Source organism: Drosophila busckii, unplaced genomic scaffold, assembly GCF_011750605.1.
Source record: "Drosophila busckii strain San Diego stock center, stock number 13000-0081.31 unplaced genomic scaffold, ASM1175060v1 chrUn_07, whole genome shotgun sequence".
Lineage (NCBI taxonomy): Eukaryota > Metazoa > Arthropoda > Insecta > Diptera > Drosophilidae > Drosophila > Drosophila busckii.
In genome coordinates this window covers 855,634-980,890 of record NW_022872723.1, presented here as the reverse complement: position 1 = coordinate 980,890, position 125,257 = coordinate 855,634, and the positions used below count along the sequence as shown (strand labels likewise).

The 125,257-nt window shown below is 38.3% G+C and overlaps 14 protein-coding genes across 15 annotated transcripts; 9 read left to right on the top strand and 5 right to left on the bottom strand.

The window, feature by feature from the left end:
* The first annotated feature begins 11,994 nt into the window (after positions 1-11,994).
* Positions 11,995-17,648, top strand: LOC108601055 (mucin-5AC). Its single transcript, XM_033294766.1, has 5 exons — positions 11,995-12,290; positions 13,333-13,668; positions 13,727-13,807; positions 13,957-16,143; positions 16,412-17,648. The coding sequence occupies exons 1-5, from the start codon at positions 12,170-12,172 to the stop codon at positions 17,518-17,520; spliced, it is 3,834 nt and encodes a 1,277-aa protein (XP_033150657.1). The 5' UTR covers positions 11,995-12,169; the 3' UTR covers positions 17,521-17,648.
* Positions 17,649-18,658: 1,010 nt separating this feature from the next.
* LOC108601053 (protein rhomboid) lies at positions 18,659-21,313 on the bottom strand. The gene is made up of 4 exons (XM_017988945.2): positions 21,026-21,313; positions 19,545-19,688; positions 19,306-19,485; positions 18,659-19,237 (listed from the first exon to the last, which is right to left on the bottom strand). The coding sequence occupies exons 1-4, from the start codon at positions 21,200-21,202 to the stop codon at positions 19,013-19,015; spliced, it is 726 nt and encodes a 241-aa protein (XP_017844434.1). The 5' UTR covers positions 21,203-21,313; the 3' UTR covers positions 18,659-19,012.
* Positions 21,314-30,095: 8,782 nt separating this feature from the next.
* Positions 30,096-30,497, top strand: LOC108597911 (gustatory and pheromone receptor 33a). The gene has a single exon (XM_033294754.1). The coding sequence runs from the start codon at positions 30,096-30,098 to the stop codon at positions 30,495-30,497; it is 402 nt and encodes a 133-aa protein (XP_033150645.1).
* An 8,558-nt stretch (positions 30,498-39,055) lies between these two features.
* Positions 39,056-65,490, top strand: LOC108608209 (probable G-protein coupled receptor CG31760). Its single transcript, XM_033294726.1, is given in 14 exon segments — positions 39,056-39,148; positions 41,421-41,656; positions 53,395-53,775; positions 54,044-54,230; positions 57,421-57,622; positions 57,689-58,079; positions 58,163-58,461; positions 58,516-58,669; positions 62,013-62,122; positions 62,191-62,342; positions 62,418-62,619; positions 63,402-63,651; positions 63,718-63,905; positions 63,987-65,490. Coding segments are annotated over 12 exon segments (3,225 nt in total). The 5' UTR covers positions 39,056-39,148; positions 41,421-41,656; positions 53,395-53,421; the 3' UTR covers positions 64,723-65,490.
* Positions 59,419-61,947, top strand: LOC108608207. Its single transcript, XM_017999482.2, has one exon. It carries the CDS (start codon positions 59,497-59,499, stop codon positions 61,909-61,911), a length of 2,415 nt encoding a protein of 804 aa, XP_017854971.2. The 5' UTR covers positions 59,419-59,496; the 3' UTR covers positions 61,912-61,947.
* A 209-nt stretch (positions 65,491-65,699) lies between the features above and the next one.
* LOC108603560 (CG17217) lies at positions 65,700-66,499 on the top strand. Of its 2 annotated transcripts, none has more exons than XM_017992489.2 (2): positions 65,700-66,118; positions 66,183-66,499. In XM_017992489.2, the coding sequence occupies exons 1-2, from the start codon at positions 65,795-65,797 to the stop codon at positions 66,207-66,209; spliced, it is 351 nt and encodes a 116-aa protein (XP_017847978.2). In that variant the 5' UTR covers positions 65,700-65,794; the 3' UTR covers positions 66,210-66,499. The 2 variants fall into 2 exon arrangements, with proteins under 2 accessions (XP_017847978.2, XP_017847970.1); XM_017992481.2 differs by having other exon boundaries at positions 65,704-66,118; positions 66,169-66,497.
* Positions 66,500-71,938: 5,439 nt separating this feature from the next.
* Positions 71,939-82,510, bottom strand: LOC108608569 (suppressor of cytokine signaling 7). The gene is made up of 4 exons (XM_018000000.1): positions 82,122-82,510; positions 73,347-74,071; positions 72,341-73,223; positions 71,939-72,266 (listed from the first exon to the last, which is right to left on the bottom strand). Exons 2-4 carry the CDS (start codon positions 73,999-74,001, stop codon positions 71,957-71,959), a joined length of 1,848 nt encoding a protein of 615 aa, XP_017855489.1. The 5' UTR covers positions 74,002-74,071; positions 82,122-82,510; the 3' UTR covers positions 71,939-71,956.
* A 566-nt stretch (positions 82,511-83,076) lies between these two features.
* LOC108607817 (inward rectifier potassium channel irk-1) lies at positions 83,077-85,412 on the top strand. The gene is made up of 6 exons (XM_017998864.1): positions 83,077-83,508; positions 83,573-83,750; positions 84,075-84,470; positions 84,534-84,640; positions 84,879-85,215; positions 85,272-85,412. Exons 1-6 carry the CDS (start codon positions 83,291-83,293, stop codon positions 85,329-85,331), a joined length of 1,296 nt encoding a protein of 431 aa, XP_017854353.1. The 5' UTR covers positions 83,077-83,290; the 3' UTR covers positions 85,332-85,412.
* Positions 85,362-88,319, bottom strand: LOC108607814. The gene is made up of 4 exons (XM_017998862.1): positions 87,379-88,319; positions 87,025-87,322; positions 86,566-86,961; positions 85,362-86,509 (listed from the first exon to the last, which is right to left on the bottom strand). The coding sequence occupies exons 1-4, from the start codon at positions 87,566-87,568 to the stop codon at positions 85,441-85,443; spliced, it is 1,953 nt and encodes a 650-aa protein (XP_017854351.1). The 5' UTR covers positions 87,569-88,319; the 3' UTR covers positions 85,362-85,440.
* LOC108595186 lies at positions 88,121-89,051 on the bottom strand. The gene is made up of 3 exons (XM_017980369.2): positions 88,958-89,051; positions 88,678-88,881; positions 88,121-88,621 (listed from the first exon to the last, which is right to left on the bottom strand). Exons 1-3 carry the CDS (start codon positions 89,006-89,008, stop codon positions 88,121-88,123), a joined length of 756 nt encoding a protein of 251 aa, XP_017835858.2. The 5' UTR covers positions 89,009-89,051.
* A 290-nt stretch (positions 89,052-89,341) lies between these two features.
* LOC108607816 (FAS-associated factor 2) lies at positions 89,342-91,299 on the top strand. The gene is made up of 3 exons (XM_017998863.1): positions 89,342-89,735; positions 89,804-90,871; positions 90,930-91,299. Exons 1-3 carry the CDS (start codon positions 89,613-89,615, stop codon positions 91,128-91,130), a joined length of 1,392 nt encoding a protein of 463 aa, XP_017854352.1. The 5' UTR covers positions 89,342-89,612; the 3' UTR covers positions 91,131-91,299.
* A 756-nt stretch (positions 91,300-92,055) lies between these two features.
* On the top strand, positions 92,056-93,158 carry LOC108607819 (PRA1 family protein 3). The gene has a single exon (XM_017998867.2). The coding sequence runs from the start codon at positions 92,393-92,395 to the stop codon at positions 93,017-93,019; it is 627 nt and encodes a 208-aa protein (XP_017854356.1). The 5' UTR covers positions 92,056-92,392; the 3' UTR covers positions 93,020-93,158.
* Positions 93,159-93,912: 754 nt separating this feature from the next.
* LOC108607818 lies at positions 93,913-95,591 on the top strand. The gene is made up of 5 exons (XM_017998865.1): positions 93,913-94,173; positions 94,230-94,474; positions 94,530-94,703; positions 94,761-95,114; positions 95,172-95,591. The coding sequence occupies exons 1-4, from the start codon at positions 93,955-93,957 to the stop codon at positions 94,972-94,974; spliced, it is 852 nt and encodes a 283-aa protein (XP_017854354.1). The 5' UTR covers positions 93,913-93,954; the 3' UTR covers positions 94,975-95,114; positions 95,172-95,591.
* Positions 95,592-97,675: 2,084 nt separating this feature from the next.
* On the bottom strand, positions 97,676-114,280 carry LOC108608437 (brain tumor protein). The gene is given in 5 exon segments (XM_033294771.1): positions 97,676-97,762; positions 103,379-103,917; positions 103,919-106,485; positions 107,702-107,942; positions 114,202-114,280. Coding segments are annotated over 3 exon segments (3,075 nt in total). The 5' UTR covers positions 106,423-106,485; positions 107,702-107,942; positions 114,202-114,280; the 3' UTR covers positions 97,676-97,730.
* Between the last annotated feature and the right edge of the window lie 10,977 nt (positions 114,281-125,257).

Genomic DNA, 125,257 nt, shown 5'->3' with positions numbered 1-125,257 from the left:
AGCACGATGGCATTAAGCTGGTAATTAAAAAATTTAATTATGTGCCTTTTTTACAAATTAAATTTACACTTTTTTATTTAACGGAATTGAACAATTCACATAAGTCTGTACAAGTCAGTTTCATGTTGTCCAATAACAGTAAAAGCTATAAGATTATCATTATACCTTAAAGTCTGTACATCCAAAATCTAATTATTTATTCGAAATACAATGAGTGTTCAAACTTTCTTTATTGACATATTGGTAATGGAAAAGTCTTTATCCTTTTTTAATGATACAAATTTTATCCCATTATCTATTGAAAATATAAAACAGCAGGAATGATACTTAAAATTTGAAAACATGAATTTTCTATATTATTAACAAAAAAATCATACGAATACTTTTGAGTGGGTATAAGGTTGAAGAAGGCTTGGATTATTTGCTGATCGCAGGCCTTTGTAAAGTTGGGTTAATAATATACAATCCTTGAACAGACATTTTTGACAGTAAAATAAGATAGAGCGAATACAGAAATATCTGGATCAGCTTCAAAGTTGTATAATTTTAATAAGCTCTAAGCAAAAAACGGTGATATCTATTATGTATAACTTGAATTTAATATGAATGAGAGGGTAATATAAAGTGTGCAAATTATTAGGAGAAGATGCGTCGGATAAAGTATATGATCCGGCAAGCAAACTGAGTTTAGCTATTCGTCTTTCTATCTCAGCATATCCCTAGAACCACATAGAACTCCAGCAACTATAAAACCAAATTTTACGACGAACAAATCGCTTTTTTTATTTATTTTTATTACTCACATCTCCATCACATAAAAAACAGATTCACGCCCACAATGTTTAACGAAAAAAACTGAAATAAATCACTAAAAGACTTTGTCATGTTTATCGATCGATGCGGAAATGATCGGATAAATATCTTAGATGTTATTCACAGTTCAATTTTCAATTTAGGGTGCTCTTGCTAATGAGCCATAAAATCGTCGCTTAGGACGCAATTGTCAACTTTAATAATTTATGGGATTTTAACTCCAGGATCTTTAAAAAAAATTTCCATAGTCAAAAAAGATTATGAACATTTTAATTAAATCTTTAATTATGTTTTATGTTTTAAAAAAAAGTTGTAAAGAGAAGCAATCCTTACGATACGAACACGAATTTTTCATCTACGACAATTTTACGAGCACTTTGTCGCCGAAATAAAGAGACTTGGTAAGCATCTAATGTTCAGAGACAATAAATAATTTGCCTTCTAAATAAAAATCAGCTACCGAAAATATGTTTCTCTTTACTGTCATTGGCCTAAATGCTATTTGTTGTCCCAGTTGGGTCTCTTAGGGTAATAATTTCAGTATTTTGTGTTTCATCTTAGATCTTGTAAGTATGCGTACAAGAAACAATTCGAAAACAAAAAGCTTAATATATTTAAGATCTATTCAGTATATACAATAAACTTGAAATTTGATATAAGTAAAAAATAACTTTAATCACGCCATAAACGAAATTGTCAAGTTTTAATCAAAGTATAAAGCTTATGAAACGAACTACAACTTGCAATCGCAAGGCTGAGAATGCAACCAAAGAAGACTTCTGACAACAACGAGAATAACACGCCCTACAGCTAATCTGGCTCTTAATGGCGATAAATATTTCATTCTATATATTTTGGCAGCGGGCACGGCCCAATGCTTGCAGCAACGGGTGCCAGTTGCCACCTATCCCTATCTCCACTCTGCTGCATATTGGCTTGTTAGTCCCCAGCGGAGCCGCTAAGCCTCGCGCACTAATAGACAGCAGCGCCGAAGACAAAGCAATGCCAGACAAAATGCCAGACGAATGCGATCGACAATCGTGGAGCGACAATCGACCGAAGAGCAGATAAGACTTTTCGACTATTTAATACCCTTAGATAAAATGAATTCATTTTATGTACATATAACCACTCAACAAGAAATACCGAAGATTTAATAAAAAATATTAAAACCTTATCTATATGCTTTCGCATATTTTTTATAAATATATTAATACAATCATTTTCACTGAGATTTTATCTATATGCTACGTTTCATCATCTCGTCTTTTCAAAAGCCACTATCATCCATACTCATCTTCGTGTCGATTCATGAATCAGTTGCATGTTGTCATTTATATGAGGAGTTTCTGCTGATACTCTAGATATTATCGATACGTTTAGGAGATGTCATTTAACAGAAATATGAGGTGCAACCGTTTAAGAACCATTGGACCAATATATTATACTCTGAGGCACATTGTTGATATTCACACGACCTCATGATAACTAGATATGATTAGCGTTGTACGGAGACAGAATAAGGTCATTTTAAATATCAGACTATTTGATTATGAGTGAACAGCGAGAGCGAGTTTACTGACTATGTTGAAGAGAGAATTCTAAGAGTGATTGCGAGTATAAAGTATTATTAGCTAGACCACAATAAAAAGTTCTCTATAAGAGTTAAAGAGGAGGCGAGCAGCCCAATGTGTCTCTCTTCTCGAGTTCATCATACCTCTTTCGCGCTTTCAATTTGATAAAAAGTGCTGCGCTTCAACAGCAATACTTTGTTGGTCACACAGCAATACGAGAGGTCATCAGAATATTGTAAGTAATCTAACAGTGTTTGTAATGGAGGAAGTGTCCTTATTCGCGGCTTGTAGAAAAGAGAATAGCGCGAAACACTGACGGTGTTTAGTGTTGCAAAGCTGCGATTAGCAACATACGCATACGATTTTAGTGAGCCCGTGAAAGCACACATCTTGAGGAGATCACAACAACCAATGTAATACACTCAGAGAAGATATTAAATAACTTTGTCTGCCTCAAATATATCTAAGTCCTACCTGAAATCTGTTGGATTGCAAGATCGACCCGACCAGATATCAAGTGATTGATGTTGTAAGATCCAGCGAACGATATGAGCAGTTCAATAATCCTTTTCAAGAAAACCTCAAGTTTAAAGCATTTTATTTCTTGCTACATTCCTTTGCCAAGTTGTCATGTATATAATAAGAAAAAATTTGTGAAAAGACAAACAACTTATGAAGTACAAACGCACGAGGTGCGAGTAAACGAGACAAAATGTGAGTCAAAATGACACTTAAATGAGGAACACATGGTACGTGACCAGAGGTGTTCAAATCGGAGATAAGACTCTCTAGGAAACACTCTGTACTGAAGAGACATCAAAAAATTTGCCGCCAGATATATACCAATCCAGTCCGATATCTGCCCGCACGCTTAATAGGATAAACTAAATCTTACCTGTTGAATATGCAGTCTGATTAGTTAGAAATTCTCTTTTTTAAGCAACAACTCTATTGTACAGAGATAGTGATGCAATTAGTTGCGCATCTTAACGATTATGGATGATGGAGCATAAAAGACCTTTCATAGACAGATCCAATTTAGTACTTATGTGATAATTAAACAACTATTAGATTTTTTATATTACGATACTTCTTTTGTCTTACAGTGTAAGAATAAGTTGTAAAAAAAACTCTCACTCTTTAGTTCGCGCGATATCCATACTAAAGTGATATACAATCATTATCTGTATTTAATATTTTTTTATGCAAAAATCTAGAATCATATAGTATTTACATGAGAGATGTTTCTCAAAAATTTTCCCTCGCTTGAGTGTTTTTCAACATGCCAAGTTGATGCCATAGCTAACATGTGTTTATGTCGACAAGTCTTTTTGATTGAAATGGCTATTTTGTTATTAGTAGCTATGTTGCACAGAACGGCAATCATACGAGAGCAAAATAAGACTGCAACAGCAACCTCACTTGGCAGATCTTTGGAGCCTATTGCTCGCGTTAAGAGATTCCCTCTTTGATCTTCAATGCTAGTACGACGTCTTCGTGTACTCCACAAAAAGCCTACAAGCGAGAATCTCCTCTGTGTGCTTTGTGTGTTTTTGCTATGCTGTTGTGATCGGTGTTGTTGTGGTGTTTTCGGTATGTGTGCGGTGTACAACTGGTGTTATTAAGAAAGGCTAGTGAAATGATTGCAGGCGCTAGGTCTGCACTCTTAGAATAATAATTAAGACGCGATCGCAACAAGCAAATGTGCTTCGCTGCAGACCCCCATAAAAGCTTAGCACATAGAAATACACAAGCACATCGAAAGTCCCGCTGGGCTAAGCGAACCAACATACAAACACTGAGCATCATCCACATAATTATACACTAAAATTCACTTAGCCGACTACTTGAGCAAGACGAAATGGTTTGCAGACTAGTCAGCCAAGAGCCTATAGTGCTGAGCGGTTGAGGAGGGGGTAGGTAGGGAGGAGAGGAGGTGGTGGGGGGGGAGATGAGAGGGAGAGAGAGAGAGGGAGAGGCAGAAAGGAATACGGGAGGAGTGTGCACAAAAAAAAACTGCAATTGCAACACGAGTAAATACTTAATGTGGAGTAGTATTATTACTTCACAAGACGCTTGAGAACTTTTAGCCACCATCCAAAGTCATCTAAGGCCATTGATTTCAAATCTCTAGTGAGGTAAATTAAAAACCTATATTCCCTACCATATAATCTATCGTTTTTATGTCAACATATATAAGAATTTCAGAGAGAGTAACTGGCTCGAGTTAATTGAGTTAATTGGCTCATTCCGTTTTAAGTTTGCAGCTAACAATAAGAGACCAACTTCACAAAAATGAGTCGAAATGTGTCGAAAGTCTAACATAACACTCTTTGGATGACTCTAGAGGAAGATTGTAAAAAAAACAACAAATTGCGTTAACCATATGCATATTAGCGCGACACTACAATAACTTAAATTTGGATCTTAACCACATATAAGTGAAATAAACAACTAAATTAGATAATAAGTTCAGCAATTAAATAACATAAAAATCAAAGAGAACAAAGAAATGGCGTATAGATTTTTATAAAATGCGTTCAAAGAGGAACAGCAAACGCAAACTAACAGTTGAGAACGGCATCGAAGTGGCATGCTAATGATGTAAACCAAACATTTAACAGTTAAAGTGCCGACAGCGTCATAAACGACACAACGACAAAGACAAAAACTGTGGCAAGCTCCATCTCAGTGGCCCACTGAAGTGGGAAGCAAGGGGAACAAAAACTGAAACAAAAAGAAAAACATAACCAGAGAAAACTTGACTTAAGTCAAAACGCGCACTACATCGAATAAGAACACGCACTGTGCTCGCCGTAGAGTAGGAAAGATGGGAGCAGTTGTCTTATAGGAGACCACAGACACCATGTGAATGTAACCTAGTATATAGGTTGCATTGCCAATGAGCAATAATCCAAACGTTAGTATTTTAAAGAAATTGCCGTTCATCATTGTTGTTGGTGTTGACAGAGATTTAACTGGGAGTAGAGGAAGAATTATGATTACAGAAGGTCTAATGATCGACATAAGCGCACTTGAATCGAACCCGGCTGGTTACGGCTACGGAGGATAGGTAACCCATCAAGTGGCGTGACCACATGCAATACTCTTCTAACTCAATATTTGATGATGCCAAGCGGAAGCTGTAAAGACAGACAATGTGAGCCACATTTATGGTTGGTTAGTTAGCCTGTAATCGGTGCACACTTAGAAATTTGCTAATTGCCTGCAATTGCTGCTTAGAGATTGCGAGATGCGCCGCCATTATTTCAATGGCCCACAGGCAACGAACTCTTGCTAGCTGGTAGTTCTCTTAGCGGCTCTCTTTATGCCACGCCGCTTGCGATAGGCGATTGTTTTTTGGTAGGCGTGATCCTCTAAGAAAATTTACTTCAAGGTCATGTGCAGAACTGAAAGCAGATCGAATGACCAATAGCCAAACTTGCAACCACACACACATACATACATGAATAACTGCAGCTTAGCCATAAGAAACAGCGCTGGCACCGCACGTAATCTGATAGCCAAAAAAAAATAAGGAGAAACATATTGTGTGGGTCTCTCCATATGAGGAGCCTTTGTTTTGGCATACGTTGTTTTCTTCTCTTGTTGCATTATCATCAACACAACATCAACAGACTGCTTAAGGAACTTGCCAAGACAACTTTACGCCATCGAGCATTAAGTGAAGTGCGGGGAGCCGCAGCAACTGCCTAGAGTTTCCAGTCACTGCACAGCAGCAGTAACTCTAGCAGTGCTGTAATAATCTGAGGTTCTGAGATGACAGGCAGGTGCATGCATGGCTACGATATAAATCAAGATTTGTGTGCTGTATTAGCCAAGAAGCAACATAGTCTGAGGTAGAGAAGTTAAGTCAATTATGAATAAGTCATTATAAAATTATATAAAAGTCGGAAAAAACAGTCCGGTGCAACCGACTTTTCAATTACTATATAACTGAAAAAAAAGAACATGGAGAGAGAATCTTCATACAGATAATATATCTCAACGGGTACAAAAATTAAAAATTTAGTATCAAGTTGTTTTAGAATTTTTTATTTATAAAGCGTAAAAAATCATAACTTTTGTAAATTTTGTTTTCAAAATAAATGCTTCGGTTTTGACTTTTAACTAGTGTATTTAACCAAGATCTGATTAAGTTTTTTTGATATTCCCAGTTCTTGCATCTAATATTAGGATTGTGTAACACCTACATACATTTATTCTTTTTCTTTTTAAAGAACGATTAATAATAAATACTTTGCTAAATGTTAATTTACTTGTAAATATTTTGATCGCCAAAAAAAAATTAAGTTGCATGACAGTCTCAGTTATTTCAATAAAATTTAATTATGCCCTGTGATTTATTATGCCTATTAGTTTTAATTAAATGCATAGGGAACTCGCCATATTTTTGAGCTGTGTTTTTTCTGACTTATCTTTCTTTAATAAAAAAGTAAATCTTTAATAAAAAAGTAAATGCTGTATGAATTAAAAATCAATTAAAATTATCAAAATATTGAGTGTAATTCAGAGGACTGAATAGCGACGATTTTGATCTTAACTGTCTGATGTGAACTGTCTGCGAACCGAGCTTATATGGATTAAAAGCAATCCACTCCATATATGTGAGCGAAAGCAAGTGCAAGAGACAGCACAACGATAATAAATGAGTACGCAAATTGTGCGCTTGACAATTTTGCTGTAACGGCTCTTGGTCAAGTTAAGAAGGCTTTGACAAATGTGCCCGGAAATTGTAGGACACAAGTGTGAAATGTTCATAGGGCAGTGTGCAGCTGCAGCTGCAGCACGAACCTGATATTTGTCTGCAAAGTTTTCAATTGAATTGTTTTGAACTCGAAAAGGAAAGAATAGAAAAGAAAAACAAGTTTTCTTGCGAATCCACAAAGCATTATAAATTGAAGGGTGCATTCATCGCGTCTGTCATGTTGACAATTTTATTACGAATATTATGCATAACAGCATCACGATTGTCGTAATGGGCGACAACAATGGCAATCCAAACGTTTATGCTACTTACCCTTACCTCATGGTACTATATAATGATGCTTGGAAATCACTGTGAAAGGTGCATGAACATAAAAAACCTTTCCTTTCGCCAACGCTGTGGTCTGCGCCTTTGTTGTAAGCTTGTTCTAATTTCTGTTGCCAACTTTCACCTGTAGCACGGTCGTAAGATGCCAGGCATAATCCTAGATTTGCCAACTAATTAATGAGCACACGTGCTAAGCCTACAATCAGATGACAATATGATCATAGAAATTCAATTATATTTTATGACAAGCGCAAACTGGGCAAAAAAAAAAAGCCAAGCCAGAGGCATTCAAGAAAAAAAATCTTCAAGCAACCAAGTGAACGAATCTTAAATATTCTGGCATACTACAGAGTTCTTTCTATCCCCTTTTACTTGTGTTCTCTGGTATTTTTTATTTGCAACTTCCGCTTTGCAAAATGAGTTTTGGCACAGCCAACTTTTTGATACACTTTAACTTTGATCTTGGATACATCCAAACCAATCTTTGTGTCTTTAACTCGTATAGTTTCTGGGATTCTTTTGCTAATACACAGACAGTCGGACAGACAGACCTCGACCGACGCAGTTCTTCTTACTAAATATACTTAAATTTAAAGTGTATAAACATAAAAGGCAGAAGAAAAATATTGTGAGAAAAGAGCTGTAAAATATTCGATCCGATCACTACAATCGCTGATGATGAGGTGCATAAACGACGCCCATTTATTGAACCCTCGCGGCACTAATATCATGGGCATGGAGTAGTTGCTGTTGCTTGATTGACTGCAGGCGGTCTGAGAGGATGGGTAGGAAAAGAGGAAGAGCAGCAGGTTTGCTTGACAGCAGTTAGTCTGGAACAAGAAGACAGCCAGTCAACAACAACAATGCGCTGAAGAGCAACAAGGGAAGAGCAAAAGTCGCATCAATTGAGTTTGTTATGAAAATTGTTCAGTGCAAAAAGTACCTGCTGTTGTGGCTGTTGTTGTATTTTGTTGTTTGTTTACAGAATATATGAAGAGCCCCCACACATGATTTAGTGGTTAGGGCCCTCGCATGGGCTAGTATTATTGGCTTGAATTTATACCATCGCGCTGACACGAATTTCACTAAAGCAAAGTGGCAAGTTAGCCAAGCCAAGCTACGAGAATGCCTGTTCATAGAATGTGTGCAGAAGTAAAGCACAACAATTATAAGTCGAGACTTGCCACATAATCTGGTTTCGATTTCCGTTTGCTGTTGTGTTCTGGCACGATTTGCAAAAGTGAAATTGCTTTGTAGGCCTCTGTATTATTGTTTTGCTCTGGAAGGCATTGATAGTCTCGCAATTTTACATAATCTGCGTCAATGCAGTCGAGCAGCCCAGCCCGGTGAAAGTTTGTTATAAATTATAACTTAGAATAAGCTTCGGAATACTTAGCATGATCAGTGGCTCTCAGGCTCGGGGCACAGAGGCACAGATTTTCAGCGCAGCTCTTGTTGTTTTGGCCTTTCACAAATCACGGCTGCCAGCTCCAGAAACACAAATCTTTCACTAGGGCGTTGCTACTGTGTCAAAATAGTGCAACTACTCTAGAAAACAGACGGACAGACACAACAACAAATCAAGAGCAACAATGAAGTGTCTGACAGATATAAATGCCCAATACGAAATTTATTGTCTTGTATTGATGTCGCGCATTAAGAATTTATTTTTCTGTCAGCTTTTCCGATACCAAAAGCTGGGTTGGCTCCAAAGACTTGTTAATAGTTGTTTATTGTGCTGCTAACGGGGCTAACAGACAATTAGATTTTGTATTCATCGTGTTCAGCGGCGGTTTCAGTGCCTAATAAAGTCTCGACGTGAACAGTCTTCAATAACATGAATTCTTAAAAAATGATTATGAACCCTTCATTAAACTCCTAATTGGAATTGTAGATGTTTAAAAAAAATATCCAGTAAGCCCCTGATTTACGAATACCTCGCTTAGGGAACATTTCGGTTCACGAACCGTCGACCGTATAATTGAATAGATTAATTAATTCGCGCTAAGCAAATGGCATTACTCTCGATTTCTCTTAGTCAGTAATTGTTAGCTAACTAACTTTTGCTGACTTTAGCAGTTAAACTCTCAATTTCTTTAACTACTTGACATTTCCGTTTCTAGCACCCAAACTAGGTTGTAGAAATTAAAATTTAGCTTTTAATTTCTTAAACTAATAATTCAATTTCGCGGAGTTTTATCTGCAGCTTTCACCCAAAGATAAAAGAATGACAGCATTACACAGAAATAATTAATAACTTTGTTAATATTTCCATGAGTGGTTTTGTTTTTGGCTTTTATGTGGTGTCAGGAATTATGTTGTTTGGGCGTCATTTTTGGCCCCGTTATGAAAACAGTGTCGAGTTCTTGGTCACTTGAGAGACAATTGCTCCCACAGTCTTTGACAGCAGCTTTCTTTCGCTTTCTGGCTTTGCTTTAGTTATGGCTCTTGTAATTACAGTAATTTATTTATGAACTCAACTGATTGCGCCACAATACACACGTTCTAAATACAGCAATTGTCAGTACGCGTTGGCGTGCAGCACTCGCCCTAGCCCCCCTCTCCACTTCTCACTCACTCTTTAACAAAGCCAAAGGTTAGCCACTAAAATGATGAGAGAATTCGGGTCAGACAAAACGCGAACTGCTTTAAAGAGCTATAATTAGGCTACTGTAGCCACTAGATTTTCATCATCCACAGTAACCACACACCCTGCGGTCCATAGCACTCGATTGCGAAAAGAGTGTAAAATTAGTTGACGGCTGCAGGCCCTTACAGCCAATCAGCTATAACTTAATCTTGAGGGTAGGCAGAATTCAGAGCAAGCCAGCGCTGAATTGGCTTGAACGTTTTCATGGTCAAGTGCGATATGTTGGCATGCAAATGTGGCAACTAAATTCAATTAATGCAGCCCGAAGCTAACAGCAACCAAAAGTCGGCTATTTCAGTGATTTATTGTGTGAAACAAAAATTTTTGTAGCAACAACTTTGTGGCTACTGTGAAAGTTTCGAGTGCCTTGGATCACTTGAGCGCTAAAGCGAAATGCTTGACATTAAGATAATAGCTTGATTAAAAGTTGTCATGAGAATTTGTCTGTTCGCATAGACAAAGAAATTAGAGACTTAAGTGTATGCCATGCCATGAGCGAGCTCCAATTAAGCGCAGTTCTTGATCATGTCGCATTTGACTTAATTTTCTATAGGCTAGTTAGCTTAGACCACTCAGCCTGACTCTTACTAGCGTAAACAACTTTAAGCCTACGAAAGATTTCGTAGCTAATTTTCTCAATATATTAAAATTGGGATAAATAAAACTGTAAGGACTTTAAGCTTGTGATCCTCTTTGGCTGTGAAATTAATTAAAAGGAATTACATATATACAACGAAAGGGTATTTACTTAGTCACTCACTGTCCCGTAATTTCTTAAAGTGCTGCATGTTCTGCATTTGCATGAAACTTTGTAGAACTCCCTGGCTAATAACGTTCCTAATGAAAGTAGATGCAATGCATGCCATGACGATGTCTTCTATGTATAAGTCCTCCCCTCCTCTTCTCACTCTCTATCTCTCTCTCTCTCTTTCTCCTGTCCACTCTGTTTCGTTTCGCTTGGTCGTGTTTTTCTTGCTCTTTCACTGGCAATGACCGCTATTTGCTTTTAAAGCTTGATTTTAGCATTTGTTCTTTCCCTGGCTATTCAACTATTTATTTGCCTGTTGTCTCACTGGTTGTTTATTTATTTTGTTTTTGCTTTTCTTTCTGTGCATGCAACTATTCGTGAGACTTGTGATTATTGCGCTGATTCTGGAGTGCAAATTTCTTTTACATTTCTGGCCAGTAATAATATATTAATATTATTTATAGCATTGATTCGTGTTCTTACAGTTGCTCAGGTGAGAGCAGCTAAGCCAGCCTTTCCTGTGTGACTGCAAAAAGACAAAAGAACAACAAAAATGGGGATGCCCTCTTTCTGTCCTATTTTGTACCGTTAACAGTAAAAAAAACATGTGTAAGAAACAGCAAACTTTGACTAGCTTTTAATCAGTTTCTCAGACCCTGTATTAACGAGTCTTATTTAATATGCAAATGAGAAAGATAATAACTAAGTATAGAGCAGCAACTTTAGCTCATAAGTCACAACAGACAAACAACTTGATCCAACATACCATACGTGGCTTGCTAACGTGAAAATAACTGTGGTTAGTACTCAATTCAAGATGCAAAGCAAGTTGAGAGCTCGGCCTAGGCACTTTTTAGCAAATTAATTCATGATGTATGTACATATCTTCTATCTTCCATCTTGCAGCTGAAGCGTAAACGACAGCGAGCTACAACATTTCGTCTGTAGCTGGGTTCACTCAAAAGTGTGGCAGAACTTTGGCACTAGACAACAATTACAAAAATATAATAGCTGGTAACCAGTACTGTTTGTTAACTTTATGGCTCGACAATTGTGCGGGTAATTCGAACTGGATAAGAGCATGTGCTGGGCCACCTGTTGCCGGCAGTTGCGATTCGCTTGTCATTGGAAAGTTGCCGCTGCATGACACACATTTCACGCATTAGCTTTGAGAAGATCGCTCAGTGGTAGACAAGTTGGAACTTAGCTGGCAAGCGCTAATACAACGCATAGAGTCTGTTTCCATCTGCAGTTTTGGAGTTGGAGGTGCAGTTGCAGTTGGAGCTAAAAGATACGGCGACGTTGCCCGTTGCACTGTTGCATTATTCATGCGCGCAACGGGAAGCAGAAGAACGGAGAAGATGACGCTACGCGTAGCCAGCATATTGTGGCTGGGATTACTTTCAGCTTGGCCCGCACAGTTGGATGCGTTTATCACGCAGAATACAGGTGAGCAATAATACACGGTGTTAAGCAAGCGTAAAAGCTTCAACTTATGGTAAGTGGCTTAAGAGGGAGTTGCTAATCAGTTTCAATTGTGGCTTTTTTTTTTTTTTGCTCAATTTGCCTCAGTCTATCGATCATTTCAATCTACATACACCTATATTTGCATCGTTCAAGTACAATATTGAACAAATAAAGCTGTTTGGTGTGTTACAAGTTAGCGGTAATGTAATCCCTGGGAACCAATTTGGTTTTTTTTTTTTTAATTTTAAGCAATAAAATGAACTGAAACTTTATAAATACATACAAAGTAAATGTAAGCCCGATCGACATTACCGGCATCGGTCAAGAGCGCATCGGTGAGTGCAAATCGAGATTCGCGGAGGAGGAAACACAACTCAAAATTTCCAAATTAACCCTCAACTGTAAATTTTTGAATTTCCGTCGGAAAATTCGAGAAAACTCAATTTTCTTTCAATAAAAATTCCTTCACGAAAGACAAAACTGAAATTTTCAATAAAAATCTAATCAGAATCAGGAAATGGCGCCGAGAAAACTAAATTTTTCTGAATAAAAGGAATACATGAAAGGCCCTTTTTCAATTTTTTTTACAAAATTTCGAAGAATATAAAAACTAGACCCGTTTTTATACACTTTGACATTTTAGTAAAAAATGGAAAAAGAGTATTATAAAGTTGCTCAAATGTATGTAACAGGGAGAAGGAGGCGTGCAGCCATAAGTAATATATTCGAGCGATGCCTAGTCAAAGTGTATTTTAAGTTGGTGCGCCCAACTTTAATTTGTCCACTTGTTACTTCTTATCAAAAGCACAGATTTCTAAGAAAAGTCTTAAGGAACACGCAAGAATTTAGTTCATAAATACCTTTTCTTCACCGAACATTCGAAAACAAATCCGAGAGTTATAACTTAGTTGTATTGGGCATTCTCATGACTAGCCCCAAAAACAACAGCTTTCTATTCAGAAAGTCTTTTTTAGTGACCAACAGCACCATCAAAGAACGAAATTGATTTTGATTTTTTTAATAGGCTGTCGTCACAATGGAACTTGGTATGCTGACAAATCAATAGTACCTAGCATGGAAAAGTGTCTCAACTGTCAGTGCAACCGCAAGACTCTTGTCTGTCGCCTGAAAGTGTGTCCGGAAATGCCCATGCCACCGCCACGTGGCTGTGTGGTGGTGCAAAAGAAGAACACCTGTTGCCCATACCTATCGTGTGCCCGCTTGGATGCATTTTATAAGATACCCACTAAGCGACGCATCATCGCCTACTTGGATCACTACGAACGGGAGTCCATTGATCGCGTGGTCAACGATAACATGCTGCAACGACGCTCTGATGACTCTGAGGGGGACTTGTTCGGTCAGTATTCAGATATTTTGCGAGAAACATATGTCCTAACTCGTGTTTTCATTTACAGTTTGTGTGAAGAATGGAACCGTCTATAAGTCAGGCTCAGCCATGTCCTCTTCAAATCTTTGCAGCTATTGTTATTGCATTGGTATGTTGTTGCTAAATTGAGTTTACATTCATAGACCATTAATTTTTATTGGGATCTGTGGTCAAAGAGGGAACGGCTTAAATTAACTCTTCCATGGCTTGCTTAGTCAGCTAAAAATTCTCAATTGATAGACTATTTATTTCCCTCAGGTGGCACTGAAAAATGCGTCAAACCGAAATGCATGTTGCCCGTGGAGGGCTGCAAGCCCATATTTGTAGACTCAACCTGCTGCCCAGTGCGGTATGACTGCAGCAGCAAGACCAGCGGTAAATCATCGCAGGAAGTACGTTATCGCAAGACCGCTAACAAGCACTTTCAACGCATGTCCCAACGACTGCAAAGAAATCGTGGCTGCACTGTGGATTCTCAGTTTTACGCAGAAGGACAAAAAATGCGCTCCGATGCGGACAGGCCATGTGATATATGCTTCTGCATACGCGGCACACGGCGTTGTGCGCCTAAGAAATGTTCGCCAGCCCTGAAAAATTGTATACCCGTGGTGCCTAAGGGCCAATGTTGTCCCTCCAGCTACGATTGCGGCAGTCAGCGGGATTATAGACGCTCGCAAAATTCAAGGCAGTTTAATTTATACAGTATCCTCTTTGGCAAGGAAGAACAGGAGCCTGAGGTGGCTGCAGCCACAGCTTTAAATTCCCAGAATACAATGGCAGAGCACTATCCGCTTGATCGTCACCCCACGGAAAAACCTATAGGCGATGCTCTACTAGCAAGTAGTGAGAAGAGCATATTGGATACTCTACGTGAAGGTCTGGAATACATAGATAGTAATAACAATAAAATGCTGACGGACAACATGGACCTGGTGGATTTGCAGAGTAGCACAGCAGCACAGGGTACTACCGAGGATACATCACCCGCTGCTCTGAGCACCACAACAGAGTTGAGTTTCTTGGACCTGCTATTAGGACCTAGCACGGAGCGTGAAGGCAGCGTCAATCCAGAAACATCTACTATAAAAAAACCCATGAGCTGGGTGGATATCTTATTAGGACCCGATGATGAGGAGCCAGCACTAGCACAAGTGGAATCTACCACTAGGACAAGTTTAAGCAGCATTGATCGCATAACAAACGACTTTGATAAACAGATCGATGAGTTGCCTGTGGGAGAACTTCCCGCGGCTGCTCAACAGATGGCCTTAGCCAATAGTACTAATTGGTCTACATCCACTGAGCGACCTACAAGCAGCACTTCAAAGCCTCCAAGCGATCTGTTAAATGTTTTACTCGATGGCCTATCCGTGATGCTGGATAATAATGTTACCAGCAGCAGTATCAGCGCAGCAACAACAGCTACAACTAGCAAGCCAAATGTGGTGCGGTTGCCGCCTATGTTTCGCCCACTACCCAGCAGCAAGCCACAGCACACACGCATCAACTCCAAGCTGTCAAATCTAACGGTTACACCTCCCATGCTCTTGGTCACAAGCATATACGGACAGCCTGTGACCTATATAACGGTGCCTCCAAAAACCAGCACCACAAAAGCCAGCAAATCCTCAAGCAAGCCCAGCACCACAACAGCTGCAACCACTCGAAAGCCATCCAAAGCTGCTGTTAAGCCGAAGCCTAAAACCACACGACGCACCACCACCGTTGCAAGCACTTCAACAACTACAGTGAAAACCACCACGCGCACCACCCAGAGAATGGCCGTAAAAACCAAACCACCTATTAATATTACCACTAGCTCACCACCCATCATAATTAAAACCAATCCCAGCATTCTGGAGGCTGAACCCATGGATGAAAGCGATAGCACTTCGCCGACATTGCCGCCCAGTTTACCTAACCTTAAAATAATACCATTTTTACCCACCGATGCTGTCGATGCTGCTGCCAAAACAAACAACAACAACAATTTTTATGCTCAAACTCACGTAGCGGCAGACAAAATGGATGTTGGATACGACACGCTCTACGATGACTCCGCTCTACATTATCCTGCCATAACTTCTGCCCAACCGTTGTTATCCCAACTAGCTGGTAACAGCGATCAAGCTGCTTATAAATACGAATTTAATGTGGAAATGCCTGCAGCGGAATTACCATCAGCAGCCGATGTACACGTGGGCTCACAATATCAAGGTAGCGCAGATATACTCAAGTACGACTTCGAGCAGCAAGTGTCGGTACCAGCAATTCATAGTGGCTTTTCACCACCCACCGAAACAGAAGGTGGTTTTGTGCCCAAAGATCCATTATTCGTAGATGGGGATTTGCAAAAGGATCTTCTGGCGTCCAAAGACAACTATCACTTTACCCAGCATATTATAGATATTACAACGAAGACCCCCATCGATACATCAGCAATAGGTAAGCTTAGATAAAAAAATGCAAAATATTTTTAAATTTTATTCATGTAACGTTAAAGTGAGATTACACACTATAATCATGCACTTGTCCGTCTGAAAGTAACCTTTAAACGTGGTCTCAGTTTTCTCAATTAAAAGAATAATAATAAACAAAATATTAGTTTAATTCGAAACAATAAAGTTTACTAAAATTACTTCTAATTTTTGTTGTTAGCTTTACTAATTCCTCTATTTTTATCCTTTTTCGTGACTGAATCTTCTTGGCACAGAAATCTCCACATCCGACAAAGACGAAGTATACACTGAAAGCCCGACAAATCTATCTTTAATGATTGTAGTTGAAGGTAGAAACACTTTTGATAGCACACCAAAAACAACAACAATTACAACTACAACAACAACCCCAGCAGCTACAACAACTATTTCAACGACAACAAAGCCAAAATTACAGCTGGAAAATAATGAAATCAGTGAATTGGATAAGCTGCTAGATGAGCTGCTGAGCCAGGACTTGGCCAGCAGCACAGTACCGCCCTTTAAAACATTACCAACCATAGCATCGTCAGCAATACCCATAACGGTCACTAAAAAGGCGCCAACAACAGCAACGCCCTTTCCAACGCGTGTCACCAAAAATAAAAACAACAAAACTAAAACCAAGCTCTCTGGGAATAGGCGCAACAGCAATGCAACAACGCCTTTTATAGCAACAACAAAGCCTATGAGATACAAAGGACCACCGGCGACCCGACGTACTGCTACCATCAAAAACAAGAACAATACCAACAACACTGTAGCCCACGAAGAGCAGGCAAATGTGAAAACCCAAATTACAGTAGGAGTAACTACTGCAGCAACAAAAAAACCAACAACAACAGCACCGACACCAACAACAACAACAACAAAAAGAACAACAACTGCTAAGCCTTCGCCCACAAAAGCTACTGAAACATCCAGTGTGGCTACAGAAGAGCCTCTGAGCAGCACAGTACATCCATTTTTAAAGTCACCATTCGATAAATTGCCCTTCATGGATGCCAGCTATGAAGTCAGACCTTACAAGGTGCAACCACAGCAACAATTGCAGCTGGCCCAGGAACAACAACCGCAGCAATTCCACCATTACCAGCATGCTACTAGCAGCAGCAACAACATCCTTTACGGTACATCAACAGACGCAACTGTTACCAGTGGTGTAGTTGGTATGGGCGGTTCACCAGTTGGCCTAATTGATCCTACAGGCATGCTGAAATTAGCTGGTTGCAACATTTACGGCCGAATGTATCGCGTCGGTCGCATTATAGTCGAATTATCCAATCAATGCCTGGAATGTAAATGCACCGAAGTGGGCGTCAAATGCGGCCCATTAGACTGTTAACTTAAGCCCAACTTCCTTTCCCATCCTTCTCTGCTTCACGTTTATGAGTATTGATGACTTGACGCATCGTCCTTAAACAAATACTGTTTAGTTAAAAATTTTTATTAAGCTCACATTATTTAGCAGTTAGGCAAACTTAAACTAATAGACGGAGCTCTAAGTTGTATTATAGTTATAGTTATTAAATAAAATGCCAACTAAGTTGCATTTAAGAAATTTGATTAAACAATAAATTTAAATATATATATATATATTATAGGCAAAATTGATCATTTGATTTCTTAAATTACTAAAAATATGCAGTGTGCTGTTTCTATAATCAAGCCTTCTCAATGTTGAAGCCAAGTTAAAACGCGACTGAGCATTGAGGTATTAAAAAGTAAGAAGATAACAAATATTCATTACATTCGATTTATTTAAGCACCACAAAGCTAACTAAACCATTTTCACGGGTGTACTTCATAAAATATGCATTAATTGTTCAACTTACTTATTTAACCAATTATCGTAAAAAGTCGCCCAAGGCAGCCTATTAGGCAAAAATGCGCGAAAATGACAATTAATGATGAAGTTAAGCATTTAATAATCCCACTTAATATAATCGAATGCACATAAATAAAACGCTGAATTAATTTTCATCAACAGCATAAATTTTTGAGTAGAGAAAAATTTTATTAAAATTCGCATCTGATGATTCTCAAGTTAACAAACAATTCTCAAGATTTGCGTATACTAACGTATACTAAACCCCTCACGATGCAAAGTTAATATGCTTAAATACTAATGCATAAATATTATGCATGCCCTCCATGTACAAGTTTAAAAAGATAGAAACAATTTTTAAAAGCAGAACGCAATAAATTTTGGCGCTGCAAACTTTTTCATACACATTGATTTGGACATCGCAGCATAGCACGTTGTCGCCATATCCGAATTCTGTTATTCGATCGCTCTGAAATTTTAGGCATCGGTCAAGAACATTATACTCCTTGGGGTAATTTATTTGAAACTTGTCTGTTTTTTTTTAGATTTTCAAACTTATGTACAGGAGAGTGAGATGGAAATAATTTTTTCAAGTATAAAAGCGTACTTCTTCGGAAATAGGAGTATTTATTACATACCAAATTTGATATCTCTAGCTTATATATTAAATCTGCCTATGTTTACAAATCCGATAAAAATTCTAATAGTATTTGTCTTATCCGCTGCGAGAAGGATTTAGGTTTTTTATGCCTTTTAATTAAAAATGGATAAAAATATCTTAAAGTTGTTCAAATGTCTGTCCTATATACATATATAAGTATTAATCAGCCGTGTTCGTCTTTCTTTCTGTTTGTATGTGCTGAAAATATGGATCGATTGACTTATTCACTTTAGTAAGTAGATATTCTTATAATCTATGAAGATTTTCGCCCAATTTTAAAAGAATCAGCTTAGTTAAGATTTGAAACACCGATCCGATAGTTTAAAATTTTCGGTGCGTTCAGGTGGTTTATAAATTTGAGAGGTAATTCGTTGGACGGTGCTGCAGCTTCCGATAAACGAGAAAGCCGGTGAGTAGACCAGCCACGCCTCCGCCCATATGTGCCTCCAAGCTGATGCGCGGATTGCGATTGTGATGAACACTATAATGGAATATAGTAAAGCAAGCATTGCTCAGTAGCAAGATCAACAACGCTGCTATGCGCCAAAGCCGATGCGACAACTGTGTAAAATTCTATTTAGGTATTAAAAAAAGACAAAATTAAATTGCGGTTGCATTCGATTTGGACACAGTTGACTGACCAAAACCAGGTGCGGCACATGACTACAAAGCAGCGCATAAATGCCCGCCGAGGCGCCCAGCAATGACAAGCCCGGTTGCAGCCAAGCATTCGACACAGAGCCCGCCAAGCCGCCCAATATGTAGACCGCAGCGACACGACAATGACCCTGCTCCAGTTCCAGCAAGATGCCAATGAAGCACTGTGTAAAGAGCAAAAGTTAGAAATTAACGCATGGGCAAGAGAAATTGACACACTCACCTGCAAACATATATTGATCCACAAGTGCCAGGCGTCCGCATGCAGCAGCATGTAAGTGAAGAGGCGCCAATACTCGTGCCACAGCTCAGGCCTGTAGATGAGGCGACGCAGCATGCAACTATTGCTAATCGCGTGTAGCGAGATCTGTGGAAGCGGCAACAAAAAGCAAAATGACAACAATTACACTAGGCAACAAAATATATAGTACCGAAACACAAAATCAAATCCAAGAACAGAGATAGATCAAAGCGTATTCTATATACGCAAGCAATAATAATAATAAAAATAATAATAATAATAATAATATAAAAATAATAATATTGACACAATAATAAGACTAGCAGCGTTTTCTTTTCCCGAAAGTTTCGTTTGCTATGAGCCCAAACTCTCTAGCTAAACTCTCGACTAAACTCTCCAACTAAACAAGCTTACAACTGTAAATCATTATATACTTATAACTATGGAGATTTTCACTATCATTGGCCAGATTCGTAAGATTCAATTCGTAAATTTAACCCATACAAATACTTTGTAATTATCTTTCATTATATAATTATTCTCGCACTATCCCAAATAAATAAATAAACATATGTTGAAGCAACAATTTCAACTTTAACTCTAGAGCTCTACGAACCTATCTGAGGTCAGAAAGAAATAAAGTTCGTAGCGCAGTGTTATCGATCTAATGAGCAGACAGATTGCTATTTGTCACTTTCGCTCAGCAGCCAAGTGTCAGATATCCAAGTGCGAGTGCGAGTTGCCGCACCGCATGGCAATTGACATCTGAAAGACAACAACACCAAAACGATTGAGCATGCATCATACCAAATATGAGAAATTCCAGGTTGCAACACTTAAGCGACAACTGACTAATATGGCAATAAACTGCAATCGCATTGATTGCGCTTGTGGTGATGAATGATGATTAAGGCTGCAGTTGCGTAATATGCGGCATAACTATCGTTTTTCTGGGCTGGGCTAAAAACGCACTTGGCGCATTTTTAAATTAGTGCAATTAAATGGGCTCAATTATGAAAGTTACAACCAGCTAAATCGCAATGGCAAGCGCTTTTGAAATCAATCATATTCTGTTTGAGGAATACCCTCAACTTATGCATTTATTATTACAATTTTGCATTGAACTCTAACGTTTATTATTTGTTTGCTCGGGCCAAGCGAGTTCAAAGCTCCCACAAGCCAAAATGAATCACAGAATAATTATAAATGGTCTATCAACATTACTACTGATAAGCCATATATGCACACTCCAAGTGCTCGCCAAACAAAAATGGGCTAAAAATAAAACACGGCACTAACATAAACAAAACACGGACAACGCATGCATAATTAACCGCAAATGGCGTCAGTAAGTGTTTGATTGCCTTTAAACGGAAACGCTGAGCAACAAAATCTTCTAAATGTAAATTTAAAATTCAAAACAGCAACCGAAGCACAGATTACAAGCTAAAGCAATTTGCTACCTGCATAAAGGACATTAGCAAAAGAAACCAGGGCACATGCCACAAGCGGCGCTTTGCTGTTGCATGCGTTGTCACCAAATCGTCAATGAAAATTTTTTGCAATGGCGCACGTGGCAGTAGTAGGCAAGCATCCTTTTTATCCTTGTCGCTGCCGCTGTCATTGTGATGCTTTGACATAATTAGCTTGACGCACTTTCCAACGTACAAACATACAATTCCGCTAACGGTATTAGAGACTAAATTTACACGCAGCTAAACAATCGACGCGCGTCTGTTGCGCATAACACACAACCCACGACTACCCAGCCCCCATCTGTCGACTCGTGCAATTGTGCTTTGTTGCGATTGTTCTTGCTGTTGTTGCTTTGATTCGCACACGCCTCCATCAAATCCATCGATCGATCGATCGTTCGGTTCACGTGTTAAGCAGAAAGCTAAATGTGTTTCATACTTTTCTATGCTAGCTTCAAAGTAATGTGGAGCTGCTCCGCTTGGCTCGCGAGACTTGCGACCACGGTCGCATCCAAAAATAAGTCAAAACTTTATCAATATTATTTGTCGAACTGAAACCACCGAATTCTTATTTTAAATGTATATACTCATAATATTTAGTTATTTCAATAAGTCAGCAACGCCATCTAGTGTGTGTGCAGAAATAACAGATTTCATACCGCAAAAATAGCTGCATACTTTTGAGGGACAGTTTAAATTCAATAGTTTTCTTTTTTTCTCATTTTTAAAAATCTACATCTCTCTTGTACTAATTGAAATATGTAAAATTTAAAAATATATGTTTAAATAAAAACCAGTCTATTGTATGTACTTGGTGTCAAATCTGCATCCAATATTCGCTGTACAAGCTTTAGTTCGAAATAATTTTTGATAAACTTTGACTAGGGCACAAACACACATCAGCTACTCATCAGAAGCGACGCTTCGGAAATAGGAACATATACATACCAAATTTGATTGCTCTAGTAGTCGCTGAGTTCTTGTTGCTCATACAGACGGAAGGGAATGACAGGCAGACAAACATGGCTATATCGACTTAGTTTGTCTTTCTGAGCAAGAATATACGCAATTTACGGGGTCTGCTTTTCTTCTTAAAGGGGAAATTTAATAAATTAATTCACTTACAAGAAGGTACCAACTGCTATTCCGCTCAATCGCTACCACATCCTTCTTATATGTCGCATCCCATGAATAATCCATGACATTTGGCATTTGAATACATTGGGCGTCAGCAACGAGTCGCATTGATAATTGCAGCTATAGCAGCATAAGCAACAAACTTTGTCGAATGCAAAATGTAAGCTCGACATCTTCTGTGTAGTTATTATCTGTGTCTGTGTGTGTGTGAAAGAATGGTGAAAAGCTCTCTGTCAGCAAAGCTTGCTCTCAATTGCGGTCGGATGCTGGACACGTGGCTGCGACATGCCATTTGTGAATGGCTTTCTATAAAATATTTACGTAACTAGCTAGAGAAACCAAAACAAATGGCAAAAATAATTGTTCAAGCGATTGCGAGAAGACAATTAAAACGTCAAGTCATTAAAGCATTTCCGAGTACTATCTACGCGCCATAGGTTAGTCAGGATGTGCAAATGTCAAAAAACCAGCTAAAGAAACTACTCTTCTAGTTAATATGTCTATGGGGAATGCGTTACTTACTTTGATATTAGCGTACGCCAACTAGACAGACTTTACTTTTTCAGGTTTATGGCACATATGTATGTACATATTGTGTATATAGTTTAAAGTCTTAATTTATATTCGACGAATATAATTGAGCATACGCACAAGTCATTAAAGCAGAGCTAATGCTATTAAAAGTATTTTACATAATTTAAGAAGCCCGCAAAAGCATTCGACCCAGTTGTAACAAACACACACACGCACTCACATGTATATCCGTGCTTATGAGAGTGTGTGTGTGTTAGTTACGATTTCTTAGTCCAAGTGTAAATAAAATTGTTTGCGTCCAACTTTAAAATCGCTTTGTTCATGGTTACAATTATTGATTACTTAGACTATTAGACTATTAATTAACATAAATTGGTTCGGTTGATTGTAAAACGCAATTTTGTTTATTAATATGTTAATTATTTAGAAGAAAATAAATTGGCAAGCAATTTGCTAATATCAATCAAATTAATCAAGTTTGTAATCACTCAAAAAAGACAGCATTTCAATTTCACAGCTTATTTCGTGAATCAAATTTCAATGACTTCATTTTGGCCTAGTATTTCAAATATGTATTGTTAATTTTTTTGTTAAACTAATTATCCAGCTGCTACAAGTACCCTCCAGCTTAATTTATGTTACCTTTTACGTCGCCACACCTCTATGTTCAGGAACCTGCTCTGAAGGCAATTGAGGCTTAAAATCATTCAATATTCAATATAGTGCTCATTCAACATAATTAGCTTGGACAGAATACGTCGTGACGACCGTAAGCCAAACTAAGAGTTTTAAATAAAAAACTTAAAGAAAAAGTACATGTATATGCCACTAAAGAGGAAGGCTTAGTGAAATCTTTACGCAATATCTTAAAATCCTTTGTAAATTATCGCAATATTTTATGAGGTAGGAACAAATTCTATGACACTTGGAGCATTAGAGGTAAAAGCCAAAGCACGCAAAGAAACAACAAACGAAAATAAATAATGCCGTGCCTTTGCAAAGATAATTGACGTAGCCAGCTTCCGAACGGCCATGTTTTACCAAATTGGATCTAAACAAATGGAAAAATGTTAAGAACAGCAGCCACTCAAACACGCTGCTATCAGTTGCGAAATCAGTAAAGAGTATAATTAATTCGTTTCGTACTCGTAACGGTTCTTCAAACTGCAATAGTATCTCAAGAGTGAGACTGGGCGATGCACATTGTGTCTGTCACACCACTTTGTTTAGAAGCTCATTATGCGTGAGGTTTGAATAGCCATCTAATTGCCACAAGCAGTGTAACAGCTTAGGCATTGGATAGCTTGGTTGCGATATAGCGATTCTCTTCTCTTTAGCTCATAGGGTGTCCTAAGCGCAGCGCCTATTTACTTACGTTTTGACGGTAATTTTTTTGATGACCTTTTTAGACAGTAGGTGAGTAAATTAACCATTGGTTCGAACGTTGTCTCGGCTATAAGGAGCGCTGCCGGAACTTGACAGCGATAACAGTAGCAAATATAAAAATAGATCACGAAAAAGCAAAGCGAACTGAAACTATGATGTCTGTTTTAATGTAGAGACCAAGCATTACTAATATAGACATATCAGCAAGCCAGAAACTATTGGTGCTCAAGGACAATTGAAAAGCGGAGAGGCTAGTCATTAAGAAGTGCAAACTTTCGTATATATACACGATTAGATATTGCATTTAGAGCGCTATTAGTATATATAATCACAACAAAAGAATATCAGCTAACAATATTAATAGCATGGAATATGAATTGATATGAGCTTATATGCTGTGCGATCATAGACAAAATCACTAGCAAAGTGAACTATTACAAAATTCACTCAATATATATAATTATACATTTGATTAAACTTATTTAAAGTCGATGACAAGTGTACAATAGCATCTTATGTGCATGAGCTTGTTGTATTGGTGTTTCTGACCGGGTAAGATGAAAGGCTTGCCGGCGTACTCTTTCCGACGTGATTTTAGAGGACAATTGCCTCACATAGACTCTCATATTCTGTGTAGTGTTTGCGCTATTACTCAACCACTCTGCATCTACATTCCTCGACCCATTGTACCTTTCAAAGCATTTGGGCCCCTCATGCCATCTTATTTTCTCTCTTCCTTCACAATAATCTCAACATATTACTAAACAACACCTTGCGTTTCTACAATCACCCGACAAGTCTTATTAATAACTACTCCTACCCCATACTCACTACCCAGTACCACTCAATCACCATGTACCACCAATCGAACCCACGCCGTCCTCCTACAATCCTCCACACAACATTTATTTCACTCCTCGCGGACTCCGACATCGCCTAACCTCACCCCACCACCCACCCCATCCACAGCCCACGGATATACATGTTCGGCAGCCGCGCTCGTCGCTTCGCTCCCCACACGGCCGCTCCCGAATCCGCCTCTTTCTGCGGCGCTCTCCTTACAACTCTACCTGTCCCACATATACCTTTTACAAACTGACGCCATCTACGGCTCTGCCTTTATACTCTGCTGGCGCTATCTCACAATTCTCCTCGAACCTACTACAACCCTTACCGACTTCCACTATACCTCACACCCACCTATGTACACCATACATATGATGGCCCATAAACTGAAAATACAGGCCGCCATACCTCCTGGCCGTACGCTCATATACACAGCTAAGCCACCGCATCTCCCCCCATACACCATCTCAACACCAAGCACCGCTAGCTCTCTCTTCACGCCTGGCTCCTTCTTGCACACTTTGCCACATCCTGACAACCCACTTGCCCGCTAGCCATACCTACCTCGCGACACGCCTTTCCATGACTTCCACCGTTCTTTCTACCCCATTCCGTTCCCGCAACCCCGCTGAACCTTTTCTTTCGCCATTCGCTCTTTCGGCTCTCTCTCCTAGCTGTCTACGTACAATATCTCTCTATCAGAACGCACCATTCCACAACATCGGCCGTCGCCACGCCACGCGTCCGCTCGCCACCCGCATCTCGCGCCGCAAGCTTTGCCCTGGCAGCCGACGTTCTTCACATTTCACACCACCACAGACACCAGCTACATCCCCACACACGACACCATGTCGAGCCTAACCACTCTCTCTGCTCTCGACAAACAGTCTGCTCGCTATCCTCCTATAGCCGCCAATTCCTCACTGCACCTCCGTCTCCTGCACCGCCCACACCTGTATCAATCGCCACACCCTGGTCCATCCGCCGTTATTCACCTGGATCGACATACTAACACGGACTGTGTCAGCGGCATTCGAGCCGCGAACTCCGCACCTCCGTCCCTTCTTCCGCTCAACGGACTCTCAATTTACCCTTACCCAACTTCCCCCCCTTAGAACAAAAGCAAACCGTCCATTGCGCTATCTCTCCGCTCAGCACACCGACAACTACACGTCCGCTATACGCCCCATCTCTTTCCTGCCTGTATCCCCCTCTCCCGTCTGCTAGAAACACGACACTCACGGACCTCACCACGCCACCCACACAAATTCTCGTAGCCCTCACCCCTCGTTCCTATTCCGCAAGCGCCTCCGCCCTTCTGACTCAGCTACGCATGTGCTTCTCGGCCCTACGTCCAAGTCTTTCAAAACCTCCTTGACTACGCCTCGCTACGCGAAATCTGGACCCAGATTCTCGACACCACAGCTCCCTACAATCAGACGGCTCTTTCATCTAACTATATTACATCTTTACACTATTTCAACTTAGCACAAGACGAGCCTGTCACCGACCTTTTCTAAAAACTCGAGACCAAAAAGAAACTCATCGCCACATTACACATGTCCCTCCCAAAAGCTATTGCAGCTACACCTCTTTTCCGCGCTAACTGAACCTGCTTCACCTATTCCCTGCCACACCACCCTGCACTGGCCCGTCCGCGCCCCCTTATTGCACACCCTCACTACAATCACTTCCCTCCAGCTATCAACCACAAAAATAAGCAATTCGGTGCTTTCAGTGGACAAATAATCCTTGAGGAAGTTCTCTCGACCCTATTTCTTGGATCGCCCGACCGCACGGCTGCACTTCGGCAAGCCAATCGGCAGCTCACTTACTTTCAGCCTAGCAGAAAACGTCCAATGCAAACACCACTTCCACCTTCCGCTCCTAACACCGTGAACCCGAACGATCATCGCCATCCGCACTGGATTTCGACCTGGAGCGGTGCTGCGACACTAAAGCCAACACCAGCAAGAACATCGACAAAGCCACCAATTGCCACGAGTGACGACTGGGGGCTGGGTACTCGTGCGTTCTGTGCCTTATCGCGCAACAGACGGCGCCTCGCATCTGTTTACCGCGCTCGCTGTAATCCTACGTCTCTAATACCGTTCAGCAGGAATTGCTATCTTTGTACGTTGGAAAGCTCGCGTCAAGCCCTAATTATTCAAGCCTCCCACACATGACACGCGGAGCGACAGTACCAAAGTCGCTTGCCTACTATGCCACGTGCCCGCCATCCTGCACCAAACCACCTCTCACATTGACGCCCACGTCCCTGCGTGAAGCCTCCGCCACACCACGCACCACGGCCGGTCCGGGGCCTTCCTGGCATGTCGCCCTCGCTTTCTCCTTTCTCCTCCACACTCCCCCTCCCCTTATGCCAAGGTCAAGCAACAACTGCTTCTCACCCTGCCCTCAACCCCTCCTCTCCTCGCGGTTCCGTCCCTCCTCTCTCCACCCCACCCCCCACCCCACCCCCCTCATTCCCCACCCCCCCCCCCTCCTCCCCCCTCCCCCCCCCCCCCCCCCCCCCCTCCCGCCCCCCCTCCCCCCCCCCCCCCCTTACCCCCCCCCCCCCCCCTGTGTGTGTGTGCGTGAGTGTGTGTGTGGGCGTCTTTAGTTGCAAACATCAATTATTACTACATATATATTATATATATAGGACAGAGAGAAAAGCAAAGGCAACACCTTCAACTTGGCGCTGAGCAAAACGTTTAGAGCTTAGACAACTCACAGAGTTTTCGGGCATTCATATCAGTCAGTCAAGGGTAAATTTGCATTTTCTCAGTCCATCGTGTTTATTGTCGCTTAATTTGCTGCAAGTTGAGAGCTATTGGTTATTATAATTAGATTTAGACTCTTTGTCTTGAGTCAGGCTGTTTCGCGCGTTTAATAAGGCATATCTTAAATCGCATCTTACTCTTGGTGGTCGGTGGGTGTCTTGTCTATTTTTGACGTGATATTATGTTGTTACATTTGGCTTAGTTGTCAGCTCAGTCCGATGATGTCTGCCTGTACTTATGCGCTGGCGCTAGTGTAATGCTAGGTTACACGAGTGTGTAGTAATGTTGATGATAATATTATGAATCACTTTGGACTACACACCATTGAGTGATTTTGTTAGATCTGAACGTATATGGGAACGAGTAGGAAGAATAAATATGCTCATGTCTATATATAAGTAATCTTGAGCGCACTTTTTGGATAGTAATAAATATACTAATGGTTTACGTCATCACAGTGATACCCGATCAGCATACAATAATACTTTTTACCATTGCGTCGTTTAATAAACTCTCAAAAAAAGCTTTGACAGCTTTGCGTGTGGCGGAGCAATTGCTGTGATTACCCTTTTCGTGACTATTTACCGATAAACCAATAACTACACAAAATGACAATGTGCGTAATAGATCCACAATTAGTTGTATGAACGAGTAATGACTATACCTTATGGTCATGTTCTGAATTGGTATATATTATAAGATGTCGCCACAGGTGTTGTGTAACGGCTTCGAGGTAGCTGATATTCTATCACAATCAATAGATAGAACTTTGTTTATCTCGAGTAGTGTAAATACTAATAGCGCTTGCTATATCATTTAAAGTAAATTAAATTGTGAATATATTTTGTGCAGATGGTCCATTAGGTGGCTCTGTACAATTTGATATGTTTCATATGTACGGCTGAGTCAAGCGTCATCATGGAATTTTTATTGCTTGCATAACACTGTTTTTGGTTTTTATTTTAGACTGCACCTTTGTCTGGTGCTCATGCTATTTGCTCATTGATTTGTGACCTTGGAAATTTAATTTTGTCCCACTGAGCCATTCTTCGGCTCTGCTCTTATTCTCTCACGATGCTCTAGAGAGACGAGCGTAATGCGATGAGTATGCTGATTGAGCCACTCTTTCATGCACTTAGGCGGTGCTTTCTTATGTGATATTTCTATGATGCTGTAAGTTTGGTATCAGAACGCAAACTTTTTGAGACTGCGAGTCAGTCTCAGTCCTAGTGAATTGTGCGCCGTATTATCAGAAATGTGCTCAAATTAGTCGAGAGAAATGATTATATAGTTCGTGTTCAGGCGTGAAGACTATCATATGTGTGCATAATGTCAGCTGTTACGGCACTGAGCTCAGTCTTCTTCGCTATCGCATCTGCATGCCGTTTACTTAGCGTACACTGTCTTGAGCTATGCTAGAGGGCGAAGATAGTATATGTGGATATCTAAATAGAATTAGCAACTCCTAGCTCATAGATTCAGAATAGGATTAGTGAGAGATTGAACACTTCTGTACCTAATTTAGAAAGTACGTAATTAAATATTCTTCAGATATTAGCCCTCAGCTAGTATACGTAGCGTGCCTCTCAGATAAGTCGTATATAGACATGGCTGTCGACCAGTATGATAATGTCTAATATTTTAACTTTAATTTATTAATTTATTGCATTTTATGTATAATCTTGGCCGATACTTGAAAATATTAAATCAATAGATGCGTTTGCATTACTAGCTATTTATGAGTGAATATATATAGGACGATAGTACTTAGTATATCATGTAAATGGTGTGCGTTAGCTATCCTACTGATACTGGAAGCATTTATTCAGGGAGTTATTGAACTATTAACTGAAGTGTCCCTGTCATCATTGCAATCAGATCTAGTGACACAATTAATTCAGCTTATAGTTATAGAAAATTGATACCAGGAGTGCATTGTTCTACGTAATGTCGCCCTACGTCATCGTGTTTAGATATTGTATTGCGAGGCAAGTAGTACTCAGAGAGAGGGATTACGGTACTCAGACATCAGAGAGGGAGTCTCTCGCAATGTTATCTAAGGCGAAAACTGAGCGCTAATGATCATGACGTCAAAATCGAAACAGGCATAACATGAGAAGATCGACGAAATGAATTCAATAGGGCGAGGAAGAGGAGATGACTTTTTGATTACAATGATGGCCTCATGAGCGAGAATCCCAAGTTAGTGCATTTTAATCAGAATAGTACAAGCCTTCTATATATATACATACCTATCTCCCAGCAATACATCCGAGGCCAACTTGCCGGATCTGTTCCAGTTGCACGACAAAATTTTATCGCTGAGCGTTATAACCAATGCCGAATTCGGACCACAGTGTGTGCCCTATATGGCAGCCTGTTTTGTGGTCAGTATTTTTGGTATTTTTCTGGAAACCAAAGTCAACTTCATAGTCAGCGGAAAGAGCCGTCTGCTGGACTATGTGACCTACTTATACGTCATATGGAGTTTCACCACCATGGTTGTCGCTTACATTGTGCTGCGTCTTTGTTGCAATGCCAACAATCATTCCAAGAAGTCGGCCATGATAGTCCATGAGATTATGCAGAAGAAGCCCGCATTTATGCTGAGCAACGATCTCTTCTATAACAAAATGAAGTCATTTACTTTGCAATTTCTGCACTGGGAGGGCTACTTTCAGTTCAATGGCATTGGTCTGTTTGCCTTGGACTATACATTTATATTCTCGGTAGGTGCCGGTCTTGCTATGGCTGCTCAAGCAACAAATTAAATGCAACTTATATTATAAATTTATATATTTTTTGTCGTATTCGGTTTACTTGAGGCATATCCAGACCTACGTTTATGTTTCTAACTCTTATAGAAACCGTTGTTTAAAAGACCATTGGTGGAAATTTATGTACTGGGTTTAATGTATCCAGTGCTTATTAAAATAAAAATTATAATTTACAATTATGTAAACATTTTTAAGCAAACAATAAATGATTGCATTCTTAAGTCGTTTTTTCTGTGGACTCCTAATATTTAATATTGAATAAATACCTACCTACCTGCTTAAGATTATTAAATTTAGTAACAGCAACTAACAACTACAAATCATTATGATTTTTATACACTTTGATATTTTTGTAAAAAATGGAAAAAGGGTATAATGAAGTTGCTCAAATGTATGTAACAGGGAGAACGAGGCGTTGCAGACCCCATAAAGTAATATAGGCTGATAGCTCGACGAGCTGAGGCGATATAGCCATGTCCACCCGTCCGTCCGTCCGTCTATGAGTGCGTGTTTCTCAGAAACTATAAGAGCTAGAGAAACCAAATAACCTGTTAACAATAGAATACAATGTATTGTATGCTATGTGATTTTCGCATACATAACGGGAATTCAAACTTAAAAAGCTCACCTCGTGGTGAGCCCGTTAATCGCATCAACTCACCAATGTCCCTTACTCGACACTTTGGCGGTTTCAGTTGGTAGCACGATTAAATGCTTAGTAATACAATTTTGTCAAATGTCAATTGAAAAACACGATTTATCAGTCACTCGGGCTTTGGTATAAACCAGCCAGGACCTATGAGGCTGACAGGAAGAGCGTGGCATGCTGTTGAGCTTCATTCTGTGGCTGTCAGACGAAAGCGACAAAATAAAATGTACTAAAGAGGAAAATGCGAAAGAACTTGGCGCAATTTCCGCCCTTAATTACGTTTAGCACAACGGAAATGTTTGCGAAATTCACTTGCTGCACTGAAAATACATAGTAGCGTTTGTATGTATGTATATGTATAACTTTATATAGGCACTCGTCATGAGATTAAAAATTGCATTTCGGTTGGCCACTTCATTTAACTAACTTGGCTCAGAGAAGTCCACGTTTGCATCAATTAATGTTTCATTATATTGAAAGCGTGTTAAATAAAATTGATTTTCCTTGACGTTGATAAGTGCCGTTGTATGTGTGTGTAGTCAGACAAAGTGTGCTCAATTTACAGCTCGATGGTCACTCGCCCCCTCCACCGCTTGTATCCTATAAATCAATATGACGTGCAGACATCTCGTTAATACACATATCACACCCTTCGAGCACGAAAGGATGTTAGGGAGTAATGGGCATTGTTACCACACACTTCCGCTGTTTCCAACAGACCCCACACACATGCGTTACCTGAAAATTATGTCAACAGTTGTCTATACTACAGCCAAACGACGGTAACGGCAACGGCAACGTGACCGGCGACCAAGTGAAATGTCAGGGCGCTTTTAAGAGTTCATTTCAAGTATAGCAAATTATACTTACGTATGTACTTCTAACAACAAGCATACAGGACACTCACACGTACACAAAGAGATGTGCACAAGCTCCCAGGTTGACCAGAAATGTCAACAGGTTGCTTTTTGAGTAATTGAGGCTAACGTGCAATGGCCAACTAAGCTGAGTAAGAACTTCAATGTCAAATAGTTGATGTAAGGGGTGGTAGGGCTTATTGATTACAGAGTAGTTGTAAGCTTCTTACGCATTAATGCCTGAAATTGATCAGAGTCCAACATACAACAACATACAACATAAATTGTATCCCAAGCATTCACGTAAGAAATAATATTATAATACTAGATGTACATGCATTCATAAACATTGTAGTTGAATATATGCATATATTGTTTATATATATAAAAGCATGACCTTTTTATCAATCTGTATTGCCCACTTCACTTCTGAATGTTCCACAATTTATCAATCTCTCACATTTATCGTGTCACAACACGAACCTAAGCTTTAAGGATATTATGTATATTTTTGGTAGATGAATCGAGAACAAAGGAGCTGGGCTGCTTTGCATCATAGCCAGATACTCACATACATTAATTCGGGGAGGCAAATTCTTTTAAGATTCTGAAGCAGGCTCGACCTGCTCAGATTATGGGAGCTCCTAAATACGAAATACTAAATAGCCCTTTCCCAATATTAAGTTCATACTTTATATACTTTATGTCAAAGTGTATAACAATTGATTACGCAATGCATAGCGAATTGAACTGCAAAAAAACACGACTGCAGTCCATTCTTGTTAAACAAAAGTAGCGGCAAGGCAACAAGACTAATAAATTAAACAAGTGGGAACGAAACGTCCTGGGCCCACAATACCTTTCAAATACACTTTGACCCTCGGTATGCAACAAACACACGCTGCACCACAAACAATACAAAAACAGCTAACCGGTCCAGGCTCGTTTTCGCTGTAGCGTCAGCAGCGACGCCGCCGTTGCGTCGGCAGCGACGTTTGTAGGCGCGTCAGAAGTGACCCGCTTCTATATTGAAATTGAAATGTGAATATTCCTAAGTTATTTAACCGATCGTTTAGAAATTTCACAATCGTCGAAAACATGACTAAGCAATTTTGTGATTTATTTCAATTTTAAAGATTTTTTTACTGCCTTATATATCGTTTTTTTTCGATTTGCGGGGGAGGGGGAGGAAAAAAAAAAAATAAAATAACAAGCGTAGTGTCTGGATATAGGAGCACCTACATACCAATTTGGTTGCTCCTGAGCTCTTGTAGTTGCATGAGCAACACGCCATCATACAGAGGACAGACGGACGGAGGACGCGGACATGGCTCATCTCGATCAGCTCGTCGAGCTGATCAAGAATATATACTACTTTATGGGTCTGCACGCCTCTTCTCCTGTTCGATCTTTGAGCACTTTTCATATACCGCTTTTCCATTTTTTACAAAAATGTCAAGTGTATAAAAACATGGCAGATATTGAGGTAATAGTGACAGAGCACCAAACCCTAAACCAATCTAAAGGAGTCATATACTGCAACGAGTTACGCAACATAGAGACAGAGGTAATACTTAACGAACTAAAACAACAAAACGTTACCGAAGTTCGTAAAATACTAAAGAAACAAGATAGCTCAATGGTAGAAACCGGCCTTATAATAATAACATTCGCTTTACACAACTTACCGGAATCACTGAATATCGGCTACGAAAAGATCAGAGTCTGATCATATATTCCAATGCCTCTAATGTGCAAAAAATGCTTCCGCTTTGGCCACCCAACACCAGCGTGCAAGAGCATCGAAATATGTAAAAATTGCTCGGAAGCAAAGCACACAAGCGATGGGGAGCTGTGCAAAAATATAAAAATATGCATAAATTGCAAAAATAACGCGGAAATAGATTACGAGCACAGCCCACTCGATCGCAAATGTCCTACATTCCTAAAACAACAGGAAATCACGGCAATTAAAACGACAAAAAAAGTTGACCACAAAACAGCATTAAACATATACCACAACAGATACAATCAACAATTAAAAAACACATACGCCAAAACACTCATAAAAAAGGCAACACCCAGCAAAAACTACACCCATACAACCAAGCAAAACACTACTACAATTCAACAAGAAAGCAAGTCATCTACAGACCCAAGACCAAATCGAAGCAACAGAAACACACTACACTTCCAGTGCACTGGAAGAAATGGAAACTGACAGTAGCACAGGACACACTCTATACTCATCCCAACCGAGTGACGATCTAAAACTAAAAATCTTCTCCAAAGATAAGTCTAGTCCCCTTTCTACTAACTTTAAGCCCAAAATAAAAACAAAATCCAAACTCATAAATAACAACCAAACAGAAATAGCGACAGCAACTCCATCTAATCTAAAAGACTCCATTAACCTTAACCCTTACCATACATTTACATTTAAACTAGAAACACAATGTCACTTAAAATAATCCAATGGAACATCAAAGGTTACACAAACAATTACAATCAACTGCTCATCCTTATCAAAAAATACTCCCCACAAATCAAGAAACCCACATTCAATATACCAACAACATACCTATCCCAATTACCTACAAGCTACACATAAATCAAGCTACCAACAGATTTGGCGGCATAGCACTACTCATACAAAGATCAACCCAACACTCCGACCTAAACACAAACCACGACTTAGAAGTAGTAGCCATCAACATACAATCGAAACAAAACCTAAACATTCTTTCAACTTAGATATCTCCAAATAAAAAAATCACGGCAAACAACCTCGAAAGATCACTTAATACTCTACAAAAGCCCTCAATCATCACTGGCTGGCACCCATCCTGGGGCTCAACAACAACAAATAAACGAGGAAAAATAGTGCAAACATTTATCGAAAACTCAAGACTAATTCTATTAAATGACAAATCACCCACCCACTTCTCACCTTCATTAGTTCCATATACAAAATGGGAAATCACTGACAACCTCCACGGCAGCGATCACTTCCCAATAATCATATCTCTCTTCGTAACACCACAACAAAACAATATATACAGACCACGGTAATAATAATAATCTAAAAGATGCAAACTGGGAAAAATTCGAATCACTCACATACCATGCCAACTCCAAATACCGAATATCCAAAAATATAAACAAGGAATCAGCCCAAATAAATAGAATAATATTATCAAGCGCAAACCTATCCATCCCCAGACTATTGCCCACAAACAAGCCAACAAAGTCCCCTGGTGGAACAAAAATCTCAGCCTACTAAAAATTAGCCAAACAGAAAGCCTGGAAAACACTAAACAACAACATCACCACAGAAAACATTATAAACTACAGACGTACTAACGCCAAACTAAAATTTGAAATAAAAAAAAAAACAGGAAGCTACAAACTCATTTGCCTCTAAAATCCAACCCTCAACCCCCTCAACCCAAATATGGGCCAACATAAGACGCTTCTGCGGACTCAAACCAACTAGACAAATACACGCCATATCAAACCCATCAACTAGACAAACAATCACGAAATAGCCAATATTATCGCCCAACACTGGTCCAACCTATCAAGCGACTCCAACTTCGCACAAGAATTTCGATTTAATAAATATACAATTAACAACAATAACTACACCCCCTGCCAAGCTGCGCAAGAAATAGAAAAAAAAACTTAACAAGTCTAGAAATAAGCTCCGCCTTACAAACACTAAAAGGCTCAGCTCCAGGTATAAACAGAATGTCATATCAAATGATCAAAAATTGCTCCCAAACAACAAAAAACAGAATAGTCAACTTATTTAACCAAATCTTTCATAACTTTATACCACAATCCTACAAAAACATCCTAATTATACAATTCCAAAACCAAACTAATAGCCAAAAGACTCTGGTGGCTGGTCACACACAACAACCTACTAAACAACCAAACAACCTACTAAACAACAACCAATTCGGTGTTAAGAAAGGCAAATCGACTACAGACAGTCTACTTTACGTAGACCATCTGATAACGAAATCGCGCAAGCACACCTCACTCATCACTCTTGATTTTTCAAGAGTAGGTGTGCACACTATAATAGACCAACTCCAAGAGTGGAAAACCGGCCCAAAAATAATTAGCTATGTAAAAAACTTCATGCTAAATAGGAAAATAATTGTGCGAGTCGGTCCGCAAACATCAAATACACTCCCCCTAGCCAACGGAATCCCTCAAGGATCCCCCATATCAGTAATTATCTTTCTTATAGCATTCAACAAACTCTCTAATATTATATCCCTACATAAAAACATAAGCTTTAATGCATACGCCGATGACTTCTTCATCATTATCAACTGCAACAAAAACACAAACTACAACTTAGACATCTTGCTCCAAGAAATACACCATTGGGGCTCCTACTCAGGATCCCCAACAAAGTGCCAACACCTGCACATATGCCACAAACACAACTGCACATACACCATAAGCCGCAATAACATCCAAATCCCCGAAGTAAACTCCTTAAAAATATTAGGCATAACAATCAACAATAAATACAAATAAACTCTCTCATCTCATCCCTCTACTCAAAATTAAATATATTCAAATGCTTGGCATGCCACAAATTTAAATGCAATACACTGACACTCCTAAATATAACAAAATCAATCTTCATCGCAAAAATAGAATACGGACTATTCCTATACGGACACTCACCAAAAAGCACACTAAATAAATTAAAAACCCCCTATAATTCCGCTAGCAGACTTGCTCTAGGAGCCTACCGATCCACACCCATTAACAACCTACTCCATGAAGCCAACATCCTTCCAATAGAATTAAAGCGCGATCTGCAAACAGCCAAACTAGCCAAAAACTTAATAAACTCAAAAGACACACCCATATACAAATACATCATATATAAAAATAATACACCAACTAATAAACACATGCCAAAAACTCAATCTACCATATCAACCACAAAAACTCTTTACAGACAAACTACCATATAACCTCAACATAGACACTACACCACGAACACATAAGAAACCGACAACCAGCCCGGAAACATACCAAAACTACATAAACACATTAAAGAAAACTTAAAGAATTATTAATTTATATACACAGACGGATCAAAATTAAACGACACAATATCCTACGCAATTACAACTGAAACAAGCATTCTAAAATATGGTAACCTCCCACCATAATCTTCAGCATTTACTGCTGAAACAATAGCAATATTAGAAGCCATAGAATACTGCAAAAGTCTAACATCATATTCTCCGACTCGCTCTCAGCCATCGACGCAATAGAAAATTCAAATAATAAAAACTTCTACCACAACAAAATTAGATCCCAAATAATACGTTCATCCCCCAAAATAAAACTAATATGGATACCCGGTCATGCAGGCATAAAAGGGACATAAATTACTTTTAATATTCACTCCAAATACAAACCAAAGAGACATAAACAACTACTTAAAACACTCATTTACAACGATATTAAAACAAAACATTGCACAATGCAACCAATGATACAAAAACATAAATCTAAACAACATACACATCGAAAACTATCTAACACCAAATCAAAATCTTAACAGGCTCGAACAAATTAAAATAATTAGACTACGCCTAGGACACACCACACTCACCCATCAACATTACCTCAATCCTAACCTCTCACAATCCAGCCCACTATGTAACAACAATGATATTATTACAATAGAACATCTCTTAAACTCATGCCCAGCAACAAGCAATAATTAAACAAAACATATTCAAAAACACCAACCCACTGGACCTACTCGCCCACCCAGACGCAAAGAGCATAGGAAAAGTTTTACTTTTCCTCAAAAAATCAAACTTATACCACACAATCTAAAGTAACTAAAATATAATAACATTAAAAATGTAAATATATCAACTATGCAAATACGAAATAGACTAATTAGCAAATACCAACAAAATAGCCGAAGGCCTCGCTGCTAGTGCTACTAGCAACTTCAAATAATAATAATAATATTGCGCTTTATATAATCATCTAATGATTATTCGATGCAGACATTTCAGTCATGAACGTAGTCAGACTTTTCACACAACAAAGCTGTATGAGAGATCGGGGTCGTATAGTCTCTTGACCCTAAAACAAAGTGACCCAGACTTTGTTTTAGATAAGCCGGTTTTAATAGATTAAATAATCTTTTTATAATGTAATTAAGAAATCCACTTGGGTAAATAACTGAAACAATACAAACTAATAGCTTTATAGTTATGGATTCATTGTTTATTAGTTTTATTTTAATATTAGCTATACTAGTTGAGTCCACTGTTGGTACTCAACAGAAAAAGATTTGCACAACTGTTAAAATTATCAAATCTCTTTTTGTTGAATTTATATCTAGCAATTGCTATTAAGAGCAACAATTAACATATTAATAAACATCATAATCATCATATTAACTTCACAATTAGTTGCTACTAAAAATATGCAAACTTGCCAAATTTGAAGACTGCCGCATCTATAAAATATCTCTAGCACATTTTGAAATTGTTCTCTAATTTTCCGTAAGCCGACGCTTGCTTCACTGGCTGTGGACCGAGCCAGCAAAAAAGCTTTTTTAGCGAACACCACAGGTGTTTGTGGCCATGTGGCACAGCAAATAACTAAAAGAGAGCGGCAAACAGCAACAGGAGCATGTGTGGTGAATTTGGAAGAGAATACGTTGTCACACACTCACACACACACATGTCGAAATATCCTTGAAAGAATAGCATAGCCTGAACTAAGCTAAGGAATGTTGTGCGAGGACCTGAGGTTGTGTTAGTGCGGCTGCTTGCAACAAATCAAATCAAACTGATAAGAACGCTGACAACAGCAACAGTAACAACAACAACAACAACACCACGATGATGGGAAACAAGTATACGTTCGAACGCCGAACGTGCGCTCACGAACGAAGGCACGCAGCCCACGAAGGCGATAGCATTTTAGCTGCGAGTCCTGCTGGCAAGGATAACACGGACAGTTCGTGGCGGAGTTGCGAATGCGTTGGTTGTGCGATGAAAACTTGAACGGAGCAAAGGACAAGTGTAAACGCGACGTGTGAAGAATTTTCACTGAGTCCATGTGTGTGGGTGTGTATGTGTGTGTGTGTGTGTGTGTGCAGCTTCTGCCTGCCTCTTAAATATTAAACTCTGTGACTGTGTACTCAACTTATTGTGAAACTTTTTGTTGCTGCTGCTGTTGTTGTTGTCAAAAAAAAACGAAGGTTCGACACTGGCAGTCAATTTTGTGGAAATTTAATTAACAGTTCAGCAAATACAATTGAATTTCCCAAAATAAAAATATACAGTCAGGGTACCTATGAGCAGAAATCTCTATATGAGCGAGGTTAAGCATCGTTTTTGTGTATCAAATGAAATTCGAAGTGCGTTTTTGCATTTAATGGCAGCGTTTTTGCTTTTTGGCGCTGTTGAGTAACAAGCCGTGAGTCGCAAATGGCGCCGCGTGGGCGTCTGCTACAAAACGTAGAAAAATATACACATACATAGTATGTATATACATATACTATATAGAGCCACAAACATATGTACACATGTATGTGCTTCCCTCCACGCATAGACAAGCGCAAAACATCTGAGAGATATTATTTACAGGTTGTTCTTGTAGCGGTTGGCCTTGCTCTCGAGCAATAAAACGGACAATACAGGAAAGGCCGTAAATGCGTAAAGGCTACCGAGCAGGCACTAAGTCTACTTTCTGAATGAAAACCAATTCGGAATAGTTTTTTTTCTTAATTTTTTAAATTCACGTGTTTTTGTAACATCGCTGCTGCGAGCCCATTGCCGTTGTTGGTCTCATTACTTTCAACTGCCTCTTCATGCGAAATCGACTTAGAAAACTCACAGATTTACGTCTGTCCCACTTCAATGTCACTTTTAATGCACCAAACAGAATCGCACGCGATTTTCCAAGCCATTTACTTTGTATTCATGGTCACGTACTATGTACCTTTTTGTTCAATTTGTGCGGGAGGAAAATTGCTGAGCACATGCCAACAAATTAATTGTAATTAACTTTGTCCGCTAGCAAACAGAAGCAACAAAAACAACTAATACACATTTTTGTGCATTTTGCAATTTGTTAATGGGTGGCAACAGGTGTCCTGCGACAACTACATACAATCAAATACAGTCAAGGCTCACACCTAACAAATACGCATAAAAATTTTTACTTTGCGTTGAGCTACTGAACTAGGAGTTAACATTCAAAAAACATTTTTCACCACCAACATTGAACTTTCAAAGCACTGCTTTGCATAATTAACAATAATCTGGCATTGCCAGCTGATTCTCTTTTTTACGACTGTTGCACTTTTGGCAAAGTTGGCCATTAGTATCCCTTCAGTACGACTATTAGCAATTGGTTATGTTGTTTGAGATTTCATCAATATAAAGCCTGCAGCGAATTCATCAACGCTTATAACTTCGTTCAAATATAAGAGTTCCAGGCTTTGATCTCCCCTTATTAGTTTCGCCAACGATGGTGACCGGTAACCCAATGAGCCGTACTAGAGGGACTATCAAAAGTTTTAGTATGGGCAAAAGTTGGTCCAAAGTATCAATGTATCAGCCATGCACTGCAATTGGCGATGTGTAAGCTGCTCGGTTACATTATTAATAAATATTTAGCACCGACAATGGCTTAAAATTACATTGCAGAGTATTTATGAAAGTTTATTCAGTAAAAATGTTGTATAAAATGCCAAGCAGTAGCCACCAATGGATATCAATACATAAAATTAAATTCCCGAAAAATCTCGCTCTTTCGGTTTAACCCCCAATTAGCTTTATGAGCTCACACACATACGCACAAACTCACAAGTAAGCTTATATTTATGTCGTTCCTAAAGCACATAAGCTTCTGCTTTATAAAAGCCGTAATAGTTATTTATAAGTCAAAGTAGCTTAGACTTTAAACCAGAAGCAAATGTGGACTGCCTGAGTATTGCACAATCAATGAACACTAACTACTTATAAATTTCTTCTTTATATACCTAATATTCAAATTTCTTATGCGCACTGTCAGGCAATTTGAATTAAAGCAGATAATAAAATCAATTGAGAAAAAACAAAGCAGTAAAATCAAATGAAAAAAGAAATACATTATGTGTGTGCGCAGTAATGTGTTTTATGCCACGTGAACAGAAATAACAAGAAAGAATTTAAATTGAACGCAGCCAACTTTTTAATACACTTTGACAAGAAGAAGGCGTTAAGCAAGAAATTTAAATTTCAATATTTCCGAAATAAATTCCATCGTGAGTCGTTCGAGAACTTGCTAAGGCTTTTTTTTTTTTTTTTTTTTGCAATTTTTGAAAATAAACTACCTTTTTGGTTCTTGTAGTCTCACAATCGACTCAGCTTGGCTTGGTGTTTCATACGGTCGCACAACTTCGTGATACCCTCTTCCCTTTTTTATAAAAATGTCAAACTGTATAAAAAGGAAACAAGACAAGCATTGAAAATATAATACATAAAATATTAGAAGCGACAGCGAAACAACAGCAAAACACAGGCAACGATTTATTCAGGCGTTAACATGATTTGAGTTTGCTGGCATCTTTTTCTCTCACAACTGAGGTAAGTTCCAATTCATATGAACGATGTAGAAAGGCTGCTTATTTTAGCGCTCACAGCTATGCTTTTTTTCTATATATAAGCAAATTCATTTTCAAAATTAGTATACATAATTGAACTTGCTACATTATTCACGCAGTGAATTGTTTGACTAGCTGGCCCTTTTGGCTTTTAGCCGATCCGAAAGCCTAATAAAATTAAGTAGCTTTAAAGCTGCAAGCCAATTTTTAGATGCTATGCGTATTGCTCTGGCAACGCCCACATATTCGTACTTCATGGCAAGGCCCATTTTATTTATGCATAAATATTTTGCATAAGTATCGAACGACTGGCGCTTCCTCCTTCTCTCTCTATATACATGTATATTTCTTTGCCTCATCCCATCTCTGTGTTCATTCACCTTTTCAAACGCACATTTTACACTTGAGACTGTGACAACAAAAATAAGAACTACAACAATGTCGAACAGTTAGTAATGCTTTTTCAGTAAAAAAAAACTCAAACTCAGTAGTTTGCTGACCCTGAGTATGCAGATCGGAGCTCAGCATGCGCCATATTTATGCTAATACCTGGCATAATCAATACGAAAGTATTGATACATTTTTGAGGCTGGTATTGTGACTGACAGTTTTGCTGTCAATTTACATATAATCAATTTAATCAATATCTATAATCGATTATAATCAAAAAGTATGTTTAAGAAAGATCTTCGAAATATATTCAAGTGTTGTCACAGTAATGTATTTATTATTAATAGCCTCCAATGTTAACATTATATATGTATATATAATATAAAATGCTGTAATATTCGTTCTTAACACTTCGCTTAGAAAGTTTCTCCTACGATTATTGTGACTAGCGTTTATTGGACTGTTATGCAATTTGATTTAACAATCTAATTAGTAATTCGGTTAGATACAGCAAACAACACATGCAATTCTCAATTTGTTAAATTTCAATTTGAAAAGAACTATAAAAATTATTTGAGTTTTTTTGTGTTCCCCAAGCACTCCCCTGGCATTTTAAATTGAAATAGAGCTTCTGACTTGATATTTTGTACACGCATACATCAATCATATCACACGTTGTTAATAACATGCTGCAATACAATGGACCTGCTTTTATAAGAAGCGTATACGTAATAAGTATACGCGCTATTGCTTTAAGTACTACAAGCGTTGGTTGGCTGTTTGTGGCATGAAGCACTTGCTATTGTTGCACAATTACCACGTGGCTGTCAGCCGACAACTAGGACTCTAGCGATAAATATTAATGACATCGTTGGGGCGCTTGCCTGCTGCTTCACTTTGATTGCTTTTACACTTGTCAATTGTGGCCAGCCCCAAAATTATACCCAACCATCAAAAATAGCAATCCAAAAACACTTTTGGTAGTAAATATAGGATTGGATACTCATATCGAAAAAAAAAATGGTGAAATATATTGCACTGGGTTGGTAAATTAAGTAGAGCTATGAACTAGTGTCTAGTCCTATTCGCTTTAAGCTTGGCAGAGTAATACCCACCACATACAAATTTTAATCTAAGGGGCAACAAATTGATATTAAATTCCTCTAACGCGAACAGTCATTAAATTTGTGTTGTGGCCAAGTCCTAAAATCAATAAACTCGTTATAGCAATTATTTTTTGGTATGTGTATTTTCTATTATTATTATTATTTTTAGTGGTATTCCTAAGTGGGTCGCGATCAACTTATATATATTTATTTTGTCTTAATGATCAATTGGAAAGCAACATAATATTATTGCAGTCTATCTATTAGAATTAGGAAAATTAATTACATTAATTATTATACATATATTATTACATTGCATATCATTAGCAAATAAATAAATTAAGTTGCTACAGTATTATGGACACACTTACAAGTAAAGTTGTCATAGGGATTATACTTATTATAGGAGAGTTTATACTTATTATATCATACAAAATTCTATATTAATATGTAGTCATTAAAGGCTTTATATATTATTGTTTTGTCATCGAGAATTTGACCCTAAAATAAGGTTGACCCTAAATATTTCAATGTAGATTTACCACAAAATAAGTTTCTCCCTGTTAACATAATAGATGTTAACGTCATACTGTGATCAGGTTAAATATTAAAGTCAGACTGAAGAGCCCCATTTTAATAATTGAGTTTTATACTACAATTTTCACAAGGAAATGGAATGTAAGTTGTACTATTTGCTTGTGACATTTCACTGTAAGGATACAAACAGTACTGACCTTTCATTTTGAAAAATGCTTTGAAAAGTCTAGCAAAGTGTTGCATAGAAAAAGTTAGAGGACTTAAGTCTGTCACCTTTGATTTGAAGACAACCCGAGTTTCTCAGTGTTCGGCTGAACAATTGTTTTCTCACATATCCAGACAGTATTTACCTTATATACATATATATATAATATATATAATATATCTTAAACCTTAAAACAGTCTATAGTCTTAGCTATTGTTGGCAAAATTGCTTACAGCTGAATCGCCTGAACGTTAGGCACCCATTAATGCTGAAATAATTCGAGCCATATGCAAAGTTTCAAGTTTTAGCCAAATGCTAAAACTACAACAACAACAAAAAACAAGTGGACGCATTAAAGTTGGGCGCAACCACTTTTATATATACACTTTGACTAGACCATTGCAGCAAGCACACGCACGCACCAAAAACTCACAATGCACATACACACAAAACAGCCAACGCGTTAGAGCTCGTTATCGCTCGGCCGCCGCGTATGTCGGCAGCGACGTTTGTATGGCGCGTCAGCAAGCGCACCCCGCTTTCTATATTGCAAATTAGAATGTGAATAATTCCTAAGTTATTTATTCGATCGTTCTGACATCGCTCAAAAGCATGATAAAGCGTACTTGTAATTTTTTTCAGATTTTCAAATATTCTTAAATTCTTAATATTGTGGGTGTAATCTTTTTTTTTACTTGCTGGGGAGGGGTGACGAAAAAAATAAAAGCGATTTGTCCTGGTTATAGAAGGACCTACATACCAAGTTTGGGAGCTGATCAAGAATATATATACTTTGTGGGATCTGCCACGCCTTATTCTGGCTGTTACATACATTTGCTCAACTTCATAATACCCTTTTCCATTTATTACAAAAATGTCAAAGTGTATAAAACATGTACAAAAATAAACCAATTCACGTGTAAAGCTAAAGTGTGTTATGGACATGAACAGCACATTTTTCTAAAAATATCCCCACAAGGTATAAAAAAACATCAACATAAATAGCTTGTAATCTGTGGTGGACAAGTGACAATGGCTAACATTTTTTTGAGTTTACACTTTTTACACATGTATATATATTAAAAGCTGATTTTTTTAGCTACCTTTGCTACTTTTGTTGTGGTTGACAAAAGAATTTTTAAAGGCAACAAATAAATAAATGGGAGCCTTTGAGTTTTTTAAACATCAAAGTTATTTTGATTGGTAACGATTATCATTTCTGTTCGAGTTTGTTAAGCATTCGCAGTGAGTCAACAAATTGTACAAAATTGTTTGCTGAAATTTGTGTTTGTTCAATTCTTATTCCCCACACTTTGCTTAACTTTCGAACTTAAGCTTTATCATTGTCAATAATTTCATGGCACATTCTCTAATAGCGTCTTTCGATTTTTTATCAGCGAAAGTAAAAACAATGCAACATTATCATGGTTATAGGAATGCAATGCGTATCATAAGCTAAATCCATACGTACACATATAATACATATGAAGCTTATTTGGCCTTATCAATGTACTATATATGTACAAATTGGCTGTCGCCGTTAGCTGATGATTGGTGGCATCTTGGCCCGCCTATCAAACATCTCAAATCTAGGGGCAATCGGACAAAAAAATTAGTTTTGGTAAGCATTAAGGATCGCAGATAAAATAGGCGAAAAGTAGGACAACTCCTGAGGCTGTGCATTAATTTAATGAGATTTTGTTGGTTGGACTTTGGTTTTGTGGCAACATCTCATTTGGTTTAAGTGTTAGCTGACGCCAAAAAAAAGGAAATGAGAACGTTTCAACGCCTTTCTAATATAACAGCCCCAACTTAGCTTTGCCTTCTGCTGAGCGCTGCTTTCATTTAGTTGCCGCCTTTTGCTTTGACTGACAATTTTTTTTGCCTCAGTTGCCTGCGGCCAGCACATCGCAACTCAAGCGGAATAAGTGAAGTTGTCAGTTGTTGATGCTCTGACTTTGTTTTCTCTGGCATGAAATTTACATAGTGTATGTATATTTGTATGCAGCTGATATGGCCATTATTTGGCTTATCGAAAATTGCTTAGTTAGGAAATATATGTCGCATTAACGTTCAATGAACTATAAGTCGTTTGTGGGTTTTTCCAATTTTAATGAATATTAAGATATATTGAGTATATTGAGTTGTTGAGGAAGCATGTTATGCAGTTGATGGACACCAAGCTGTAAGGCCTAAAGTAAACGACTTCAAAATGCACTTAGTCAAAAGCTTTGAGTTGTATTTACGGCTTAGTCTAGTAATGTTTAAACTAACTCTTAAATTTCTCGTAAGCCTAAATTATTTACGCAATAATATTTTGAAAATAAAGTTTAATTGTATGACATGTAAAATAAATACAATCGAAAAAAAACAATACTTCAGAAAATTGTGATACTATAAGTTCAGAATTGTTTGTTTTATTGTCAATGAGCTGTCGAACTGTTTCATTTATTTTTATATCCTTTTGATATAATTATACAATCTCTCCTCAATCTCAGATTATGCTAGGCTTATTTATTTATGATTAAATTCTTTAATTTCTTAGTTCCTGCTAGGGGTTCACGAAATTGTGTTCCTTTATCTCTTTATATTTACACAACTATAAGCGTATAATCATTATACACTGCATGAGTCCCTCCGACTAATCTGTGCTGATTCAAAAAACTTTATTCCGTGATCACCACAGAGGCCTCAGATTTCATTATAAAGCGATGTATTCTAACTTATTCGACTATGAATAAAACAATAACTCAGATCGTTGCAACAGATGTTGCATATATTCAACAATCCCAATATATAAATAATAAATATAAATTAATTCTAAATTATTTTTAAATTTATTTTTTTATTATTAATATTAATATTTATTTATATTAATTCAGTGTCTTGTATGCAACCGACCGCACTTTCCATTGCTCTTTAACTTTAGCATCAGGTTTCAGGTTGAGCTTTAATTCAAATCAGGGGTGCCACAGAAATCTAGCGGAATCGCTGTTGCGGAATCTAGCGGAATCGCTGTTGGCACCATTGAACGCGATGTTAAATTTTTATCTATATATTAAAAAACATAATTTTAGATCTCTGAATTTCTTACACAACTTATGTTTTCAGAAGTTCATTGAGCTTAAATATCGCAAAGCCCTCTTTGACTTAAAAAATGTTTACTTTGTGCATATTTTAGATGTTTTGAAAAAGAAAGAAAACCCTCAAGTAAACTTAATAATGACAAAGCGTGCATAAAAGCAATAAAGAACCCTTGAAATTTGCTCTCAAGTGTGTCTTTTGTTGTTCTTGTGCTCGCAGTTTCTGCACTTTGTCAAAAGTCCAGCGTCTGTCCAAATACCAGCAGAAGATGACCAAAGCAAAGAAATTACAGTAACAAGCGTGTTGGAAATTTTATACCCTCTGAGTCTTGTGTCGCCCTTAAAGAAAATCTACATACCAATGTTGATTTATGTCCTACTGAGATCTTGTTCCTCTTCCGGAATGATTTGGAGTAATCCACTCGGTTTGTCTTACGGATTAGGAATATTTGTATGTTCTTTATAAGGTCGAAAAAGCTTCCTGTTCCCTATTACAAATAAATGCAGGCGATGCTTCGTGCTTGGCAGACAAGAGTAAAGCATAAAACGCAGCTGCTGCGCATTTATATATATATATATCCTTATACCTACATTATATTTTTTCGGCTTTTATACATAGCTATAATGTTTTTATATGGTAAAATAACTTTAAAAAAAATGTGTAAACAAAACTTTAATAAAACAAGCAAAACCAAGAACGCGCGCCAAAGTTTGTCGCAACAAACTTTTAGATACATACAATTTGACTAGGCCGTCGCACTATGGGAAATCTGAGCAATTTGTGAGGCCAAAATTAATAACACAAAAACGAATAAATTTCAACACAAAATATTTCAGTTCCGTTTTGTTCATGGGGCTTATGTGACCTTAAGGTATTAGATTTGAAATAATTGTGGGCGTGTCTCCGCCCCTTTAGGTAAAAAAAAAAAAACAATTTATTTTGAATTTTAAAAACAGTATGTTAAAATGATATAACACATGCTTAAATAATTTTATAGGATATTTTAGACGAAGGCTAGGCATGGCACGCCTTTAAAATACTTCAAATTGGAATTACAATGCTTTCACATTGTGCTCGAGCTCAATTTTTTGATTTCATCCATTAAAGCCTTTATTTGAATTTCTTATTCTGTCTCAGGTATGGTCCTGTGAAAAAAAAAATATTAAAAAAAACACTTCCTTGTGTTTTTCTGAACCGCTACATTGCATTTTACACACAAATCTTCATTTTAAAATTTCAGGTTATGTCCTTAAAACTTAAATATCTCGCAATGTGGTTAAAAGTGGCTTTTCTAACTATATCCGTTTAAAAGAGAATTAAATAATATATATATAATAATATAATAAAAAATAAAACCCCCACTTCTTCGGATGCATTCCAAAAATATCTCTTTTTTTGCGTATTTGTTAATTTTTGATGAACTTATAAATTTCACAGAAAACTTAGCAAGTTCAAACTCACGTGCTTTGCTATTGCAACAGCTGTGTTCGACAGCTGATATGACAGACTTGTCTATAACGACTCGGCTTGTTTCTCTGATCAAGAATATATACACTTATTAGGGTTTCCCATGTCTCCTTCTTTCTGTTACATACATTTGCACAATGATATCCATTTGCCTTCTTTATAAAAATGTCAAACTGTATACAAAGTTTTCAGCAAGCTTATAACGTTTTTGCCAGGCCTTTATGTTGTATTCTTTTTCAATGTGGGTTAAAAGACTTCCTCGTTTGTGCGTTAGAGTAAACAAGCTTTGAGCAGACGCTCTAACACTGACATGCGATGGCATCCCTTACGATGCTCCTATGTCATTCTGGCTCTTTGACCTATGAAAGCTGCGGCACTATCTTTATGACAGCTGCTGCACTGCATCCTTTTTAGCTAAGCATGTTCTTATCAGCTTTTGCACATTTGTGCTTTATTTTTGGTTTTCTATTTCGCACATTTGCCAGCTAGACCATTGAGTTTAAGACAAGGTTTTGCTGATTTTGACAGTTTTCTTTGTCATTGATTTTGGATCATAATAATTTGATATGTGCTTTATGAGCCGGAAGCACACTGGAATATTACCAAAATTAAAGCATTAATGTCCTGGAACAACAACAAAAAGAATAACAAAAGCAACAATTGTCTTTGCAATGCATTTGATTTGATTTTTATGACTTGTCTTTTTATTTCTTTATTAACGTGCGTCGCTTATCCAGGCTATAAATTGTTTATAACCCTAAGATATTCTCAATGCGTGCCTTACACTTAATCTATAGGTTCCCAAAGCATTCATTTTTAAATACGTAATAAGCTAAAATTGTTAAACGTGATTTAGAAAAAGGACATGTAGTGTATTAAAAATATACACACACATACTAAGCCGCAGCTGCCGTTAACTTATACTGCAAAGATAAAGAGAGAGGGAAGCACTCGTTGACATGGCTGACGTCACGTCAATTGCAGTCTGAATATAAGATGGTGTAATTAAAAGCCAAATCAAGTGCTATTATAAAATAACAACAACAGCTAAAGCTTGCTATGTGTGCACTTTCACTAATTATACTCAAGAGGAAAAACTCAAATATGCACTTGATGGCCCTCCACGTCCTATTGAAATAGCAGTAATGATTAGAGATGGTCTCGTGCCAGTTTCCCAACATGAATACGCAAGATCAAGTTATAGAAATAAGATAAGTTGGCGGAATCGTCAGCAAGCCTGGAAAGTAGTAGTAGAACACAATCGAATTATAATATCGGTATCGATAAGTAGACGTTTACCTGATCCCTTAAGAATATATCTATATACTTAGTATAAGCTAATTTTGCAACATTTGATTGTCAACTTTAATTTTAATTCAGCATTGAACTAACTATGGTAATATTTGGTCATAATATTTATTTAATGCCCAAATTTAAGTAAGGAAATGTAAAGATCACAGTTTAAAACCTAGTCACGTTCACACATAATGTTAGGTAAACGTAAATAAATATGGAATTCACAAGTGCACAAATACTTACCCGCCACTACTTTTAGACTCGTCCACCATAGACAGACATGTGCTTGGCAAATAAAAAGGCAAACAACTCAAAAATACTTGTGTCTGCAGCATAAACTCATGTCTGAGCTGTGATGCACTGTTGGCAAGCTATCAAAGGAAATGACTAAATAAACGATGGAAAATGTAGAACTGTTTTTATGAAATTATGAAGGAAGCGCTTTCGCTTTTAAGTCTGCATTGCTATAAAATTATTTCCTGACAAATTCACATTATTTCCTGCTAAAAGTGTAGTAAAATAGGTCAAAAGAGTTTAGAAAGTTAGCTAAGATGCTGTTAAGATAAAGTTTTCAAATTATTTGTAACTTTAAAATTGGTATGGCATGTGTAAACTTCTTGAACAATCTATAAAACAAACGCCAACATTTGCAACATTCTACACGAAAGTAAGTGGTTTGGTCAATTAGTCGGCTTTTGCCTCACTGAGCGCATTACATATCAGCGCACAATAGTATGCTATAAAATGAATGATGTTGCGTATATGTAACAGGGAAAAGATCCGCAAGACAAATTTTACAGATTGATTGTCCGTTTGTCTGTATTAAGCAACAGAATCTCTGACAGTATTTGAAAACGAGATAAAAGCTTAATTTGTTTTATCTGTTATCTTGAACCTTTAACTCAATGTTCCTGTCCTTGGTTTCAGATACTTATATTGGCAAGCAATGCCAATTAAAATAAGCAATAGTTTTGAAAAAAAAAGCCTCATTTCATATAAGATGTAAACTAAAAAAACTTTTTCGAGCCATGTAGAGTGATTCATTTCTTGTAAAATTAGTCATATATGAATAAGCACAAATACGCCCTTTACGAGAAGGCCACACATGATTTTCAACAGTCATTTACGAAATTTAGTTTATGCTCATTCCTTAGGCAACTTATTGCAAAGATTATCTTACTAAAGCTTGAGTTTAACAGGAGCTATAGAATATTGAAGTTCGATGCAGCTAAAATAATTAAAATATCCAGTTTCGAAATCTGCCATAACTTTCATATTAAGAAGTGTTGATTTGACGCCTGTGCATTCCTTCTAAAGGATAGTAATAGATTATTTTTAAATTTTATTACACACAATTTTGAATATGAAATATTTTAATAATTTTCTTGCGATTAGAAATTATTTTTACATTTATTGCACTCAAAATATGGCCGTATATCCTAAAATCCATATTTTTGAGAACTATGATTAAGATTTTTGTTGAGCTAGGGACTTGTCGGTAGCTACATTGTTGCGAGTCGCGATTTAACGGCCGAATATATATTAGAAAATAACGAGAATTTTCTTTATTATATATATATTTATTACTGCCTTCTGCAGGTAATGTGTGTTTTGTTTAGTTATTTTTACAATGTTTCGTACATATATGTATGCTGCACGGCCGGCTTTTTGTGTCTGTTTCAAAGATCAAAGGTAAAGTGTGTGCTCTTACTAACAAATAATTAAAGGCACGCCGTATTAATTATTATTAGTAAGTAAAGCGATTAGAAGCGATAAGTCAAGCGACGGTACGACCGGATTGCGAGAGGAAAGGTTTAACTAGTGAGTTCGACCATCGTATGTAAGTGTAGGGAGAGAGTTATAGGCACGGCCAAAAAATTCCTAGCGCAAAGAAAAGAGCGCTTGAGCTTCTTCAGCGCTTGGTAAAGCCAAAGTGCGAGCTTAACCTAAATCAGCTGTTCGTAGCTGAGGAGTAACTTTATTGGCCTTGCATGACCAAACAATTTTATAGAAAAAACATAATTTTTAATAAAAGGAACAAACGTGTCGAATTTCTAAATACCTTCTGTCTGTCCCTTGATGTAAATCATTTCCAAATCATGATAAAATTAGTTTTCGGCTGATGGAATCTTTTTGATAAACAACCTAACATGTTGTTAAACATAAGCAACCAACTTTCAGTACTTACTAATTAAATACAGCAACGAAATTCAAACAGCAACAACAGCTGATATTAATATTATATAAGACTTATATGCACACGCACATTTACATATAATTAAACACCGGACGTGTCTGTTAGTTATATAACTTTAGCTGGGCGTGTGGGTGTGCATTTTGAAATGGCATTGACGATTAATTTGCATCCAACTGGGCACAAGTGGCTCACGCTTGGTTGTTAGCAGCCACGCCTAGTGGGCGTGGCTCGAACTTCGCTTTACAATGCAAAGTAACTAGCTGTCAAAAATAACCAGCCAAAGCAGCTCGGCAAAGTCAAATAAAACAGCAATACGCTGTTTAAATTTTTTATTTGTGTGGTGACTGGTCGTCAATTTAGAAAGGAAATTGAAATAGTAAAATATATGTAGGGCTACAAAGAACATAGTTCAAAGTTTGATTATCAAGCAGCGCTAAGTAGCATTTAGATATCGGTAAAAGTAGTCTTAAGGTACGAAGAATGTGGCAGATGATGGGACAATAAATAGATTAGATTAAGATCGATCCCAGCTAATAGAGTACTGACCTGGTTGAAAAGTAAATTAAACAAGAAGAGGTTAGACGGATCACTATAAACACAGACATAATCAATGGGTCTTTGCATCTAAACAGATTTAAATGCAGTTGTGCTCCGTACAAACTCTATTGGGATAATCGCATAACTCGCACTCGTCTTAGCAGTTTGAAAGCTGCAGCCTAAAACTAAACTCAAACTACAAATTTAGCTTGAACTTATTACCGCTTTAAGTGCAACTTGCAACTTTACAACAGCCATGTCCACGATGAGCTGCTGCAGCATAGTGTTAATTACACTTTAGACACCTATCAAATGCCATACTAAGTGTAACTAAGCTTGCCTGAACAAATTAACCAGTTCATTAAGCCAATTAAATAAGCATATTGCTGGCAAATCAATTACGGCTTAACTGAACTCTGCTTGTAAATATGGTGAGGATAATTCGGCGTTAACACCTTTTATAAAATACAGAAAGGAGTATCTTAAAGCTCTTCATTATTTATCTGTGTATTCGTTCGTCTGTCTTTCTGTATGCACATCAAGACATCATCAGATAAATTTCTCAGTATCTAAGTTGGTATGTAGATCCAGTTCATTTTGGAATTTTGACTTTTCTATCTCCTCCTCCACCCCCAGTTTTTAATTTGTTTCAATCTTCGCAGGGTTCAAGTTCGTATTTTTAATACAGAGAACAGCAATCCAGCGACGATTATGACGCAGCTCTACTACACAAGTTTTGTTTGTATTTGTGTGTGTTTTCTACGATTCCCTAGTCAAAGTGTATGCACAAGTTGGTTGCTGTTATCTTAAATTCACGGTTGTTCTTTTCCTCGTTTGAATATAGTTAAATACTTAAAAGAGCATTATTTACAGGCTTTGCACTTTACTCACACTCTTTGCAGCTGAACAGTAGCAAATGCAATACAAAAATGAAATGCAGGCTCAATCCAGGCATACGCAGATGGAGTCAAGCGGAGCAAGCCGTAACGGAGACGGCGACATCAGTTGCCAGTTGTGGTCAACAAGTGGCTGGAGCGAGAAAACAATTGGTGTGGCTTGGGGTAATGTTGCTGCTGCTGCCAGTTAAGCATGCAAATGCAACGATATCTACAGCTGCAACAACTTTAACAGCAAAGGCAACACCATCAGCAATTGCAACACCAACAGCTACAGCAGCAACTGACGCAAAAGGAGCCACAACTACAACAGCGGGCACATCTGTTACCACTAGCAATCCATTCAAGGACATTGTACGCATTGGTGATGGCAGCATTGTCAATCGTGTAAGTAGTGTGGCTATCAAGATTGGGAAACAGCATTAGCTCAACCAAAAACTTTGTCAATGCAAAAAATAAAAAGAAAACATTATAAGGTTTCTCTCAAAAGAACTCGAACAGCGTAAAAAAATCGTATCAATTTATGTTCAATGCGTTTGTAAGCACATTCACCATTGTTTTGTATTTAAATATGTTTATTGTATTTCTCTCTCTCTCTCTCTCTCTCTCTCTCTCTCTCTCTCTCTCTCTCTCCATTGCAACCTCCACGCTTTAGCTGGCCATTGAGCAATCGCTGGTAACCATTCACGACATTGCCACTGAGAATTTGGGAACATTGTGCATCTCAACGCTGTTTCGACCGCTTCAAGTGCCGCTTAATTCTGAACGGTTTGAGAGCTCTAGACAAAAGGCAGATTTGGCAGCTTCGATATTACAAGAAGTGGGCATTATACGACATGGAGGTAAAATTACTAAGAAATTAACGTTACAAAAAAATGGTTTTACTTGGCTGAATTCTTAATTTTCGTTTCATACGTTCAGAACAAAATCAATATCACTACTCCTATTTACTAAACTGAAATAACAAACCCAAAGGCCCTTTTTTACATCTCCACTGGTCCGCATTTTATATGCCTAAATACGCGTTAAAAGCCTTAAAAATATATTCAGAAAATATAAATAAAATGTATATTCAATAATTTCTTAATATTTAATATTTCTTAAATTTATTCGATTTGCTAGTAGCTTCATCCGAATAATTTAGGCGTGACAACAAAATTTGAAGCACTGAGACTACAAGAGAGAGTCAGATAGTGAGGGAGGAAGTGTTATGGCGCTGGTGCAGTATTGTGTCGCACATCCTGTCTCTCAATGGCAGCATCAACAATGAACGCAAATTTGTTTTCACTTTATGTGACTTTTTGCTGACAAGTCGCACCTTTTTAAGCTCTACAAAGAAAGATTGTGATAGAAAGAGATAGAGAGAGAGAGAGAGAGAGAGAGAACGAAAACACAAATCGAGCACTGGTTATCAGACAAAGGAAAACTTGTGAGCTTCAACAGCTTAGCCAGCTGCTCTACAACTTGTTGTTGCTATTGCCCTTGTGTTAGCCTGCGTTAAGTTCATTGTGCGTCTGTTGTCCTTGACTACACACACACCCACACACATGCACACATACATATATACATGCATATACATGTACAAGAACAGTGAAAGCTCCGTCTGTTGTCAAGGCTGCCGCTTCCCTTGTCTGTACCCGGGACTTGGGTCTGCGTTCAGGCGCTTGCCGTGACAGTTAGTCGCCTGCTGTCTTTCAGCCTTTGGGCTCGACAGGCACGTATTTGTGGCGCATCAAACGTCCAACCCATCCGTTTGGACTCTGCTCCATATGCAAATATTTAATTTAAAGTCCTGCGTTGTTACATATGTACATATGTACGCCATCTCCATGCTTCTCTTCGTCATTGATTCGTTCTGGAAACAGCTTCAAAACGATAAACAATCGTTTACGTAAGAACAAGTAACTGCTGCCATTGTGTCTCGTCCCTTGTTTATGTGAATCTGTTTGTTCCTCAGATTCATTGTGGTGTTATAGTAAAAGTGTTGACTGCGTCCAAGCTGCGCTTGATTGATCTGCCTTCACGAACAATATATATCTAAGCAGTAAGCTAAACACGAGCTATCATAGTACAGAGCATCTACGCTGCAGCGCCATTTATGTTACCATTAACTATTGTATGCTGATTGAATTTAAAGCTAAGCTTAAATATTGTGAGCTTATATCGTATTTTTTGATTTGCTGTGAGAAACAAACTCAAACTGCAAATTGTGTGCCTTTAGCATTTCTAATCTCTAAAAAATATTTCCCACATTCAATCGACTCATTTTGTCTACTCAGGAAATATATACATAATGAATACATACTGACAAAATAGTTGCCATCCAAAATATATATCATAACGGCCAATTTTACAAAGTAGCAGCCATGTTTATTAAGAAACCAAGTGCTGAAAAATCGCACAAATTGTCTACACTTGTGATAGTTTAAGCTTGTTTACTACTGCCATCAACAACACTTGCCACATGCACGCAGCCATCAACATTTGGGCAATAAATTTTCTGACAGAAAGCAAAAGCGCAACGACTGCAGATGATGAATGACACACATGACATACATACAACTGTGCGTGTATGTGTATATATACATAAAGATGTATGTATGTGTGTGGTGCAGAGAATTCGTTGACAATTAATGGCTAAAAGATATTTGGCGTAGGACTCGAAGGACTTTGTTGACAACATTTACTTTGAGGCTGCGCGAATATGTGTGCGTTCCAACTGGCGATGGCGTATTTGTTTTATGTTTCCCAACAGCTGTAAAAAACTAAACTTAAAGCATACTAAACATAAAATGCAACTGACAGTAGTATTTATTAATATAATGCGCACAAGCTGTAAAACGCTTTGCAAATGAAAATTGAGCAAACCAGTCATAATCTATATTCGTATATGTCGTACTTAAAGTTGCTCTAATCGAATTTGAATAAGTTTACTTATACGAAGTTTACTTTGGAAACAAAGGCACAGAATATACAGAAATAAGCATGAAATTAAATTTGGCGCAGCCAACTTTTGTATACACTTTGGTCAGTAAGTCAATACAAACTCACACCACCACATGTAATGGAACGATGACTCTTGATCGCTGCTATATATAGAGTACAATTTAATTTAAATATTTTTAGAGCTATTTATCTAATTGTAAGATATTGTTGCTTATACAAAGACACGAGGTCAAATCCACTCAGATTGCCTTGCTGATTAAAAATATGTCTCCTCTTCCATGTCACATAAACATTGCACACGCTCAAGATGGTTTTTTCCATTTGCGTGAAAATGTGAAAGTGTATAAAAATAAACTTTTGACAGCTCACACACACATGCGTACATACAGTTGTTGTTGTGGGTACAAAGGGACACTGCGCTGCGGCATAAGCCGCGCATATTAATCATTGTTGTTAAGACTAAGGTTATAAAAAAAGGAAAAAAAATAAAGTACATATTCCAGTCGCTTTGTGAAACAATGACAAGGACAGATGCTTGATAGCCTTGATTAAATATTCAAAATTAATATTTCATGCTTTTATTTCCGCCTGTCATTAAATTAAATAGCTTGTACTCAAATTTGTATACAAAATGTTGCTTATTATAGTTTAATAAAAATGATCTGAAATCGTTTAGTTTCATATGAAACCCTTAAACTCTACAAGCACCATGAAATCAAATTTTTCTTTTCTAAAGACTGATACTTTTATAAAAAATAAAAAAGGAGGTGTGGCAATCTGCCTTTAAGTGCATATTTTCTTGATCAGCAAGACAAACATAGTCGATTGAGACATGTCCGTCTGTATTAACAGCAAGGTCTAGACTCTAGAGCATCCGTATTTGATATGTAAATGTGTACTCCTATTCCAAAAGCTGTACTTTACTTTCCTGCTCCTGTTCTCGACCAATGTCGCAAATATGGAAACGGTCAGATAAATAACTTCGAATATATTCAATATTGATAGCGGGATGCGCTAGAAAAAGTCACTTGTCTTTTTAATAAAAAATGCAATAAAAGTTTGTTAAAACCCATACTTAATTTCTAGGTCTGTCGGATGCACTGGCCAAGGGCTTGCTCAGCGATGAATACATAAATGGTGCACGCATTTTGGCTTTGAATCTGACAAACGGAGCACTGCAGAGCTATGTGTGGTGGGTGAAGAGCGGCCATGATAAGTTGGGCGAGACGCAGCGATACGAGGAGGAGGGACTGCAGATAGGCAAAAAACCGGCGAATATCTATCCCTGGTGGGTGAAACAAATGCAAGCAAACCGATCGAACCTTAATATACTTGCGGGCACATTTTGTTGCAGGTTTGATGATGAGAGCAGCACGCCCACGCTACGCTCGCCTAAATTCGCGCCCAGCCCACCAAATAACTACTACAAAGGGTGGTGGACATATCCATATTTCTCATGTGCCTTAAGCAAATGGCTGGTATCTTATAGCATTGCCATACCACCAGTGGGCCGACATGGACTGCGGGGCTTCATCAGCGTGGATATCGATGTCACCTGGCTGCGTGTCAATCAGTGCGATGCGGTGCCCTACCGTTTTGCCACTCAGCAGCAGCAGCTGCGCCAGAGGCAAACCACACGACGCTCCCCAGTTGCAGTCACTAGCAGCAGCAGCAACAATGTGGACACCATAAAGGATTTGCAAGCATTCCACAGCTCGCACAAATGCCATCGTGACTCCATGGTGGTAAGTCCACTGCCCAAGCGATGCAAAACTTAGTTGTAACTCTCTCTCTCTCTCTCTCTCTCTCTATACCTCTGGGTATGCAGTGCGATTATCGGCAGCCCAGCAACGCAGAGGCGGCCACAATAAGCAGCGGTAAATTATTGAGCAGCATATCGAGCAGTTGGTCGCGAGGCTCTTATCAATGCCTCTGCAAGGACGGCTACTATTCGCTGCGTCATCCGGACGGCTTCAATGGCACCATTATGGAGATTGCCTGGCAAGAGCATCAGGACAATATAAGCAATTACTATACAAATGTCTTCAAGTGCTTACCCTGCGCGCCAGGCTGTGAGACTTGCACAGGCCCAGAGCCCTGTCTAGCCAATTATCACTGGCCCTTCAGGTGAGTGTGTGTGGGTGCAAAAAGTACACATGTAACTCAAATTTGATTCTGCAGAATATCTTTGCTTACAATTTCCATTGCCTGCGCAATTGGCACCTTTCTGCTGGCCGGATATCTCTTCCGTCATCGTCGCGTTAAAGTCTTCAAGGTAGCCAGTCCCATATTTCTGATGATCACGCTCATTGGCTGCGCCATTATGTATCTTGAGGTGAGTTGTTTTACCTGCTTAACCCATTAACCGGTACACATAAAGCCCATTAGGCCTGCATTAGACAATAGCAAGCTAGCAGGCTAATGTGACAAAAGGTCTCATTTACAATTGACCCATATGTAAGCCACACCCGGTACCCACCCGGCACCCGTGGATTACCCGTGCACATTGTGTTGCAACATAAAACTCCTTTTTATAGCTTTTTAAATGCGGCTTTCAGCAAATGCTTGTGAGGTTATATAAGCTAATACCATCTGTTTGCTACGGTTTCTCATCTGTCATATGTCAATTAACTTTAGTAATACTGTTCGTATTCTAAAATAATCATATATAATGATCTTATATTAAGACTTTACTATGCAATATTATTATGAAAAAGAGTAAAATTTCAGTATAAGATTTGGAGACCCTAGTCGTCACAGACCAGCGGTGGTTGTTATATTTTGAAAGTCCACATTAATTACAAGGTATACAAAAGTGGCTCAACTCCAGGTACAGCCTGTGTGCTATTGTTTAACCGAATGCTGTCAACATTAGCCAAACGACAAAGGCAGTCCCAGTGGGCGTATAAAAGTCGTATAGCAACAATGGCAAACATAGTAACAAAACGCCAAGAACAATAAATGGGTTAAGAGCTTAGTGAACTGCCAACAGCGGCCAAAAGAGGGCGTGTCGAATGTGTTATGGCAACCAAGGAAAAACAAATGAACGTCACTGATTTTCTAATCAAAGTGAGTGTACGTGTCTCTGTCAGTGTGTGTGTGTGTGCGTGTGTGTGTGTGTGTGTGTGCAGGTGTGTCAAAAAAGAGCTTACAATTGATAAGATGAGCTACAATCAGAAAACACATGACAGTGAAACTGAAGACATTGAGAAAGTAGACGACGAAGCCCTGCAGGCGGCTTTGCGCGATCTGGTTCAAATACCCGACATTGAGCCGGAAAGCAAGGTTGAGAAACAAATTAGTTTTCATACAGAGCCGAAGCATGAAAGATGGCTAGAACAACTAAGAGGTCGGACACAGCCATCCATAGAGCCTCTCATGTCTCAAAAGCCGAAAAAGGACGATAAATGGATTACGAAACATAAGAAATTAACTGAGCAGCCAGCGGCTAAGCACGAAACTTGGGCAGAGAAGCTTAAAGCAACAACCCTAAGCAAAACTGACAAAAAGTCCATAGAAAAAAAATTTGAGTTCCAAATGTGTGCGGCGCAAGCGAAGCTAACCGCATCCGAGCTGCATTTCAAGCATCTACGCATTGCAGCTGCTTCCAAGCCCAAGAGTTTTGAAGAGCTCTGCCACAAGCCCGCGCACATGGCCAGCACACAAACGCTGACTGTACAGGCAGCTACAGTAGCCACTGGCACTGAGCTAACCCACGTTGAAGAGGCTGTCCAAGCGGTGTTGCAAGAACAGTTGCCAGCGTCACAATTGGGCAATGTTATAAATATTATAACAGTGCCTTCGTTTCAGCGTGGACTCAACTGTCAAAAAAGCAATGAAAAGGATGAAAAGTCTTTTCACTTGTTGCCCATCAAATTTCCAATCCTGCAACGTTTAACTGAGAAGCTAGCCCAGGAGACAGAGAGCCCTGTTATAACACCCATAGCCACACCTAGATCCAGCGAAACCTTTATCAACACCGCTGTCCTAATTGCAGAGGCTCCAGCTTCCTTGGGTGTGGTAGCGAATCCAATGTCACTGCTGCCAAAAACTGAGAATGTATCCCACAAATGGATCAATAGTGGTCTATTAATTGTAGCACCGGATAACCCGGAAATAGATGCTAAGCCAGGACCACCCGCATCAACCGTCTCCGCACCAGAACCAGAAACTAATCCACTAATCCAAACTAATCCAGAAGCTGCAACTAATCCACCTGCCATCATCGAGCCAGAGCCCGAGTCGATACCATTTAGTGGATCTCCCACCATAGAACCCAATTTGGAAGAACCGAAAAAGAGTACTGTAGAGAGAAGCGAAAGCAAAGGCACATTGACAATCATTGGACGTTCCACACGCATAACCACACAATATCAAGATCACTGCCATGTCGATCGCAAGGACTCTGGCATTAATAAACGGGCGAAACGCAAGCTTATCGTTGCCTGCGTGCTCTGTCTGGTCTTTATGGTCTGCGAGGCTGTAGGTGGTATTCTGGCCAATAGTCTAGCCATTGCCACTGATGCAGCTCATTTGTTGACCGACCTGGTTAGCTTTCTCATATCCCTTTTCGCATTGCATCTGAGCTCGAGGCCTGCCACGCAGCGCTTGAACTTTGGTTGGTACCGGGCCGAGGTGATTGGCGCCATGATCTCTGTCTATTTCATTTGGGTCTTAACAGGAGTACTGGTGTGGATGGCAATAGACCGTTTAGTGAAGGATGTTCATTATGTAGACGCAAAAATAATGCTTATATCCTCCGCTCTGGCCATACTATTCAATCTCGTAATGGCGGTGCAACTTACCTATGGCAGCGGTAACGCCTTCTATAAGGCTGGCGATTTACGCAGTAAGCTGCGAAGAAGAAAACCAGAGCCACTGCAGATTGAGAGCGCCAATAGCAAGCAGAACTTCGAGGATCCCCACACTGCAGTTAAGCCAGCCGAATCCGATCTAATGCAAACAACTTTGCCTGTACAATATGCCCATGGACATAGTCATATGCCGCAGGAGAATATTAATGTAAGAGCCGCCGTTATCCATGTTATGGGTGATTTGATACAGAGTGTGGGCGTTTTTGTGGCTGCAATTATTATTTTCTGTAAACCAGACTTGTCATACGTTGACGCTATATGCACTATTCTGTTTGGGTTGATTGTGCTTGTGACAACCTTTCGCATTCTCGTCGATGTGTTCAAGGTTCTCATGGAGGGTTCGCCAGACTATATGGATTATGAGGTTGTTAAGAACACATTTCTCAGCATTGAGGGCGTAGTGCATGTGCATAATTTGCGGATCTGGGCATTGAGCATCAATAAAGTTGCACTCTCTGCTCACTTGGCCATAGAACAAAACGCTGATCCTCAGCTCATTCTTCAGCAGGCGAAAACCTTAATACACCAACGTTACAACCTGTTCGAGACGACTATACAGATCGAGGAGTATAGACCTGGCATGGAGGACTGCGACCAGTGTGCGACACCTCCCAAGTCTAAGCCAAAATCTAGCAATAAAAGAAACAGTACGGAAACTGTTTCACATCGCATAAAACTAAAATTCTCGAAACCTAAAAAATAGTTATTTGAAGAAAAAAATAAAACTGTTCTACTATATACAAACTTAAAAGGACCATTTTTTCTTTATTTGAATTAAGTTTTCCAATTTTATTCATTTTCCAGATGGTTGCAATATTTCCATTTCTGGACACCAGTTGGTGCATTGCTACAAAATGGACGCGTCATATGGGCTTTTGTATTACCTACACTTCGTTGCTAATGAAAACTTGGCGGTAAGCTAAATAGATTCAGTTTCAAAACTTTATTGTATACTAGTATAACTTCCCTGAACATCACACAGGGTCTCATTGACTTATCGGGTAAAATCTGCGCACAAAATAAAACTGAACGATCAGCAACTTTTGCAATGGATGGTGCCCATTTTGTTAGTTATGTTGATCTATCTGGGTACGTGGACTATCTCAGCCACGCCTTTCGCAGAAGTGGTAAGTAGTCTAAGAAATCTTTTTACTTTATATAAAACATCCGATAATTAAATTAATAATAAATTATTTTAAATATGTAAAGAGAGAGAGAACCTTAAATTTAAGCAGTGCTCGTATAACTGGTGGGATCACAGTCTGGCCATCGGCGAAGTCCTTTTTCTGGCCTGGGGTATACGCGTCTGCTACAATGTCCGCAATGCCGAGAGTCTCTACAACGAGGCACGCTTGATTTCATACGCCATTTACAATATCGCAATTGTAAACATTGCAATGGCTGCATTCCAGTAAGATTCCTGCACACACACACACATACACACACGCACACATGCTTACCTTGCAGAGTAATCTGGCACGTTTGTGGGCTATTGAATGCGGACGCCCGCCCCGTCACCCCACAGATTTAATTAAATTCCTTGTTCCGCTGTGGTTCTCGCTCTGGAGCATTCAGCAATGGCTATTATGCTGCAGCTTTGCATTGCAAGCCCCTCCAAATTATGATACTGCTGAAAGCAAACTATGCACATTTGCTCACATTATAACGATGATTGCTCATAAAAAGCGTTTGCTGGATTAACTTCCTATTATTAAAAATAACAAGCGCAAGCGAAACCACGCGTTATAGTTTTTCACAGCAAGCTTTGTGCATACATACACTTTGACTAAGACATCGCAGCAAACACTCATATACACCTAACAGCTTACGGGCTTAAATCGATTCCAACCCCCCCCCCCCTGAGTTCTTGGTGTTCATACAGACGGACAGGCAAATATGGCCATTTCCACACCGCTTGTCTTGCTGATCAAGAGTATATACTCTTTAAAGGGTCTGCCATGACTTCTTCTATAACTTCTATGATACCCTTTTTCATTTTTTATAAGAATGTCAAAGTGTGTGAACAGGAAGCCTCACATAAGTTTGAAATTGAATTTTTCATTGAAAATTTAGTTCCTTTTGGTTAGATTGCAATAATTTGTAGAGTAAGTTGATGTATCTATACATATGTGTCTATTGATGCTTACCATTTGATATATTGCATATTAATGAATTTTTTTGTCCTTTTCAAAGCGTTATGCTGTTTCCGAATGCTGGACCAGATTACAAATATATGCTTGGCTTTGTGCGCACCCAATTGTCTACAACGACAACAATTGCCTTGGTGTTTGGTCCCAAGATAGCGCGCGTGGTCAAAGGTCAGGGCGACAAATGGGATCAGAAGGCAAAGGTGCGCAGCATAACGGCATCTTTCTCACTTAATGGAGTGGGCCTGGTGCCAGAGGAGTCACCAGACTTGTATCAGGAGAATGAGGAGTTAAAAGTAAAATATAAACCAAGCATGTTGTTCGATTTTTCTAAAAGTGTGCCGTTTTTTCTTTTTCTTTAGGAACAAGTGCAAAAGCTTGCACATCAAATTGAATTCATGAAGACTGTACATATGCAGATGAACAACCGGCATTTAAAGCCCAAGCCTGGTGGCTACTTCACAATCACTTCGACCTCATTCCAAGCGCCTTTTAGTAAGAACACGGTATCTACAGCTCAAACACAAACCGGCAAGGAGGAAAACAGCGGGTCTGTATCTAAGCACCCGCATTGTAATTATTATATATACTTATAATTATGTATTATGCATATTACATGCGCATTTTAAAGGCTGGCCGGCAATGCGACGCCCACGAAATGCAAATCGCCCAAAGGCAAAGTCTGACGAGGTCAACGAAGTGTTAAAGATTGCTCAATAAGTGTGGCTGACCAACATGGAATGGTCGTAGACGATGCAATTGATTTCAGTTTTAAACCAGCCGAGGCCGAAACAGAGACAGAGAAAGAGAAGCGTGATGACAGCGAGGCCGCATTGCTGCAACAATTTCGCCGCCTCTTTGCACCCATTGTGGATGAGAGTCTGCAGCTGTACTATCAAATGAATGAACAGTCAGACGATGATGAGGCGGACGTGCAACATATACGCATACATAGCACCGTAGCAAAACTATGTGAGTTTACCAGCAGTGAGGAAGAAACTCTAGTGACGCAACTGCATTCGCCAGAACCAGTGCGGAAGAGACACGAGTTGCCGGCGTCTCCCACACACAGCTCACTCTCATCTACCTCAAGCAGCTGCCTGTATGCGATGCTTACGCCTACGCCAGAGCGTCCTGGCGGGCTGTTGTTGCTGCCCCTGGAGTCTCCGATGTCTGCGGACAGTGAGCGACAGACCATCACCGAGCAAGTGCAGCTGCATGTCCCACCTGTGGAATGCAGCAATAACAACAACAATATGGATGAGGATGAGAACAGCAGCCACAACAACAATAATACCTCTTGTTCGCTATCCTCCACGCTGACAGATAGCAAAACGCTGGACGCACGCACGCCTATTGTGGTGTAGCTGGAATCTATTGATCGTTTGACGGGTTTGACGAAAATGGAGGGCAACAGTCGCTTTCTACTTTACATGTGATTTGGTTTATACAGTTTTATTCGTTGAAACTACAACAAATAATCGCTAAATGAAAAACTAAATTGAATAATATTTGTGTGTTTATGTAAAACTTTCCCTCTGCAAAATGTATGAAATGCTGTACTGGCTGCTAAGCAAGCGCACATCCAGTTCAGCATTCTAAATGTTCTTTTTACAAATGAATTCATTTAAGCTTCTTAAGCATACGCCCAATCATTTTCATTTAAATTTTGGTTGCCATCCATCAGACAAACAAGCCAAAACAAAAACCAAATTATACACTTTGAGCAAATTTTTTCCACTTCGGTCGGATTGTTTCTTACTGGTGTTGGAGCCAGTTGAAATAAGCTTGTTTAAATAAGCTTATCATTTCGCATATGCTCATAGAGCTTTGTCATAGAGATTCGTTATTATTAGCCTACATTAAACTCTTTACAGCACAGGAATTTTTCTTTTTGTTCACGTGCACCCAATCACAAAATCAAACGTGTTTTTTTTTTGTTGGCCTTAGCAGTTAGTCGAAATTTAATTTAATAGCCACATTGTAAAGCTTTTGTCGTACATCTAATAATTAAGAATAGCAAAGAGTCGATTTTAGTGTAAATCCCACATTGAAGCTTTTAGCCTAACATTTCTAAAATCATAAAAACGGTTAACAGTTGCGCAATTTAAATAAATACTTGTGGACATTACGTAAAAACAACTTAATATATTAATATATAATAAATTGAATTCAAAATTAAGTTAATGCTAAATTATCGTACACATTATACAAAATCAAAATTGCAAAATAATAAATATTTAAATAATATAAAGGATTAGAAATATATATTAAGTTTTGCCTTTATTTATTCATATGATATTCTATATCAAGCATATCATAGCATTAGCTCTCATTAAAAGTAATAATCTTTATACTAAGCAGACATATATCCAAAGTTCCCTTTTTTTTTGTTTGTCTACCTATAACTTGTTTTTATGAGTACCCAAATTATTTAGCATGTGTTGCCCTCGCTCAAGATCACGAACTCCAGCCCGAGAGGAGAATAAAGAGTTTCGCGACAATTCCCATGACAATACAGTATCATTGAGTGAATTGCTAGATGAAGACTTTCAATGTCTAATGCGCATGGCACGAGCCATGTGCAATACTCTACGACGCCCCAATGATCGTATGACATGTACTAGCACGCTGAGCGAATTGGAGAAGTTTAATGCGACCGACTCGCTTGAAGTTAAGCAAAATGTGCGCAAGTTTTTAAGATTTTATCTTAAAGTACTGCGCTGGACGCAGACCCATCAGCCTTGTGTCTATGATAAATGGGTAAATAAAGAGTTGGATATCTTAATCCCGTTTAAATATTAATTTTTCAGTATGGGAATTGCAGTCAAAATGCAAACAAATCTATGCTTAACGAGACTGAGAACGAGATGCAAGTTTGGCTGGAAGAAGGCAGATCGTATATGGCTATGAAAACCTTTGAGGATGGCTCAACTATTATATACTCGGCCGTTGCTAAAGATCCTAGCGCTGGCTGGGATGATGAAGGTTTCAAAACATTGGCGACAACAGCAAACGAGCAACATGAATGTGATTAATTTAAATGTATACGCCAAGTTACTAACTATATGTATTTCGTTTTTTAAAACGCACAATAAATGTTGCGACATTCGGTCTAAACCGTTTAGCTTAAAATTACATACAAAGTGCATACGGTAAATGGACGCAATGTGTTACAGTTTGCGAGATTCTTGTAGCTTAAAATTACATAAAAAATTTGGACGGCATATGGACAAGTTACAAAACTAATATTATATGTATGAGCTTCGATCTACTGTTAGCAGAGCTAAGGCACTTTGTCGAAATTGCTTTTTATGGCTATTGACTTTTAGCTGTCAACTTGCGTATAATTGCAGACGCGCCTGCTATGAGAACAACTCCCAATAGCAATTGCAACGATTTGTGGACGCCGCGTATGCTGCCGGCATTGCAAGCATCACTGGAGCAATAGCACTCTTCCCAATACACGCCATTCTCTTAGACGCCCCAGTTGCAGACACCAGTTACGCCCGTATCTGAAACGGACGCACAACGTCGTATCACCTGACGCCAACGACCATCCCCTAGAAAACAGACAAATCTTATTCCATGTGCATTTAAATTTAAGCTATCTGAGCCCTGTTGCACTACCTTCATGCAGAAAGACCCTGGCATGTGAGACTCATCGCTGTTGAACTCTATAGAAATATGCTCAGTGCGATTAAATCGTTTATAGGCGCCACAGCTGTTTTTTGTTATCTCTGATACTTATAATTAATTGATCTGTATGTTTTAGTTTATTTAAACTAGCATATTAATAGTGATATTCACGGTGAAAGAGTGCATATTAAGATTGGTAAAAGTATTTTATTGTTGAGTTGTTTCAATTGCATAATAAAAGTCACAATTCTAGCCGCAATCGTCGTCGCATGTGTTGGCTTGAGCGTCTCTTGTATACGCTCTCATTTGCTTACTCTCTCTGTGTGCTTTTTCTATTTTTAGAACGGTGCTTGTAATAGTGTGTGTTTGTTGTTGCATTTTTTGTAATTGCGCTCACACATTAAAATAAATAACGTTCTCATCTAACGTACTCTCTTAGTCGTGCACTCTCATTCATTGCATTAACTGTTCAAGATGTTGTTACTTATTTACCCTTTCGCAAAGCATATAGTTTTTGTCATCATGTTCGCTTGCTGCATTAAAAATTGCTAATGCAAATGCTGAGTGCATCAGTTGCTGGCTGAGCGATAAATTTATACATGTCAAGTGCGCAGGTTTCACAATTAGGGTTAAAGATTCGATTGTCAATAAGACCGGCTTAAATTGGTCTTGCGAATATTGCCGTGATGCCGGGGCCGACATGTCTAAGTTTATGCGACAGACTAAACTTAAGCTTTCTGGCCACAAGACTTGCTTATTAAAGAGTTTACGTTAAAAAATAAAAGCAGACCAAGTGTATCGCTGCCAAAATTAAATTTTCCTACAGTTAAACCTACTAAACCTACTAATGATGCAAAAAACTAATTACTTCGTTTGTTTTAGCATATCAAAATGTTAAAGGTATTAAGTTTAAATTAGCTAAACTATATATAGATAGTATTTCTTTTGATTATAATATTCTTGCCTTCACTTCACTGAAACCTGGTTAAATCCTGAAATATACCACTTATAGATGTGACCGTCTGTTACTTGGTGGTGGCGTATTAGTTGCCGTTGAGCCGTCATTTTAATCGATAATTTGTTGCTTATCTACATGTGAGTTTAATTGAAGTGAGTGACTGTTGTCAATTTCCTTCTATAATAACATGCTCTTATATTCCACGTCTATCGGATATTTCAATTTATAATGATCATTTATCCAATATACAATTAATATCCTCTATGCTCTCTGATAGGGATAATTTATGTGTACTGGGAGATTTTAATTTACCAGATGTATCTTGGATAATTTAGTTGTTCCTACTAGCTCTCATGAGTTTGTAAATAGCATACTTGATCTTTCACTTAATGAAATAAATAACGTTCGTAATTGTAACAACCGTTTTCTTGATTTAATATTTGTATCGATCCTTCAGCTAGCACTGTTAGCAGAATTGATCCGATTGTGCTCCACGAAGATGCCTTTGAAAAAATTATTAAATCTCAACTTATGCATTTCTGGAGTTCAATTATATCACCTTATCAGCACGGTTTTGTTAAACAAAATTCTACCACCACCAACTTACTTGAGTTTTCTTCAAGGGTGGTTAAAGCTTTTCAAAACAAAATGCAGACTGATGTTATTTATACTGATTTTAGTAAAGCATTCGATTCCGTTAATTATCGTCTTTTAATAAATAAATTAAATATTATTTGAATCCAAAAAATTTTTTGAAGTGGGTATCTAATTACCTAACTAAGGTAGTTTTCAAGTCAGTGATTTCCAAGCCAGTGTCTGGAGCTCCTCAGGGTAGTCACCTTGGACCGTTGCTTTTTAATCTATTTATGAAAGATCTGCCCTCAGATCAAACGTTCTAATGTATGCTGATGATGTGAAGCTATGCCTATTGTTTAGAGACATGTCAGGTAGTACTTTATTGCAGACAGATCTTGACCGCTTTGTCAATTGGTGTAAATACAACTTATTAAAGCTTACTGTTCTAATGTAAGTAATTGCCTCTAAGATAGAACCTCGCCTGACATAGTTGACTACCACATTGATCAGTTACCTCTCAATAGATTAGCAGAAGTAATGACTTAGGTATTCCCTTGATAGTAAGCTAAAGCATGTTTTTCTAACTGTCAGTAAGGCAAATTCAAGTTCTCGGTTTTATCAACATATGGGCTAAAAGCAATTTGGATGACCCTTACAATTAAATTACTTTATACATCTTTTGTTCGTCCGATTCTGGAATATAGCTCTTGTGTTTGGTTCTCCACAATACTCAAACCATCAGAATAGTATTGAATCTGTCCAAAAAAAATTTTTATTATGTGCTTTGCGAAGCTTTAACTGGGTTCCAGAAGTTGATCTACCATCTTATACTAATCGTCTACTTTTAATTAATCTCCCATTGTTAGCTAATCGCCGGTATTAATGTTAGGCGTCATGTTTATTGAATTTAAATTAGTTAAAGGGGAGAAATTGACTCCTCGTACTTGTTGAGTCAACTTAATTTCTCAGTTCCTGCTAGGTATACTCGAAATTTTGTTCCTTTGTCACTTAACGTTTGTACAACTAATGCATGAACCCTTTCGAGTACTCTGTGCTGATTACAACAAACAACACAGACACCTCTGATATATATAAAAGATCTATTTGAACTTTTTTGGGTTTTCTCCAGTCCTTGCAACGAATGTTGGGTCTGTTTAACACTCCCAATCTATAAGTTTATAAAATCTAAAAACAAAAACATAACTTTAAATCATTTTTAAATTTAATTTAAAATGTTTTTTGTAATCCTTTTCTTTTATCTTCTACTGTTTATAGTTGACACTAAAAAAAATAAATAAAAAATAAATTATAAGAATACTACAAATTTTTAGTAATGTGGAGGTCGGGCGGAATAAACTTTTAAGACGATAACAAAATGGTATAGTGGAGGTCGTGCGATAAATATTTGTAATGCTGTAAATTTATTTGGCGCATATTGATAAAATATTTAAACGATTAAGTTTAATAAGGAATACAAAACATAGGAGTCATTATTAGATTTGTAGTTAAAGTCTTAGAAGCCCGGATAAAGCAGTTATATTTACTAACATATATTTTTTAAATAATTAGTTACACTTTTCCAATTTCAATTTAATTTGCATGTTGACAGCTACACTGACCAAAATGAATTTAAATTTAATCAAAAAATTATATTATATACATAGATATTTAAAAATGATCGGCTAACAACTATGGGTATTTTTCGAGTTACTGCTCTTTCCTCCAAAGCTTTTTCAGCATGGGACATCACACGAACACAGACCAAATTTTGAGTGTCTAACTCTAATATTTGCTTATATCTGGGCTTACAGCTTGCAACCTGATTAAAAATATACACAATATGCAATCTTCTAGGCCTCATTTGTGTCCTTTTTAAGATGCGAATGGGCTGAGTCCGAGATCTATGAAGTCAACGCTGGAGTCCCACAGGGAAGTGTGTTAGGCCCCATATTATATACACTCTTTACTGCAGACATGCCTGTGCTAGAAAGAGATGATCTCGTTACTGCAACTTACGCCGACGACACTGCATTTTTAGCCACTTCAACTGATTACGCAGAAGCATCAGCAATTCTGCAGCTACAACTTAGGTCGAATAGGATTGCAAATCAAAGAGTAATTTTTTTACTATATAAATCCAATTACATACTTACTCTATGTAACTTCACAAGATGTGCGTTACACCCAATTTCGCTCAGAATCATAAACTGTCTCATAACTCTCAATAAGGAAAAAGAAACACGTAATTTGTTGTTTTGTTTCAAACATATCATAGAACATTTCGATATGCTACTATTTTCTTGAAGCGTTGAAACAACTATATACTTTATTATTTTACAGATTAACAGCAACCACCTAATAGGAGTATTGAAATATGAACTAATGTATATGTATATATTTACAATATGTAACTCGTAGAAAATATATATATGTATTCAATTTTAGGCGCAGCCACTGATTTAAAAATAGAATAAATAAATAAAATACAAAATAGTTGATAGCTAAATAAGAGTTAATTACATATGTACTTTTAAATTTGGCTAATGAGAGTTGTACGCTAGGAATTTGTTGTACTTGTAATATTTCTAGATATGTTTATACCTAAATAGTTTTAACAGATATATTTATGTACGTGTACTGTATACATTTTAAAATGTGTATTTCAACTTAATTTACAGCTTGTATAAATAAATACTTTAACAAATTCACTTCAAGTTAAAATTGCATTAGTTAAATACTTGTTTAAAACTTTTCTGTGCTGTGTCTATGCAAAACAAATGCGGAGCGAGTTGGTATGGGTAATAATGCGTATACATATATGTACATACATATGTATTTAGGCATATGGTATAGGAGATAGTTATGGATTATTGATTATGTAATACTTATGGTTACTTAAGGCCAAGTCCTATTTCGATTAGCGTGCGCAATCAAATTTACATTTCTTGCCAATTTGAAGTAGGACGCACCGACGCACTGGGATTGTCACTATTTGTGTTTTGGTTTAGCTATCAAGCATTGTTTGCAGCTGTCTGCTGGTATTATGGACGCGTTTGGGTGCCACGCGAGCTGCGGCTACGTGGTGACGGCGTGGCAACCTGCCTATAGCAATTGAGATTGGCGGACATGCGTCCAAGTGCATTGGCAAAACGATGGGGCAGCCGGAAGAGTTGCTGCTGCAGTTGATAATTCGGATGATGATGATGATAATGATGTGCAGAGTTTTTGCTGGAATTGGCACGCAGTTGGGCAACCACTTCGTCATGCTGCACATAGGACACCGCCTCATCCGCATCATCATCGTCCGCATCCGAATCACTGCCGCTGTCCATGTCCTCGTAGTAGGAGAAGCCTGCCGGAGGCGGTGGTATCGCTGCTTGCAACAGCGCCACATCCGGCAATGTTGTTGCCCCCGATGTTGCCGCGGACTATATGTTGGCATAATACGGCGCTGGCGTGTTTGCATCGCAGGGCTTAACGCGCAGCTTCTGCTTGTAGTGATACTCCTTCAGGTAGCTCTTCAGGCGACCCGGCAGCTCCAGCTGATTGATGCCATCGTAGCTGGTATTCGAGACGATTGTGGCACGCGCCAACTGCTGCAGCGAAAAGGTCTGCCGCCGATGCAGCGGCATGGTGAGGCAGGGCTCGAAGAACATGACGCACGTGGGATCCTTATAATGCTCCAGCAGACCCGTGACTGTAAGCGCAGTAAACACGCACGGATCATGACAATCAAAGCTACAATAGATACATAAGTAAGGGCGTTAGTCGCATTTCATATAAATCTAACAAAAGGAGCGTGTGGCACATACCTAAACTTGTGGCCGCTCTGCTCGATGCGTGCGTGAAGCGAGCGTCCATATTTGCGGAATGTGACAGAGAAGAGGAACTCCTCCTGGGCGGAGTCTCGCAGGAGGAATGTGCCCTCGGGCTTGCCCTCGAGCAGACGTTCCGCCTCATAGCGATCCATTTTACCCCAGTAGAAGCTGCTGTTGATGATTCGCTCCAAGTCAGGCACCAGGCAGTGCATAAAATCTATCTGTGAATGCACCGTGACTCCAGCGCCATAAGCGTTCACAGGCAGCACAGGCACAGGCGCAGGCGCGGAACGTGGCGCTTCTATTGGCTGCGTAGGCAGATTAGCAGTCACAGCGGCTTCTGTCGGTGTTGCCAGCAGCCGTATATTGGGACCCATTGTTACCAGAGGCGCCGCACATGAGTCCAGCATAAACTGCGGCTGTTGCGGCGATCTAATGTGGATGATGACATTGCCTTGGCCATTGGCGGGCGCGGCCCAAATCGCCAGATGATTGGAGGAGTCGGCAACAGCCACTGAATTGCGCTGCCTTTGGCTCTGTAGACGCGTGGCTGCTGCGCTGCCGCTGCCAGCACCAAGTGTGGCAGGTGTAGAACGCCTGTCGACGCTACTGCGCCCCTTGCTGCGAGACTGCGTGCTGGCTGCTGATTCACGTTTATCCTTGCCGCTAGCACTGCTGCTGCTGCTGCTGTTGCTGCTTGACTCCAGCATGCCGCGAAGTCCACGGAATGCATCGCGACATTTGCATTTGCAGCATCGTCGCTTGCTGTTGCCGCTGGCCCCCGCCACAGTTATTCCTGCTGCTGTTCCAGCGCCAAAGGAGAGATCCTTCCTACTGCGACTGCGACAACAGCTGTTGCCACTTTGACTGCTCGACGCTGTTGAAAAATAAAGCAAGAATCTATCATTTCAGAAACGCAAAAGAGAGCACTCAAACTAATTGAGAGAGAGAGAGAGAGTGAGAGAAGTGAGAGCGAAAAATGCTAGAGAGAGCTGCTTACCTGGAGTGCGTTGTGTTCCGTTCGACAACATTTCGCTGACTGCTCTTGGCTGCGACTGCGACTGCGGCTCCATCACTTCACAGTAATCAACGCCTTCGTCGCTGCGACGTCGACGCAACAACGAATCATCGGCAGCGTCGTCATCGTTGGCGTAGTCGTGCAATTGTAGCGTTTTGACCGCAGCCGACGCCGACGCAACGCTTCCCGCTAAATTGTTGTTATTCATGATTTGTCTTTCGTCGGTTTTTGACGCTTCCGTTGAACTGCCCGCAGTTCGACTAGCCACACCTGCGCCAGCACCAACAGCACCCGCAACACCCGTTCCAAGAGTTACATTCACAATTTGCTCATTTGCATTGAGCGTATCCACATACATTTGGTCACCGGCGCCCGCAGCCTCCTGCGCCATGACCTCGTTGCCATTCTCCATTTTAGCTAGTTGGATTTTAATTATGATTTGTCGCACGTCGGAGGACGCCACTAGGCTGTCGACGCTTCCTCTGGCCACTTGCGGCTTCTTCTGATCTAGTTGCTCCTCTTGCTGCTTCTGCTGCTGCTGCTCCTCGTGCTCTGCTTTAACTGCAGGCTTAATGGCTTGACTGTTTCTGCTTTTCTTGGCAATGACGAAAGTTGGCTTGCTCAACTGATGACCCATTGAAAACTATATCGCTCGCCCTCTGTCTTGCTCTCTTCTTTACGCTCAGGGATCACTTCAGCTTAGAGGTCTGGAATAGTAGAAAACAAATTAAAGTTGTGAAATTGAATACACATTTTTGATTTTTTGCATTGTCAAGTTTCTCATCCAGTTGCGGTGTGAAATGTCTTGGCCTAGGTCGAGCAACTGGTTAACCCTTGGAGTCTGCAATTCTCGCTCTAATTACAATCTTAAGTTGAGCTGTAGTTGCAGTTGCAGTTGCAGTTGAATGTGCGCGGTCATTGGGCAATTAAATGCACTTGCACAAAATATAATGACCCCCCTCACACACACTCACACACACACACACACATAGAGAGAGACCATACAAAAGCAGAGGGTGACACTTTGCATGTTGATTGCTCCCTTACGAACCTTGGAGCTACTGGAGCTGCAACTAAAGCAACAGCCACTGACTCATGCCGTGAGAGAGGGGAAATGAAGGGAGTTGGCCATAAAAAACAATGGCGTGCATACCAATCCCACGCATTGCTGCCGCACCACATCTTCATCCCATCGCCAGCTATATTTAGATAGCGAGTGCTCACATAATGAACAATCTATGCTTGCATCTCTCTCTCTCTCTCTCCCTGTCTCTCTCAGTCGTTTTATGGGTGAACTTGCACATTTCACAAATCATTGAAATTGTAATAACAGTGCGAGGGCCTGACTTTAAAGCAGAGTCGCCTTCAAAATTTACACAGTAAGCGCTTATTCATAGAAATATGTTCATTGATAACGCTTCTGAATTTGAAATTGAAATCGCTGGGTAGTTGCTCTTGCCGCATAATTGAAGGTGTGTGTGTGTGTGTGTCCCATTCTTATCGCTTTAACATCAATGCGTTTCGACGTTGCCTAGAGCTTTTGAGATGCGTCATTCTTTATGGCCAAGGACGGTGATGACAACGGCACCGCTAATGAGTCACATTTTGTGGTAAGTTCCCAACAATAAATGGACAAGAAACAGTTGGGGTATCTGTCATAGTAAATTAGTTAGTTCGGGCAGCTGATTTGCAATTTAGTTTAATGTAGTGCAAGTACTTAAAGCCAATACTTTGATGCATTCTGATGTAAATACATTTATATTTAATCAAGTGAAATCAGTGTGAATTCATGAGTCAAATTGGCAACTTCCTATTGCTCACTGCCTAGGCAACTGTTCTGTTGAATTTACCAATTATATCTGCTTAATTAATAATTATGGCTTTTCACGTACTTTAAGTTTCCAGGAATCACTCACCCACATACAAAATAGGGGGAACGTATACACAGTTAATTTAAGCGCATTAAACAATAAACAAATATGCATACAAGTAAATGTATGTGTCTGTGCTATATGAATTTTCATTATTATTCTTCATTTCCATAAAAAGCCAGAGCCATTTAAACTCAAAGCAATGCTTCCCGGAAATGCGACACAGCTATAAAAACCGTTCAAAAGTCAGCCAACGCTTTTAGCCAGAAATTGCGCACAGTATTAAAATTCAATTCAATTCCTTTAGACGCATCACTTGGTTCGCTAACTAAGCTTGGCTAATTGGAAATTGACAAGCGACTGAGTGAGCAAACAAGAGATAGACAGAGATAGCGACAGAAAGAGAGAGAGAGAGAGAAGCGTGACTGGTTCACGCACGTGCTACTACGACCTTTCTCAATGGATTCGGATTCGGATGTTTAATGAGCACAACAGAATGACACGATCGTTCTGTGACGCAGCGACTCTTTATATGTATGCAAACGACTTCAGTGTACACACACACACACATATGTATGTATATTAATAACAATGATGAAATCCGCGCGCGCTCCTAAAGCAACTTTCAATGGAAACCTGAAGCTTCAAAATGCAAACCTACAATAAATACGGACATGTTTGTATATATACAGTGGTGGACAAAAAAATCCTGACACTAACAATAAGAAATGCTTACTATATAAACCCAAATATATGTTTAGATCAAAGATTGATTTGTTTGCTTTAAATTTCCAACGCATTTTCCTATCTTAAAAGGGGAACAAAACGTTCAAAAATTCCTAATGACGATGAGACCCATAATGGCCTTAAAATGCAAAAAACTTAACCAATATCAGCAGTGACGTTGAATTTTTCTAAAAGAAGCTCAAAAATAAATTGTTTTTAATTTTTGTAAGACACATTAGCACATATAGAAAAGTTCTCAAAATTTATTTTCGTAGTATCGATAACATTAGAGTATAGGATTTCATAAAAATGTATATTCCCAAGTAAAAAACTAAATAAAAGTAAAATATGTAGAATCGTCTTTTTAAAGTATCCGAATTTTTTTGTTTACTACTGTATATATCAAGCAGTAGTTAGGTAGATAGGTAATCCAAATACATATGCATGTATGTATGTATGTATGTATGTGGGCACACGAGTGGTCTGGAGAGCATGAGTCACAGGATCGCCTCAGATAATTTGCAAGGTGTTCGACTGACTGAACGACTGACGACCTGACGCTTCGGGCCAAAGTCCGTTTTTGCCTTTGATGTGGGTTTACTTTTTCGTTGATATCTCGCGTCTGCCTTTTTTATGCAGCACACAATGCGAAATTTCATCAGAAATCCAAATACAGATAATGATCTAATACATAACTTGTTCGTCGTAAAATTCGGTGATAAACGTTTCGTAGGAAGCCAGCACTGGACAAAATCAGGGAGGTTAACTACTATTAGATCTAAAACAAAAATTGCCCGATAGCTAAGTTTTTTACAATAGTATGTATGCATGTATTCCCCATTATACTCATTCACACATACACATGGATGTGGATCCTATATACTTATTATTATACTATATACTTATGTATATGTCACGCCACTTACTGCGATTTCCAAATAATTTCACTTTGGAAGTTTGTTTATAAATAATTGAAAAGCTATTATACAGTTTGAAGCCCATGGTCATATTTGTGGAATCGAACAATTGAAATATTCAAATGCAAATACTCATGTTTATAATAGGAAAAGGTTAAGGAAATTGTTGCAATTTCAAAACCAAGTTGCATTTATTTCAAATGTTCAATTTGCACTAAAACCCACCTTTGATTTTCCTACTTAAGTAAAACCCCATTTTAGTGAATAAGGTCCAACACAGACTCTCTGGCTCACACACACACACATTCATTGTCAAGTTTTTACGTGGAAAATTGTCCCATCACAAAGCGAAAAAAATTGCGGTCAGTGTGAGAAGTCAGAAGCGGATAGAGCGGCAGCAAGTCAAGCTTGAGCAACTAACAGCCAAAGAGAAGAAGGTGGCGATGATGATGATGATGATGAAGATGATGGTTGTGGGGAAGAGGGGAGATATAGCAGTCATAGCTGCCAAAGAGAAGTCGGTGGCGTAGGATTTTTAAAGCGAATTCAATTACTTTTTTTGCCGGGTGCCGGGAGCCGTCAACATTTTCTTGTACAAATATCTTTTACTTGGCTTGGTTATATATACATACATATGTATGTAGATATGTATTTTTCATTTTACGTTTTTCGGTTTTTTGTTTGCTTTTGCCTTTTGTTCGCTTTGCAGTTACTTGGAATTCGCAAATGAACTTCGCTGAAAACAAAATCACATGCAAAGCAGACCGACAACAAAGTAGGGAGGTATATACATACATATGTATGTATGTATGTATATGTAGATATTTATGGGTGGGAGGGTATGGAGGGGATGTGTGTATGTTGCCTCTTGTGGCCTGAGAAAGTGTATTTCATTTTGATGGATATTTCGCAAGAAAATTGAAATGAGATTTATTTATTACGCTTCGGCTCGGCTACACTTGTTTCGTAGTCCTCAATAATTCCATGCTAAACAAAATTCATTCATTGCGCTTAAGTTGAAAATATCTCAACACATATACACACATGTAAGTGTATGTATATGTATAAGTTTATAAACAGTTCTCATATGAAATTGGCATTCCGATGGCAATTTAATTAGCATTTCCATCGAAATCAACTTCACACCTACAACAGCATTTATTTACATACATGTAAGATACATACGTATGTGTCTGGTCTAGTGCATATATGTATGTATGTATGTGTTACCCCTTATCATGTGGTTCATGACTGATATGCGTAAGATTCAACCCTGTGGAGAAATATCAATGACGCAGGTAAACAAGTGCACAAATAAAACTAAATAGCAATCACTTAAGTTATAAAAAAACAAAAGCTCAAAACAAATTCCCACGAAATACGATTGTTTTTAGATCATAGCCAATGGTATTTAATTGGGCTATACGAATCTATAGAATTCCCAGCGTATTATTAGTGTTCAGCGTTTTGCAATTTCTCTATTAATTTTATACTCTTACTTGTTATCACAATATTTATTTATTTTAGGCAAAAGCTTATTATCATCGCGGGCCTTGTGTCCAGCTCTTGGAATTGTTGAAGTATGTGTGCTTATCTAAATTAAAGGTAACCTTAAAGCATTCATACAGACATATATAAATTAAAATAATACCAATATTAACAGTAATGTGAAAAAAGGCTTGTTCGTGGAATTCTCTGTGCTCCATAAAGGCTCTCATGGTAAATCCACACACACACACGACTATAATCTACATATACAATCACATGAGCAATTCTTGGAAATTATGCACACGGTTCACTCACATGCTGGTGAAGTCATGAAGTTGCTTAAAGGTACCGAGAACTAAACCACACACACACTCCCTCTCTCTCTGCATGAGCGTGCCTTATTTCGTTAAGGTTCAAGGCAAAAGGATACGGAATCCTGTCCAGGTTGCTCCAATGCCTTTGACAGTAAAGTAAAATACATAAACTATCTATCAAGAGTTTCGCTTATTGCCAGATACACCTCTAGCTTTATCTCCAGTGTACATATCTCCTAATTGGGCGTTCTTTGCATTTATTTTTTCCAGGAAACTAACGCTCTTTTGATTTATTAGCGTTTAAAAAGCTTCAATGTTAAGTACATACATACATACATATATATTTATATATATATACATAGTGAGCCGAGTTAATAATAAACTAAAGTAATTCTGCAAACTATGGATATTTCCATATCTTGGTTCTTAGTCGTTAGTTAGAATATGTTATATATGTATGTATATATATACCCATATACTCATATGCATAATATTACGGAAGGTTTCAATATGAAATGAATTAATAAATTTATTTTTAAATTATAGATGGTATGTACATATGTTTAGTATATTAACCACAAGGCGATACATTCACATGTATTTGCTCAATCGCCGTACAAAGCACATAAGTTAAATTTATAATTAAGTGATTACGATTGCCTATAGTGAGCGGAAGTTGATACGAAAAGTAATAGAATTCTAGAAATACCCGTATGCGTCAAGTACTACGATGAGTGGCAAAACACATAAATATATATGTATATAGATATGTACATATGTACATTAATTAGAAAAGCGTTCCCAACATTTCATTGACAAATTACTACAAATTTTGTAGGCCTTTGGCACGCCCCCAAAGTAAATAATTAAATCAAACAGAGATGCGAAGTCTCTTACAAGTACAGTGACTCAATAAAGTGACTTAAGTGCTGTAATAGTGATAACACTCACGTACGTTGAGTAATGTGTATTACTAAGTAAATGTCTTACAATAGAGTTTCGATAAAATACAAAACAAAAATCAGAGTCTTTTCTTAGAAACTTAATGTAACTTTATTTACTTTTAATTTCACTTTTAATTCCAATTAGACAGCAAATCGCAGTGACTGCTTATCGCAGTGACTTGCGAGTCACAGCATGATGTAATGCCCAGAGCTTTTGGGCCTGACAACAACACTGTGAGTAAGTTGGAAATATGGGCACAAAGTCTTATCAAGGGGCTGGGCGGGATAAAGTTGACAGTGTAGAAGATTCCGAGAACAATCAAAAGCGTTTTGTTTTTCCATGGAAATGCGGGACAAGTATGTATGGCAAGATGTACATACTATGTACGTATGTATGAATGCGTGTACAGCAATAGTTGTAAGATGTTTTTGCTTATAGTGTATGTACATAGCTAAAGACTACAATTTTAGGTTGCATTTTTGTTCGACCAATTTAAGTCTTGAACGAGCTCAACAAATTTTGAACCAATAAACTATGAAACATGAGTTTCCCAAATTAGAATCACTATGTAAAAATATATGTGTGTATGTGTATATACATTTATCAAAATAAGTTATGCATCTAGATACAAACTATGAATAGAGACAGGGAGAGTTTTTAAAATAAAGCCAGATATACGAGATATAACGAGAAGCAAGCAAAGCTCGAACTTGAGCCGATTTGAACAGCATGCAACCGGTTAACTTTGTTTCTATTAACTTAATATTTTTGAACAGTAACATTTCGCATTTCAGTAACTTGGCCAGCAATGATTTATGCATTTATCAGGAAATACAATTAAACAAAAATTGAATGTTATGCCCACATTTCACTTTTGAACATTGCGTTTCAATTGAAAAAATTCACGCGAACAATTAACAAGCGCTCATGTGAGTGTGTGTGTGAATTTATAGCTGATACACACATACAGCCATGAAATTTCTACGAAATCTGCACATACATACATGCATATGCATTTGTATGTATGACGACTCTAAAAACAAACACTAACAACAATAGAAGGTTAATATAACAATAGCCAACAGCAGCTGAAAGGAATAAGACGTAATCATGATAATAGTTATGGAGGGTGCCAAGCACAACACAATTGGCAATTTACTAGATGCTGATTGTTTACCGTTCGTTCTGATGTACAAGCTGCAAAACATGCATTTCGTTAAAATATGTTTGCTTCAGACAAACAATTGCACACACATTTATCAATTTAGAGTGAATTTTGAAATCTGCGCATGTATTTACATTATTTTAATACCGGTGGCTAGAGACTGAAATTTTCGGGAAAGCCAACATTTCAACTTAGCGCCTCGGAAGGCAAAAGCTGCAGTTAAAGACAGAAAATGAATACAAGTCTGTTAGGAGCATAAACATGTCTAGAGAAGCCAATTAAGCGACGGCCCAATTACACTTATCCTTTTTGTGGTAAAGCAAGAATTTCAATTTCATGCGAAAAGCTATTAAAACCCGAACACACAGAGAGAGAGAGAACGCATTCAAGTTTAATACGAAAATTTCAAGGAAATGAGCGGAAGAAGCTGGTAAAACCAGCTTTTACCTAGAATGATCAAAAAAGTGCACACACACACACACACATACAGAGATACACACAACACCAAAGTTAATAACACCTTTTCTTGTGAAGGGTACAACAACGTTAAAGCAGAAAACGAAGAGGAAGACAAATCGCCGTCGCTGTGTTCAGTTAAGTGTGTGTATGAAGTATGGCTTCAAACCAATAACCAAGCCTGTCTCTTGCCCTCTCTCTTTCTCACTCGCTCTCGTTTGCACTGCTGGAAGTGTGTGTGAAGCCAGCTTCAGCTTCATTCAATAGCCTCAAAAACAACAACAACAACAACAGCACCACCACCAACAACGACAGCAGCTGCCAACAACACCACCCGCCAACTTGCCGCTTTCCCGTTGGCCTCATGTTTTGTTTGCCTTTGTGTTGTTGTTGTTGAGCTCGCTCAGTGTGAGCGACACTATGACTGTATGCATGCATGTATGTGTGTGCCTGTAGCGTAGTTAGTGCGAGCATTGTTGTTGTTGTTGTTGTTGGCCTGCTGCTGTTGGCTCGCTCAACTGTCTGGTCTCTTCTCAGAAATCGGTCTAAATTAGAAAATGCGTTTCTGGGAATTAGTATCTCTTTTGGGCACAACGAAATAACGCAACCGCGACACCAATATATGTACATATACATACATGCATACGAATGTATCTCTCAGTTCACTAATTATAAATACAAGATTAATAAGTGGCAAATACCAACAATACCCTTGCCACAAAATATGCCTGTACAACAAAATCAAATGAATTTATCAATGGCATTCTGTTTCGCTTTGCTTTATTTTTCGTCACATACACTACGCGCACGAAAAACGTCACAGTGTGTGTATATAATTTTTCTTTTTATTTGTGTAGCAGCCAAAAATAATTTACCTGATTAATTGCTGCTGTCGCTATACTTTTCGTATTGCTGGTCAAATTTTTTACTAGTTGGCAATTTATTTAAATTGTATTTCAAGCATATTTCAGCTTAAATTGGCTAGCACAGCTATAACACAATTTACACTCAGTTGCTCTTCTCGCTCTCTCGTTATTTTCTTTTTTTTATTTTTGTCTTGTAACACGCGCACAATTAATTCACAGATTGTAATTGAGACACCCGTAAAATCGCTAGTAAATGAGAATGCACTTCAATATAAGGTTGAGCATTTCAACAATTTATTAAATTTCACTAACGGAACAACATGTTTTCACATTAATAAGAACGTCAACTCTCCGTCGAGTCACAAATACAACGCACTCACGTTAAACAACAAATTTTATCTGAAAGATACTTTTTGTTAGTGGTGGCAAAAATAGATCTATCGAATCTCTATCGAGCCATGTGTTATTAATCGATTTGTTGTCTCAAGTCTTGTGTAAAATTATCGAGTGTTTTAACTAAAACTTTCATATATCGCTATCGAGTCGTAAATGCTTCACTTTCCAGCACTGTGCCAAATCGTAAAACTTTGTCCGTTATTTAATCAGAATGGTTTGAAAATAATGTAAGGCATGCAAAAATAGTATTAATAAAATTAATAAAATTTCACACAGTTTCCTTTATGTTAAGGACTGCATATGAATTTATATTTGCATTTCAACAGCTAATGAAAATAAAACGTAACCAAATTACCCGGCTTGTCGCATTATGAGTTTGTTGTATTTATGACAAGACTTGTGTACAAATATGTGCATTAGACGCAAAACTAACTAACTAATAAAGCGACAACTTTTGACGACCTAATCTCTGTGGTATGTAAACAAATGGGTAACGACACACAGACGCAAAACGAAAATAATAAATAAATTAAAATGCACGTCTTATAGAGTCAGTTGGGGACACTGCCGCTCGGACTCAAGCGTGGGCACAGTCAGTGTCAGGCGGCTAGTGGGCCAGCAATCAACTTGAGTGTGCTTCAAGCTCCGTGAACTGCAATCTAATTCAATTAAAATTAAAACGCAAATCTACGCGTCAAGTGAAATTGCTCCAAATTTGACTAACGACAAACGAAGACAATTATAATCTCAGTTTATGCCATTGCGTGGGCAACGACACAACAATGAGTCTAGCTGAGGATCAGCAGCAAATCATGATGAAGCGCTCTACATCAATGCCTGTTAAGCCAAAGCCGCTAGATCCACGGCCATTAGCACGTTCGCCAGAAAAGGAAAAGGTTAACGATAGCGTTGCAGACTATTATCCCGAAAGTCCTAGCTGCACACGACGGCGCAAATCCAAACAGATAGCGGAGCAGTTGGAAACGCGCAGTGATCAAAAGTAGGTCGACAATCATTATAGGTTGAGCAATGTCAGAAGTTATTTTTTCCATATGCATTTACAGTTTCCCATATACTTTGGATTGGGCTGGTAGCACCATTGAACTAAGTCCGGACTCGGACTGCGATGGCCTGCGGCGCAGCATGCATCGTGTGATGGAGAAAAATGGTCACGAGAATATTGTGTTTCGTCGTATCCCCGAGAAGTCCTGGCGTTATATGCGTGACGTCATTACCACGCTGGTAAGAATCATACGCGGACACAGTAAAAAGGCAAAATCAGAGTCAGAGATAGCGACAAAGCCAAGTTCAGAGCGCTCGAATATCTATAGCATTACACCCAGCATTCAGCGTAAATTGGACGAGCTGGCCAATGAGCCGCCGACCGCAAAGCTGGGCAAAGCACAGTCTATACCAAAATCAATGACAAACGAGCAGGACGAGCAAGTTACCTTTAGCTTATATTAGCGTACACCATTTTTTTAAAATTTTAAATTTAACTTCATTAAACTCAATACTCAACACGCCATATAATTTTATTTGTATAATTCGTTTAAATACACACAGATCGAATTGGAGTGGAAATATATGCTAACGCTATTTCTGGGCAGCTACTTCATTAGCTGGTTCTTTTTCGGTGTACTCTGCTATATGGTTTCTTACTATCATGGCGATTTCCTCTTCGATGCCTTCAGTGGCGAACGTTTGGGCGAGGGCAAGGATCCCTGCATTTACGGTGTAAAGAGTTTTGTGGCGATGATGATTTATTCCATTGAAACTCAGACCACCTTAGGTTTCGGTGAAAAGTATGCGAGTGAAGAATGCCCTGAATCAATATTTCTATTTGTCATCCAAATGATGTGTGCGGTGGCTATAGAAGGTTCGATGGTGAGCATTATCTATGCAAAGACAGCGCGTCCAGCTAAGCAATTGACCAAGCTTAAGTTTAGCGATAAAGCAGTGGTAAGTAATCTAATGGAGATTAGAACGAGAAATATGAAAATTTAAAAAAAAACTGCTTTTTAGATTTGTTATCGCGATGGCAAGCTGTGTTTGCTCTTCCGGGTGTGCGATCCACGCGAGCAGCAATCTATAGAGTCTAAAATACGCGTCTATATGATTGTGGATAAACCGTGAGTCCAATAAAAACCTCTCTCTATTCAGTGGCATGGTACTGAAAACTATTCTTACCTTATAGTCTGCGTTGAGTTTCGAAGATCCCTCAGATATTTTTATTACGTAAAGAATATTAATAGATAATCTGATTTGATTTGGAACTTTTCTTTGTGTTTCGCATAGGATAATAGGAAATTAAAACCCATCATTTCATTATTATTCATTATATCCAATGATATTACATGGTTATTACAGCACACGCGAGGGCGAGCTCTTAAAAACCCACACGGAACTACAACTGGAGGGCAATGGCGAGCAGCTTATCGTCTGGCCGGATATAGTGTGTCATGTCATCGATGAGAGCAGTCCCCTTTACCACTTTCACAATGCCAAGCAGTTGAATACAGCACAGTTTGAGCTATATGTATCCATTGTTGGCACCTCGCCGGCTACCGCGCAAATGACCGAGGCCAAAACTTCCTATGTTCCTCGCGAGATATTCTGGGGTCAACGCTTTGTCAATATTATACACTACGATGCCTGCCATGAGCGCTATTTAGTGGATTACGAGAACTTCAATACAACTATATCGGTAATTAGCTGAAATGTAAAGTTTATTTACTGGCTAAACATTTTTACTTTTGCAAGGTGGACATGCCCTTGAGTGTGACGCATATCGAGCAGTTACAAATAGCTAACAGAACATGAAATTTACTTAATACAAACATACATTACTCTTATGACTATCGAGGGCACACAAAACATATAAAAATTGTAAAACTTCTCAATAAAATATACATTAATAAATGAAATAGCTTTAGGCATCGTTGGTATCATTACTATCGCGCACTTTTAGTGCATGCTGTAGCTGGGCACGCAATACTTCATTTTCCTTCTGTACACGCAAATATTCCTTCATAAAAGGATCACGGCGTAGCAGCAGCGCCATTCCATCGCGTATCTCCTGGGTGGCGTCGAATTGTTGATTACAATGGGCAGACAGCTGGTTGAAAATGTTAAACTTGTTTTTCTCAAACGACCATTTAAGCTCCCGCTCAAAGTTATCAAAGCGTTCATCGATAAGCTCTCGCATATCAGTGAGCACAGCTTGAAAATCATACTGTGATGGTCCTGCTGTGGAAGACACATTACTGGAGCTCTTGACCAGCAGCTGTTGTGGTTGTAGCTGCAAGTTGGTCGCCTTGGAAACACCGGCAGTTGCATGATGCGGCGTGCTGTTGCGACTGGCAGAGAGCATGCGTAGACGCTGCTTCTGCTCCAAATGCTCCAGCATAGGTGCATTCTCCTTATCGCTGTTTTCCGAGCAGTTGGACGCCTTTTCGTGCAGCTCACTGTGTTCATCCGTTTCAGCTATTTGTTTCAGCTTTGCTTCTCCTGATATGTTACTGCGATCCCGCAAAGGACCACTAATCGTTTGCAGCAGCGACTCTCCCGTTGAGCTGTCCAGCGAACTAAGCCCAGAGCCTGTGGCAGCTATGCTCTTGGACTGCTGCTCATCACACTGTGCCTTAAAGTGCAACGCATCCCAGTCAAAACTATCGCGCCGTGCTGTAGTCGATAGACGGGTAGACATCCGATCTACAGCGCGTGGCTTGTGTGCATCCAAAAAATCACAAAAAGAATCGCGCTGGGAGCGTCCAGTGCTATAGGCAAGGGTCCCCATGCCACTTAACTGTTGTTGGCTACTGAGCAAGTTATATGCAATTGATTTGCGTAGCTCATCGCTGGGTGTCTGCTCCACATGTGTTGCCTTTTCTCCACCGACGGTAGCGCCACTCTCCATAGTAACATTATTGGAGCTGCTAAAGCTGCTGCTCTGTTGCTCCTCCGCGGGTATTGGGACAAAAGCAACGCGCATGACGGCGCTATAAAAACATTTACAAATTAAAAAAGATTAAAATGGATTTCGATTTCTCTTTACCAGCCATCATGCACGGACCGCAGAGCCAATGGGGCCTTGGTGCTGCGCATATCATAGGAAATCAGTTCTCCCTTCAGATTGCCCGCACAGAAGTAAGTGCCACATTCGCTCAAAGCAACTGTGGATAAGGGGTGCGAGTAGCTCAGGCGACCCGTTGAAGATTGCGCCTTATTCCGACGTATATCGAATATGTTGATTTTGCAATCGTATCCAACGCTGACCAGCAAGGAAGGTTGAGAGCTGCACATGCCCACATCTCGACACGGTGACTCATGTGCATTCTCTATATGAAAAATACTGCGCTTCAACTGAACATCGTGAACGGTCACCGCACCTTTAAAGCTGGCAATAGCCAATTGAAACCGTTTGCTAGGATGAAAACGGGCCAGGAATGATCTGCGAACATTTGCTTTGACATTAAAAATACACATCTATTGTACTATTCCTCAGCCCACTCACTGCTCATCAATACTAAGCGTTTCCATCTTCTGCTTAGTTTTGGTGCCAAATATATTAATCTTGCCACTTTCCATAACTGCCGCAATGTATTCATCTGTGCAATTGTAGTCCACGAAGAGCACCGAACCACGAGATGGATCTGCCGGATATCGGTGTATTAGCTCTGCAGTACGAAAATCAAATTGCTTCACAAAGCCGCTCGATTGACCAATTGCAATCTGATTTGACGCTGTTTTGGCGCAGCAAACTGAATATACGTTCTCTATGGTCAATTTGCGCACGCGTTGTATCTCCGGAGCTGCAAATAAAGGCGATTGTAAATTTTTTGCTTGCTCTGGCATTTGTTTCAATTACTGTTTTGATGCTTCTCTTTGATGCGCATCACCGACAAGCCCGCTTTTCTGTCGACCTCGACGAAGACGCGCCGCTGCGCGTTGAATTGAAAGTCCGTGGACTCGCCATTAGTATGCTCGAATATTGATTTTGTCTCCAAGTCCGCAAAATCCGAAAGCACTGTTTTCTTAGACGTTGAAATTAAATACATTTTATTTTTCTAATTGCGCACGATTGACTCTTAACTCTATTTGAATTTGACAAGTCTGAATGAGATAGCACATGAGCAGTAGAGATATAGCAGGATGTGTGCGATATCGATAATGATGTGCTCGATAATTATTTTGACTCCAGTCGAATTACAGCACGTTAATCTTTAAATTTGCATTTTATTGAAATATAAACCTAGCTATCAACTCGTTCCGTTTTTTTTCTGCTGCCGACAAGTGCTCTCTATCCACAAATCCATGCTCCTCGAACTTCATCTCACTTTCTCTCTCTAGCCGAATATTGCAATCTGATATGGAATCTATACTCTCAGGAGGAAATTATGCAGAATACAACTGACTAGGACAATAATAGTGGATTGATCTAGTGTTGTCACGTCAAATGCTTGCAATCGCCGAAAACGTGAGATGAGTGATACATAATCTCGATCTGCGGGAGCGCTCCACAGAAGTATTGATTGATTATAGAGTTTATGGCAGGGTGTCAGATCGCCGCTGTATGGAGTTATGAGATTAAGGAGCAGCGGATACACAGCTTAACCGACTATATGTTTATCCGGTGGCACAAGCGGCTTCTGTTTGTCAATAAGTCGTTCAAAGAGTTCGCTTTTTAGTAGAACGCTCTGGATTACGGGTACGTCGATATGGACGTCCACAAAATAACTTCTATTATCACAGACAGCTTGCAGTGCTAGCGTTGTATATTTATGCTGTCCATGATTATCATACACAGATCGCTTAAGAGGTATGCAAAGTTCATCAATAATGTCAACAACGCCAGGAAGATTACTTATGACAAGTTGATGACAGACATTGTCTGCTGACCACTTGATATAGCGAGGCAGCAGCGAGGCAAAAGCGGATGTCTCATGGCCAGAGTTCTTTGATATGCCAAACCACTCGCCCACATCACGAAAGAATTTTTTGCTGCCAATTAACATCAGCTTGTAAAGTAATTTATCCGACAGCGATATCTGCAAATTGGGCTGAACATGTACTGCGCTAGCGATAGCATTTCCAACTACTTGGAGGAGTTTCTACAAAAAAAAAACTAGATTTAGATTAAAATGACAGAAATGCTATTTTGCTTTACATCAAAGCTGCTGCGTTTTATACCAAATTGTTCATTGAACTGATCGTCCTGATATCTAGGCAGACTACTCTGTATATGTCCTGCCTGCTCAACTTTGTTTTTAAACACATTCCCTTTGTCTTCGGAAATCATTAGCTGAATCGCCTGAGTCAGCTGCGTTCCCAATCCCTCATCCAAAAAGAAATTGAGCAAAAAGTCAGCGTTCTGGAATAAAAATAAAGCAAACAAGTTTTCAATGTCTATTTTGTGCTCTGATAATTACGTGCATTATTTTATGTACTTTGCTTCTTTGTCTTTCGCTTGCAGTCTGAATCTTCCAACCCTTATCCATTTTTAAATAACGTAAGATTTAAATAACACACAAGAATAAGAAGTCATTTTCAATTGTAAATACAAGTGTGACCAGCTGTAATTAAGAGTGCAATATAAATATCGATTCATGTATGTATGTATATCGATGTCTTTATTTTTTATTTTTAATTAATTAAATTTAATTGCTTATCTACAAAAAAATTTATATTAATATAATATTTATATGAAAAAAAACAATTTTTTTTATAATATAGGAATGAAATTGTTGGGTTGGATTTTTTTTTAATATTGCGAGTTCAAATATTACGCACTTCGCAATTTTGAGTGCCGTGAAGTTGGCAGCAAGCGTAAACTTAAAGAAGAAGAAATTCCAAATTAGAAATGTTAAAAAGTTTTGCAGGTCTGCGCTTGTTTTTGCCCATATAAATTGCTAAAAGCTGCATATGTGTGCCTAAAACAGCGCCTTCGTTTCGCCAACATCAGCGGACAAGGGCCAAGAGCAACAATAAACGCACACAGCAGCAAACAAATTTTTTTGCACTCATTGTTGCCATTGCAAAAATACAAATCACCATCACGACTAAACCAACAAGAACAACAACAACAATAGCACCTGCTGCAAAATGGAGGCAGAAGGTCTGACAAATGAGCAAACAGACAAGGTGCTGCAATTTCAAGATCTGACAGGCATCGAGGACATGAACATATGTCGCGATGTTCTCATACGACATCAATGGGATCTAGAGGTAAGTTAAAGATTAACAAACGCTCGTTCGCATAGCATTGGCTTATTAAACACTATGTTACCTTGCAGGTTGCCTTCCAGGAGCAAATGAACATACGTGAAGGCCGACCAACAATGCTGACTGCCTCCACAGATGTGCGTGCACCCGCGGTCATCAATGATCGCTTCCTGCAACAGGTTTTCTCCGCCAATATGCCTGGCGGCCGGACTGTTAGCAGGGTTCCCAGCATCGGTCCGATGCCGCGAAATATTACCGGCATTGTGGGCTATGTGATTAACTTTGTGTTCCAGTACTTTTACTCAACGCTTTCGGGTATTGTACGTGCATTTCTAAACTTTGGTGGTGGCAATGAGCCGCGCCTTGTGACAGATCCGGTTGCTGATGTGATGAAGTTTATACGGGAGTACAACGAGCGGTATACTGAGCACCCAGTTTTCTACCAAGGCACTTACGCCCAGGCATTGAACGATGCCAAGCAGGAACTGCGCTTTTTGCTCGTATACCTGCACAAGGATCCTAGCAATAATCCCGATATAGATTCATTCTGTCGCGATACGCTTGCTTCGCGCCCTGTTATTGATTATATCAACGCACACACCCTTTTATGGGGCTGTGATGTTTCCACGCCGGAGGGCTACCGCGTCATGCAGTCGATCACAGTGCGTAGCTTTCCATTGATGGTTATGATAAGCCTGCGATCGAATCGTATGATGATTGTGGGCAGATTCGAGGGCGACTGCACGCCAGAGGAGCTGCTGCGGCGACTGCAGGCGGTGATATCAGTCAATGAAGTGTGGCTCAGTCAGGCACGCGCCGATCGCTTGGAACGCAATCTTACACAGACGCTACGACGTCAGCAAGATGAGGCTTATGAACAGAGTTTGCTTGCCGACGAAGAGAAGGAACGTCAGCGTCAAAGGGAGTTGGAAGCTGTGCGTCAGCAACAAGAGGCCGAAGAGCGTGTACGTCGTGATGTTGAGCTGCGAAAGGAGGAGATTGCCAGACAAAAGATCGAATTGGCGTCTCTCGTGCCCTCTGAGCCAGCGTCAGATGCGGCTGATGCCATTGCAGTCGTCTTCAAGCTGCCTAACGGCACGAGACTGGAACGACGCTTCCAGCAGTCAAATTCCATTCTAGTAAATGCTACGCAAAGTCAATGAACGATAAGTGATCTAATTTATTATATATTTTTAGGATGTATATCATTTCTTGTTCTGCCATCCCGAGTCGCCAGATGAATTCGAAATCACAACGAATTTTCCTAAACGTGTACTGTACTCTAAGGCAGTCGTGGACGCAGCCGAAGGAGCGGCGCATGAAATTGTTAACAAAACTCTCCAGGATGTCGGGCTTAAGAACCGGGAGGTGCTCTTTGTCCATGATTTAGATGCGTAACCAAGTTCTACCACCAAATGGAAAAAATTGTGTTACCAGCAACGCATTACCAAAAAACTTGAACCAAGTTTTAAGTAGCCGTAGTCCTCCCTCTTTTGGCAGATAAACTCAAAGAAGCAGTAATATTCCTAATTTAAACGTGAACATATTATACACAGTTGTTTAACAATTTTTAAGTTGACTTTTGCCTAACCAGCCCCAACTATTCTAACATGCATATTTTTCTGAAATTTAATTTTTTTTTTTAGATATCTTTGACACCATAATGTTGCTTTAGCTCTACTTATGTTTGCATAACTTAACGAATTAAACAGAAATGAAGAGAGTTTTGAACAAAAAATATGCAAATTAACAATACAAATAACAAGCGCAGTAGTAAATAAATACAAGCACACAATTGCCAAAAAAATAAATAGAATACAATGTTTTAAGTTACAACAATTGAACCGTTCATCATATATTCAAAAAACAATTTATTCCGCAAACTTTGTGGTAGTTCGGTGTGTAACATTAATAAAAAATGGAATATGGATGCATTGTATATTAATGACAGGCAAATATTTGAATATTACAACCGATTCCGTGCGAGCAGTCCACCAAAACATCGATAAGTTTTCATCGAGCATGAACTGAATTTAAAAATCGCTATTTTATCTTATTTTTGGCTACACCTAGCCAATTTTAAAACGACCCACCTATAAATATTCTAAAATGCCTATAGCTGGAAATCAAGCACATTTTGAATTACACTTATTGTCTCTATTATTTCATATCAAACGTTTCTAATAACCAAAGCAGAAATGGATTGGGCTAGTAAAATTTTCGTGCAAAAATACAAAAACATTTTAATAAAATAAAAAAAGCCAGAGCTCCCGCTTCGTATATTGCGGACATTTCGAGCACAGATTTTACGCAAAAAAAAGCTAACTTGGCAGCACAGAGTGCATATGAGTCAACTTGTTAAAGAGCCACACGTACAAATAGTACAATAAATCGTACAAAATTTCGAATTTGCGCTGGATTCTGAAGGAGAGGAGTATAGTGATATCGACGAACATCTCGATTTCAATTCCACGGAGCGCACACCACTCTTGCCCAAGGTCAAAGCGAAACGAGTATTGAAAATCGAACGCCGTTTTGTGAAGCCAAAACTAAAGCAATTGGCATCTCAGCTGCTTGCCAAAGATTATAAGCGTGGCCAAGGTCAATTCAACTACCAGAAGTTAAGCCAAACACTTACCAAGCCTAACAAATACTCAAAGATGTCGGCACCGTCTACCTCTGCCGCAAGTGATGCTGCCGCTGCGTTGGCTGGAAGTCTGCAGTTGCCGCCACTACGGACGTTGGATGACTTTGTGCTAGGGTCGGCTCGATTCCAGTTGCCCAATCTGAAGGACTTCGACAAGTGGGGTAATCGGGTGGTCAAAAACCTGCTGTACTACCAAACCAATTACTTTTTGGTCTTTCTGGCCGTCTACGTGCTGATGATTGTAATTAATCCAACCAAGATCATCAGTGGCTTGATAGTCCAGGCCCTCATAATTGCTGTCATTTGGCAGTTCTTCAGCTCAAAATCGAAGAAGAACTTTATTGCAAGCCGCCTCACCGGCGGCAATGCCGTACTCTCCGCCCAGAGTGAGCAGCAAAAGTGGTATATACTGGCGGGTGCTTTGTTGGCCGGCTATCTTTTTTTGCATATGATAAGCGCGGTGCTGTTGACGGCTTTTACTCTGCTGCTTCCCATCTCGATGACATTTATCCACGCCTCGTTGAGGTTGCGCAATATTAAGAACAAGCTGGCTAATACTATTGAAAGCTTTGGTCCCTCCACGCCAATGGGCGCACTGTTAGATGCCTTGAATGTGCGCGCTGATGGAGTGATTAACTAAGGAGCTGAGTGCCGGAGCTCTTTGTTGGCCATGTTTGATATTTGTTCGTAGTTACATGTATGCATGTTGATGCTTTAAATCACTGTATTATTATATACTACTAGCTGATCGTTTTTATCAATTAAAAAATTATGATTTTATTCTAAAATGTATACCATACATATATGCAATCAATAAAATTGTCTCCCCAAACAAGTAATTTACAATTGATAAGCTAATCAGCTAATCTTCGCCACCTCATGGAAGGACATGACCCAATAGACTTAGTTTGTCTTTCAGATCATAAAAATATGTGATAATGAAAGTGACGGTTTTGAATGAAATCTGAAATTTTTACTAAAATATCCATCCATGCGGAGGCAGGTGAATAACTATCAATAGATTCAAAAAATGTAACAATGGTTGAAAGTCAAAAATTGATTGAAAACTACAGAAGTGATCAAAATATCCAAATGTAATTTAAAATTATCGAAAAGCTTAAAGTGTATGTAGGGTAGGATCACTAAGCATGTTGTTGTTGTATGTTTAGTGGTAGGATCGCTGCACTTTCTTAAGTAGGTTCAAAACGATAGCATTTATATTATTGTTATATAAATTCTAGCACTTTACCAGTTTAATAATAGTTAAAACACTTTAATTATCCCTCTTATATGTGTTTATATTTTTAAATTGTATTGTATTGTCACCGAACACTCTCGATGTCTATTTTCAAGTAAGTGGGTACGCATGTGCATCAAGAAAATAACAAACAAAATCTCGTATGCAGAGAGAGAGAGAGCGAACTTTTTCTCTTTCCAAGAACTTCCGCTCTCGTATATGTATATTGCCGTTTTAGCTGATAACATTTTAAAAAAATACTACTTATAGATAATGTTCTTATAGTTCGATTAACTGACACTCATTCGTAGTCTAGCTTTTTACCGGAATATACAAACATGTCGCAGCAATTGGAACAGAAAACGCAATCCCTGCTGGAAATACCAATCAGTGAATGGACATTTTTATGTGATCTTTACGCTGATAGAAAGTGCGAAACTATGAGTTATAGTTTAATCAGTCACTTTTTAAAATGGGTGCAGTTCGAGCCCAATTTAGACATAAAATGCTTATCTCTAGACGAAAGCTGGCGCAAGGATGGCACTTTTTTGATAATTGTGGGTATTTGCTATTATATAGTCAAATAAAATACATTTTCATCCTTAACTTTAAGGGCGCCCTCGGGAATAAACAAAAGGACGTGTACTTTGATACTTTAAGCGACAATATGGACCGCTTGTCCCAGTTACTGGAGTGCTTTACAATAGATCCTAAAGACATTATGCTCTTTGGATATAGTAAACGCGTAGTCCCTGCAGCTGAAAGGTACATAAGAAAGTTCCCTAACACACCTTTTACTACCATAGCGACTGTTCTATATAGAGCTAGTCCGGATATAATAGCTGGATTTAGCACAGAGTAAGTGACCAATGTTTGTTGCTATAATCAATACTAAGACTTCTTCCTACCATAGCCCACCTGCTGGTCTTGAGCTGCGTCGCTTAGCAATTGAGGATGCTGAAACCGTCAATGCGCTTTGGCCACATCGAACTGAGGGTTCTGTAAATTTTGTCAAGCGTCTAATAACTCACCATCTTTCTGTAGGTGCTTACGATGCAAATGGTCGAATGGTTTCCTGGTGCTTAAGGTTAGCATGTTAAGAAAAAATTCACACCTATATTATTGACGTACTTATAAATTGTAGGGAGCCAATAGGTCGTGTAGGCATGTTGCAAGTGCAGGAATCCCAGAAGCGTCTCGGCTTGGGCAGCCTAATGGTGCGCTATATATCAAAGAAGATAATGGAGCAGGGAGAAGAGGTGCTTGCAGCAGTTGTTCTAGAGAATGTGGCTTCGAGTAAAATGTTTGAGAAACTCGGTTTTAAACAGATTGATAATGTCTATTGGACCTACTACTAAATAAATTTACAAGTAGGCCGAGCCTTTATTAATGCTAAATCTTTTTGTCAGCGTTAGTTTTAACATTGAACTCGAGCTGACTGGTTTGCTTTTATAAAAGATCCCAAACAAAATTCATCGGTTTGAGAAAATCTCCTTGGGTAAGCTAACCAAGCAATAGTCAAAGCTCAAGCTGATTCGATCCCACTATTGACCAGTTGACCAGTGTGCTCAACATGTGCTGCCAAAGCCGTTACTATCGCGATACGCCCTGTGTGCAGTGCTGCTTAGTCGACTGCAGTTATTGTTGCTATCGCACCGCCTGCTGTGGTCCATGCGGACCCTGTCATACAGCTGCTCCTGGCTGCTGCGGTGGTGCCTGTGGTGATTTAAATTACAAATACTCCTTTTTTGGGCTACATTTGCTTTAGTTTTCGATGGAGCCTACCACAACTGGAAACACTGATGTCAACCAAGTGCAAAGAGGGTCAATAGAGCTACCCAAAAAACGAAGATACTGCCTAAATTAATATGAAGAAATTATAACAATACTTACTGAAGTTCAATTCGTTACTTAGCGGATTACTTGTAGCTCTTTTTGAATAAAACCAATATAGTGACTTTTATTAAAAACAAAATAATTATGTTTTTTTTTATTATTATTTTTGGTGATGGAAATAGAAATCCTTACAATATAAATTGTTGCTGCTTTGAGTTTGTTTTGGTTTTTTTTTTATTATTACTGTTACACAACATTTTTTAAATGTTAATCAATACAATATATAATAATAATTCTTGTTTTTTTTTAATTATGTACTTCGAAAATTGTGGCCCCTAAGCATTAAAAGACTTATTTTTGCTTTAAGTTCTGGTTAATTGTTTTTGTTTGTTAAGTACAATATTAATCAAATTTATAGAAATAAGTTCCTGTCGAACTTAATTTTTTTATAATCAGACGCGCAAATTACAGACAATTTGCTTTGCTTTTATGTATAAAAATATTTATTGTTTTAGAATTTTTTTTGTCACTTACATATTACAATAATAAGTGTCATTTATAGTAATTGTTTGTTTGCTGTTTTTACGCACACAAATATAATCGTAATAATAATAGTTGTAATAAGTTTAATAACATTCACATTTATGACATCGGTATACGATTACGTTATCTATGTGTGTGTATATATGTATGTTTGCATGTACTATTTACTCTTGTTGCAATCGCGTATGTAATAAAAATAGTAATACACAAAATAAATATATCTATACATACATATATATTTCAAGTAAATGCGTTTCATATGCGTCTAGTTCTCAATAAATTGCCATATTTTTACTGTGGGGCTTTAAATACACATATGTATAAACACGTGTGTATGTGCTTGTTAAAAATTTCATATGCAGGGTGTGTCTACTGTACTAGATTGAACCAATAGAAAGTAAAAATATATAGAGACAAAGAGAGATAGAGTTGGCAGTTAACATTTGATCTGAGTACAATATAATAAAATATAAATAATGAGTAAGACCCTCTGTACTTAGAAAATTGCTTGCCAGGAGCTGAGCTTTCATCACACTCACATTTCTATGTACAGGGCGTCTTACCTTTGAGTTTTTCTTGTTTGTTCGTTCTGGCTTTAAAAAGGGGGTTTCTTTTAGAACTTTACTATATGCATCATATAAGAAACAGTGCGCATATAGTATGCATTGGTGGGCGTGTTTATACCTTTTTCTTTTACTTTCGTTCATATCTTCATTTTCCGTACACTCATTAACATAAATTTAACAATTTACCGAAACAGCCAAGAGCACCTTGGCACTCCACTTTGATATATCATTTACCTTTTCAGTCCTTTAGTCCATAATCTATATATATTTTGGGTTTTTGTTTTTCCTTGCTTTCTGCTTTAACAAATATTTATTTTGTATTTCTTTAAAAACATAATTTGAGCGAAATATGCATTAACTAAGAGTTAAGAAAAACAATTGATACGGTAACCATATAAAATGTATGTAATGCATGTACACATATATACGTTCATACATAATGCCATTTAGCAACACCCTGTATACTATCTTTTCAAATATGTTTAAAATTCAACTTTTTTCGTTTTCTTAGCAGAGATTTCAATTGGAAAAGCGTTGTACATATGTATATTACATAGTATGTATGTATGCGGTAAATGCTAAAAACGTTTGCTAAAGACATTCATTAACTTAATTGTAACGACATTTAACATTAAATTTAAAGTTTGGTGTTTTTTGCGTAGGTTATAAAAATACATATACATAATAATTTTTTTTTGTCGTTTTGTTTTTTTGTAAAATGACTAGATGATGCTTTTGATGATGAACTATATAACTAGATATAAATATGTATATAATTCTATATGAAATTCATGAACTTTAATATTAGCTTATTCTTTTTTCTTTAATATTTAATTAACTTGGTAAGCTAACATTTATTATAAATCGAAGTGTGTGTGTGTGTGTGTGTGTGTGTGTGTGTGTGTGCGCGGTTCGACCGTAGAGACTCATTACACTAACACCGTTATATTATTTTTTTTTTTTTTGAGTCCCAAAATTGATTTAAATTATTTATGTACTTAATATCCAAAGTATGTGGAAAATAATTTTTTTTTTTTTGTATGAATGAATTTTGTTAGAATTAAGATGAAAACAACTTTCAACAGAATTTCTTTAACGAAAAAGGAGTGTATATGGAATTGTATTAAACATAAACTAACTTTTTAAAAATGTGTGTTTTTGTTGCTGTTTTAAGCCAAACTGTTGTGCATTTGTCGTGTAACTGAAAATAAATAATTGTACAAAATGAATATAAAAAATAAAATACGATTGATTTTTGTTTAACAACTTTAGACTTTAATAAGAACAACGAAATTAAATGAAAATACAAAGTACGGATTCAAGAAAACTAAAAACTAATTTTATTAACAATACTTGTTTTGTTTACTTTTTGATTTGTCATGCTTATGTTGACTGTTGAATACATAAATGAATTGCGTTAATAACCGATATACCGGTATACGATCTACAATAAATACTATATATGCTTATGATGTAAATGCTTGAAGTTTACGCTTTGTTCAAATACAAATACAAACTACAAATGCTTGGATATGAATGTGTTGGTAGTCTTCAATAGGAAGTATAAGCAGCTAACAACAAACAGTTATGTATAATATATAGTGTTACATGTATACATATATTTATATATATTTAAAAATGTATTTTTTAAATTTAATGCTTATGCTTACAAATAAAAGCAGCTAGTAAATATGCTACAAATTTAGTTGCTTGTTACTATCCATGTATATTTGTATGTGTATGTATGTGTGTTTATATGTATTCTTGCGCGCAAATTAAAAGTGCAGTAGAGAAGACAGGGAAAAGAGTAGAAATAAAGTGGAATATTTAGTAGCTGCAAAAGAAACAAACAAATGACATTGAAAAATTCCCTAAACGAGTCCCAATATTCTTTAACAATATTTGTATACATTTTTTTTTGTATGTTTCACGTTTACGTTTTCGAAGCAGTCTAAGATTTTGTTGTTCAAGAGTTTATAAAAAAAAGAAACTAAACAATAAAACACATACATAAGTATGTACATATGTGTATGTAAGTAAGTATGTGTGTAATTCGTATTTAGCAACATTTCTTAGCTATATATGTTTTGTATATATATAGTGTATGTATAATTTAATGTGTAAATGTTTTCTTTGTGTAAAAATCAGTCATAGTTTAATTGTTTATCAATTTCATTATGCATGGCTAAGTCCGCCAAAGCCTGGGTGTGTGTCATAGCTGTCAGCTCGGCAACGCCTAGCGCATGGACAAAAGCTTTAAGCTATAAGCAAAGCTCACACACACTTGCTTAGTCGCACATACTTACACACTCACTTGCACTAGCATGCATGTGTTTCGTCTTGTTGTCTTGTTATTTTGTTGTAACTTCGTGTTAACGTATGTTTGTATGTATGTGTATATATTTTTTGTAAGTATGTATATGCGTATGTACATAAATATGCCCTAATATTCTAAATTGAACGCGTAAGTTGTATGTATACAATTACAAAACTTACTTTCTTAGAATCTAGTAAATTAGTTCAGACAACTCAGGACATACACTACGCAAGCAAGTACGTTGGTATGTCGATAAACGGTTGAAATTATTTAAGTTAAGCGTTTAAAAAAATACACACACATTATTATTATTATTAATATTATTATTGCAGCTAACATTCAATTTAACTTTAATTAATTGTAGTTTGATGCAAGGTGTTATATCAAGCTTTCTACTTACAAGAAAGAAACACAAATAAATGTATTACTTACTTAATATTATCAATTGTTGCTTGTATTAGTTTAAGTTCATATATGCTTTAAGTCTAGTAATACTTAAAAAACACTTCTACGAAGCCAGTTTGAAATTTTGATAATTAGTTCGCTGCTTGTGTCCTCCATATCTTTTGCTTACTGATGTACAAAATGCTCAACAATTTTCATTTATCTTTTTATAATAATTTTTCCTTTGCCTTTTTTAGTTTGCTGTCTTTTCTTTGATTTCGTGTTTAATAACATTTATCAAAAATATAAACTACATTAAAAAGTACATGTTTTTATTTTTTGTTTTGTTTATATGCAAGGAAGGTTTAGGGTAGGGAATATTGGTCTGAATCTAGATCTATTTAACTTGTGCTGACAGTCTCAACCTCATAAACTTCCAACCTCAAAACTAAATCATTGTCCTAATTCACACGTCAGTGTGTGTGTGTGTGTGTGTATGTGTTTGTTTGTTTTGCGTTTTTGTGTGTAACCAGACTTGTGGACGCGGACTTGTTTAGGTTTTAGTTCACATCGTTTTACATTTTTGGCTTTAAGATTAGCGTAACATTCATAGCCTAACAATTGGACAAGGAAAAGAAAAATGCTTATGCTTAGCTTAATTATCGATAGGTTGCTGCTTTTGTTGGTGGTGGAATTGTGGGAGTGAAACGATTGAATTTAATTGAGAAATGAGGCGGTGCCCAAAACTAATCACAATTGGCGGCACCCGCATTTTTCAACTACATATAGTTAATAATTTCATTTTGTTTTGTTGTTAACATACATATACAACTATGCTATACCGTTAGTTAGTTAGGTTAATTAGACCAGCGCGTAGCTTTGAAGCGAACACTATGTATCATTTATCGTTATCGTTTATCGATAAAAATTCTGGCTTATGTATTTGTATAAGTAGAGAGCACAGTTATTTGGCGGTATAAAAGTTTACACGTTAGATAAATTTTGTTTGAAAAAATACATTACATTTTAAAATGTATATGCATGTGTATATAGATTTATGTATATAGTTTCTTTTAATATATACATATGTAGATAGCGCATAGTGTGTATTAAATGATTACACGATTTGGAGCTTACATATGTCAATAAGTTTAATTATTTTGTTCTTTAAATATATATACCTAAGTTTTGAATATATATATTTAAAAAATTCTTACATATTCATTTTGCACAGTCTATTAGATTCTCAATTCATCAAAATTGTTATCAACATACATTTTTATATCATGTATATACATATATAAATATCATATATATACTTTACATAGTTAAAGTTCCAATTAAATATTTAAAAATTGTATTTGCATATTCTGTTCTGACTAGGCAAGAAAAAGTTCAGCAATCAAACGTAAACTAAGTGTAAGCAAAACAAACATTTGGTGGAATATAAAAATCATTTAATTATATACTCATCAGTTTTTTGTAATTTCTGTCGGTGTATCGAGAGTTTTAGAGCAATAAAAAAATAATTTCTTTTTTTGTTGCTTGCTAGTGTTGGGGTAACATTATTAAAATGTAATAATATTATAATTTGTAATAGTAAACATAAAAAAACAAATAAGCACAATCGACAGTAAGCAGTTTCGTTTGTGGTTCTTGTTTGTGCAAAAAATTGTTAAAATACTAATAATTATGCATAATAATAATAAATACAATAAAATAGTATTAAACACACGAATGTTCGTGTATATTTATATATATATATTATATATTATTATATATATATATTATAATATAATATATATATAACACAAATATGTAGGCTTAATAAGACCATCAAATTAGCAGTTTTTTTTTGTATTTTTTTTGTTTTTTTTGCATGAATTAACAATTATTTTAAATGTATATAAAAAGTTGTTTTAACAGTTTCAGTTTTGGTGTCAAGTTTAAAAAGTTTTCTCACAAGAAATATACAATACTTTGTTGTTGTTGGTTGTTTGTTTGTTACCGTTACATTACATCTACACAGACAAATTACAATTAGTTTAAAGTACATTACATGACATTTAAATTAAGGTTATAGTTTACAACAAGCAAAAATTAAATTAAGTTTTCAATAACTTAGATATTTCATCCAACTACAATTTAATAATCTCACTTAAGTGAAGAAAAACGAACAAACGTCAAAATGCAAAATTCATACAAAAATCATAATATACATATATTTAAAAAAAAATTACATAAACAAGAAATTCTAGCGAGAAACCAACAAATAATATACGCTAGTAATACATATATATACTTACATATAAGTATGTATGTATGTATATAATTAAGTAATTAATTTTTTATTTTTTGTTGTGTAAATTATAAAAATAAACATTTTTTAAATGCTGTTCCTGTTAATGTTGCGTTTTGTAGTCTCAAATGTTCATACAGTTGCTTGCTTTATAAACAAATTATTTATTATAAATATTTGTATTCCTTTTCTTCCTTTTTTTTATATTATAAGCTCAAACATTAAATTATAAATAAATTGTCAACGAACACAATGTGAAAAAGTGCTTAAATAAATTGTAAGCAAATTATGCATTTACATTAATTAGTTTTATCATTAATATTTATTTGAGCTTTTACTTTTGAGAAAATAGCAGTTTTTAGTTTGAGATTTTTTTCAATATATATATTTAATGCATATTTATATTTATTTTGTATGTTATCATTAATATTAGCCATTAATAATAAGTTTTTTAAGTCTTCTGCGCTGATTGCCAACCATTTTATTTGTTAATTATTATAGATTTCTATTTTAAAATTGTATTTTTGTTTCGTTTTTTTTTTTTTAATTTGATTGAAGATATGCTACCAACAAATAATTTATAAAAAATTTTAACAACAGTTTAGCGCAAAAAGGCATTAGGAAAACAAAATATGTAGCTAAAGAATAAAAATAAAAAATAAATTCATGTGCGATAAGTGGTTTAACATTTAAGAACAATAATTTCAACTATTATTTTCAGTGCGTTTTTATAGTTTTTTTTTGTTTGTTTTTAGTTTATAAAAATAAGCATTCGGCAATGTCTCTGTATTTTTTGTTATTTTTATAAATATTTGTATAATATATATGTATGTATTAAAATTATGAAAATAAAAAACAATGAAACCATAAAAACTAGGCGAGTATAAAAAAGTTTTGTTTTTGTTGGTCTTGTTGTTGTCGTAGTAAAAGTAGCAAACATTTCATAATAATACAATAATAATAATAATAATAAAGTTATATATTCATTATAAATAATCAGTAATCAATAAAGTTTTACAATCAAAACATAATTTATAACATAAAAAACAGTTCATATTCAAACTATATCTAATCTAAAATCTTGTTGCTTTTCTCATGTTTTTGTTGCTGTAGTTATTGATTTTATGCAATGAAGTAAATTATAACAAACAATTTTCGCAAAATAAACTTAAAAAATACATTCAATCAATCATATGCATATGCATGAGTAAAGTAAATAATTAAAAACAAAAAGTGTACATTTCTCCTTTTCTTATTTCTTCAAGTATAAAATAGTTATCATTTTAGACGAGCGAGTACATAAAACAAATAAAAAACAGTGGAGGGAATCTAATATTTTTTCTTGCTCTTACATTTTGTGTATTGTTATTTGTTTGGAAACTTGAAGCCACTGTGCCAAAAAGTGGGCTTGTCGTGTGGGCGATTCGATGCAAATACAGCAAATACACAAATAAGAAAAGCACTAACCTTAACAAAGTGTAAAAACAAAATTCAACAATAATTTAAAAAGTTAATAATAAAAGATAGAGAGTGAATTAGATTAGAATTTAAAGGTTAAAGGTTACTTGCTAAATGCTATGCTATGCTATGCTATGAGAGAGCGAGCGAGCAGGAAAGAGCAATAGAGCGATAGACTAAAGAGAGAATCGCGCGCAAGTTGAATATCTCAGAACTTGTTTACATTATTTGCTTTTCAATTGTTTACTTGTTTGTATTGTATCGTATTGTAATTGTAGTTGTAATTGTAATTGTATTTGTATTTGTAATTGTAATTGTATTGTGTGTAGTTTGTTTGCAAAGTCTATCTGCTTACATACCGACTGGCGCCAGCTGAACGTAGCGGTAGATATATAGACGATAGTCCTTGCTGGCCAAGACGACGCTGCCATCATCCATGAGCGCGACATCGAAGCACTGGGCATGCTTCACCTTCGACTCCAGCGCCGAGATCAGTTGACCATCCTGTGTGAAGATGGTCAGATTGAAGTTGTTGTGATTGTCGGCAATCAGAATCTCTCCGTTGGAATTAATGCCCACGCCAATGGGATAATTGGTGATGCCCTCGCCGCCAATTTGACGCAGATATTGGCCCTCATAGTTGAACACCTTGACGCAATGAGCGCGATTGTCGCTAATAAAGATCTCCTGCTTGTCGTTCACTACCACGCCGTTGGGGAACTCCAAGTGCTTGGAGCACCCAAACTTGTGCAGCACATTGCCATTCTGATCAAAGATAATCACGCGCATCACCTTGCACTCCACAACAATAATACGCCCCTTATTGTCCACCGTGACGCCGCGCGGATGCTGCAAGATGGTCGCACCGAACTTCCGCACAAACTGCCCATACTGATTGATCGCCCGAATTGCGCACCACGGCCACGCGATTGGGATAGAGCAGCTGCGAGTCGCGCTTGCCGCATTCGCCAAACTGGAACTTGAAGCGTCCCTCCTTATCGAAGATCTGGATTCGATGGTTGTTGGTGTCCGCCACAATAATGTCATTCTGCGCATTGACGGCCACGCCACTGGGCTCGGTGAACTGGCCCTCCATGACGCCGAATTCACCAAACTTGCAGTGATAAATCATCTTCTGGCGCTTGATCTGCGACTTGGGTGGATAAATGGAGGCGGACAACAGCTTGTTTGTGAGATCCAGGAGCGACTCGTTGCTCACAGCGCTGCTGCTGTTGCCATTGGTGACGTTCGACAGACTTGCAAATGCATCCACAACAACCGAGTTGTTGCTGTTGCCAAGGGACACAGCGGTCGTGCTGGAGGCGCTGCTGAACAGATTGTCGCTGCCGCCATTGCTCCACTTCTCGTAGGGATTATAGTGGGTCAGGCTGGCACTATTGCGTTTGGGCAGCAGCTCACTGAAGTGTGGCAGCTCGTTGAGATTGCGCTCGCGTGCTCCGCCGAGCAGCACGCAGCCGCCATTGCTGTAAACGCCGGCGCCGCTGCTATTACTGCTGTTGCCGCTGCTGTTGTCCAAGAGACTGCCCAAGCCCAAGCCAGGAAGAAACGATTGCTGTTGTAGCTGCAAATGTTGCTGCTGCTGCTGCTGATGATGGTGACTGCCTGCGCTGCTGGCGCTGCTGTTGCTTGCGCTTTGCGTAGGTCGCGCTATGGGCGGCTGCTTGCCATGGCTCATGTGGCTAAGACTCAAGCTGGACTCGTTGCTGCCGCAGCTGCCGCTGCGTATGTAGCCAAACGTGTTGCGCACTCCCGCCTGTATGGACTGGTAGTTGGACATGAACTCGAGCTCGAAGGGCAGCTGCATGTCCTGCACGCCCGTCTGCAGCTGCTGCTCCATGGTCTTGCGCAGCAGCAGCGCATCGGAGAGCAGCGGTCCACTGCCAGCATTGCTGGGCGTACGCTCGATAGCATCGCAGCTGGCCAAGCCCTTGTCGATGAGCTCCTTGGAGCGCTGCAGCCACAAAGCATTGCCATTGACCTTGGCCGTGTAGAGTGTCTCCAGCTCCTTGTGCAGCTCCGACTTGCGCTCATCCAGCATGGAGGCGAAGAACTGATGCGTTTCATTCAATTCGTTCAAAGCCTTTTGATACTGCAGCTTCACCTTGGTCACGCTTTGCTCTGCGCTCCCGGCTATGGTCACAATCTCCCCAATCTTACCACGCATATCGGCCAATAGGGTCTGAAATGCGGCTTCGTTCTGACTGTTGGCTGCTGTTGCAACTGCTGCAGCTGCGGCTGCTGCTGCTGCTGTAATTGTCGCAGCTGCTGCCGCCGGCGATTGCACATTTTCAAGCTCGTGCAGTCCTGTCGAATGCTCCAGCACAATGCACTCCTTGCACACAAGCGTGCAGCATGTGCGGCAGCTAAACTTTAACAGCTCGTGCTTGTGACGCGCGCAAAATAATTGACGTTGCATCTGCTGCTGCTGTTGTTGTTGCTGCTGCTGTTGCAGCTGTGTGGTGTACAGGGTCTCGTGTTGTTGCTGCTGATGCTCCTGTGCATTGTTGGCTGCTGCTGCCAGCACAATCTTGGACAACTGTGACATGGGTTGCGTTTCAGTTTGTTGCTGCTGCTGTTGCTGCTGCTGTTGTTGTTGCTGCTGCTGCAACATCATGGTCAGGCTGCTGGCGTATTTGAACTCGCTGGCAGCGGGATTGTTGGTACTGCTGTTGCTGCAGTTATTGCTGCTGGGTGTAGCTTCGAAGCCTTTGATCAGGCACACATTGTGGCCGTTGAAGCAGTGCATAAACTCATGTGCTGTCACGCAATTGGCGCATAGATATCGGTGGCAATCGAAGCACTTGGCCACCGCGTCGCTGCTCTTGCTCTTGCAGGCGGTGCAGCGTGCTGGGGCAAGACTATTGCTGCTGCTGTTGTTGTTGTTGTTGTTGTTGTTGTTGCTCCCCTTGCCTGCGCCCACAATCAAACTACTAATGCTGTTGCTGCTGCTGCTGCTGTTGTTGCTGCTGGCGCTCGGCAGATTGCTACCAATGACGCCGGGACCATTGCTGCCCACATTATTGCTGTTGCTGATTACACTGCTGCTGGTGCTGCCGCAGCCGCTGAGGCCGCTGGTCGAGCAGCTGGACGATGACGATGATGATGAACTGGAGCAGGATGAAGAGCTGGCCGATGAACTGGACGATACCGACGCTGAGATTGGATGATGACCATTGATTACAGTCACATCCTGTCGCACTTTAACCGTCACCTGACTGCCAGCTGTGTATTCATCGCTGCAGATTGCCGAATCGCTCGCTGGTGGTGAGGAGCCGCTCAGCGTCAGCGGAGAGTCTGATAGATAGCCGGCGTGCTCGTATGATTCTATGGAATTGGTACCCCCACGCATGGAGTCCAAGGATGGGGTCGGCGACGACGCCATCTCTTTAAGTCTTGTCTGTCTTAGTTAAATGATCAATCCGAAGTAGGTTCTGGAAACGACCAGCTGCAATAAGAAAGAATAGGTAAGGGTAACCATCAGTACAAATCTTTAAGTTACATAGCAAATGGAATTTGAGTCGGAGTATAAAACTTAAGTTTCCTAACTAGTGTAGTTAGTAGTATTGTAATATATTTGTTCAAGTAACGCGACACAACTGAAACCAATAAATGTTGATAGCGTAGCTCCCAATCCAAGCTAGGCTCGAGTTTGCTTTGGAATTTCTTTCTTATTGCTTCTTCTTTTATGCGGAAATGTCCCCAACTATTGAATTCTTCTTGACCGCTGTCTAAGGATTACAGCCTTAGATATATATTTTATATGGAGTGTAGCAAAGGCAAGCGTCGATGATAATTTAATTTATGACTAAGAACCACATTGACGACCCCACTATTCTCTAAGGACTTCCTGGCTGAATCACTCATTTTCACAGCGTGAGTCAGCAAAGTTTTAGCATACCTTCCCCTCTTTATTAGTTGTGCAACTTATTATTCAACATTCTTAACATAATTTGTAGCTAATTGTGCCTATTCCCCTCCCTCAGAGAGCCGGGGTGACCCCTTTATTAAACGACATCTCTGATCCGCCCGACCCCGTAGCAACAACAACAATTCAACAAATAGAAACAAAGTGCTTTTTAACGCTATTCGAGGCTGTACCCATTGGAGGGCACGGGTCTCCCCCCTCTGGTAGCTTGAGTAGTCTTAGCAACCCCCACAAGCACTCCCTCCGTCGAAAAGTTTCGGCCATCAACAGGAAATGCAATACACGCACGCCCCAAGGCTGACATCGAGCAGAGGGTGCAAACTCCCACTCCCACTCCCACCCCCACTCCAAACCGAGGGCCGAGTATAAAGTAAACAAGAGCGGCGGCATGAAAAATTTCTAGATTTTCATATGTATGTGCAAATAAAAGAATAAAACAACAACATAAAATCCGTCCACAAAGTGGCGCAACAGTAAAACAGAGAGAGAAGGACGACACAAAAAGAAGTTGTCAGTGAAAGCAAACGAAATGAAATGAAACGCAAAATCCACCCTCGAAAAAGAAAAGCGTCAGTGAAACGCGCGGTTAGCAAACCCTTGCGGGCAAATCGGAGGAGGGTCTTGTGGTGTGAGGTGTTAAAGGTGGTGCAACTGTCTAGACTGTATATATGTATGCACCAATGTACATACATATACATAGATATCAACTTTTATATATATAAACACAACAACTTACCTTTTAAAAACGGATATTTATTTTGGATTATTATTATTTGATGTTAAAACTTGTTGCCCTTTTTGTTGTTCTTGTTAATTGTTGCATTCAATTGAAATTGTTAATGCTGGTCAATAATGGGCTTAAGTTCACTCTCTGGTCCTTGATTGCTTGTTGTGTTCCCCGTTGATAAATATTGTGGGCAAAATTATTTGTAGCATACTTTAAGGGTATCGCCAAATTGGTTCGCACGCGCAAAATTCTGCAATGGGAAATTTATACACATTTAGAATTTTTGTATTTGTATTTTCGATGGTCTGATTGATGCACTAATATTTCAACATGCACTTGTTTTCTCACTAAAAAATAACACTTATGATTTTCATACAAGTTTGCGTGTTACAAAAAGGAGTTTGAACGCTACGCGACGTTTATGCGTCGCAGCTCCCTGCAAAACTAACTAACTTTATGCAGCGCGGCCCGGGTAAAGCTGCCAAGCAACGGCGGCTACGTCAGCAGCGCTGCTCGAAAACTTGACAGATTTACTGCTATTGCGCGGGAGAGCAAAAGAGAATCGCTTTAGTCCTGCTGCAACTGCTCTTGCGTTTGTCCTTTGTTTACGGTAAATGCAATTTGTTGTGCAGCATTTAACCAAATTACATGCAATTAACATGAGCCCACAAGCGAGGTGCAGCACTACAGAGCGAGCGAGCAAACAGTCAGTGAAGCAAAGCAGACATCAAATGGTGAAAAATCAATAATCATATTTACAACTAGGCACCACACGGAAGCAAGCACGCCGCAGCCAACGAGGCAGAGAGAGCGTCCGTGAGTACTTTAAGAGAGCGAGAGAGACGCGCAAAAAGCACGTATGCTGAACTGTTGAATGCCGGTCCACAAAAACCGGTGCCTTTGCAACAAGAAAAACAACAACAACAACAGCAACATTTTTGCAGCCTGCAGCCGCCCAAGCTCACGTACACATACACACTTAGCTGTGTGCATGTATGCATGTATTAGAAACAACCCCCTAAAACAATATGGCGTCGGCCAGTCACCCACTCAAACCAATAAAGCAACAATTTTCCATGACCATCAACGCTACAGGTTGCGCGACAGACGCTCTCTTCGGCCTCGGTCTCGTTCTTCTATCCTCTCTGAGCGCAGTAAGCACGAGTAGGAAGAGGTGGCAGCATTTAACGCTAAAGCGATAATGCTCAAACCTATGGTGAGGTTCTCTGCTCTGGCGCTGTCTCTCTTGCCCTGCGTGCGCATGATTTTGAACTTTTTGGGCAACGACCGCAGCAGGCGCTCTCCCACACTTTCCTCTGCTGCTGTTTATGCTCACTGGGTGGGCGACTGGTCGCACATATGCATAAGATATATGTAAAACTCTGCCGGCGTTGCTAGAACATTCAAGGCGCACTCATACGCCGCGCCGCGCCGGCTGCAATTCAAGCAAAGCATACAACAACATTATTTTGTTGTTCCTCTCTCTCTCTCTCTCTTCTATCTCTTCTATCTCTCTCTCCCTCACTATCCGTAATCCGATGTTTGTTGTTTCTATGATAATTGTTGTTGTATCGCTTTTAAATGCGCGCACACACAAAAGTAAGCACAAAGTGCAGCAGACAATAATAAATTATAATAAATAAATTAAATTATCAGCTAAAAGTTTTTAAATACAAATGTTAATAAAATGCCACAAATACCAAAACAAACAACTAACAACATAGATACCAGATGTCTGCATGTTTTTAACAGAACCGCGAAATTTCTATGCATGTATGTAGATAAAATACCAAGACAGGCTATGGACATTAACTTTTTTTTCGATTTTCTTGTTAACATAAATTGGGAATTGTTTGCATATTAGTTAAGACTACTAACTAAATAGGCCGAAATAGGTTTGCATAGCTAACAGCGCCACAGCAATAACCTTTTGTCAGCATACACAACTGGTCTCGCTGACAATTTATGATGAAATTGCAGGCTGCAGTGTAAAATTGTATTTTACACATCTATGATGTCTATATGTGTATGTATGTATGTGTTGTTTTTGCTTGCTGATGATTCTTAGTATTTTTTTTTTTTGGCAATATTAGTCATGGAAAGAATTGTTGAGTGTATAAGGCTGAATTATGTTTTTTACTGAACAAACTCAAAATACTCTTGCTGTTTATAATCTTGCATCTGACATAATCATTATAAACCAGAATGCATGAAATCTGATTCAACACATACACACGCATAATCTTCACGCATTTGTCATCTATTTCAACAGGTTAGTTAATATAATAATAACGTGCTGTGTGACTATTATTTTCGTTATTATTGCGCTGACTACTGAAACAACAAGAGGCACACCTATGACAGCAACATATCCAAAATAAACGCACATATTTAGCACTAAATTATTAATTGATAGTGATAGTGGGACTTGTCGGCTCGCTGCTTGCATGATTAGATTACCAAATGGGAATTGTTGGGAGTAAGATAGAGGTGGAATAGAAAGATACCGAAACGCTTGAATTGTATATTATGCTGGCAAGATAAATATCAATAGATTTTAGTGTCTTCTGCTCCAGGAGCAAAAGAGATAGGGACACAGCAAGAGCAAGAGCAATAAATCATTGCGCCATATGTTTTGTCTTTAGATCAGATAGACGGATATTGATGGAACAGTCAGTACAGTTACAAATGAATGTATGTATGTATGTGTATGTATTCAAGAAATTCCAACATAAGTTGTAAAAGCATTTAAAAATAGGAGCTAATAATAATTAAGGCAGAGAGTGCACAACGAGCAGCAGCTCATTAAGTTTACATATGCAAGAGAAGTGATGATGCATTTAGAAGTATGGGGGTAAGAAAGCGCATGTGTACATACATAGGTATATGTATATGTATGTACATATGTATGTAAGTTGAGGGAGTGAAGTAAAGTGAAACAAAAATGCGCAGAGAGGGCGAAACTAATTGCAAAAATGTTCAGAAAGATTATAAATTTCATGGCTCAAGAAAAACAAGGCAGACAGCAAGTGTAGAAGAGCAACCAGAGCCACATCAGAAACATCAAATTGAAATACTACTACATTCATACAAAATATATGTACATTTGTGTGTGTGTGTGTGTGTATTACACCAAGTTCAGGGCAGGTGCAAGTGACACTAGAATGCGAGGGACACACACAAAGTTAGTAGTAAGAATGGCAAATTTTTCCGAAAAATGCAATTATTGCATTCGCTTCACTTCATTTTATTTGTCAGCATAAAAGCACAAGCATAAGCATGTTCCAGTTCCATGCATTCCACGCGAAGTCAATTTGGGGTTGCAGCAGCAGCAGAGTTCAATGGTACCCAACGGCCACAGCAACAACAATAATTACAACAGCAACCACAACAAAGCCAAAGAGCATGACATACACACACACCACTAATGGATACAAGCGAGCGCGCAAAAAAAAGAAGTTCAGCACAAAACGCAAACTGTATAACAGCAAGTCAGAAGAGTAGACAAAAAAGAACAAAGCATGCAAAATGTGCAAAAACAGCTACGTCGACATCGACGTTTTACCTGCGCGCTCTCGTTGCTTCTAAACGGTCTGCAGCTGCACACACACATACACTCACAAATGTTTATTTGGATGTGTGCAGATAGATATATGTATATATAAATACAGCTTACTCTCTTCTAGTCACTAAGGGATAATTGGGAATCGCCCACCACGATGCAAATTAGTTTTTAGTAATTTTTTTGTCATTTCTGCTGGCCAATCTTCCAAAAGGCGTTAGCTTCATCTTCAGTGTGGCAAATTGAAAACAATCTCAATGAACGAGCATTTTATTGAGCAAGAACGAAATTTATAAGAAACAATGGGCAAAATATCAGCGTACCCTTTATGATATCCCACGCAGCAAAGAGAGCTTGAGTACAGCAGCGAGACAACGGAATAACAAAGGCAATGCAGAACAGCAACAAATTTAACAAATAAGTCCCTGAATCCCAGACATCTCTTGCAACATACTGCAGTCCGCATTTTATGGCTCTTTTATACATAAATATGTATATACCTACATACATATGTACATAAATACACACACAAACAATCTGAGCACGCTGTCTGTCTGTCTCTCTCTCTCTCTCTCTCTCTCCCTTGGTTGCTCGCTAATACAGTCAATTGTTTCTATGGGAAACAACGATGCCATCAATGCAACTTGCATATACCCTATACAAGTCCTACTTACTTACAAGCGGAGAAAAAGTATCTCAAATTCATACAGCTGATCTATAGTGTAAATTTAAGTTTTTATTACTGTAATTTAACAGCTTAAACCGCTTTTTAGTGCCTGTGGCAGTCTACTTTTTAGTCCTGTTTAATGTTTTCTGTCATCCTAAAACCTACACTGTGATATATCTGCGTATTAAGTCTGCACTCATTTATTTTTAATTGCTGACAATGCGCTGCGCCACAATAAAGTGCGCGTAATTCAACTTTGGTGAACTGAGAACAATATTTTTAAACAGTATACGAATATATATATTTGTATATGCATGTCTGTATTGTTCTTGGTTTTCCAACATCCCTCCTCTCTCTCTCTCTCTCTCTCTCTCCCTTAAGACTTTCGTAGACCATCCAATCAAATTGTACGTGTCTCTTGCACAGTGAACGTGTAAACTTTTGATAAATATTTACTATCTACTTAAACATTTTCAATTAGAGTTGTACCAATTTTTGTTGTGTATGTGCTCACACACAATATCTTTACTTTATCTATTACGTGGAGCTTCCCCAAAGCAAGCGAAACGGCAGTGAAGTGAACGAGTGCAAGTTCTTGATAATGGAAATATAAGAAATTGGTACACTGGTACAGATTGTCGCACCAAAAGAAACTGAAAACTAGGCAAGTTCGATATGAGCTCTTATACATATATACATATGTATGTATATAGAATATATATAATTTTACAATTGCTCGTGTTTGTATGTAAATAGGCTACTGATATGAGCTGGATAGGTTTTAAGTTATTTTCTGTAGGACGGGGCCGGCCAGGCCAATAGAAATGGGCGAAAGATTTGCTCAAATGCGAAACTGAGCGTTAAACAACAACTGAATCTCCACATGGAACCCAATACGTAAACACACACACACACTCACAAGTGTGTACATATTTTAAACACGTTTTTGAATTTGTTGCTAAACGTAAATAAAAACACATCGTACACATGTTGCTGTATTTTTAATGACTTGGAAACGAACGTGGCTCACACGTTGCTACAACAAAGAGTCGCTTATCGTCGTCAGTTCCGATGCTTAGGGTGTGAGCACAATTAAATTAAAGAACATTCGCTCGCTGTAATAATTTGTTATTTTATTTTTTTCTTTTTAAAACGTATTTTTATTCTTCCGCTATGGCCGCGACATTAGCGTCATTGTATATACACATGAATATTAACTGTAAGCCGGGCTGTTAAATCTTTAAGCATTGTTTAAACAGTTGCGCAGAGCAAGGTCGCGCCCCCCAATCAGGTTGTTGCACCTCTCTTATAAACAAGCATTCGCACTCGCATTCGCACTCATATGAAAGGCAATTATTTAATGCGAAAGAAACGTGTAGGAGACCTAACCCTGACGTTGTGATAAGCTTTAAGGAAAGAGTTTACAACTTGAAAAGTTCACATATTATTTGCTTGAAGAAACTGAGCAGCATTTATTGTTTTTAGAACACTGTACACTTTGTATGAAGGTAAACTTATGTCTATTTTATATCATTAATCAAGCACAGGCAGATAATTTAAAATTAAACTTTCAAAGGTAAGGCACTTCAAATACGAGTTTTCAAATATTCTGAAGAATGCTTCATAGCCGCGTCTGTAGTCTGTTTATGGAAAAGTTGTCATGCAGCGAGCGGTAGCAATAAGAAATGAGATAATAACAAAAAATTGGTAAGCATTTATAAAACAAAACACGCGGAATAAGAGAACAAACATGAAATGCAAAGCAAAATCAAGATTGGCCTACGATGACGACGATGATGATGCTGTTGTTGTTGATGGCAGGGCTGCATTACGCTGTTTGTATCCCAAACGTAAGCAGCGAACAGGAAAAAGGCAACAACACAAATACTTGCTCACAAATTATGTACATGTATACATACATATACATATATGCACAAACACACACACTCACAATTGATACAGCCACGCACTCACGTATTCAACGCGCCGCGATTCTAAACAAGTTGATGAACTCTGCGACGCCGACGCTATGCTTGTGTGTATGTATACGTTGGTGTGCATAGAGGAACAGGAAAAACTAAACAGTTTGCATACGCATATACGAGCGGCTATACAAATATATATATACATATATATGTATATATACATACATACATATGTAAGTACGTAGTTTGTTTCTATGCAGCACTCGTTGCACTTTTTTATATGTATGAATGTATATGAATTTTATACACTATTATTAATACTTTTTATTGCTTTTGTTTCATTGCAAAAACTCACACACAAATACATATACTACATATGTAGACGTATTTACAACACCGTTGCGCGCGACACGTTGTTAATGCGGCGAGCGCAAAGAACTGAATGAGAATGAAGAAACGAAACGAAACAACGCCAAGCCAAAAACTCATACAAAACCAGTTGTTTTTATTGTTGTTGCTCTTGTACGCGCGCCGCGCACACACAAAACAGAGACAAAGAACGCGACAGCGCTGCTGCTGCTACTGCTGATGCCGTCAGTAAATGAGCGACGGCGTGGTAGCAAAATCTAGTTTGGGGCCCAGCAAGCAGCAAAAAAGGCCGTAGTGCGAAGCGCAACGAAATGGTAATTGGAACGTACACATAAATATATACAAGCATATGTATGGATGTGTTTGTGTGATCTGGAACATGTGGAATGTATTGTACATAGGCGACTGCGCTGCCAGCGATGAGACTGACCTCTGACAACCTCCTACACAGACACACACAGACAACAGATGTACATGAAAGAAGTACAAAAAGAGTAAGAGCAGCAGCCAGAATAAACATAAAGCAGAAGGAGAATGCACTCGCATTCATTGCTGTTGCTGCAGTAAGAATCCAGAGGCAGAGTCATTAAATACAGAGTGATAGAGAAAACATGGTACAGTGGGAGTATAGCTTAATGCAGCATCAAGAAGCAGCAGAAAAAAGCTTGAACTTTGTTCTTACTGCAAAAAAAACGTTTGTACTTCCTGTTTGTCGATATATGTATGTATGTATGTATGTACAGTTCGATAGTCAGGGAGAAAGACTGGCAAGTATCATTCAAACATATGGACGTATGTACATACATATGTATGTACATATGTACGATTATTGTTGTTTCCAACTTTTTATGGTCAAAACAACAATATACAACAAGCTTGTTGTGCTTTGCTGATGCAATAAGAAAAATGTAAAAGTCTTCGCGCAGGCTCAACGGTCCAAGTGTAAGCTAAGCTTGCTTGCGTCATGCGCGCTTAAGAATATCGCGCAGCAGCGCCAGCGGCGACGGCGCACAATAAACCAGTCTATAAAAGCAACAACAACATATACAAAGAAACATAATTATTGCGTATGTATGTATGTATAATATGTACATATATATATACATATGTATGTGTATTTATGTATGTATGTGCGTGTGCTGGCAAACTAAAAGGGCCTTAAACTTTGTTAAAAGTCAAGGTCAGTGATTTCTTCGTGCGCTTTGGCCAACGTTGCCAACTTTGTGTGAACGAGAGTGTGTGTGTGTGACGCCATGTGTGACTCACGCAAAAGGAGTTGGGTAGGGGCGGTTGCATGCTGCGCTGCTTTCCGTTTATATTATTTCCCTTTGTCCTTGTGCTCTGCTCTGCAGTCGCTGTTCGTATTTGGTTTCCAAGAATTATGGGTTCAAGTGGCATACGCACACATACATACATACGCATTTATATACAAAATACCCACAAGAAACAAGTGGAAAACGGCACACAGGGGATCGCAACGCTTTGTGTTTTAGCATACATACATACATATGTACATACATTTTTAAGCTGTTGGTGTTGCTGTGATCGATCTCTCTTCAGTCGCCGTCGCTGTTTCGGCTGCTGAGGCTTGTCCTTGCAGGCGGTTCATGAACTCACCGCATGACGAACAAAACGTCGAACGTGCCAAAGTAGCAAAAAAGTCTAAAAGAGACGAGACGTCTTGCAAAAAATCCCGACATACATACATACATATGTACATAAGTATACGTAAATATATATACATATGTATTCTTATTTACACATGTATGTACATATATATGTACATGCATACCGACATTTAAGTCTGCCTTTGCTCTTGGCAAATAAATAATTACAAAGCATATTAGCGCGCACTGGATATGTAATCAGCATGCACACAAGGACGAAGCGCTTATCTGATTAGTCAGCGATAGTCTTAAAAATATTTTCTGGCTATATTAACAGACAATTCAATCAATAGAAGAGCGAGCTGCCAATTAAACGATCATAAGAACGAGAGCGAGAGCGAGAGAGAGTGAGAGCGCATATATGTATGGCATAATGATGAATGCAAGCTGGTCTGGGCCCTTTTTAGCAGCTGTCAACTTTACAGCCCGCCAGATGTTGCCTGGCTCACCAGGGCAATAGCAGAGGGGAAACCCAACCCAGAAACGATAAAAACAACAACAACAATTCAGGGCATGCTCTTTCCAATAATTTTGATAGGAGAGAGAAATACCAACAACAGCAGCATAAAATAAATGACACTTGAAACCGGAAATTAGGCAGCTTGTGCACAAAATGTAATGCAGCTGCCAATGCGTTCACACTTTTGCTGCTCTCCCTCTCTTTCACGCACATGAACACACGTACTCTTTTTGCCGGCTGCACTCAAGCGAGCTGGCGGGAGGATCAACACCAGTGTTGTTACTTATCGATAGTCAACAAAAACTACCAAACATAATTTTATAAATAGCTATAAAAATTAAAGAACAAACAGGATCTATAAAATAGAAAATTTAAGCTTTATATAATATACCTCAATATATTATAAATCAATAATTAATTATGTTGTCACGTAAAATACTTATTTTAATTAAATTATTTCTCTTCTTAATTTCAATTATACAGTAATATATAGGATGACCTGAATCTCGTAAAGGTAGATTCCAAGACACTTGGTTAGTTTCTGACTTCGAAATAACTACAACTGGCTTGAAAACAGCTAAATCACCAATACAGACTGTAAGCTACTCGCTGAGTGCGAATTGCCCATACTAAAATACTTAACGGCCGGAAGTACACGAAAAAAATTTCAGGTAGCTTCTGAGGGAATCGACTCGCCTGGACATTTTCATTTCTTTAATTCAATGTTTATTATTAATATATGTACATACATGTGTATGTATACATACGTAATAATAAAGCGGCAAATGTTTTTTAGCTACAGTTGTAAGCTCTTGGCCGGCATAACTGTTAGTTCTTTATTGAATCATTGCATATGCATATCTATGTAGATTAATTAATTTATTAAATATTTTAAGTGCTGCTTTCCTATAAACTCATGTATCATATTTTATTACTAGGTCAGGAAATTGAACGATCATTGCATTGCATAATTTTATTTCTTTTTACCTGTAACGAAAGAAAATGCAAGAGAAGTAAAGAAATGAATATGATATTGTTGGGTAAAAATATTTTGAAATTTTTTGTTAAGAATTATGAGACCGTAATCTTAGACGTTAAAATTCTCAGCTTACCAACACCCACCCCATATCCACTTACATTATGGCTAATGAGGGCTTTATTTGTGTATGGGTAAAACGAACCTTTGGTCTTGCTCCTCACCCGCATTCTTGAATTTGCATTTATTCTTGCCTCTTGGCATTGTCTTTGGCCTCGCGCACTGACCTAATCAGAATTCGCGCTAAACTAATGAACTCCCCCAAAAGTGCGTCCAGACATGAAGCAGGAAATTTCAATCAACTCCAAGCACACACACATACACACACGCTGATATTTGAACTTTTTACGGTCGTCTCAGCTCGAACTTGTTCGCAGAAACCATTGCAAAAATATATGTCTGTGTGTGTGTATATAGAAGAAGAAGCGAGTTAAGCAAGTTGTAGGGGTACATGGGGGTTTTGTACACAATAATAGAGCAGAAAAACAGAACGGCAAACCAGCGTTGAAATGGCATTAGTTTGAGGACAGTCAGACAGACAGTTAAAACGTTAACAATATAAAAGTCAACGAACGACTAAAAATTCACGAACTTGAACGACAAAAAAAAAACAAAAAGTGGCAACGCAGACGCCGGCAGCGATGTCAATAAACCAACTAAAACGTTTGTATGTATTTCTGTAGCAGTAGTAGAGAGGTGGACCGAGGGGGACGGAACGCCCATGAATAGGCAAAATGTAGCTTTAGTCCACAACAATCATCAAAATACCCAAAAAGTCGTTTAGTACATTAACTTGTTGAGCGCTCTCTTCCGCGCTCCACAGTCTAAAACAGAACAATATGTAGGAACAATGAATTTTGTCTTGCAAGAGCTGTAAATTAACAATCATTTTAGAGCTTATCCAAGACAACATTTAATTTGTCCTGTTCCAGTAGGAAGTAACTCTCGCTCTCATTCTCCGACTCAATGCTATCCCCCATCTTGCTTGCACGCAAGCTTAGCTTACACTCGCATGTCGTACAAAATTTATGTCTGTATGTGTACGTGAGCTATGATGAATGTTGCTTCTTTATCTCTTTTCTGCATGCATGTCAAGCGTTTTGGCAGATATTGAATTTCTAGAATGTTGCATAGAACTTTTTCGCCAGAAGATTTATGCCTCTGACAAAAGCTCTTAAGTACAGGCATTAAATATTATAACAGCCACCAAATGTTTACTTATGTACCCCCCCCATCGCAGCATGTTAATTACACGTCTGTATGAGAAAACAACAAGAGAACTAAAAGCACAAAGGTAAAGCTCATAGCAGGAAGGTTTTCACGGGTGTGGAGCTCTATATGCTATACGGTTTATGTGGGTGGGTGCGGCGGTCAGGAATTGATGTACGCTCTTAATTATGGACGGTTTCGACTGTCACTTTTGCTACATTGTGCAGATCGCTCCATAACCTGTACCTGTCTACATATTTACATAATTTATCATATTTGTTTTTGCTAAAAACAAATCATAAATGATTGCCTTAAAGTCCAGTAATTGTGTATAGAGGGCAGGTAGGCGTCATCAAATCAAATAAATAAAATGTAAAATGGTGTTTTTCAAAAAGTATATATTATATTATATTAAATAATTTGTAATTAATGGTTTAAACTTTTATATATCTAAAATGTATATCCAAGATTTCTGAGCGCTAAGCTAATACATACATACATATGTATGTATATACTTTAGTTTCAATTCTCATTTCGTTTCACTCAGATATAAAGTTCTTTGTTATTGTTGTTGTCGTGATCTTCAACGCGTTCGCATTTGGTGGGCGGTAGGTGGGCTGAGGGGAGTTGGGTGTTTCTTAAGCGTCTGTTCTTTTGTTTTAAACTCGTTTATTGGCTCTAGCTCGCTGCTGCAGAGGCTGCTGCTGCCCTGAGACTCTGCTCTGCCTAGGTACATTTCAACTTTCGAAAAGACAAAGTCAACGACGCGACGGCAGCAAGCGTACTCCCCTTTGCCCTCTCAGGCTTGCGCCATCCCTTTTAAACAGTTTTTGTTTTCGCCATTTTTGTTTGCTTATTTATTTGCTTTTGCTTTTGGTTCTTGTCTTTTGGCGCAAATTCTTAGTTATGCTTTTGCCTCAGCGCCCGCGCGTAGTTGTCATTAGGTTTTAGGCAAATGTTTTGTTTCCGAGCTGGTTTGGTTTTTCTCTGTCGGTAATCTTCTCACCTTTTCGCCATACCGTTTGGCCGTGGAAAATTTGGCCAGCACAGAAAGGTCAACGTTCATAATTGTTTCTAAAAAGCTTTCCAAACACAGCGTACAGTAAACCCATCGAACCGCGGGCTCGTTTCCTCGAATTCACAAATACTCACATATACATATGTTTGTTATGTTCTACTAGTACTAAGTGTTTGTGTATTCGTTTCAACAGATTAATTTCGACGGAAATGACACTTGGTTATTGGTTAATTTCTGTGAAGCATAGTACCTAATTTTCACAGCTCCGCTGAGTTCGCTACGTTGCATTTTCTAGTGAAATTCTGTTGGCTTCTGAAAATTCGGCAGCTTGTGTAAAATATTTTGCATATATGTACCTCCATATTTAAATGAATTTACATTTAAGCTCTTTGTTTTATTGCAACTATTTTCACATAAGAATTTTGAGTGGTTTACGAATGATTATGGGAAGAGATAAGATACTTGGCTCTATCATAATATAAATATATTTTATAGAGCCTTTCCTTTATGGGTATTAAGAAACATAGTTTTTGCTCCCTTGATTTTATCAACTAATCAACTAATAACCAATTGTAATTCTGAACTTTTGGTTTTATAATTTGCAATTTTTAAATATGTAGAATTCTTTTGATAAATCTGCCCTGGTTAACTAAGCGTATGATTATGCTCGACGTCATGATTATGATTAATTTCATACACTTTTCCACTTACGTCATTCAAAGCATTATATTTGGATTACTTTAATTTCTAATTTAAAACATGAAACATTCTTAAGCAGGCCATCCACTGTCAAATTTGTTTGACGAACACAACGAAGATAGAACCATTTCTATTCCTTTCGAACACAACATTCAACATCAAATGTCGACTCGAGCACTACCACCAACGACGAAAATTTAGTCGAACAAATTTGACTGTGGATAGCCTGCTTAAGTATTTAGTTGTATTTAAATAAAGAAAACAAAAATAGTGACAAAGGTGTCGAACCGTCTCCGTTTTTAAAAACACGAACGGACAAAGTCCCCCAAAAATATTCGATTGGATTAAGTTCCAGATTTAATGCGGTCCACTTCAATACGCGATTTTTTCTCGTCTCACAAAAGTTTTTGGTGACTTCTGCCGTGTTATTTTAGCATTGTCCTGCTGGTAGAAGGTACAACCAATCATATAGGAAAATCCATATATCAATATTTTTGATATTTTGTTTCAAAAAAAAAAAAAAAAAACTTATGTTCCCCACATTTATTTCATTCAATATTTGAATGCCAATATTTGGTTTTAACAGATTTTAAAAATACACGTTGCTTCACGTGTAAGTCCGTCATTCGGCTGCGAGTGTCGCAAGCAACGCATTTTATGGCGGATGCAAGCCGCTCTGATGGCACTGAACTTCCCGGTGTTATCAAGTACTTAAGAGCCAGTTTCGATAGTCCCTGCATAGACGCCTTATGCGAGCTCCAAAATATTATGGGATTACTTTTCCATGATGCTTGCGGCAAGCTAAGGTACAGCTTCATCTCACAATCCTCCCACTGACCAAAGTACGAATTTGTAAAAATATCAAAAAAAAAATCGTTTCGACGATATTTGGGCAAAAAAATATACCGATATAAATATATCATTTTTAGGAAAATAATATCGATATATTGATATTTTGATATATTATCAACATCCCTAGTTCTGAACCACTCTACTTCTCAGAATCTGTATATATTGGCATAGTTTAAGCGAGTCTTAGGCCCCAAGAGTTAAGGTACTACTGATGCATTTTTTTCTTCATTTATAATTTGAACTATTCTGCTTCTTGCGATTTGGAGTAGTATTTGAGCTCTTATGTGACCACATCGAATCCTCCACTGCTAAAGAGAGCTGTACCATATTCTATATTCTGTGACATGGATATTCAGAAACATGGATATACACTTCCACTTGGCACTAATTGATATATCGGAGATCTTGAAGCCGCTTTCATGGATGCCCCTGATATTTCCCTGCTCGCGATCAAACAAACAAGTGCCACGTGGCATTTTGGCCTGATAAATGTGTCATGATACCTGTAGGGGGTTTAGGGGGTTTCTTCAATCAATGCAATAAATTTTGGGTCTGAGTAATTGGTCTTTATGTTTGATTTTAGTTTTAACATATTTAATTTTAAATATATTTATACTTATTTTTGGATTTATCGTAAATTCTTGTAAGTTTATTTGTCGTCTGCCTTGACGTAAATTAAATAAGCAAACCCTAGCTACTCACTGAACATGTATGTGATGCCTCAGAAGTCAGCTTGGGGCATAAACCAAGCAATGTCAGCGAACTCTGGTTAAAAAGCTCTAAGAAAAAGTCCAATAGTTCAAGCTATAATCTTTTGGGTGCAAGCAACAAATTGAAACAATTAAATTATGCTAGACATAATTATACATTTGTATATACATGTTCAAATATACATAGGCATGTATCGAGTTTTAGAAGGGGCTGGGCAAAGCTATACGCCTGAAACAACAATAAACCATGAAAAATCATTAACATTGTCTGATGTTCATATTCCGGGTTTGGTGAGTTTAAAAATTTGTTTTTTTTTGTTCTTGATGAGCACAAGAGCTGTGAGACGCAACGTTAACATATGTACACACATGTATTACTATCAAGAACAATAACAATTACAGCAACAACAAACAAACAAAGCTACAATAAAGCCGCAGCCAAAGCAAAAGAGAGAGGCAACGTTGGCGTCCAACGCACGAGCATTGACCTTCATTAAAGAAGAAACAATAATCGACGCAACGCCAGCAGCACAAACTTCAAAGCTTGCTCTCTTGTGTGTTCGGCTTCGCAGTAATTACGTGCTGCCCACATGGATACCCAGTAGTTACTCAATTCGTAAGGTGATCTGTAAACAAATCTGTGGAATCTATTCGATAATATTGTTGATTTTAGTCTGAGCACATTTATTGCAATTTCTGATAAGAATCAAGAAATGAATTAAGTTTGAAAATAAAACAAACTCGGAAAAACCGGTAAGTGGCACAATTTTAAGACAAAATAAATCAGCATCGGTTACTGGTCAACATCTTATTCAAATCTAATTATTTTCCCTCGTCGGGTTATGCCCAGCATCATTATTCAAACAGAAGAGACAATAAACTCTTCAATTCAGAGACATTAAATTTGATTATTAAAAACTCTATTTTATCCTAATAATAACTAGCACTTAGATGTTCCCACCCTTAATGGGGTGAGTTTGTATTATCGACATCCAAACTACAGGGTAACTTTAAGAGGTTCACTTTTAGTATTATATTTAGTAAGAGGAAGAGAGAGGGAGATAAGTTGTTTTCTGTTTTGTTTTGAGCATGTACCGGCTTCAATGCTCTCGCGCTCCCACAGTTTGATTTGTTGTGCTTAACTTAGGCTTAGACTTTGCATAAAAACAAGAATAAAGATGTTATGTATTATTTCAGACCGGACACCAAAGTGACATTTTACGACTTATGCTGCCGAGAGAGAGATAGAGAGAAGTTCTCTTAATTTTGTATTTGCTACTGATTGTATTTTTGGGTACATTCACTTCTTTGGAGTCTTGATTTTTTGTTGTTTGTGTTTTGTCGTATACGTCACAATAATACAATGAAAGAATAAATAATAAGTATGGCGAGCTACGGCCAAGAGCAAGAGCAAGAGTATGTACATATGTATATCTAATATGAAATCAGCAAAGGCTTAAATAACAAAAAGAACGTGTTTTCTGTTCTTTTTTAAAGCCAGAGTCTCATTCCACGTTCCACGCTTGTTGTGCTTAGAGTTTGGTTTGTCAGCTAGAAGGCGAGAGGGGGTAGATACTAAAGCAAAATTGTGAAATCATTTCTATTTCTAAACAACAACAAGCGGAAGCAAACACAACAACAACAATCACCAAAAAGCTTTGTAGAACAAAAAGAAACATTTTATGGGCATGTATGTATGTATATATGTATACATATTGGTATTATTTGCATGAATTCTGGCTTGGCTTTGTTTTTATCAGCGCAACAAAACATACAATTTGAAATAAACTAAACATATAGTATATTATTATATACAGATAGCTCATTGTGTACATGTAGCTATGTATTTGGTTTCAATACAGTCTTAAGATTTTTTTTTTTGTTTATGCTTCCTCCACATTAGAGACGGGCCCGTGCCTCATGGGCATGAATTTCCAAAACGCTCGTTTTTCGTGCTGATGGGAAGCTTGAAGCCCGAAACGATTTTTTCTATACTTTTTTTATAGTAATAATAAAAAAGAAAATTTGGTATAGCTAAATCGAACTGGACTTTTGAAAAATTGACTGGTCCGGGTCTGAGCCGGGCCTTAAATATTTATTTGGGTCCAAGCCCGTGCCCATCTCTACTCCATATATTGTCGCTGCGTGATTTGCATGAACAGCTGAGATGTCTGATTGTGAGACAAAAAGAGCAACAGCAACTCAGCGTGCGAACATTTTGTCAAGTTTGGAAACTAACTAATAAGAATCTCAAGTGCAGGCAGTTCAGCGACAAAGAGAGCACAGCTAAAGCAAGGCTATATAGTGTGGAATTGGAACGGCGTGGAATGGGTTCTGATTGCTGGCGAAGCACTAGAGTAACAAGAACAACCACAACAATAAAGGCCAAAACACATGCTGCGCTTGTTCCAAGAAAAATATAACAGACAACGCAGAGAACATGACAGGCAACAGGGCCACAAGCAGCAAACAACAATAGTAACCAAGCTGGTTTGGAACGAGTAACTAGCAGTTAAACTTGCCATATCTTAGTTCACTATTTCGTTGTGGATTTTAGTACAAGGGCAGCTAGGCTAAAAAGAAATATAAAGCTTGACATAATCAAAAAATTCATAAATTGAATTTCCACACTTACTTTGTTTTGTAACTATTTTTTTTCTTTACATGCATACAATCAGTTCCAAAGGGAAGCAACCTGTTAAAGACCCTTTGTGCAATAGCATTAACTCTTGTGTGGATAACTCATTAGTTTACAAATTTCCCACGAAAGTCCACAGACAACTTTGCAAACACACACACGCACTTATCCAAACAAAGAATTCATGCCAGGACAATCAACGACTGAACCGATGATCTCTCATTTTGTCTGGGGGCACAATTTTCTTAAGCCTTTCAGTCATACATGTTGCTTAAGAAAAGCGTTAAATTTTCGTATGCGCATATTTATCTGTTCTGTCCTCTGCCAGCGCCACCCTGCTGTTTCCCAAGGAACTACCCTTAGATATGTTTGGTTTTGAACACATTTCCCAACGTAAACAAATTGACCTTTTTTGTTCTCGTCGCCAGTAATTTGCATGACTAAGCGACGCGTACTTTTCTATAATGATATTAATGCCATTTATGAAACAAGATAGGAAGTTTGCCTAGTTTTTGTCTGCTCTCCCAGTCAGTCATAAAATGCCAATATCTTACCGCGCTCATAACGAGGCGTTGAGCTGACAGTGGTCATAAAATAATTTTATATACGTGCTTATGCTACCCAAAACATTAAAATATACGCTCTGCAAAAGGTGACGAAGATTTTGTAAGACAAAGAAGGATGTTTAATTTTAAATATTTATCAATCCTTAGGTACTTTTGACACCAGGCAACAATGAACATACTCAGGAGA

Excerpts from the sequence above, each read along its gene's own strand:
- LOC108607818 (XM_017998865.1), top strand. The coding sequence starts at position 93,955 with ATGTCGCAGCAATTGGAACAGAAAACGCAATCCCTGCTGGAAATACCA. Across the intron at positions 94,475-94,529 it reads ATAGCTGGATTTAGCACAGA|CCCACCTGCTGGTCTTGAGC; the intron begins GTAAGTGACCAA and ends TTCCTACCATAG. Across the intron at positions 94,704-94,760 it reads ATGGTTTCCTGGTGCTTAAG|GGAGCCAATAGGTCGTGTAG; the intron begins GTTAGCATGTTA and ends TATAAATTGTAG.
- LOC108595186 (XM_017980369.2), bottom strand. The coding sequence starts at position 89,008 with ATGGATAAGGGTTGGAAGATTCAGACTGCAAGCGAAAGACAAAGAAGC. Across the intron at positions 88,882-88,957 it reads GCGAAAGACAAAGAAGCAAA|AACGCTGACTTTTTGCTCAA; the intron begins GTACATAAAATA and ends TTTTTATTCCAG. Across the intron at positions 88,622-88,677 it reads TAAAACGCAGCAGCTTTGAT|AAACTCCTCCAAGTAGTTGG; the intron begins GTAAAGCAAAAT and ends TTTTTTTTGTAG.
- LOC108607814 (XM_017998862.1), bottom strand. The coding sequence starts at position 87,568 with ATGTATTTAATTTCAACGTCTAAGAAAACAGTGCTTTCGGATTTTGCG. Across the intron at positions 87,323-87,378 it reads CAAAGAGAAGCATCAAAACA|CTCCGGAGATACAACGCGTG; the intron begins GTAATTGAAACA and ends CTTTATTTGCAG. Across the intron at positions 86,962-87,024 it reads ACGCTTAGTATTGATGAGCA|ATCATTCCTGGCCCGTTTTC; the intron begins GTGAGTGGGCTG and ends AAATGTTCGCAG.
- LOC108597911 (XM_033294754.1), top strand. The coding sequence starts at position 30,096 with ATGGCAGCCTGTTTTGTGGTCAGTATTTTTGGTATTTTTCTGGAAACC.
- LOC108603560 (XM_017992481.2), top strand. The coding sequence starts at position 65,795 with ATGTGTTGCCCTCGCTCAAGATCACGAACTCCAGCCCGAGAGGAGAAT. Across the intron at positions 66,119-66,168 it reads CTTGTGTCTATGATAAATGG|TATGGGAATTGCAGTCAAAA; the intron begins GTAAATAAAGAG and ends TTAATTTTTCAG.
- LOC108601053 (XM_017988945.2), bottom strand. The coding sequence starts at position 21,202 with ATGTCAAAGCATCACAATGACAGCGGCAGCGACAAGGATAAAAAGGAT. Across the intron at positions 19,689-21,025 it reads TGCTAATGTCCTTTATGCAG|ATCTCGCTACACGCGATTAG; the intron begins GTAGCAAATTGC and ends CCGCTTCCACAG. Across the intron at positions 19,238-19,305 it reads ATGTGCCGCACCTGGTTTTG|AATTTTACACAGTTGTCGCA; the intron begins GTCAGTCAACTG and ends ATACCTAAATAG.
- LOC108608569 (XM_018000000.1), bottom strand. The coding sequence starts at position 74,001 with ATGGGTCATCAGTTGAGCAAGCCAACTTTCGTCATTGCCAAGAAAAGC. Across the intron at positions 73,224-73,346 it reads CGGAACACAACGCACTCCAG|CGTCGAGCAGTCAAAGTGGC; the intron begins GTAAGCAGCTCT and ends ATTTTTCAACAG. Across the intron at positions 72,267-72,340 it reads CAGAGCGGCCACAAGTTTAG|CTTTGATTGTCATGATCCGT; the intron begins GTATGTGCCACA and ends TATCTATTGTAG.
- LOC108607816 (XM_017998863.1), top strand. The coding sequence starts at position 89,613 with ATGGAGGCAGAAGGTCTGACAAATGAGCAAACAGACAAGGTGCTGCAA. Across the intron at positions 89,736-89,803 it reads GACATCAATGGGATCTAGAG|GTTGCCTTCCAGGAGCAAAT; the intron begins GTAAGTTAAAGA and ends GTTACCTTGCAG. Across the intron at positions 90,872-90,929 it reads AGCAGTCAAATTCCATTCTA|GATGTATATCATTTCTTGTT; the intron begins GTAAATGCTACG and ends ATATATTTTTAG.
- LOC108608207 (XM_017999482.2), top strand. The coding sequence starts at position 59,497 with ATGAGCTACAATCAGAAAACACATGACAGTGAAACTGAAGACATTGAG.
- LOC108607819 (XM_017998867.2), top strand. The coding sequence starts at position 92,393 with ATGTCGGCACCGTCTACCTCTGCCGCAAGTGATGCTGCCGCTGCGTTG.
- LOC108607817 (XM_017998864.1), top strand. The coding sequence starts at position 83,291 with ATGAGTCTAGCTGAGGATCAGCAGCAAATCATGATGAAGCGCTCTACA. Across the intron at positions 84,641-84,878 it reads TATATGATTGTGGATAAACC|CACACGCGAGGGCGAGCTCT; the intron begins GTGAGTCCAATA and ends TGGTTATTACAG. Across the intron at positions 85,216-85,271 it reads ACTTCAATACAACTATATCG|GTGGACATGCCCTTGAGTGT; the intron begins GTAATTAGCTGA and ends TACTTTTGCAAG.
- LOC108601055 (XM_033294766.1), top strand. The coding sequence starts at position 12,170 with ATGCGCGCAACGGGAAGCAGAAGAACGGAGAAGATGACGCTACGCGTA. Across the intron at positions 13,808-13,956 it reads CAGCTATTGTTATTGCATTG|GTGGCACTGAAAAATGCGTC; the intron begins GTATGTTGTTGC and ends TATTTCCCTCAG. Across the intron at positions 16,144-16,411 it reads CATCGATACATCAGCAATAG|AAATCTCCACATCCGACAAA; the intron begins GTAAGCTTAGAT and ends TTCTTGGCACAG.